We start from the raw sequence: 144,179 nt of genomic DNA, 5'->3' as shown, positions 1-144,179 counted from the left end.
TCTGACGTAAAACCATCTGGTCCCAGGCTTTTCTTTTTAGGGAGGTTTTGTATAGTTGATGCTATTTCTGAACTTGATATGGGTCTGTTCAACATTTCCACTTGATTCTGGCTAAGTCTTGGAAGGTGGCATGCTTCCAAGTATCCGTCAATTTCCTTCAGATTTTCATATTTCTGAGAATAAAGTTTCTTGTACTATTCATTAAGGATTTTTTGGATTTCTGACAAGTCTGTTGTTATTTCGTCTTTGTTGTTTCTGATTGGTGATATTAGAGATTTTACTCTTTTTTTTCTGATTAGGTTGGCCAGAGGTTTATCTATTTTATTGACCTTTTCAAAAAATCAGCTTTTTGATTTATTGATCTGTTGTATTATTCTTTTGTTTTCAATTTCATTTAATTCTGCTCTAATTTTGGTTATTTCTTTTCTTCTACTGGGTTTGGGGTTGGAATGTTCTTCGTTTTCCAGTTGCTTGAGATGTCCCATTCAGTTGTTAACTTCCTCTCTTTCCGTTCTCTTGAGGAAGGCTTGCAGTGCTTTAAATTTCCCTCTGAGAACTGCCTTTGCCGTGTCCCAGAGGTTCTGATAGTTTGTGTCTTCATTGTCATTTTGTTCCAAAAAATTGGCGATTTCTTTCTTAATCTCATCTCTGACCCAGCTATCATTCAGCATAAGGTTATTTAACTTCCATGTTTTTGTATGAGGATGCAGATTCCTGTTGTTACTCAATTCAAGTTTTATTCCATGATGGAGAAGATGCAAGGAATAATTTCTATTCCTTTAAATTTGACTTAGGTTAGACTTGTGACCTAAAATATGGTCAATTTTGGAGTAAGTTCCATGGGCTGATGAGAAGTATGTGTATTCAGTTTTTTTGGGATGAAATGTTTTGTAGATGTCTGCTAAATCTAAATATTGGATGGTTAGGTTTAAATCTAAGATTTCTTTGCCCAGCTTCTTGCTGGAGGATTGATCCAACACTGCCAAAGGAGTGTTGAAATCTCTGATGATTATGGAGCTGGAGGAAATCAAGTTACTCATGTCTGTTAGAGTTTCTCTTATAAATCGAGGTGCATTCTGGTTGGGTACATAGATATTAATGATTGAGATCTCATCATATTATTACCCTTAACAAATATGAAGTGACCATTCTTGTCCTTCCTTACTTTTGATGGTTTAAAGCCTATTGTATCTGCAAATAAAATTGCAACACCTGCTTTTTTCTGATTACCATTTGCCTGAAATATGGATGACCATCCTTTCACCCTGAATCTGTATTTGTCTTTTAAGTTAAGATGTGACTCTTGTATGCAACAAATATCTGGCTTGAGTTTTTGTATCCAGTCAGCTAACCTATGCCTCTTTAGAGGACAGTTTAAGCCATTCACATTAATGGAGAGTATTGATAAGTGTGGTAGAATTTTGGGTATCAAGTTTTTCAAAGGTCCAGTGGTCATTTTTAATCCTTTCGCCAGTGTGGAAGTTGGAGTTTGATCCGAAGTTTCTGAGGGAGTTTACTTTTGTGGTATAGGATTGGGTTGGTCATTGTGGAGGATAGGTCTAAGAATATCCTGAAGAGCTGGTTTACTTATGGCAAATTTTTTCAACATATGAATGTCATTGAAGTATTTAATTTCTCCATCATAAATGAAACTCAGTTTAGCTGGATACAAGATCCTGGGTTGAAAGTTTTTTTTGCTTTAGGAGATTAAAAGTTGATGACCAGCCTCTTCTTGCTTGAAAAGTTTCAGCAGAGAGATCTGCAGTTATTCTAATATTCTTTCCTTTGTACGTAATAGTTTTCTTTCGCCGGGCTGCTTTGAGAATCTTCTCTTTCATGTTAGCTTTAGTGAAGCTAATTATGATATGCCTGGGGGATGACTTATTGGGGTTGAATCGTGCTGGGGTTCTGAAGCTGTCTGCGATCTGAATTTAAGATTCTCTAGGCATGTCTGGAAAATTTTCTTTCATAATTTCATGCAGAAGGGCCTCTGTGCCCTTTGAGGCCACTTCATCATTCTCCAAAATACCAATTATTTGTATATTGCTTTTCTTTGAATTATCTGAGAGTTCTCTGAGTGAGTGATCCATTTTTGCTCTCCATTTCTCTTCCTGTTTGAGAGACTGGGAGCGTTGGAAGACTTTATCTTCAATGTCAGAAATCCTTTCTTCTGCTTGCTCCATTCTGTCGCTGAGGGATTCTACTGTATTTTTCATATCTTTGAGGGCTGTAAATTCTTGCTTCAGTGTGTCTAAGTCTTTGATGGTTTTGTCTTTAAATTCGTTAAATTCTTGAGACAACTTTTGAATTTCTCCTCAAATTCCTAATTCCATTTTATTAATCTTGTCTGCAATCCAAATTCTGAATTCGATTTCTGACATCTCAGCCAATTGTTTATGAATGGGATCTTCAATCACATCTGCTGTATCTTTTCTTGAGGGGGTTGATCTATTCTGGTTATTCATGTTACCAGAGTTTTTCCGTTGATTCCACCCCATGGTTATTTTACTCCCTTTCATTTTCCCCTGGGGCTATATCGAGGGCCCGTACAATGTTGTGGCCTGAGAAACTGGGGCCCTTTCTTGTGTGGTGGGGCTAAGTGTTTCTGTCTTGTTTTCAGCTGGCTTCTGTTCAATCTTATTGTAACGTTTACTCTGGCTTGAAGTCTCAGCTGTGTGGAAAAACCAGCAATTAATTCACCCTGCCTGCCCACCTCTGGCACCAGTTGGAAAAGGAAAATCAAACCTTCCTACAATCGCATACCCAGGGCACTGCCTGAAAAGTCCTCAGTATATTAGTTCAATTCAAAAGGTCCAAATCAATTGTCTCAATTGGCACCTATCTCGGGTGAGAGAGTTCAAGAGGTCTCTGGGAACTGGGTCACAGGGGTCTGGTGACTACTCTGATATGGCTTACTCCAGTGCTACGTGTAGTCAGGAGGAGCCACCTAGCAAATAGATCAGTCTGGGAAGGTTGATGTCTCCTTCCCCACTTTGCCCCTCCGTCGGACCCAGTCACTGGTATCTCTGCAGATGGCTAACCCAGTTGCCTGTAGTGAACAGATACTCCAGGGGTTTGCACCTGTATGAATTGCAAGGAAGTCTGCCAGGCCCCTGCAGTCTGCTGCTATCTAGCAGGAGGAGATGGGGCCTGACATCTTTGAGTGCTTGATGCAGGTGGTGGGAGAGAGGTGTTCACTCAGGCTTAGCCCCGTCCCTGATTGATGTTGCTAACAGAACAGAACAGAACAGACAACTTTGCGGGGTTCTGTCTCTGTTTCTGCTAAAATCGCCTACAGAAGATGGTCTGTTCTGAGTTCAAATGTCTTTGCTGCTGGAGGTTTGTGTCCGATTACCTCTCTGTGTCGGCCCTGCCCTGGAAGCTTCCCAGGTTTGTGAGCAGCATCAGGCAAATCCTTTGCTCACTGGTGGCCTCCTCTGGTTGCCCAGGGAGACAGGGGGTGTGGCTTCAGAATATCCAGAAGTGAGCCATTTTGCTTTTGTTTGCGTCCTTGTGATCACAGCTTGCCTCAGCCATGTTGATGTGCGTTCTTCAACCTTCTCTCTTGGTGCAGCTCAAATCCACCAGGATACTTACTAAATTCCTGTCCCTTAACTCTCCTTGTGGATGGGAGCCTCTGTTGCAAGCTGGCTTCAGTCCGCCATCTTGTCTCTCCCCTAGCTTTTCAGTTTAATTAAATCCCATTTGTTTATTATTGTTGTTGTTGCTATTGCCATGGCAGTCTTCCTCATAAAGTCTTTTCCCAGGCTGATATCTTCCAGTGTTTTTCCTATTCTTTCTTTGAGGATTTTTTATTGTGCCATGCCTTAAATTTAAGTTCCTTATCCATCTTGAATCAATTTTTGTGAGTGGAGGAAGGTGTGGGTCCAGTTTCAGTCTTTTACATGTGGATATCCAGTTCTCTCAGCACCATTTATTGAATAGGGAGTCTTTTCCCCAGTGAACGCTCTTGTTTGGTTTATCGAGGATTAGGTGGCTGTAAGTTGTTGGTTTCATTTCCTGGTTTTCTATTCAATTATAAATGTCTATGTCTCTGTTTTTGTGCCAATACCATGCTGTCTTGACCACTATGGCCTTGTAATACAGCCTGAAATCTGGTATGGTGATACCTCCAGCTTTGTTTTTATTACTAGGAACTTGCCTTAGCTATGCAGGGTTCTTTCCTGGTTCCATACAAAATGCAGAATCATTTTTTCCAAGACTTGAAAGTAGGATGTTGGTATTTTAATAGGGATGGCATTGAATCGGTAAATTGCTCTGGGAAATATAAACATTTTAACAATGCTGATTCTTCCCAGCCATGAGCATGGTATATTCTTCCATTTGTTAATGTCCTCTGCTATTTCCTTTCTTAGAGTTTCATAATTTTCTTTATAGAGGTCCTTCACCTCTTTTGTTAGGTATATTCCTAAGTTTTTCATTTTCTTTGGGGCTATGATGAGGGGAGTTGAGTCCTTAATTAGCCTCTCATCTTGGCTGTTGTTGGCATATGGAAAAGCAACTGACTTGTGGACATTGATTTTATATCCTGAGACATTACTGTATTTTTTGATGACTTTCACGAGTCTTGTGGTTGAGTCTTTAGGAGTCTCTAAGTTTAAGATCTTATTATCAGCAAAAAGGGAGAGTTTGACCTCCTCTGCTCCCACTTGAACATTTGTGGGACTGCAAACTAATACAACCTTTTTGGAAGAAAGTATGGAGAAACCTCAAAGAACTCAACCTAGACCTCCTGTTTGATCCTGCCATCCCATTACTGGGCATCTATCCAGAAAAAAAACCTTTTATTATAAAGACACTTGTACTAGGCTGTTTATGGCAGCCCAATTTATAATTGTCAAAATGAGGAAACAACCTAAATGTCCTTCAACCCAGAAATGGATTGGTAAGCTGTGGTATATGCATATCATAGAATATTATTCAGGAATAAAAAATGGATGGAGGTGGAACACATTATTCTTAGTGAAGCATCACAGGAATGGATAAGTATGAATCCTATGCATTCAATTTTGATATGAGGACAGTTAATGACAATTAATGTCACAGTGGGGCATGGGGGAAGGGGAGACCAGACAGAGAAGGAGGGAGTGGGTGATGGAAAGGAAAAGAAGAAAAAAAAAGACAAGAAAAGAAAATAGTGACTAATTCTCACATAAATTGGATTTAATTCTGACTAAAGTACATTACTTAAACATTAATTTTTAATTCAACTTGTTAATATGTTGTTTGGGATATTGCATCCTCATTTACAAATGAAATATGTTTGTAATTTCCCCTTTATAATAATATATTCTCTCCAATTTTAATATCAGTTGTACCCAGATCAAGTAGAATGATTTTGAAGTATTTCTTCTTTTTCTATTGTCTATAAGATTTGGCATGATCTGTTTTTTGAAATTAAATTTTACTTTTATTTATAAATATTAGTTGTCTATTTTTTGAGACTTAAAAAAATAAGAAGTTAACTGATGACTCTATACTGAATCTGAGTCAAAGCATTCTATAATAGACATACTCTCATTTAACAATATGAATGTTACTTTCTTTGCATTATTATTATTGCTTAATATTTTGATGCAGCAATTCTCTGATTTCTTTTCTGAAAGTATTTATGTTTGTTCATTCTTTATGAGGTTTTTGTTTCTAGTCCTTATCTTAAACATTGTTATTATTATTAAATTTTAAGCCTCTTTAATTTTGTGAAGGTAAAAAATGGAAACCTAATAAACACATATATATATATATATATAAATAAAAAAAAGAAAGAAAAAGATGGTGAGTTTGCATGAGTTAGAGAAAGGCTGCATTAAAAATTGTTATTTTTATCTTTTAAAAATACACCAAGGGTTTGAGACTCAGAAGTCCTGGCCACCCGTTCATATTCGATATTCTCTACTTGGATTTCGGGCAAGGATAACAACTCTTACATGTCCCTCAGAACAGTACCCGTCTGCTATTCCTGCAGTCCCCAATGCCTGGCTGTTGACCAGTCTAGTCTGTGGCCTGTTAGGAATATGGCCACATAGTAGGAGGTGGTAGGGGCAAGGAGACAAGCTTCATATATATTTACAGCTATTCCCCTTCACTTGCTCACCACCTGAGCTCTACCTCCTCTCAGATGAGGGATGGTAAATTCTCATAGCAGTGAAAACCCTCCTTTAAACTGCACAGGTGAGGGATATAGGCTCTGTGCTTCTTGTGAGAATCTAATGCCTGACGAGCTGAGGTGGTGATGCATTGGGGAGCAGCTTCAAATATAGATTATGAGCAGAGAGGTATGACTACACAGAAACAGTAATGAATCAATTGCTTACAGACTCATATCAAAACCATCTCCCCTTGCTTCCTGGTCCATGGAAAAAATTGTCTTCCATGAAACCAGTCCCTGGTACCACATCATTCTACTTTCAGAAGTTTCTGGTTTTATACAAGGTCCTGTTCTCCATATGTCAACCATCCAACTTATCCTAGCTTATTTAAGATGAAAAAAGGTGATTTCTATTTAAACAAGCAGATAGCTAAAACGACTTACATATATTCTTTCAGTGTGGGCATCTGTATTGCCTGACAGCATTTTCTTATTTTGTCTTTCAATTCTAGGACTGATAACTAAGGAATTTATTCCTGTTTTCATTCTACTTGGGTCCTCATTGCTGGAAATTCAGTAACACTGTGAAGTGTTCTTAACATCCAATTGGAACTTTGTTTTCTTATGTACTAGATAAGTAATTTCTTTCTAACTTTAGGTAGACATTATATTTCATTCCTTTTCCCATCTCCAACTTTCTCTATTTAAAGATATAGGGGGGAATCTGAGTTAAGAAACATTCTGTATATATTGTTTAAAATTGATATACTAGGAGAAGAATCACTAAAACTTTGTAAAATTCATTGGGTTTATCCCTAAGGATAACTCCTTATGATTTGCCTAATAATTAGAGACCAACAAATGATTATCAAGCAATATTGAAGGCTTGGTTCCACAGGTAAGCACATAGAAATGAAAGTCATGCTCTTGCTAGTGTTTATGTGTCTCAGGAAGTCTATGGGGTAGTCCCATCATAACTGAAATCATTGAACAATTTGATTGTGATCACAGCTTTTTCAAAAGTTTGCTAAGAATTAAAACTGACACAACTATTGGTAGATAAAAATGATGATTTGAGGTGACCTGGAGATAGATGTATTTTAAGGGTAAACAGACAAATTTTTATAATGTGGTTTGATTGGCTGCAAAAGATGAGGTGTCTTGTCCATACCCCACAGTGAAGTTAGAAATTATCACAAGTAGCTTACCCTCTGTTTATGCTGGAGCTGGAAAAAAATTTAAAAGCCATTTATTAAATGGAGCAAATAAAAACCAAAAGATGAATATCAAGTAGTAAGAAAACATTTCATGGTACAGAGATTATTCCTAATGAAATATGTAGCATCAGTGGCACCTGTAGCTCAGTAGGTAGGGTGTCGGCCACATATACCCAGGCTGGCAGGTTAGAACCTGGCCCAGGCCATCTAAACAGCAATGACAACTGCAACAAAAAAATAGCCAGGCTTTGTGGTGGACACCTATAATCCCAGCTTGCTTGAGGCGAGAGAATTGCTCAAGCCCATGAGTTTGAGGTTGCTGTGAGCTGTGATGCCACAGCACTCTACCAAGGGTAACATAGTGAGACTCTGTCTAAAAAATAAAAAAATAAAGAAATAAAAGAAATCTGTATAATCAGCACCATGGATCAACCCATTTAAAACTTGTCTGGACAATGAGGGATGAGCTAAGGAACACTATTTCTTTGGTAACAGGTTTCTGATGAGTAGAAGATACATGTGGTTCAGGCAAAAATGTCCTCTAATTCTTATGCTTAGAGAATGGGCTAACTTTAGGGAGTCTGATGATATGGCAACAGAGACGCCCGTTGAACTCTGTGAAGAGGGGAGACAATGCCAGAAATCACTTGGGAATTGTGGAGTTGTCCCATTCTCCTAAATAAGATTCTCTTTATCTACATATGAGCCAGTTGGACATAGGAGAGAATGAAGATGGTCATATGGTCATTTGTTTGTGTGTCAGGAAAGCATGTTGATTCAAAAAGAAAAATGAAAAATAAAAGGAAAAAATGAGAGAAAGAAAAGAAAGAAAAAGAGAGAGTGAGAGCGAGAAAAAATGACCAAGAAAAGCAATCAGATATTATTATCTTATCTTTTAGTGTCTCTATTGTTACCTTCAGAATTCTATATTGATTTTGATTTGATTTGTTCCTTCTCATTCAGGACTATGACTCTATATACACTAGCAGGCCTGGGGAACAATAGTATTTGAAAAATAGCCTGTGATTTTCCATAAAACTTGTGCTACTTCATTTAAATGAATAAGTAAATCAACGTATGTTAAATTTCCAAGGGAAAGACATTGCATTCATTCCATCATTCTTTAACATTGCTCAGATTTCCCACAGAAAAATAGAAGCTGTCATTATAGAAACCTTACATGTGACCTTGGATCTTATATTCCCAGAGTTAAATTCCATCCCTTCGCATCAGTATGGGAGCTGATAGCAGGCAACCATATCTTTGTCCCTTTGCTGCTGTGCAAATCACACTGCAGTTGACTTTTGTAGTCTTTTCCCAGCTGGTTGCTGTGTCAGTGAGGGTCGGGAGTGGGAGATTCACCATCTTTTCTCCCCTCATAACATCCAAGTGAGATATGACTGAAGGGCTAGGAAAAAAACATTCTTAGAACATCTGGCAATTGTGATTTAGTCCAAAGGTACAAGTGGACATCTTTGAAAGGAATTGTGAGCATATTTCTTTGAGTTGCTGAGGTATACCAGAGTTCTGATAAACACCTAGTTTTAAAGAGGTAAAAGCACCTTCAAAGTGTTGATTTTCTTGCTGAAATGTGGTTCCCAGTAATGGTCCTGAACATGTTGAGGAGGAGCTTTCTAGTTCCCTTTGCACACTAATTTCTTTGTCTGCTTCAGCTTGGCCTGGACAATTTCCCATAGTCTTCAAGGTGCCACCTCCAGAGCATAGAGCATCTGTTTCCTGTAGTGCTGTAGTCGTCAACCCCAGCCCATGGACTAGTGCCGATCTGGCCTGTTAGGAACTGGCCTTCACAGCAGGAGGTGAGTGGGTGCAAGCAAGCAAAACTTCATCTGTATGTACAGCCGCTCCCCATCGCTCACATCACTGCCTGAGCTCCACCTCTTGTCAGATCATCAGCGGCATTAGATTCTGAAGGAGCGTGAACCCTACTGTGAATCGTGCATATGAGAGATTTAGGCTGTACACTCCTAATGAGATTCCAATGCCTGATGATCTGAGGTGGAGATATAATGTGACTGAGTCATCCCAAAATCATCTCCTGCCCCTAGTCTGTGGAAAAATTGTCTTCCATGAAACTGATCCCTTGTGCCAAAAAGGTTGGGGACCACTGCTGAGCAAATGTCATTCAGTGAGGAGAGAATGCATTTGTTGACATTCCATGTAAGTTCTGTAAAGTGTCTTAGAAATTTCCAAGTTTAAAAATTCTCAGAAATGGTGAGGACCACGAAGTTAGATGGGTTGGTTCAAATCCCAGTTCTGTTGTTTTGCTGCCATGCCACCATTCATCTTTCTGTGCCTTGTCTATCAACAAAATGAACAACATATTAGTACCTTCCTGGTTACGTTGCAAGGCTTAATGGTGCATCCCTGCTGTGTCTGTGAACTCCTCTAGCTGTGGAAGACCAGGAATATGTGCTGAGTATCTAGGTTACTCCTAGGACAAAGCCAGGGAAACCCTTCTTAGACATTTCCCCAATGCTTCCTATAGCCAGTTCCACCCTCGCAAAAGCCAAATGGCACTGTTCATGGACATTAGCCATCTAAGTGAGCTAGAGCTCATGAGTAGGTAGTAAAGATTACACTGTTGTCATACTTGCCATCCTTGTCGATGGACAGGTTTTAGCAATTGCAGATTCCCAGATCCTTTTCTGACACATTCTTAAAATTTCATCCAGAGTGAAGAAGCAAAAAACAACAGATGTTGTGATTGCATATAATTCTTTTTGTTTCAAAGCATGGAATATTGATGTTCTAACTACAGCACATGCATCTATTTTTAGAAAATACAAAGGGGCCTATCTAAATATAGTCTACTAATTGCTTCTGGCCTTTTGGCTAAGCTCAAGTGTCTAAATAGAGTCTACCTGCACCAGGAAGCATGGATCCTTTTGAGCAAGTATTTGCAAAAATGTCCATCTATCATCTTTGCAACAATGACTGCTTAAACTTTAAACAACTTTTAAAAACTTGTTCGCTACTCTTTCTCTTCATCAACTTATTAACAAGCATATGTTAGCCTGTTAGCCTATGAATCTATCTTTTTTTTTTTCTTTGAACTGGAAGGGGGAAAGTTGTGTTATTTTAAATATGATTTATATCAAGGAATGTAAAACTATTTCTGCCACAAAAAAAATAGCACTTGCCAATTTTCTAGGTTCAGAAGGCCAACAAGTTTCTTTGCAAATGTTTATAACCCAATATAATCTGTAGCCATGGATCAGGTATGTTTTCTAGCTGGTAGATTCTAAAATCCAGAAATCCTGAAATAGCATTAGAAGTAAACTAGGAAATCATTTAATTCTATCCCCCATTTAATGATGAAATTTCAAACCTGATACTTTTTTTCTAGTTGACTGACTTACATGCTTTCTACTCTTTTTGAAAAATAAAGTCTTTTTTTTTTTTTTTTCAGGCTCCTTTAAATCATCTTCCCCTATTTACTAAAAGCAGAGATGGAGTCAAAGGTCACTGTTCTGGGCAAATGCCTGTGGATATCAGATTCCTAGGAAGACCAAGTTACAGCTTTGAGGGGGTCCAAATTCCTTGGGAGCGACTACATTCATGTCCAGTTTCTTTAGCCCCATGAGCTCAAACAAATTTTTTTCTTCTGAAGCATTTTTCTTTTGTTTGTAGTTATCTTTAGTAACTCTTGTTAGAGTAGGTCATTTTCCATACTTCCTTTTTGCTAGTTTTAAGTTTTTGAAATACATAAAAATGGTTTGAAATATATAATACTTCTCCTCCCACAGTCTTATGATTTGTAGTATTCTCTGTCACAGAGTTATTCTTTTTACAGTTTTTGGAAGTCCAATAGATCTCTTCAGAATTTAATGAATTGGGCAGAACACATCTTTCAAGGGCAAGTAATTGTTGCAACTATCACTTTTTCACAATGAAAGGTGTTTCCTTATTCAAATGGTGCTGGGCATCTGAGAAGTCACTGACTTTGCTTCTGCTAAAGCAAACTTTAAGCTAAAAGCCTTTCAGACATGACTTTGAAGCTGAGTTTCTCCATTCCCCCATGCTTGATTTTATAGAAATTATTTTTGCCCTTTGGCCAGTGATTTTTCAATCCGTGTGCCATGGCACACTGGGGTGCTGTGGGATGATCTTACTTGTGTTGTGAAAATGTTTTAAATGATTTAATAAAAAAATTAATTAAATTACTTTCAAAAGAAGTTCAAAGCACAGTAAATACATTCTTTTTTTTTATCAGCACAATTTAAGTGTGCTATGGAAATTTAACTAGAGGTTCAAATGTGCCATGAAATAAAAAAGGTTGAAAAACACTGCTTTGACTCTCAGTTTTGCCCTCTGTGAAATAGGGACCAGGATGCCTACCTAGTTCAGCGGTTGGTATGAAACTCCAGTGAAGCCAAAAAATAAAAAAAAAATAGAAAACTTTCAGCACAACATCCATCACATAGTAGGCATTTAGCAGTCTCAATGCCTTTGGGGTGGGTTCACTTTAGAAATCTTAAGAAATCTAAAAGTGAATTCTATGATGTTTGCCTTACTTGGACACAAAATGAAAAACAGAAAAGCCTCCTTCTCACCCTATGGGTGGGGTATTGGTCCTCTATATTCTAATTCTTTTTAATAAGTAAAGGGTGTCTTAAATGTGATGGGAAAGGGCAGTCCACATGGTGGAAAGTTATGTAACACAAGATATGCTTTATTACATGGCCTGTTTCTGTGCCACAGATGTGCACACAGATGTGGTCATCAGCAGAGATAACTAGTTTACAAGCCCTCCCTGGAAACTCCTCATAGTTCTTAGTAGAAAAGTGACTTTCAGCCAAGTCCTCACTGAGGCTCAGCCCACAATTAAAGCATTTCCAACTGTTCCACTCTGAAAAGAATCAGAAAAGAGAAATGACCAGCAGTACTTTTCCAGTCAAGGTGCATGACCAGGGGTCACCTAGGAGGCCAAAGTCTACCAAGACAAGTTTGTACTGTGACCTTTTCTTTCTATCTGGCTTTTCCTTTCTTCCTTCCTTCTTATTTCATTACTTTTTTTCTCTCTTCCTCTATATCTCTTTTTATTTCTCTTCTCTCCTTCTCCTCTGCCCCCAATAGAAAAAAAAAATCACTTTTTATCAAGAAGCACTGTGACATCCATTCCCACATTAATGTGGAGAGGGCATATTGATTCATTTTCTAGATTTTGTAACTCCTTTATTATCTTTATTGGTGATATGTGAGGGAGATGTTATGCTGACATCTAAGGCAGCAGTTTGGTGCAATAAATAGACTATGTTTAGTAGTTTGAAAGAAAACCTAGACTCAACCCTGCTGTCTCTTATTCTCAACAATATGGTTTTCCCAAGCAGAGTAATTCTGAGAATTAAGTGAAATAAACACATGAAAACAATGTGTCTCTGTGAAGCATATGGAACTAGGTCTTAAGTCCTATTCTCTAGAAAGGGACTCACGTGCATGTGATCTATTGGGGTATGGCTCTCAGGAGAAAGGGGAGGGAGGACATGGAGTGACAGAGGAGCTAAGCTAGGATGCTGTCTCTGTTGGGATCCGGTTTGAACCTAATCTCATGGAGACTAGAGTCTGAGTTGAGCCTAACCTTATGGAGCTGTCCCTACTTGATGCAGATGGCTGGCCTTTTGTATTCTCCATGTTGGTCAGTTCTTGGCAGTGGCTGCCCCTGGGGTCGGGGTTGGGAAGGTGACTGGAGATGTGACCGGCTATGCAAAAGGCTTCCATTTGTCAAAGAGAAATTCTCTGGAGAAGGAGCTCAGTTGTGAGCCATTAGCAGCCAATGCTTGCAGCATCTGGGTCACTTGTACCAGTCTGGTAAAGGGCATTGGCATGGCTACCAATAGCATCTGCTAAAGAGCTCGATAGATAGTAGCTAAAATTTGTGTAATTTTTGGCTACTATGGGTCTACCTCAAGTCCTTCTTGTGGAGGGTCATTATGCTCCCACTGCAGTAGCTTATGGCCTCCTCCACATTCGGGAAGGCAGATTAATTTTTCACGAAATGTTCTAAACTGTTTTCTACAGGTAGTCTCCTCCATTCGCCCAGACTGAATTCTTGATCAGTAACCTGCGCTGATTCACCAATGGGAATAAAAGCCATTCATTGCAACCTACTGAAAGTTTTCATAGCTAGAAAATGGATAGGAGGGGTATTTTAAGCACAAAATGACTTAAAGAGTTAAAGCAGGCTCAGTGCTTGTAGCTCAGTGGTTAGGGTGCTGGCCACATACACTGGGGCTGGCATTTCAAACCTGGCCTGGGCCTTCTAAACAACAATGACAACTACAATAAAAAAAATAGCTGAATGTTGTGGCAGGCACCTGTAGTCCCAGCTACACGGAGGCTGAGGCAAGAGAATCACTTAAGCCCAAGAATTGGAGGTTGCTGTGAGCTGTGACGTAACAGCACTCTACCAAGGGCAACATAGTGAGACTCTGTCTCAAAAAAAAAAAAAAGGTTAATACAATCCCATACAAGTCTGGGCTTTTGAAAATCCAAAATCATTCCGTACAAATAAAGATAGTATAAAATAAAAACACTAATGGAAACAGAAAAGGATGGTGATTATAGAACAACAATGAACTAGACTTGAATTTGTTTTGGTTTCTTTGAACATCTGGTCTGTACAGTATCTTATAATGAAAAAAGTTTTGGTTAAAATATCTTGGGGGGGGGACATGACTGACATTTTAAATCTTCCCACCTCAGTGACTGTGCATGGGCAGAGGGGTGTGGGGCTTTTATAGAAGACATTGCAAGGCTAGCTGTGTCAAAGTGAGGACAGGTAGGAGCAACCTGAATCCAGACTATACCCAGGACTGTTTCATCTGGCTCTGCTGAGGTTTTCAGATCTAGGAGTTAATTCTCCCCACTAGTTCCCTTCTCTTGATTGTTCTTCATAGCTTCTGTCTACATAATGTCATCTTTGCCAACATAAAATCACAACTTTCTTTAACTGGAAGCGTATTCAGATGCCAGTCTCTTCCATGCCCCAAAATGACAGGTCAATCTTTTTCTACCTTCTGATAGAATTATAAAATATTTACTTTCTTCTTGACAAAACAGGTGCCTATGAAATAGCTTTTCAATTTATCACTCTGCCCTTCAAATTCTATTAAATAAGGAAAATTCTATTAACATAAGGAAAATAATTCTATTACAAAAGGAAAATATCAGTTAACTCTCATGTGCAAAAGAAATTGTATCATGTAAACATAATTTATTTTTTATATTTTATAATCTATACACCTCTAAAGGAGATAGATATATTAATTAGCTTTTTAAGAAATAAAAATAATCCCATGGCTAATTAATGCCTAAAGCTACCAGCATAGGTGTGTTATCTCAATAATTTCAGATATTCCTTTCCCGTTTAGTAAAATAATCTATTTTCTTTTGTCTTCTGGAAGTCAGAATAATAGCTGGCTTTTGCAATTATTAAAATGCTATCGGGAACAATGGCCTGATTTTGCTTACTGCATAAAATAATTTAGAGAATAAATTAATTGCATTGTTCTGAGATTCAGAGTTCTCTCTTGTCAAAATGACTGACTTCTGGTCATCGGACAGTGCTATCCTGTTTTTGTTTGCTTATTCCAGCACAGCCACAGGCACTCCTTTACTCTCCCTGCCTGTGCTCCTTACATAAGTGAAATGAGTTAATGACAAAGTAATGTTCAAGAAATCAAAATGATGACAGAGCCAAGAGCATGAGATGACTAAGGCTTTGTTGCCTGTGGCTTGAGGGGGTGTGAGGCACCACCCTCTGAGGTGTCTGAGTGGGTCACTCAGTAGACTTGCCAAGGACTAGGCGGGAGGAAAAAAAATAAGTTGTACAACTCTCCACTTGGGATGAGGCTCAGAGTTACATAGTTTGTAGTGATAAAAATTTGGGTGGGAAAGGAAAGGAATGAAAGAAAAGAGATTGTTTTAATTGTGCTGACTCTTTAGCTTCCACTCTCAATCATACTTCTTTTGTTTACCAAGATCCAGGGGCCACTTTCTATCAGAGAGCTCTGGTGTATTAGATGCCTGCCCACCATGGGTAAACAGAAATGTTTAAATTTACCTACATTATTTACTCTGTGTGTTTTGCCAAATCATTGAGGGAAACTGTAAGTCAAGTCAGGTCAAAGCTAAATCTAGATTTCTTTTTTTTCCTTTGGCAATGATAAACTATGTGACACTAAAAATATACCCATCTGAAGGATGAGAATACTGACCGCTGTGTAATGAAGTTAAGCTACTATAGTCAGTGGATCAGAGCTTTGAGTCTGGACAATGCTAATTAGGAAACTGCATTCACATTGTTCTGATGTTATAATGGATTCTTAGCTTTCACCAGGCCTTCCATCTTGCTTCCTCCACTTCTTTCTTTATCCTACAGCCAACATGAGATCTATGGACACGGTGAATCTAGTCATTTTATCTCTCCTGCTTTATAACACTTGGATACTGTTACAGGTTGAGCAGTGTTGCCCAAAATTCATAAGTTGATGTCCTAATACCCAGTAACTCAGAATATGACTTTATTTGGAAATCAGATTGTTGCCAGTGCCATTAGTTAAGATGAGGTCATTAGAGTGGGCTCTAATCCAATATGGCTGGTGTCCGTATAAAAAGGGGAGATTTGGACACAGAGATGCATACAGGAAGAATGCCATGTGGATGTGAAGATGGCCATCTGCAAGCCAAGGAGGAAGGCCTAGAACAGGTCTTTCCTTGACAGCCCTTAGAAGGAGCCAACTCTTGTGGCACCCTTGTTTCAGACTTCTAGTCTCCAACAGAACTGTGAGACAGTTAATTTCTATTGTTCAACTATGTCTGTAATACTTTGTTATAGCAAACTAGCAAACTTACTCTCAGGATGGCATCCAACATCCTACATCTGGAAAGAAAGTAGTGGAACATCAAACCAAAAAGCAAATGTGACTAAAACCAAGCACAGTTAAACTTGTGGAACTGTGAATGGGCTTAGTCAAAATTCATTGAGTAATTGTCATAATCTTACGTGCCAGAAATCAAATCCACACAACTCATGAATCTTACCTGCCAGGAATTGCTGAGTATTTAGATGTGAACTGAATTTTGACACAGCACCCATTCTCATGGAGCTTTCACTGAGGCAGGCAACTAATGACACAAATGACTAATTATAATCAGAGTTAAAAATGACAGTGGAATGTCCTAAAGAATAGATACTGGAGGAGCCAACACTCTTCTTGGAGGAATCAGGAAAAGCAGGAAAGGCATCTTTGAAGCAGTCATGTTTAAGCTTACATCTGAAGGATGAGTTAGTTAATGGGAGGAGGCGCTGGAAGAACTGGCTTCAAAGACAAGGTGACAGAACATATAAGGATTCCAAAGCCAGAAGCATTATACCACTTTCCAAAACCACAAAGAGGACAATATAGGTAGAATAGCAAGGCAAGGTAGAAAGTAGTGCCACATGGGACGGAAGAAGCCAGTTCCTGAGGGCAGGGACATAATCAGTGTGGTATGGTTAAAAGGTCCATCTGACAGAAAGATGGAGAACAGATCTGAGGAAACTGCTCAGGAGGATGCTGTAAAAAGCAGTGGTGGACCAGGAAATGGACAGGAATGAATGAATTTAAGAAGTAGTCCATGGATGGGATCCAGGAGTTGAGATCTAGTAATTAAATGGATGTTTTGAAGGCAGGGGGTAGGGAGGCATGGGTCAAAGTTGACTGTTTGTTATCCAGCTTGGCCAACTTAGCAGAAGGTTGTATTATTCATTGAGATAGGAAATATTAGATGAGGCTATTTCTTGTTTCTTCTTGAGGGAAGGTGGGACCGAAGGTAACATTTAGTGTCTAATCATTTCATTTAAAGCAATTGTGAGATGTCTGATGTCACACAGACTGCTTATTGGTCAGGAGTTCTGAGCCACTAGAAATACAAATTTGTCATTGGGATATGATTAGCAACTAAAGTTATAGGATCAGATTAGATCGGATCAACTCAGGCAGGAAAAGAGGGTAGGATAAGAAAAGGAAGGGCCTTAGCACCCTGGAGGGGTTCTCATCTGCCAAGCTTGGCTAGAGAAGAGGAGCTGGAAAGAATGATAAAGAATGGCAGGAAGCTAAGGGAAGGGAGAGCTTCAAGGAGGAAGAAGTGGCTTGTAGCCTTTAAACTATTGAAGTCGCCTAACTGCTTTTTATTTAAATGTCAGATGAATATGAAGATACATACTATTAGCTTACATTGTTCATGTTGGTAAGGTAAAGTCCCATGTAGTTATGCCCTTCGCCCAGGAAGTGTGCCATATAATGTACCCATTGGGCAGGAACTTACCCTACTCCCCACTCAACTCTTGAATTTAATTGAGTTTTTCTCTTCGTGAGCCTATGATTTTTAATCTACTAGTTTCAAGTTAGTATTGAGTACGTAGATGTTTGTTTTTCAATTGTTGTGGTCTTTAGGAGAATGTTCTCCAAATCCTTTCAGATTGTTGCAAAAGAAGTAGTCCAGCTTCCAGAAAAAAGTGTCGTAGCCATGTTGGTGCACCGCAAGGGCACTTGCTGGGGCTTGAAGGGAGGAATGAATGGAAGGTGATGATGGTGGTGTCCCGCCCAGTTCCCTTTGGTAATCGCTTCTATGTTCCAAAGGCCATTTATTACAAACACCTGTAACTCTTTGCATGAGGATTATATTTATTTATTTATTTATTGGGGGTTGGAGTTGGGGAGCACCCTTAGCCTAAGTACAGAGCAAGCCAAAGTGACAGAGAGTTTATGTCCCCAGAAGCAGCACTGAGGCAATGACAGACAGGGACTTGATTGTTATCCCTTGGTTCTCAGCTGAAATAACAGGGAAGAGTGGTCCACACTGTCAGAGGAATAGACTGGTTGAGAATATGAACTTCACGAACTTTCTGCCTTTCCCTGGCACACTCCTCACCTCCCCTACCAGCACTTCTGGGAATTGCCTACCAAGCAAATTACTCATCCTTGAATCCTTACCTCAGAGGCTGCTTCTGGGGAAACAAAATCATATAGAAGGTGAAGAGATGGGGCAATAAATACAACTTTAGTGAGGACAGCTGAAGAGGGGTATTAGAAAAAGAAACAGGGTCAAGGTGGGAAAGAGTACTGGCCGTGGTGTTTGAATGGTGCTGGAAGGGATATGAGAGAGATAGGGGAAAGAGAAATCTTACAGGAATCTTTATGAACTAGTGCATTTTTTCCATGATACTATTGATTAAAATATAAAATGAGAAAAAACAAAAAGAAAGAAAAATATAGCAAGATTTTATTATAAATTATAGGAGGCCTCCTTCTAGGTGGGGTACAGGTGCAGAAGTTTCCTCTTCAAAGGAATAAAACAAGTTCTGATGTTCTTGAGCCTTTGTATGGTTAGGAATTCCCACCATCTCTAGAATCCATTTAATCACTCCATGACACATTTTTCCTTCCAGATATGAAAACTAAAGAGTTAGTTGTCAATTGAATACTCTAATATTATTTTCTCAGCAATTATTTTAAGGAATGCATTTGAATAAAATGCATTTTTGGCATGATTTTAAAAAATGGATGATGATTTATGCTTCTTCTGCAAGAACAAGATGGCTCTGGGCATGAGTCATGGCTGTATGCTGGGAAGATTCCGATGGGAACCTTGCTCTTGCTGGTTGATCCATACCTTACATGGGCTTGAGGCTGTGTGCAGATTTTATTAGCATGTGCATTTTGCTTATTAAAAGCTCAAGCTTCATCTTTTCCTTCCCAATCCAAGCCCTGTTTGTATTTCACACGCACCTGATTCAGAATCTGTATTTGGGACTCTGAGTGGCTTGGGAATAGTAATTTGGAAAATCTTTGATTGTCAGCTAAGTTGGGATGACGTATTCTCAGCTGCAGCTGGAAAACAGGCAATTTCTCTGCAGGGGAGCAGATTCAAGTGGTAGAAAAATTCTAATTCTTCCAACATTCCCATCACTATAGGGCAGGTTTGGTGCAAATCAAAATTGTTCATAGGCCAAGAAAGCTACAAGCCACAGCATGGATCTGTATTTTTCTCAATTGCAGAAAAAGCTGTTTTATATGCAGCCTTCAGATGTAATTTTGCTGGTGAAAAATCCCTGTCCCAGAGCAGATGTTCCTTGGAAATAACAATGAAGTCTTTAAGGGGCCAAGGTGAATGAACTACAAGACTGATTCGTGAAGTTTTCCAAGTGTAAACTATCTTTCTCGCTGTCCTTGGCAGTGATTCTCAAAATGTGTTCCACAGCGTCACTTCTTAAATTTGAATGTGCCTAAAAGTCACCTGGGGATGTTGGGGTGGGGCTTAAGATTCTGCACTTCTGACAATTTCCCAGGGAATGATGATGATGATTTATGTTGATCTCTGAATCCTTTTTTTTTTTGCAGTTTTTGGCTGGGGCCGGGTTCGAACCCACCACCCCTGGTATATGGGGCTGGTGCCCTACTCCTTGAGCCACAGGAGCTGCCCTGAAGCCTTTTTTGAGTAGCAGAGAATTATAGAAAGTTGGTCTTGCAAGATACTAAGACTAAGATTTTCTGGTCCAGTATGTTTAAGTGTGTGTGTGGGGAACATTTGAACTTTTATTTTCCTCTTTAAAACTCTGCAAATTAGCAAATTAAGGACTATCAAAAGTTTGCACAAAGTCTGATTCCGAATTGATGAACCTTAGAACCATATTTTAATACATAGTATCTCAAGAACCTGGGGATTTGATTTTTGTTAAAGGAAAGGATGATCTGATGTGTGATGTTCATTCTCGTATTTGTTCAGACATTCAAGCAGATTAAAAAAGGATTTTAGAAAATGTTTGACTCTTCTGTGAGGGACCCTTGAAACTCTTCTCAGCTGAGTGTTACTGGTTCTCCCAAACAGTGAGGCTCCAAGTCAGGCTCTCTATATCCCCAGTAGAATAGTACATTTTCTATGTAGAGCTTTGGTTTTTAGAGGTGATTGGCAGACTGTGTGCCCTACCATCAGCTGTAAAACTTGTTAGGAATTCAGCTGCCACTATACTCTTGTCAAGAGGCCAGCGGAGGAAAGTGTCAGACAGGAAGATAGACTAAGGGAATTTGAATCCCTCCAGCCATTCTAAATTGTTTGCAAACACCTGTGTGTCTATGTATCAATTCTCTAATAAGTTCCCATGAAGATTCCTGGCTTCCATCCAGAAATGATTATTCTTCAAGTCTTGGGTAAATCCTAAGAATCTTCATTTTAATAAGCATTTCCAGGGTTTTCTGATGCAGGTGTTCTGAGGACCACATTTTGGCATTAAGTTCTATGTCCTCAGAGTTAAACAACTAGCAACTGGGCTTCCTTATTTTGGCTTTCTGTACATGCACCTTCGTGAGTCATGTTTTAATGTTCTCCGCTAGGTTTTTATGGAGGATATATGTTAGTATGACTGAATGAAAAGATGTGTGATTCAGAATTGATGAACCTTAGAACCTTCACATTTTCTCTGAAACTATTATTGAAGACAATGTCACGATGTCAGACTTTCGAATATTTTTATAAAGGAATTCTGTTGGCAGAAAAATAAAGCTTGCTCCTGTGGTTTGGGGTATAGGACCACCAGAATACAACTTTCATTGGCATGCTATCCTGTAAAAGTAAATGCACAGTTTGTTCTTATTCATAAGACAACAACATGTAAGTTTATGTATATTCCACCCCAAATTGTTGAGTTGAACATCTGTGGCTTTGGGTGTATCAAATCACCATTCTCTGGAGGTATTTACTCCACAGCCTAAGAAATATAGGATTGTATTTTCATTAAAGTCTCAAAAATAAAATAAAAAAAGAATAAAATCCCTATGCAGTTTTTTCCCCAGAAATAAAAGCTTTCTCAAATTAATATTACATATTTAGCTAACTTAGAGTGAGAAATCTTTTCAAAACATCATTTTCTCTTTTGAACTTTCAACCTGCCTGATTGATAGGAAATTCAGGCAAAATTAAATACCTAATAATAGTAATTTTTATTAGTGTAGTTGTTACATATTTGCTGAAAAATTCCAACTCTTCTATACACATTTAATTTCAACTTCACAGGTTCATTCTCTTATTAAATATGTGATTTTCAAAAATCTTTAAGCTGATAGAGAATAAATTATTAATGATTTTTCTTATTGACAAATTCTCCCAACCATTGATAAATATCTTCTAACCCTTGTTTCTTGAATCAGAAATACCCTTCAGTATTATCGTGATTGATTCAGACTGTCCTTGAGGGTTCAGCCACCAACACTCCAAAGGGGTCTGTTTTCAGAGTGACTATAAGGCAAAGTGGTGAAGATCCAGAGGTCCAGAGGAAACAAAGATGATTCTGCTTGAGAGCGATCTTCCGAAGGCTTCTGGGTGGTTCTGCCCCTCTGTACAGATGCTCAGAATTCCTCTTCCTGTATGTAGTGTATGCTGTAGCGTTTTTGCACACCTTCTCTTATTCAGCCTTTCCATAGCACTGGAAGCATCCCTTTATCTTAAAGACTAAGGGTAATAGCCCAGAAAACATTAAATGACCTGCCTACGTCAACCAAGAAGAAACAGATGTGATGTTGGATCTTGGTCTTCAGATACCAAATCCGTAGTTGTTCCTCCCAGGCCCCAGCACCCAAGTTGTGCTCACTTGATGACATATAGTATTTCTCAGGAGTCTCCTTTGTTACAGCCTCTTGGCTCTCCATCTAATCAAATAAAAATAGTTGGCTGAATACTAGGTAAAAGGTGTGTAGAAGAATGCAAAGGAAAACATGTTTGTTTTAAGAAACCAACATGATAGAGTTTGACAAAATGCTGATTGAATACTTCTATTTGGTTACAAGATATTTGGGTTGGTCTTAAAATGAGATACAGGGATGACTTCAGTGCAGAGGAATTCCAATTCATTGGCTAAATAAAGCATCTTATTTTAATAGGAATGGTGTCCACATGAGAATTGCATACAGATAAGTTTTTCATCAGCAAACCACAATCTCCCCATGTCTTAGTGACATCCTGGATTGGGAATTAAATGACATCCACAGAGTATCATGGGAACCAGTTAATGCTGGAAAACAGAACTGAGCATAATAAGCAACAACAACAAATCATAAATTAATATGTTGTTTGTTCCACATTATATCAAACATCCACTCTGATGTTTAATCTCTTAATTGCCCCTTTCCTTAGATGAAGTAGATGCCCACGTGGTGTATTGACACTTTCAGATTGGAGCTATTTAAGTTAAACTAACAAACGCATCTCTCTCTCTCTCTCTTTCTCTCTCCTCCCCACTCCCCACGGTATGGCTGGGAGGAGGAAACTTTTATGCAAGTGTCAAAACCCCATGGCAGAATCATTGTGGGGCTATCCTAGGTGGGCTGTAATCTGCTGAAGACCAGGGACATACCTTACACAGTTCTTTGTCCTCTACTTGAAGATGCCCACTACAGGCTTCCTGACTGGTAGAGGGAGAGACCCAATGTCACCTTCTTTCATTGCCTGACTGCTTGTGAGCTGGGAAAGGGACAAACGTTGTCTGCTAGATATTTACAGAGTAAACAGAAGCCAGAAAAAAGAGAACGATATTTTCTTTTTTTTTGTAGAGACAGAGTTTCATTTTATTGCCCTCGGTAGAGTGCCGTGGCGTCACACAGCTCACAGCAACCTCCGACTCCAGGGCTTAGGCGATTCTCCTGCCTCAGCCTCCAGAGCAGCTGGGACTACAGGCGCCTGCCACAATGCCCCACCATTTTTTTGTTGCAGTTTGGCCGGGACCGGGTTTGAACCCGCCACCCTCGGTATATGGGGCCGGCGCCCTGCTCACTGAGCCACAGGCGCCGCCCGAGAACGATATTTTCATTCTCACCTCTCCCTTCAATGTTTTTTTCCTTATAAATATATTAATAATTATGATAATCAGTATTTGAATTGGGATATAGTTTATCATGTAATTTATACCACTATGTTTATTTACCACTATTTTTGTATTTCATTATGTGTACATATAACACATTGTAAATAATATGCAACATAACCATGATATTTACATGTGCAAATTATACAGAATAAATATTTAACTTAGAAAAACATCCTGTGATATGAGAAATTTTATTAAATGTAATGACCTAGTCCAGCCACAGTAAAACTTATAATATGGAGTTAACTCCTTTTGGACAGCAGCTTCCTCTCTCTTCCTAGCGGAAGTGAAAACTTTGACCTAATGAAGATGGTAAAACAAAGTCCCACTCATCTCCAGTTGCCAGCAAGAAGGCCCACAGCCTGAATGCAGGAACAGAGCAGAGGAAGTTCAATATTTGTTTTGCATTATAAGGCTATTGGAGCCATAAAGATTTTTTGGAAAATTTTGATTATTAGAGATTCAAGCAATGTTTACATACAAGATACCAGTCTGTATGACACTCCACTCTGGCAGAGTGCCAGGCTGTACACATACAGCTCTTATCGTGCACAACAGACAGTGGCTATTGGGCTTTGCCTTATTATAAATTGAATTAACAAACATCTAATGGGAACCAGCTTTAACGGATAGCTTGGCCAGATTGAGGAGGAAGTTTTTTGTTGTTGGGTTGTTTTGAATTCCTTCCCACTGATAGCTGTTGATAAAACCAGACAAATATTAACTCTTCATCTTGTCTACTGATTCATAGCAACACAAATACCTTGCATCTATTTAATTTTTATTTACTTATTTATTATTAAATCATAGCTGCGTACATTAATGCAATCATGGAGCACCATACACTGGTTTTATATACCATTTGACTTATTTTCATCACACTGGTTAACATAGCCTTCCTGGCATTTCCTTAGTTATTGTGGTAGGACATTTATATTATACATTTAGTAAGTTTCACATGTACCCTTGTAAGATGCACCATAGGTGTGGTCCCACCAATTACCATCCCTCTGCTCATCCTCCCACTGCCCCTCCCCTCCCTTTCCCCCTTCCCCATATTCTTAGGATATAGTTTTCATATGAAAGCTATAAATTAGTTTCATAGTAGGGCTGAGTACATTAGATACTTTTTCTTTCATTCTTGGGATACTTTACAAAGAAGAATATGTTCCAGCTCCATCCATGTAAACACGAAAGAGGTAAAGTCTCCATCTTTCTTTAAGGCTGCATAATAGTCCATAGTGTACATATACAACTACTTATTAATCCATTCATGGATGGATGGGCACCTGGACTTCTCCATGACTTAGCAATTATGAATTGGGCTGCAATAAGCATTCTGGTACAAATATCTTTGTTATAATGTGATTTTTGGTCTTCTGGGTATGACTAGGAGAGGAATTGTAGGATCGAATGGCAGGTCTAGTTTTAGAGAACACACTAAGTGTTCTCTAAGTGTTCTCCAAACATCTTTCCAAAAGGAACGGATTAGTTTGCATTCTCACCAGCAGTGTAGAAATGTTCCCCTTTCTCCACATTCACGCCAAGATCTATGGTCTTGGGATTTTGTGATATGGGCTAACTTACTGGAGTTAGATGATATCTCAGAGTAGTTTTGATTTGCATTTCTCTGATGATTAAGGATGATGAGCATTTTTTCACGTGTAGGCCGTACTCCTGTCTTCCTCAGAGAAGTTTCTCTTCAAGTCTCTTGCTCACCCTGAAATGGGATCACTTGTTCTTTTCTTGCTAATATGTTTCAGTTCTCTGTAGGTTCTGGTTATTAAACCTTTGTCAGAGACATAACCTGCAAATATCTTTTCCCATTCTGAGGGCTATCTGCTTGCTAGACTCAACTGTGTTCTTGGCTGTGCAGAAGCTTTTTAGTTTGATTAGGTCCCAGTAGTGTATTTTTGATGCTGCTTCAATTGCCTGTGGAGTCCTACACAAAAAATATTCACCCGGGCAGATTTCTTCAAGAGTTTTCCCTGCACTTTCTTCTATAGTTTTATAGTTTCATGTCTTAAGTTCAAATCTTAAATCTAATGAGAGTCTATCTTAGTTAATGGTGAAAGGTGTGGGTCCAGTTTCAGTCTTCTACAGGTCTCCAGCAGTTCACCCAGCACCATTTGTTAAATAGGGAATCTTTTCCCCACTAAATGTTTTTAATTGGCTTGCCAAAGATCAAATAACGGTAAGCAGCTAGGTTCATCTCTTGGTTCTCTATTCTGTTCAGTACAACTATCTGTCTGTTTTTGTGCAATACCATGCTGTTTTGATCACTATTGATTTGTAGAATAGTCTGAGGTCTGGTAGCGTTATTCCTCCTGCTTTGTTTTTATTTCTGAGCAATGTCTTGGCTATTCGAGGTTTTTTTCCTGATTCCATATAAAAAGAAGAATTATTTTTTTGAGATCTTTAAAGTATGGCAGTGGAGCTTTAATAGAAATTGTATTAAAATTGTATATTGCATTGGGTAGTATGGACATTTTAACAATGTTAATTCTTCTAAGCCCTGAACATGGTATGTTTTTCCATTTGTTAACATTTTCATCTATTTTTTTTCTTAGAGTTTCATAGTTCTCTTCATAGAGATCTTTCACATTCTTTATTAGATAAACTCCTAAATATTTCATCTTCTTTGGCACTATTCTGAATGGAATAGAGTCCCTGACTGTTTTTTCAGCTTGACTATTGTTGGTATATATAAAGGTTACCGTTTTATGATGTTGATTTTGTAACCTGAGATGCTGCTGTATTCCTTGATCATTTCTAAGAGTTTTGTAGTAGAATCGCTGGTGTTTTTCAGATATACAGTCATATCATCTGTGAAGCATGAAAGTTTGATCTCTTCTGACCCTATATGGATACCCTTGATCGCCTTTTCTTCTCTAATTGTGATGGTTAAAACTTTCTTTAGAATGTTAAAGAGCAGTGGAGACAATGGGCAACCTTGCCTGGTTCCTGATCAGAGTGGAAATGACTTCAATTTAGCTCCATTTAATATGATATTGTCTGTGGGTTTGCTGTAGATGGTCTCTACAAGTTTAAGAAATGTCCCTTCTATTCCAATTTTCTTAAGCATTTTAATCATGAAGCGATGGTGGATAGTATCAAAAGCTTTTTCTGCATCAAGAGAGAGAATCATATGGCCTTTGTTTTTTAATTTGTTTTTGTGCTGAATTATATTTATAGATTTAGGTATATTGAACCGGCCTTGAGACCCTGGGATAAAACCCACTTGGTCATGGTGAATCATTTGTTTGATGTGTTGCTGTATTCTGTTTATTAGGATCTTGTTGAAAATTTTTTGCATCTATATTCATTAGTGATATTGGTGTATAATTTTCTTTCCTTGTTGGTTTTTTTCCTGGTTTGGGGGTCAAGGTGATGTTTGCTTCATAGAACGTGTTGGGTAGTATTCCTTCTTTTTCTATATTTTGGAAAAGATTGAGTAATATGGGTACTAGTTCCTCTTTAAAGGTTTGGTAGAATTCTGACATGAAGCCATCTGGTCCCGGGCTTTTCTTTTTAGGGAGATTTTGTATAGTTGCTGCTATTTCAGAACTTGATATTGGTCTGTTCAACATTTCCACTTCATTCGGGCTAAGTCTTGGATGGATGTGCATCCAAGTATTGGTCAATTTCCTTCAGATTTTCATATTTCTGAGAATAAAGTGTCTTTTACTATTCATTAAGGATTTTTTTAATTTCTGAGGAGTCTATTGTTATTTCATCTTTGTGATTTATGATTGATGAAATTAGAGATTTTACTCTTTTTTTTTTTTCTGGTTAGGTTAGCCAAAGCTTTATCTATTCTATTGACCTTTTCAAAAAACCAACTTTTTGTTTATTGATCTGTTACATAATCCTTTTGTTTTCAATTTCATTTAATTCTGCTCTAATTTTGTTTATTTCCTTGCTTCTACTTGGTTTGGGGTTGGAATGTTCTTCCTTTTCCAGTTGCTTGAGATGTCCCATTAAGTTGTTAACTTCCTCTCTTTTGTTTTCTTGAGGAAGGCTTGCAGGGCTATAAATTTACCTCTTAGGACTGCCTTTGTGGTATCCCAGAGTTTCTGATAATTCATGTCTTTCTTGTTGTTTTGTTCCAAAAATTGGGTAATTTTCTTCTTAATCTCGTCTATGACCCAACTATCATTCAGCATAAGGTTATTTAGCTTCCATGTTTTTGTATAAGTATACAGATTCCTGTTGTTACTGAGTTCAACTTTATTCAATCATAGTCCAAGAAGATGCAAGGAATAATTTCTATTCCTTTAAATTTATTGAGGTTACACTTATGACCTAACATGTGACTGATTTTGGAGTATGTTTCGTGGGTTGATGAAAAGAATGTGTATTCAGTTTTGTTGCGATGAAATGTTCTGTAGATTTCTGTTAAATCCAAATGTTGGATGGTTAAGTTTAAATATAAAATTTCTTTGCTCAGCTTCTTATTGGAAGATCTATCCAACACTACCAAAGGAATGTTAAAATCTTCAACAATTATGAAGCTGGGAGGAAATCAAGTTGCTCATGTCTGTTAGAGTTTCTCTTATAAATTGAAGCGTATTCTGGTTGGGTGCATAAATATTAATAATTGAAATCTCATCATATTGAGTATTATCCTTGACAAACATGAAGTGACCCTTCTTATACTTCCTTACTTTTGTTGGTTTAAATCCTATTGTAACTGGAAATAGAATTGCAAGACCTGTTTTTTTTTTTTTTTTCTGATTTCCATTTGTCTGAAATATAAATGACCATCCCTTTACCCTGAGTCTATATTTATCTTTTAAGGTAAGATGAGATTCTTGTATGCAGCAGATATCTGTCCTGAGTTTTTGTATTCAGTCAGCCAACCTGTGCCTCTGTAGGGGACAATTTAAGCCATTCACATTAATGGAGAATATTGATATGCCTGGTAGAATTTTGGGTGTCAAGTTTTTCAAAATCCCAGTGGACATTTTTAATCCTGTTGCCACTGTGGAAGTTGGAGTTTGATCAAAAGTTTCTGAGCTAGTTTACTTTTGTGGTGGAGGATTGCGATGGTCGTTATGGAGGATAGGTGTGAGAATGTCCTGAAGAGCTGGTTTGGTTATGGCAAATTTCTTCAACATGTGAATGCCATTAAAGAATTTAATTTCTCCATCATAAATGAAACTCAATTTAGTTGGATACAGGATTCTGGGTTGAAAGTTATTTTGTTTTATGAGTTTAAGGGTGCTGAGCACCCTCTTCTGGCTTGAAAGGTTTCAGCAGAGAAATCTGTAGTCACTCTAATATTCTTCTTTTTGTAGGTTATGGTTTTCTTACGTCTGGCTGCTTTCATAATTTTCTCCTTCATATTAACTTTAGTGAAGTTAATTATGATGTGCCTAGGGTGTGTCTATTCCGGTTGAGTAGTGCTGGGGTTCTGAAACTGTCTGCTATCTGAATTTCAGAATCTCTTGGCATGTCTGGAAATTTTTCTTTCATAATTTCATGGAGAAAAGCCTCTAGGCCTTGCAAAGCCACTTCATCACTTCCAGGGATTCCTATGAGGTGAATATTAGTTTTCTTCGAATTATTCCAGAGCTCTCTGAGAGATTGATCCATTTTTGCTCTCCATTTCTCTTGCTGTTTGAGAGTTTCAAAGCATTCAAAAGCTTTGTCTTCAATGTCAGAAATCCTTTCTTCGGCTTGCTTCACTCTGTTACTGAGGGATTCTACTGTATTTTTCAGATCTTTGAGGGCTCCAAATTCTTGTCTCAATGCGTCAAAATCCTTGGTGATTTTGTCTTTAAATAGGTTGAATTCTTGAGACAACTTTTGAATTGCTCCTGGAATTTCTAATTCCAACTTTTCCTCCATTCTATTAATCTTGTTTGCAATCCAAATTCTGAATTTGATTTCTGACATCTTGGCCATCTGTTTATGAATGGGATCTTCAGTTGCATCTGCCATATCTTTCCTTGTGGAGGTTGATCTACTCTGGTTATTCATGTTACCAGAGTTTTTCCACTGATTCCACCCCATGATTATTTTACACCATTTGAGTAGTTGAGCAGATAAAGTGAAGTTGGGTTGGGGGCTCCAGGAGTAGTGATTAACCATCCCTTTGCCCAAAATCTGGGACTGGTTTCTGTACCTTTTCCCCTTGAGCTTTGCCAAGGACCTGTACAGTGCTACAGCCTGAGAAACTTGGGACCTGCTTGGTGTGGTGGGGCTAAGTGACTCTGTCTTGTTTTCAGGTGGTCTCTGTCTTACCCTAATGAATCAGTTACTGTGGATTGAAGTCTCAGCTGTGGAGAAATACCAGCAATTATGTCACCCTGTCCCCCATAGGCAACAATTGAAAAAGGAAAATCAAACCTTCCCACAACCACACACCCAGGGTACCACTTGGATAGTCCTCAGGTGATTGGCCCAGTTGAAGAGGTCCAAATCAATTGTCTCAGTCAGCACCTGTCTCAGGTGGGAGAGTTCAAAAGGTCTCTGGCAACTAGATCACAGGGGTCTGCTAACAACTCAAATATGACTCTCTCTGGTGCTCCGTGAGATCAGGAGGACCCACTCAGCAAATAGATTAGTCTGGGAAGGTTGATGCCTTCTTCCCCACCTTGCACCTCTGTCACACCCAGTCACTGATAACCCCGCAGAGCTGTGATCCAGTTCCCTCTAATGAGCAGATACTCTAGAGGTTTGCACCTGCCTGAATCACAGGGAGATCTATGTCTCCTCAGCCAGGCTGCTGCTCTCTGCCATCTTCTGGCAGGGGCAGGTGAGACCTGACAACCTTGGGTGCTTAATTGAGGCTGGGGTTGTTCACTCAGTTCTAGCCCTGCCTCTGATTGACGTTGCTGATAGAACAGAACAACTTTGCAGAATTTGGTTCTGTCCCAGGTATATTCCCCTACAGAAGAGACATTGTTTGAGTTCACGGAACCTGTGACTCAGGCCCTATCTGTGCCACTGCCCCATCTCGGCTGCAGTTTGTATTTGAGCTGCACTGTTATCTGTCAGTTCCAGCCTCTGCCTGCCCTCCTTTGTCTCAGCTAATGATCCCATGATGGTCGAGTGTGTCTTAGGCTCAATAAAGTAGTCCTCTGGGTCAGCCCGCTCTGGGAATCTGTCGGCTCTGCGCATGCATATTCTAGTCCCCGCGCTCCACCCAGGCTGGTTCTGCCTCAGGCAAACCCTTTACTCATGGGGCCTATGTTTCTGTCCCAGATCTGTTTTGCCAGTGCCTGCCACCAGAGAAGATGCCCAGCCTCCTCTGGTTGCCCAGAGAGACAGGGGGTATGACTCCAGAATATCCAGGGTGAGCCCTATTGTTGCTGCTAAGGCTGCTGCTCTGTGCCTTGGGGCACCACCACTCCTATATGGTTCCCTTTCAGCCAACCATCCTCTCCTTACTCCTGTGCTGCAGAATCAGCACTGACCAGCAGCAATTCATGCCCTGTCCACACCTCTCAAGAAAATACCCATGAATCTGGACTCCTGGGGGACAGGCCTCCAGACCTCAGAGTGAGAGTGGAGGGGAGTGCTGGGAGTTCAGAATTGGAGGTAGAGAATATATACAGTTTTATACAGTTTTATGCCTGGCAGGAGAGTGCTATGATACCCTAGTAGGGGAAGTAGGTCCAGTTTTTAGAGGGTCTCTCCCGTGGGATGGGAGGACTTTTGAGATCTACTCGTTTGTTTGTATGGAGTATTGCGAGCCGTTCTCATGGGAGAGGGGACTCCCATCCACTTGGAGATGGATTTTGTACCTTTTGTTTGTATCCTGGGGTCTCAACTCACCTCAGAAGGGTTGATGTGCATTCTTCAACCTTCTTTCTTGGCTTAGCTCAGAATTGTTTTTTTAACTTTAGATCCCCCCACCTATCCATTTGCTCCTTATCTTCAAACATCGAGTTCTGATGTGGGAGTCACATGCATTGTTGCCCAGAGGGAGGTTGTACTGAAGTGAATCCACTGGGTGTAGTTTCCTTGCCAGTACAGCACTCTGAAAGACTTGGAGAAGTTCTTGGGACCAGCCACCAAACCTACACCTTCTTACACATAACAGCCCCAGAACTTTAATGACCACATTGACATTTTGTAAGGCTCAATTCCTATTTACTCAAACCCTATCACAGAATTAATTACCATATATGCATGTGAAATATAAAATACCCTTATTTATATAATACTGTGAAAAAGTTTGTTTCTCAAGACGCTAGCTTATATGCAAAATACAACAATACTTTACATTATAAAAATTAGTGTCTTTATTCTGAGTATTAACTTTAACTATCTTTCCAACAAAAATTTTGGGAATAAATTACTATTATTATTTTATACACACACACACACATATGTATGTACACACACACACACTTGTTAATTATGGTTTATATAGATCTTAAATCTCTTAGTAGATTTAGAGTTATCAGATAAAATAGAGAAAATCTAGCTAAATTCAAATCTCAGATAAAGAAAGAATTTTTTTTTTTTGTATAAGCATATACCCTCAAATATGCAGGATATACTTATCCTGAAAAATGAGTCTTTGGGCATGAAATGAAAATTTAACTGGACATTTTTTATTCTAATTTGCTAAATTTGGCAACTCTGAGAAGATTCTAAGTGCCTCCAGACATCATCATTTATGCTTTTCTTTATACTTGACTGGCCCTCATCATTTCTAGCAGCAGAAAATCTTAACTTCTAAAACATCAGAGAGGGAATCAAGTTTTCACATTTGCTTCAAAGTTATTTAGTAGATACAGTATTCCTGGACACTATTTTAGAGTGTATTTGATAATATTTATATTACTAGAAGTTTTTGTCAGTTATTAATCTTCATTTTTACTTATCATATTAATATGGGGGTACAATTTTTAGGTTACAATGTTCTCACTTCCAGGGTACAGTTATTGATCTTTGGTCAAAAAGCACAGATGTTTAAAGAGCTGGGTACTACTTTCATCTCTGACGCAAACCTTCCCTGGGTCCCTATATCATCTGTGACTGGGAATAGGTCTCTTTGTGGTAGATGCAATCCATTAACATCCCCAATTCTTTTCCCCTCCCCATATCCACACCTTTGATTTAAAGTGGGTGGAGCCTCTTTCAGCTCACCTTTAATGGGACTGTGGCCACTTGACTACTTAGGCCAATGAGATGTCAGCAGATGGGGATTCTTGCAGAGGCTTGAAACAGAACTGCATGAACTTGTCTCTGCTTCCTGTGACCCAGTACACCTGCCTTCACTGCAAGAACATGCCAGGGCTGGCCTACGGAGGAAAGGAAAAGGGCTGTGAAGAAGAAAATTTAGCCTCTGTGCATTCCTGTCTCTCACCCAGGAGGGTTAATAAGCATATCGAAAGATTTTACTTTTCTAAAAGAATCATTGTTCATCTTTTGTGTGTAGATATCAGCACAGCTTCAAGAAAGTATATTTATGCATGCATGCATGCAGCAGTCCTGACACAAATCTGGTCTGGCCCTAGAATCCTGAATATACCAAAGACTGAAGGGTAAATTTCATTTTTCATACTGCATCATCCCTTTGAAGTCTAAAGAAAAGGCATAATATGGGATAAAAAGAAGATGACAATGATGAGCGCTTGCTGAAGCCTGGTTTGTCCATGACACAAGAGTTTTGTGGGCAAAGCCATGCGAGGGGGGTTAGTTGTTCAAGAACGCAGACATGGAGCTGGCCACAGGTGGTGTAAATGCTGCGTGGAACTTGCCTCACCCAGAAGCACATCCAGCTTTTTCTGACTGATTCCTTCTGTATGGCCACTGATGAACAGAGCAGGACAACGCCAGTGCTTTCTTGGTCGTCATGCATGGCAGACTATTGAATCATTGTCTCAGCTGCACACCTGATCACATGTACTTTTGTTCTGATGAAAAATTAAGGTATCTGATTTATTTCTATTGTTACATGGTTAATGAAAAAGTCAGTATCATCCATACCAGAGATAGCTGATGTGTCATAGCTCCATTTGTCAGTAGACTCATGAGTTTCTAAGTGCTATGAGAGACACAGAGATGGCAAGAGAAGAATTAAGGTTGTCTCAGGCCTAAGCTTTTATGATGTCTTCTCCTATACCAGTACGTAAACTAAAGCCTCACACAAGGTTCAGCCCAGGCTTACATAAAACATCTAAAGTACCATGGACCAAAATTCTCACCAGACTTAAACAAGAATTCAATAGTATATTCTGATAAGCCCATGCAAATAGTAATAATAATGATGATGATAATTTCACATTGCCAAGTAACCCTAGTGTAGACATCAACAGAGCTTGCAATAATGAAAGTAGATGAGAGTAGCAAGCATTTGCTTCAAAGTTGCTAATTTTGGAAAGAATTCCTAGATATAATAGATATGTAGGGGAAAAAAAATCATGTTGACAGCCCAACAATTCACTCACTTCCTAACACGACTAGTCATGTACTGTACTTTAGTGCAAACAATAAGGTTATTGTTTAGATGGGAAAACAAGCAATTTGTTGGAAGGCTAAAAGGTGAAAATGTTCTTATAACCTGATTTTGTTTTGGCAGGCTACGTGTCATTTTCTAGTCTTAAAAGATGTATTTCACAGACACGTCTTTAAAGATTTGACCTATTGTATAAGCAAGGTTTCCATCCAGTGTCCTCACTACTCTAGTGTGGGATTTCCTTTTTATTTTTGTTTCTATTTGTTGAGATCCAGTGGTCCAACATTCTCATTAAGGACAGCAGCATGCTGGATAACATTGTCTGCTCTGTTTCTCTCTAAGGTTTGGAGGTTTGTGGCAAGAAATCCTTCAAAGGTGACAATATGCCAGGGAGCAAGTATGACCAGGGCTGTGATAAGTAAAGCTATTGGTGAGTATCTGCAGTTTATGCTCTGATCTGAGAATGTTGCCCGAGCAACCTCATGGTTTGGGCTCTCTCCTTTCCTTCTTTTCCATCACTTTCTTTCTTTTTTGTTTTTTTTTTGTTTTTGGCTGAGGCTGGGTTTGAACCTGCCACCTCCAGCATATGGGGCTGATGCCCTACTCCTTTGAACCACAAGCACCACCCTTCCATCACTTTCTTTACAGATGGAGGTCCAGTGGGGGATGGAGTGGGGAGAAGACAAAGCACCTGATGTTTTGAGAAAAAGTGCCTGTACCCTGTCTCCTTCCACGCTTCTGAGTTCTACAGCGTCAGGGAGTTCTGTATAGTTAATGGCCTTTGGATATTTGTAAGCTGGGTTTAATACTTACTGATCTCCAAATAGATACCACTCATGTTTATAGTCTACTTTAACCTTTTTCTTTGCTTAATTAAAAGAAAGATGCTTGAATGTAGCCTGATGTTTTTCTGTAAGTTTATAAATCTGGGGACCCTTTTGCTTTGTCAGGGGAGACTTAGCTTTTAATTTAACAAGACACAATTTGTATTTTTCCCCTAAGCACAAAATGGTAGACACCTAAGTCTTCTAGGCTCCCCCCAAAAGAAATCTCAGGGTACAGACACATACACACACACTGTTAAAATGCTAATAACTCTTTCCAATCTGCTTCTCTCAGTTTTCATCTTTTTATCCTGGTGTAAAACAAAGAAATATCTAAGAAAGATTTTGTCAAGTTCTCAAGTAGAAGAGGCTGCATTTCTAGCCCCTTATATTCTGTCTGCAGAAACTCTTGTGGGCGCCGTGGTCAGACTAGATGCTTCTTCCTACATTTGTTTATAGGCTCCTCCCAAGTATTTGGATCTCTCTGGTTTCCATTTGAATGTCTGCGGCTGAAAGCAACCATGTGAGCAAAAATAGTCCAGGGGCAAAACAAACTCAGACAGGCTGTAGAGGGCAGGGAACTGCAGCCTGGAATATCTGCATTGTCATCAGTCAGTGCTAAAAGGAGGTCAGGGATGTTTCTGGATTTGGTGCATAAGGAGGATGTGGAATCTTGGAAAGTTTTTATTCTATTGATATCCATGTGATTTGGGGGGTTTTGCTAATAGTTCTCGCTACTAACTTTCAGTGCCAGAGTAAATAATAGTGGCAAGGAAAAAAGCTCTCTGGAGCTCATTTAAAGAAAACTGAAAGGAGATTTTTCCTGCCAACCTGGGCTTCATCTTTCAACCCACAATTGAGAGAGATGGAGACACAGACAGATATGCTGCAGTCTGGCGGACAGTTTGTAAAAGAGTCGCCGCCGTTTTCAATTTAGTTTTTATGTGTCCTGATGACTGTCAAACCACCTTGTGTTTACTGTGTGCTTCTCATGAATTGTATCATTTAGTTGCCTCCAACAATACTTATAAGTAAGTAATATCACTGACCTTAATTTACAGAGAGGGAAAGTGATGTACAGACAGTATGTGACTGGCCATTGATGTATAGGTACAAAATGGGAAAAAAGAAGACGGATCTGAACTCAGGAAGGCTGGATTCAAGCACCGTGCCCAGTAGTAACCTTGCATTTTTATTAATCAAACTTTAGTTTCTTCACATTCTTTCCTTTCCACCTTTTTCATACAGGCTACTGTTTGAAAATACCCTGAGAGTTGCAATCATTGTCAAGGCTATTCAGAGTCAATTCTGTGGGATATTAGAGGATTTCAATGATCTCTGCTAAAGTTATCACCAATTAACACAGAAAGTTGGGAACTGATTCTATACAAATTTGTAGAGCCACCTGTCTCTTTCCCTTTAATGCTCTTCTATTTATAAAAATTTCTGAAATTTCAAGACACACTCTGTTACCAGGAACTAAACAATCTTCTTTACTGCATTTTTTTGCATATAAAAACTGGGAACTTGTTTGAATTTAGAAATGCCTTGTAGGTTTGATCACAGGATAAAGGTGCTAGGTGTTGGGGGAGCAGGTGCAGCTCAGCATAGCAATGAGGACTACTGGCTATGACATTACTAACCCAGTCCAGATATTGGCCTGGACACTGGTTTCTGCCTTAGACAAGTTAAATGACCTTTACATGCCTAAGTTTCCTCATCTATGAAATGGAATAATAGCGCCTATCTATGGGGTTTTTACTAAGTTGATAATGGGTATTTTAAGCATTTCAAATCATCTCCTGTACCAGAAAGTGCTTAATAAATATTGGATTTTTATTCATTCTTAAAGGCATGACACTGAGGTGATACTAACATTACCAGGTCTTGATTGAAGTCACTTTTTTGAACAAAATATCTAGAGTTTTGTTAGTGTTATTAGATTTTCCAAGTTCCATGCATTTAACTTTATATATAGTTGGTATAATCTCTCTCCAATTTAGTGGGTTGGAAACAGTTGTCATTTTCAGTATCTGGACATAACACCTGTCACTGAAGCTTATAAGTCATGCCCCCACTTATGACTTTGAAATCACTTTCTTTCTATTCCTCATGTTGGAACTACTTGGCTCCCAACACAAGCAATTCTGCTCACTTCCCTACCTCTTGCCCCTACAAGGACCCACTTCCCAATCACAGCCTCCCTGGCAGCTGTCACATAGAAAACTCCTTCTGGAGTTTCTGCAGACAGCCCAATTCCAGCCTTAACCTGCTCTTGCCTGCTCACTTTTGTGGCCCTCTCATTTCTGAGTGAGTTTTTATTTTCCACCTGCAGTTGGAGACCCTGGGTCTTTGAATTCTCCTCCACTTTCAGAGTTTTTCCCTGTCTGGTCTGTGAATTTCAGATTTCCTTTGCTCTTCACTCAAAGCTTTGGGGTAGGAGGCACCTGTGGCTCAGTGGGTAGGGCACCGGCTTCATACATCGAGGGTGGTGGGTTCAAACTCGGCCCGAGACAAACTGCAACAAAATTAGCCGGGCATTGTGGTGGGCGCCTATAAGCCTGTAGTCTCAGCTCCTCAGGAGGCTGAGGCAAGAGAATTGCCTAAGCCCAGGAGTAGGAGGTTGCTGTGAGCTGTGATGCCACAGCACTCTACTGGGGGCAATAAAGTGAGACTCTGTCTCTTGGAAAAAAAAAAAAAAGCTTTGGGGCTGGGACGGTTCCAACTCTTTAAGATTTAGCTGTGTTCAGAGCTGTGGTCTCCAACCTTGCCCAGATCAGGATATGTAACATTTTCAATTAGACTAGTGCCTTTTATACTTCAGTCTACCAGAGACCTGACTAGAATGGGAGATTCTAGGTTTAGTAGGTCTGGGATGAGGCCTGAAATTCTGTATTTCTAAGAAACTCCCAAGTATTGCCAATGCTGCTCAGAGTAGTAAGGCTACAGATCTCAGAACTCTTCTCTCTGCCCCTTAGATACTCCTGCTTATTTATTGCTAATGGCCCCCATGGCTTATAGAAACAACCTAAATGTGTGCAGAGCATTCAAGGCACCTACTTCCTCCTTCACAAATCTCTACTACCCCTTGTCAGCCTTCAACACCCTCTGCATGCCTGTTCCTAGTTTGCACCTGTGATTAGCCCTTTTGTTCTTTTACATTCATAGATAGTAGGTGTTTGTTCAACCCTCTACACTCTAAAGAACTCAGAGTCCACTGCAGACCCAGCCTAAGCACTGAGCCTAACGCTGGAGTCACAGCCAGCACCCACTAAAAGTCTGTTCCCATGAATTGTTTTAGACCCTGAGTAACCAGGGTGTGGCTGTAGGGTTTGACTTAGTGATAGAGCCCAGACAAATGACTTTGATAGATGGTGTTGTTATAAACCACTTAAAAAAATGTTTTTTGGGGAGGTTAGTTGTAGATAAGAGAGCTATGCATAGTAGATTCAGAACTGAGCGAGATAGGAACTAAGCCTCAACATTGAGAGACATATATCACTAATGTCTGGGTATTTGTATTTGAGGGTTGATAAGACATTGTTGATTTTATCTTTATGGGTCTATATGATGTTTACGTAAGTTTTTGAATTCTTTTCTTTCTCTACTTTGATAAGTTCTTAGAATTCAGTGCACAATAATCCAACCGTAAGGGTGTGTAAGGATCTATTTTATCTCATTATAATCTAATTTAATTTCTTATTTAATTATTATGCTGATAAAAATTTAAAGTTACAATTTTGTTTGCATGTGAATGAAAGTGGCCTACTTTTACAAATGGGCTTAGTTATTATTATAATAATTATGAATCACTAAGTAATTGGTTCAGACTCATTCTCTACAGTGAGTTCATAATGCCATCAGCCAGTCTTTAGGAGATCAAGACTCAAACACGTGTTCCATTCCCAGCCTTCTTGGGATACATTCTCGGGACACTGGAAGTACACTGGAAGTCCTACAATTCAGGACTTGTATGGGGGCTGTTGTGAAGGAGTAGACACACAGTAGCTCTGAAGATTTTATTTTACTATCTGGTGCAGACATTAAATAGTGTATGATCTTAAACCAACTACTTTATCTTCCTGAACTTCAGTTTCTTCAATTACAATAGGATAGAGCCAGAGGAAATTCATTCCATTAGAAGTATGTGTGACAATCTACCACATGATAGGTTACGAGGTACATGTGTGAGTGTGTGTGTGTTTGTGTGCACCCGTGGTGTGTGTGGTGTAGCTTCTCTCTTCCAGGAATTTCTAAGATACATATATGTGTCCAGGTAGACAAGAGATAGGATGTAATTGGAACTTGAGAGCAAAGGATATAGGATTTTCCTAGATATAACAGCCCTGTGTTCATATTCTATTGAATTTCTGAAATCCTGTAAACTCAGAAGCATCTTTCCCATGTACTTGAATCCTCTGCCTAAGTATCATCGTGACTCTTCTCTCCATCTCTCCTTCCTCTTTTTTTCTGCCTTTTCTTGCTTATCCTTTAAGACTCACCTCAAGAGTTACTTCCCATGAGTAAGCCTATCTGGGGCAGGAGGTCTCGCTGAACATCCATGGCCCTTACCCAGGAATTTTATCTCAGCAGCCTATCATACTGTCTGTTTACTCACCTGCCATCCCACTAGGTATGAATTCCTCTGAACAGGTCACTTAAAAAAATAGGTACATAATAGGTACAATAGATAGGAATTAATTAGTTCATGAATTAACTAATGAGGGTTGATAATTAATTAGGTATTTATGTTTGACAATGCCAGTATTTTAAATCTCTCTCTCTCTCTCTCTCTCTTTTTTTTTTTTTTTGCAGCCAGGGCTGGGTTTAGAACCCACCACCTCCGGCACATGGGCTGGTGCCCTACCCCTTTGAGCCACAGGTGCCAACCCTTAAGTCTCTTTAACTCTTTATAGCTATTAGGTCATTGTTAATAGAGTTCAAATGATTCTTCTATAGTCATGTGGGCCAGCAATACTCTCCAGCAATACTCCCTTAGTGACACAAGGAACAATGTCACCTTTGTAACAAAAAGTCACAAAAGAGGAGTTTTGGTTTGACAATCCATTCTTGTTTCATCTGTTCAGCCTTCCTTCTTCCTCAAGCTGCCTCTGACTTTGGACCCAGAGATTAACTGAGTCTCTGCCTCTTACTTGACCCTTTTTATATTCTGCTTTGATTTTTTTTGTATGTAGGTGGGGAAGCTTTTCATGTGGGGAGGCCACTTTAATTTAGTCATAATCAAATAAGGCCACATTCAAGAAACATCAATTAGATATAGTTAGAAACGTACAATTGTTTTATAAAAGTTTATTATGTACTTAATAATTTCAAAAAAATGAAAACTCTTAATTTTAAAGTTAATTAGCCTTTCAATGACTCCATGTACCTTCTTTTTATTGGAATGCATTGTGCATTTGGTTGCAGTGTGGAGTCCCAATTTCAGTTGATCTTTTAGATGGGTATCATTCATTTGTGACCTTAAAGGTGTCTTAATTTGAGTTGGGTAGGAGAATGTAGATTCTCAGTAATAAGTGCAAGAAAGTATTTTTGAGGCATGTTGCTGAAGGCGTGGGTATTTTACTGCATTTTCCCACATTTCAATTAGAAATTTTCTAGCATCAAACATTAGAACTTTCCTAGCATCAAACATTCAATTAATTCCATTTGTCATTCTTTAGGTGCTGTGGGGATATCAACTTGGTGAGGCTGAAATGCTAATTTGTAGTGTGGTATCATGATTCTCTAAGTCAGTAAACCTGTCCTTGTATTCTCCAATTAAGAGGTCTGTAACAGCTATATAGTCTTCAAATGATTCACTTACATAGGTCATCCTGCTAATGCACAACCTTCGCTAACTGGGAAGAATGTATATCTGAAATTTCCTTTGGAAGAAGTGCTTAGATTTTTTTTTGCCACATACCAAATATATGTTCAGTTTTACCATGCAAATAAATATTCAAGTTGTTTTGATTTGACATGGCATCACACAGAAATGCTTCATTCCTACAGAAATCTTTCAATAATTCACACTGCTGATTCTGTTCTTCTTAAACTTTAACTATCTGTTCTCAAAGAGATGAAAGTTTGGCTAATACCTGTCACTGTGAATGCAAACACACATTAAAATGTTACAGCAATTATACACATAATACTTCCTGCTTCAACTTGAGCACATTATGACAATGCCACATAGCATTTGCAGGAGTATAATTAACAATACTTATAACTTGTTGCAAAGTGTCATTTGCATTTTGCACTTCTGGAAGCTTTAGAACAGAGATTGTGCTGATGCAAGATACAATAAAAAGAAATGAGAGCATCATCTGGGTCCGTTAACAATTTTATATTCTGCGCAATAAACCTTTCATGTTTTTCTGCCTATCATTTGTACATATACTCACAATATTTGCCAAATTCAGTCCAACTTCATGACATTTATCCTGAAATTTTTTTTTTTTTATTTTATTTATTTATTTTTTTTTGGCAAGGGCTCGGTTTGAACCCGCCACCTCTGGCATATGGGACCGGCACCCTACTCCTTGAGCCACAGGCGCCGCCCTATCCTGAAATTGTTAAAGATGTCTGTTCTCTGTGTTCCACTGCAAGGGTGTCCAAAGGGAATAACTCTTCATAACAATGAAAATCTTCTGTTTGACCCAAAGGAAGTATAAAATTTATGCTGAATTAGTAGTATCAGTTGTTTCATCCACAGCAGTTGAATAATATATATTTTCCTTTTGAAGTATTGAATGAAGTTGTTCTGTTAAGTTGAAGACTAATTCATGCTGCTGATCACTTATGGTTCTCCTTGAAAGAGGCAGTTGTTTGTACTTTGATACATGGTTGGGGTGTAAGTATACTAGGACTTTGACAATGCATTCTTTCACAATTTCTGCACTACTGAATGGCTTCCTTTCCCATTTTTCCCCCTAGTATACAAGCTACTTTATAAGCTGCTTCAGTGGCATTTCCAGGTCTTATTGCTGCTTGAAAGAATTGTCTTTGCTTTTCATCTTTTAATTTCTGCAATACAATCTTTCCTGTCTCTGCCTAGTGTTCATAATACCCCTGAGCATTGAATTTCTTTAATGTTGATATTGCAGTATCACAAAGCAAGCAAATAATTTTATCTTTAGCAGAAACAAGATAATATTGCAAGTCCCAATCCTTGTTAAATAGTCTGTTTTCTTCCTTCTGCATTCTCCTGGTCTTTTTTTTTTTTTTTTGACACAATGGGCTGTTAAGCAGACGGAATTAAAAAACACTGTCAAGCTGTGCAACTATTCAGAAATTCCACTTCAAACAAAAACACAGTGCACTGTCATCAAAAACTGATAACAGACTAGCATATTCCATCCCTATAAACTCTCACCAACCAGCCTTCTGTGCGAGGCACCAGTCAGATGGGGAAGTTAGAACTAAATCATGAGCATAGCAACCATGAATTCAGCCCTTATGGTTTACTAATGTCCTAAGTGTGCCAGTCAACTTGGGAGGATTATTTCATTGAAACCAATTTTATTCTTTGGTATTTTAAACATCTTCATTTAAAAAAATAAAATAAAAATATAAACAATGAACAAACATGTATTAATAAAAATAAAATCATTTGTTCTATAAAATTTGGATTCAGTCAAAAGGCTGCATTTGAAAACCTAGAAGGCCGCATGAGTACAAGTTTCCCACCCCTGGTATATGATCTTTACCAATGCTGCTGTGACCACTCTTCCCTCAAAAGGTTAGACTTTAATGGCTTTAAGAAATTTGCAACATTCATGAATAAGAAATTAATTGTTTATTGGGTGGTTATAGCCATTCAAGTGGGCAATAATACCAACTTGTGGTATGCAATCAATGAAGCTTTGGGAAAGAGTGGACACCCGGGTTTGGTCTAGTCAAGACAAATGATTGTCAATTACTGCTTTTTATTAAACATCTACATATGTGAAGGATTATGGAGAAGATGGTAAGAACCATGCCACAGAAGCATAATGCACCCTCCTTTTCCATCTGGGGCTACATCAGAATCACCTGTGGATTTTACAAGACTCAGCTGACCAGACCTTATCCTAGAGAATTTGACTTGGGAAGTCTGGGGAAGAGCCACGGCCTCATGGTGCTTAAAACTCTCTACAAATTGCACTGAAAAGAAGTCAGAGTTAGGAATCTCTGTAATGAACTGAAGACAATTAGGAGAGATTTGTCCCAAGTACTCTATGATTATTCCCTCAAAGGATATACAAATTTTATTGCTTTTGAAAAAGTGACCCCAAGGGCCTCCATTGTCTTAGTTTCTGAGAATTTTTAGTTTTAATCCTGTTCATGTGAGCTAAAGGGTTTTTTAGTGCACACAGAAACAATGCATTAATTAAAATCAACCATTAAGCTGGAGCAGAAACACCATCAGTATCCTGACTTGTTGATTGTCAATAGCTTGAAGTGGAGGGAATGGAGCCTGTTCACATCCTATATGTTGCACCAACAGGGGGTAAATGAGTTGAGTTGCTCTTTAAAAATTCTGTAACAGACAATTTAAATGTATTCATGGACTTTCTCAGAAGGTCTGGAAAACAAGGAGGCTGTATGGTCTAGAGAAAAAGGAATCAAGACCTTGGACCTCCTCCCAGGGCTGCTACTAACCACACATGTGACCTTGGGCCAATTATGTAACCTTCTGGGGTCAGTTTTCTTATCTGTAAAATGTGTAGACTGTGTTAATTATTCTCCAAGTCCACTCTCAATTTAAAAATTCTATAATTTAATATACTCCAAAGAATAGTTTTACAATTCTAAAATACTTAACAAGGTAATGTTCTCTCTGACAAACAAACTCTGATAGTATATTTTTCCGCTGAATTTCCTGAATCAAGATAATTTGTGTTGGTTGTGCAGTGCTTCTCGACGTAGACCAAAAGAGGTTTCCTGTTACTATTCATATTTGGTTTAACCACTCAGCATTTGAGTATCAACATTTATGGAAGAAATATAAATGTGAATGGCTCCAAATAATAGATCATTCAGTTCAGTTGAATAATCTTATTCTTTTAATTGTTTGTTTGAAAAATAACATGCAGAGAGCTGAAAAAAATTCATCTAGATAGTTTGATGATGTTTTTCCAAAGTGAACACATTTATATAATCAGCACCCACATCAATGAACAGGATGTTACAGGTGCCACATCCCTCCCAGTGACCCCGCTCCACATCCTTACGGGTAAATCTCTACTATCATGACTTGTAATATCACAAAATAGTTTTTGATCATTTTTATGTTTATTTTTGTCTTATTTTCTATCAATATTATGTTTTGAAATTATTTCATGTGAACATGTAGTAGTGATCATTCTTTCTTAGCTTTGTATAAATAATCCATTCATCAAACTTCAATGTTGATTCTCATTTGGGTAGTTTTTCCAGTTTGCAGCACTCATAAATAATGCTGCCATGAACACTTAAATGTCTTTTGATAACCTATATCTTCATTTCTCTTGGGTCTGTTCCTAAGAAAGGTATTGCTGAGTCATGAGGTATATAGCATCCTGCTCTTTGAGGGCTTCATAAATACTGACGCATTGCTCTGTGCTGGGGTTCCAGATAAACTGTAGCTCTCAAAGGGCCAAACCATTGCTTCTTTGGTTAGAAATGCTTAGTAGCCAGACATGCATATAGGAGCTGCAGGTAAACTTCATGCTTATGTCTATTAGGCTAATATTTAAATACATTTTTGTTCATTCAATGGCCACCACATGGTGGCAGGGGAGCAAGACCTGGATTGTACCTGTAGTAACCATGGGAGCTACAATGTCACAATGTATTTGAAGAAGAAAGCCCCTTTAAAAGAAAATTACCACCACCACCCCCCCAAAACAAAAAACAGGAGTGAAAGAAAAGCATCGTGTCTGCTAGTAGTCCCATTTTAAGTCATCTGGGGAGTATTAGGCATGACGGAACTATGCTTTGTTTTGCTTTGTTTTTAGTTTAACTGAGGGTGCAGACAGTGCACTCAGGACGTGGAACAAGGGCCTCCCACATATCACTCCTTTCAATCAATCCTGAGATGTGGTATATACAAAGTTTTATGGTTCTTTCCCCTGCCCCCCAAGCCTTCCTGAAGGATCCATTTTTAGTCCCCTCTTAAAATCACCTGCTCATTATTTCCACTACATATGGGTGGGGAAGTTGGGCCCAAAGGGCACTTCTCATGTTTCTGTGCTACTATTATTGGAGACTTGTTTCTGCCAGAGGTCACTTCCACCTTTTCCCTTCAGTGGATGCTATCTATTCAATTGGATTAGGCCACTTTAAGCAGTGGATTCTGCTTAGATTCCTAGTAGATCCTGAGAAAGTCTGCAGCTGAGTGGGTAGCTTCTAAAAGGGGAAAAATCTTTACTAGTCTTTTGCAGAGAGTCAGTTGAGGTCTGAGTAGCACTAAGTGAGGCTTGATGACTTTCCCTATGGGCTTAGGAAGGAGGCCCACTCCTGTCATACTTATGGGGTCCTGGGTCAGCTCCTCTGCAGGCAGAGCCAAGGACAGAGATTTGGATGCACAGGACTTATTGAGGTATGCTTTCCTAAGAAGGGGGGTACTTTCCTAAGAAGAGGGGTGGGTGAAGCAGGGTAAGGTATTAGAAGCTGCTAAACCTATTGTTTTGCCTGATTTCATGGCAGGAGGAAGAAACTCTGGTATGTGCATTGCATGATGTAGAGACGCTCGGGAGGCTAATGTTGTGTGCCCCTTTATGATTCATGTCCATTAGTAATCAGTCTCAGGGTGTCTGTGGGCAGAGCTCCAGCAATCTCTGAAGCAAGGGGGCTCCCAGTCATCCAAGGGTCTTTCTTTAGACAAAAGGGCAGCTGAGCACCTCTGGCAGCCAGTAGGAGCTGGGGAATGGACACGTGAGGCTGCAGTAAAGGGAATCCAGGTGGAGATGCTAACAGTGTCTGCTACAAACTGTGATTCCTAGAGATTTTACCATTAGGGGTTGAAAGTAGGGGAATCATTTATTTCTAAACTCTCAAGTTTTGGTTGGCCACCCTGAAAATAACTGAAGGCACTTTATAATGGCATCTTCTGCTTGCTAATAGGTATCTGATGAATTTTTATCAGACTTTCTCTGGGGAAGAAAAAAAAAAAACCTTCTCTTTCCTCCCCATTAACTTTGCAAACACTCCACGCTCTTTTCCTGATTCTTAACATCTCTCACTTCTCATATCCAGCTGAAAATCTACAACATCCCTCAGGATCTGACAAACATACTTCGTTTCCTCTCCAAAGTCCAGAGTATGTCTGTCATCATCCGCCAAATCTATCCCCTTCCTCTTTTACGGCAGTTAGCTCCTGACACCAACTAACATTCAATTACTTTTGTTTACTTTCAAGATATAGTGTCTTATCTTCATGAGCAGACTATACATTTGCCTTAGGTTGGGATCCTCCAGAAGCAGAACCTGAGATGAGGATTTGGTGTAAGGACGTGATTCTAGGAAACACTGATAGGAAAGTGTTCAAGTGAGACAGGCAAGGCTAGACAGGCAATTTAAGCTGCATTGCTGAGAAAGCAACCACTTTCAATGGCTGAAACATGATTCCACTGAGGACCTCTGGGAGAACGTGCAGTCAGTGTATAACTCAGTATTGTGCCACCTGAGAGGTAAGGAAATGGGGAGCTTATCTTCAAAGTCTTGTCCATCATTAGTGAGAGTCTCACCTGGGGCAGCTAATTCCCTGGCACTCCTAGCATGCACAGGCTAAGCTCCTCTTAGCAAAGAACACACTCAAACTAGGAGAGGTAGGTGCTTACAATAAGAAGTCTTCAGATGATATGGGAACCGTGAATATTGAGGAGATCTGAGTGGGCCATTGGCTCTGAGTTTCTGGAAGTGGAAGATCACATATGTATCTAAATCCTCCATTCCAGCTACCAGGGAACATCTTTATTTGTTACACTGACCTGTGAATTGCTTGTGACTAAGGAGTGGCATAAACAGGAATGTTAAATACATATTTATATTAATAGTCTCGTAAAATTTAAGAAGCTTAAGGCAGTAACTCAACAGATTAAAACTAACATTTTCCTGGGTTAAATGTCACCATACTTAGTGCTATACTAATGCATGAAAGTTGTTGCAGATATCAAATACTTCTAAGAAGTTTTGTTGATTTGAGGTTGTATACTCAAGCACACTGTATTCTATTAGAAATCTATGTAGTTTAGACTACCTGCCACAAGGCCAAATTCATAAATTCAACCTCTGATTGTTGCCACACACATTCCATTCTCATTCTCTTCTTTTTTTTTTTTTTAAATTAAATCATGTACATTAATGCATTTATGGAATACAATGTACTGATTTTATATACAATTGGAATGCTTACATCAAACTGTTTAACATAGCCTTCACTTCACTTAATTATTTGATGTGTTAAGACATTTAAGTTATACTGTACTCTTAATAGATTTGACATGTACCTTGCATTATGCACAATAGGTGAGGTCAATTGGTGGACCACTTCTTTTTCTATGACTCCTAATGGATTTTCCCATTCTTTTGCCAATGTTTCTCAAGTTCCTATAAGGCAGGTTGGTTCCAAGACAAGTGGTAATTTGGGGTTCCTCTGTATATCATTATCAAGTACACAGTGGGAAATCTCACTGTTCAAATTTAGCATGTTAACTTGCCTTTTTGAATGTTATATTTTCTATTCTTTCATGCAGTCAATGGATGTTTTTCAAGTGCACACTCTGTGGCAGGCACAGTTCTAGATGCTTGAAATACATTATTGAGCAATGATGTCTGCCCTCAGTGAGCTTAAATTGTAGGTAGGGGAGTAACGTCATTCAATAAGAAAAATAAATGAGTAATACGGTATGTTAGAAGATATTATGTTATGGAAAAAAATAGGGCAGGGCAGGGGATATGAAATATATGTGGACGAGTGAAAACTTTCTAGGAAACTTTGAGAAGGTAATATCTGAAGAAAGAAGTGAAGAAAGGGAAATCTGCTTATTTTTTAATTTTTTTTCTATTGGTTGGATGCTATGTTCTTTCCTTTTCTTTGCAATATCCCATACATTTTCTTTTCTAAGTCTCCTAGTTCCTGAAATTAATCATCAAACCTCCCTTGTCCTGAGTGCTCTAAACCCATTGTTAACCCATTTCCTTTCACATGTAATAATTCTGACTCTCATGACTTTCTTCTGGCTTCTTCTAACATAAATATCACTTCACAGAAGCCAAGCCAAGCCCCCCACACTCTACATTTCCCTGACTTCTAAAGTCAGTTTTATGATGATGTGTGACATGCTGTGAATGCTAACCTTGTCTGCTTTACTTTGCTGGGACCATCTCCTTTTAGGAGCAGAATTTCTCCTCATTCTTTTTCTATTCCCTTCTACCTTCCCCTCCCCACAAAAAAGATAAACACAGTAGCAAAAACATAGTCTATTCAATCCATGTGCATTGTCTAGCTTCTTCCATGTGCTTTAATGCACATTGGACCAAATGACCGAGTGTTACTTATGACTTCTTTCTAGTCTAAATTACTTTTCCTCCAAGGGACATTTCTAAACTATGATCACAGTTTGTTCTATGCTTGTTCACTCTCTCTCTCTCTCTCTTTCTCTCTTTTGGTAGTCTCTGATGAATTTAAGCAGTGAAAAGATTGCACTTCTCTAGAAGATCCCAAAATGGAATGCCGTTCCCTAGTAATGCTCTCTCTGCCTATGAGGAGATCTGCACACACTGAGTTTCTTCTTATGGTATCTTTGGGATCTCTGCCTAGTGTATTGCTTTATGCAATCTTGTATTTATCCCATCTGGTCATCAAGAGATAATTGGACATTTTTAGCTAATACAGACTTCATTATTAAAGAACGCTAAAATGAAAATATTTCTGTCAGTTCATATCAAAAGTTCTTTACTTATAAAGACAGTAGTGTAAGGCCACTTTTGCCTCCTACTTCCAGTCATATTTAGGATCAAGAAAAAGCCTGCAATTCATTGAAACCTTATTTTTATGACTTAAGTTAAATATAATTTATTTCTTTTAAGACTCTGAAGAAATTTGTGTTATAGATATTTTTGTAAAAAAATGCATATAAATTAGATTTGGACAAATCAAATCATATCTAAAATGTATAAGAATGGCTCCATGTACAGGATTTTTATCCTGTCTATAAATAGTTCTTTGAAAAATTAATCTTCAACTTCTATATAGTGGAGTATTTTGAAATGTTTTCTTGTTTAATTTGATTTCAGTTCAGGTAGATTGGAACATCCAAGGAAGTGAGATCACCAATAAACAATATTCCATTTTTGGCATACTTATAAACAACATATTTAATTTACACAATGAATTAATCAAAATGTATAATGCTGAAATATTTTTTTATGTGTTCTTTACCCTTTATTTGTCCTGTGGATTGGTGGGTTTCTGAACCTACCACTGTGGAGGGACAGGAAGTGGAGTTTGGCCACAGAGGTGACCCAAACCACATGAAGCAGATACATTAATCTCAACACTTCCAATTACACACATTCACCTGGCAGGGAACTTACTCTAAGTTTGAATTCTGTGAAATATTGAATATGCCAAATTAATTTATTACGACTAATTCTCCCTGTGGGATTTCCCTTGCAATTGCAAGGATTAACAAAGAAACAATAAAGCTTTTTTTTGTTGTTATTTGGCCTTGAAAACAGAAAACACTGGGAGATTTTTTTTTTCTTTTCTTTTTTAGAGAAGAACTCAATGATATATTTCATAAATTATTTTCCTGTTACCCACCCAACCCTGAAACAATAAAATCTAGGAAAACAAGTAAACACTAAACCCTGTTTTAAATTATTCAATGTTGACATTTTTTTTGTTACCTCAAAATTGGTGATCTATATATTTTTTTCTTGGTTCTGGAAACTTGAGATCATCAAGTGGCTTATTAATTGACCCTGTAGCATCTCAACCTACTTTATCTGTTAAGGGATGTGTGCTAAAGAAGAAATTGGGCCAAGTGTTAAGATTGATTTGCTTAATTTAAACCAGAGAACCTTCTAGAATTTTGACTATGGAATTGATCCCTATCTGAGCCTTCAAGGCTTACAATGCTAGCATTACAGGAACTTCATATCCTTTGCCTATGTTGAAGAAAGCTTGAGCCAGAACACCAAGAACAGTAAAATTCTAAGCACGATGATTATTATTCCATCAGGAGCATCTTGAGATATATGGCGGCCTGCACTCTCTGTTTCCTGGGCATTTCTATTTCAGTAGACAGAACTCAAGAAATTAATTGATATGCTAGGGTTTTTCTGTGTTTCTGTCATTGGGGAACTAGCCATAAAAATAGAATATTCTTAAATTCCCTTGGGGCTTGTCATTCTTCATCTATGAAATGGAAAAAATACAATTTGATCTTATCCCCAAAGCAAAGATTAAACAAAATAAAAACTAAAAGGCTATTGTACAAAAAGTCTCTTTCAGTGTAGTGTCTTTATTAGCAGACCTATGTCAAGAGTAAAGAAAATCATCATGATGCTGAGAAATCCAGAGTCCTCATTTCAAATCCCAGATCCATTGCATCTCTTATTATTATTATCTGGGCAAATCCCTTCTTATCTCAGAGCCCCTCCCCTGGACTGTGTGATGAAGAAACTAGATCCTCCTTTTATCTCACAGTTGTAAGAATCAGGTCAAAAAACCAAATAAGGCATTCTGTGAAAGACAATGTGCCCAATTACTTAAACTACTGTTGTTGTTGTTATCATTATTATAACTGTGGAGAAGTAAAATAGTGAAAGTGCTCTGGGCTTGAAAGATTAGAAGACACATAGCCTCCTTTTGAGAAATACATGGAAACGAGAGTATTCAGTTGAAAAGTGGTGACACATGCATAAAAATACCTCTCTACATGTTGCATTTCTTTTAAAATTTTCATTTCTTCATCATTTGTAAAATCTCCTTTGAGTGTTTTTTGCTTTTGAAACAAATGAATAAAAAATTAATTTGTGCTTCATAAATGGTTTTATTCTGTTGTTTTGATCAATATTTTACCTACATATCTTTAACCCACAAGCATTCTACTTATATATAAAACATGTGGCTTAATGACATACTTCATGGACTAGATAAGATAAAAAAGAAAAATGACAAACAATATCAAGTATTGTTGAAGATGTTGAATCACCAAAATTCTTACATGCTGTTGGTGGAATGTAAATTGATACAAATACTTGGGGAATTAGGTAATGATTGCTATAGGTGACTATATGACTTCCATAAGAACAAGTAATTTTACTACTTGGATTAAATATCCCTCCAGAAATTCATATCTTATATATGTACATCCTATAAGAATGTTCATAGCAGCTTTATTTACAATAGCCAAAAACGTGACTGTTCTGACAGCCTTCAGTAGTTTAATGAATAAGCAAATTGTGGTATATTTACACAATGACAAACTATGTTATCAATGACGCTGAAGGAACTACAAGTATATACAACAATATCAGTGAATTTCACAAATATTATCTTTCTTGAGCAGAAGTGACCAATTGCAAGAAAGTTGAGCATGTGATTCCATTTGCATAAAGTTCAAAAGGGCAAAACTTTCAAGGTTTTGGCAACACTCTCTGTCTTGATTTGAGTATTGGTTACTTATAGTTGTGAGCTCAAGGTGAGAGAGTTCTCCAAACTGTACATATATGGTTTAACATACATGGTTTTTCCTGGACACCTGGTCTCAATAGTCTTAAGAATGACTATGACTACTTAACTAGTTTGGCAAAACATTTTGAACTTAAGAAAACTTATTTCCTTTGTGTAAAGAATTAGACTGGAGTTCAGTGACTTATTGCCAAAAGGACTATTCTATATTCTTTGTGTATTTGTCTTTCAGGAAAAAATGGAGTTAGCAGCCCCTAGAAACCAATACAAAAATGGTGAGTGATTAGTTCAACCAACCTGTACAAGTAGAGACACATATGACCTTAGTTAGTTCGTATACCTGATATCACTCAGTTACCTGACTCAAGAGCAGCTCTCAGGCAGTGCAAGGGTTCTCATGTTCCTTGTGCCAAGAGGCCAGGATGGACAATATTTCTCTGGTACTTGTGTGGGGACAAGAAGTTGAGGTGGCCTAGCTTCTGGGCCAAGTCCTCCATGAACTTTCATGATAAAAATCCTTGAAACAGGTCCTAATTACTCTGAAATGGACTCTGCCACCTTCAGATGAAAATGGCCAGAAGCATCATGGTGCCTCATGGTTCTAGCAACCTCAACCTGGACATTGCTTGCCTCTATGCAGTTAATACCTGCACTTCCAAGCTCAGTGACAGGGTCCACTGGCAACATGTCTTATGAAGCTCTTTGTACAAAAAGCTCTTAAGTTACTTGGTTGCCCTGCATCCTGTTTCTGCCATTCAGAAGCTTGAATGGTCTGCTAAGTTGAACTTTGTGTGGAAAAAAAAAATGAAAAGAAAAAAGAAAACATGGGAAGACAATTTGTTCTCACAAATAATTTTACAAGGAGCTATTTTTATCCAAAGATATGAGAATCACCCTGATATGTGTACATTTCACTGGCTTGTAGCTTAAGTCAGATTATCACTTTAAAAGTAAATAACTAAAAAAGTTAAGAGTTATTTGAATGTGTAGAACCCATCCTGGCCAACACCAGCATTTTATATAGAAATTAACAGTGAGAACTATGTTGTTCTTTTACTGCCTCCATCATATGAACTCTCAAATAGTATTGGTCCTTCTTGTTTTACCTTCCTATGCCTCTTTTCCTTCCCTTGCTTCCCTCTGTATTTTCCCATCACTCTCCACCTCTCTAGTCAAAGGGACAGAGAAAGAATATAACTTCAACATGCAAGGTATACATATAGTTTTCTTCTATCATGTCTTTTAATCAGTATCTTTCTCAACTCCTTCTATTCTCATTTAGCTTGTCATCTCATTCTTTCACATTGGACATTTTAAATGTGGTTTTATCATTAAGACATGAAGTTCTCAATAGCCAGTGGCAATTTTGAGGATTTCATGGCTGCTATTTTTGGCTTTTTAGTCTCAAAAATGAAACAAAACAGAAAGTACCCAAATCAGCAAAATAAGTCCATGTTGCAAAATTATACCCATATTCAAATTACAATATTGGTAGTTGGATTCTTTTCATCTTGGAAAGGTTTCTTTTTGACAATAGTTTTCAATGACAGCAAAGAGTCTCTTATGTGTAACTGAGATCACAACATAGAAAAAAACTCTGAGAACTTGACACCCAGTTTAGAATATCTTTTGATATTAATTGTTCCAGTGCCAAGGTAGTAGCTTTAAGCTAAGTTACTTTAGAAAGTGTTCCCAGGAATGAATGTAGCCAGGAAACCTTTTTGCAATTTGGAAATACTGCTGGAGGGCAAAAAGTAGAAACAAGAATAAATTAAATTTAAAGACACAATTAAACAATCATACCTTGTATATGTGTCTGTGTGTGTCAAACTTAAATAGAGCTTGCTCACATCCACAGAGCACACCAGAGGAAGTCTGAATTTCAGAACTGACCAGAGGCAGAATGAAATCTAAATCTGGCATGCTATTTCCTACCATATATCCACCTGATGAGTTTGCAAATCTCCAGTGGAAACAAAAATTCATCTATGATCCCATTCATGTAGCTTTAGGGTATGGTGTCCAGAAGCACTGTAATTGTTTGACCTCTATGAACAAGGAGGTGGTTTTAGTTCTTTCCAAAGCCATAGTTTGTGCAGCTGTGGATACTCCTTTAACATTTTCAGAGAATTTACTGAATATATTTAAAATAATGCTTATTTTATCTTATTCACTTGGTTAACAAAATTTGGCTGTTCCTAAAGTGCCATTTGAAGTCACATGAGATTTTTCCTGATGGGCTAAAAAACTGGCATCCCTTTGAAGTGATGCTTTTTACATCTTTAATCATCACTTACTTTGGGAGGCCCAAATGACACTTTTTAATTAATATTTTTCCCTTTTTCTTTCTGTTTAACATGAGAAATCCATAACTTCTTTTTTTTTTCAAGAGAATTAAATCGTTTATTGATTACACATGATAATGGTAGATACACAAGCTTCATTCTCATCTGTAATTTTATCTGGTACCATTATTCAATTTAGATATATTGCATAGGATATGCCAACAATCACCTTTATAACCAATAATTCCATGATTTTCCTTGGATGACCCCTTTAAATGGTGAGCTTCAGGTCACAACAGTAACCCTCAGTTCAACTATACCAAGGTTTCTGAAGACAATGGCTTCTTCACCCAAGCAGGTTGTAAATGAATTTCAAATAGAACCTGGCATCACCCTGAAGGAATTCTAGGTTCACACTTTTGGAAAGTTTACCAAAATGGCTTCAGAGTAGACTAACTTTACACAGCACATTTAAAAAAAAAAAAAGACACATTTATTCAGCGTCATGATCAGACTATTACATTTAGCAATCAACAGCATGGGTGCAAAAAAAAAAAAAATCTACATTAAAACCCTTTGTTGGAATGCTTTCCACTTTCCACAGAACAGAAACTAAAATAACCTGTTATACAATTAGTCACAAATACAGTCCTCGAGTTTTTTGCCCATACACATGAGTATTGTCTAAAACATGTCTTCTTTGTAGCAGCTAGGCCCCGCCACCACTGTGCTTGGCTGAGTTCACAAATCTGTTGTAACCTGTAGCTTCCCTGTCACTTCTCTGGCTCTCCTCTCCTGCTAAGCTTTGTTTCTGGGGAATAATTAAAACCTTCTGCCACTGCCATAGCTACTGCTGCTACTGGAACCACCATAGCCACCTTGGTTTCGTGGTTTGGCAAAGTATTGGCCGCCACCACCATAAGGGCCAGAGCGTCTGCCTCCAAAATTTCCTCCCTTCATAGGTCCAAAATTTGATGACTGATTGTTGTAATTGCCAAAATCATTGTAACTTCCACCACCTCCAAAATTGCTTCCATCATTACCAAATCCATTGTAGCCATCCCCACTGCCACCATATCCACCACCACCACGGCTGCCACCAAAGCCACCACGACCACTGAAGTTTCCTCCACGGCCAAAGTTGTCATTTCCACCAAAACCACCTCCACGACCCCCACCAAAGTTTCCAGAACCACTTCCACCTCTTTGGCTGGACGAAGCACTAGCCATCTCTTGCTTTGACAGGGCTTTCCTTACTTCACAGCTGTGGCCATTCACAGTATGGTATTTCTGAATGACAATCTTATCCACAGAATCATGGTCATCAAACGTAACAAAAGCAAAGCCCCTCTTCTTGCCACTGCCTTGGTCAGTCATGATTTCAATCACTTCAATTTTCCCATACTGTTCAAAATAGTCTCTTAAGTGATGTTCTTCAGTATCTTCTTTAATGCCACCCAAAAAGATCTTTTTCACAGTTAAGTGGGCACCAGGTCTTTGAGAATCCTCTCTGGAAACAGCTCTCTTTGGTTCCACGACTCTTCCATCCACTTTGTGTGGCCTTGCATTCACTGCTGCATCCACCTCCTCCACGGTGGCGTATGTGACAAACCCAAAGCCCCTGGAGCGCTTGGTGTTTGGATCTCTCATTACCACGCAGTCTGTGAGCGTTCCCCATTGCTCAAAATGGCTCCTCAGACTCTCATCAGTCGTTTCAAAGCTCAACCCTCCAATGAAGAGCTTCCGCAGCTGTTCGGGCTCTTGAGGAGACTCTGACTTAGACATGACGGCAGTGGGAAGAGAGACTTTTACGATGCTTCCTCGGCAGCGTCCACTCGTAATTTCTTAAATACATTTTTTTCTGAACTGAACAGCTCTTTAGTAAGAGGCATGTCAAACCATCTACATGTAGAAAATAAATGTCTAAACCTGGGTGAATAGCATTTTGCCATGTGCTATTTAGTTTTAGAATTTCTGCTCACTTTAAACTATTTTTGGTAACACTCAGCTACTTTAGGTTGCATCATGAAAGCTACACTTAGATGGTGGCAAAAACCTACAGTTGAGATGGAACCCACAACCAAGAAGTACTTCCAGAATTTCTAGTAAGGGCATTTTCTGCTTTGGGAGTTAAAGAAAACTTTATATTTTACCACTTACAGAAGGACTTTCAAGTTTAAATCCAAGGGAATTGGTACCAGAAATCTGCTTTATCACTGTGATAATTTTATGTTTCTTCAGGGTTGGTAATCAGAGCAACTAGCCAGTTCTCTCTTAATCTGGCTTGGTTTTCTCACAGAAGAGGTATTTCAAATACAATAAATGGCCTTTGGCTAGCAAGTCCATTCTTTACACTAAGCACAGCAGCTGCTTCAAAGTCAATTTTTCCTAATCCCTCTAGCTGATGTTTTCAGCACTCCCCCCACATCCTTGGTCTTTTCCATTTCAGTACACATTTGCCCGAATCCCATCCACAGGAGTTTGCCTTAGGACTTACTTGCTCTGGCCTTTGAAGCCTGGTTGCAAGAGGCAGGCTGGAAGTACCAGGAAATTCTTGGAGCAACCTTCAAACAGTCACCAATGGAGTTGGGGTATAAATACTCCAGCTCCCTCTCCTCTCAGTGAAGCAACCCCCAAAGGATGTTTTCTACAACATCTCATAGACCTCCCCAGTAGGGTTGAGCCTCAGTTGTCCACAATGATAACTTGCTTGACAAAGTCCCCCCCCCCCACCCAATTGATTCTCTTCCCTTGTTAGTCTCACTGCCCTCTCCTTCACCAGCATTTTCCTAAATCATCTCCCAAACAATTTCCTCTTGAATCTTTGCCTTGCTCTGGATCTACATGTGGGGAAATTCTGGAGAATTTATAATAGAAACACCTTTAACTTGACCATTCCCCCTAAAAAGAACTAAATAAGCCACCTCCTATATCCATTTTTTCAGGGTCTAAGTCTCCATTTTGAAGCATATTTTTTAGTTTTTGTTTATTTGTTTGTAGCATATATTACCTTGGGAAATCTGTCATGGTAAATGTAGAATTACACTCAGTTCACTACAATCAGACTTAATGAACATTTGCTTAGGACTGAAGTTCTTGTCAAGATCCAGCTGAGACCTGGATCCTACAATCTTGAAAATCTATGCAGCCCCGTTGCTCTGGTACATGCTGTTAAATCTTGAAATTAATATGTTTCAGAGACAATTTCGGACATTCAGTTTTTTCAGGTAATTGACCTTAATAGAATAAAAAATAACATTCATCTTTCATCTTCTTTTCTTTTCCTCTAAGCAATTTAAGGACCAGGTTAATGTAGGTGACCAAGACCCAAGGCAATGCTCACTTATATCAAAATAAAAATAAAATTATGAAGCTTTCTTAAAATATTTTTTTTCTGAATTTTATCTTGAGTTAACAAAATCAGAACTTTTGGAATTGAGAATGTTTCAATTTACAATTCCTCCAAAATGATTTTTACACACATTCAGTTACCTAGGCTTGGTGGTTGATAGTTTTTTTTTTTCCACTTTTCCTTTTCTCTAATCTCACAGTTAAATTGACTCAGATTGTCCCATTCTTTTGACAATCTAAAGGAAACATATTTGCATGTACACCCTGTAGAACAGTATTTACTTAAGCCTAGGCTTAACAAAAAATAATAAGCTTAATAAGATGCTTGAATTCCTATAATAAAAATGAAACAATAAACGCATAGAAAAATGAGGAAGAAATTACGCCCATTAAATGCATCTAGCCCGATGAGTGATAGGATGGCTGCCTATTCAAGTTGGAAATTTTACACATGATCGAAGCTTTATTTAGTCTAATGGAATGTGCTTCCTGAATTTGGCTTCTCGCTAAGCCAGAGCACAATAGCAGGCATTATGTGATTGGACTGAGCTCATTCCTATCTCCAAGTTCCTGTGATTCAGCCTTGACTGCATGGTTGGCTCAGGTAGCTCTTCACCTACAGTTCCTCTCTGGTTTAGAGATTCCTTCAGAATGTTGCAGAAACAGACTTGACGGTCTCTATATATCATGGGTTTCCTCTTTAACGTCTCTTTCAAAACTTCTGAAATCATTCAGAAGATTTAGTCTCATTTTACAGTTTAGGAAACACAAGCTTAGTGGTTTGTGGAGATAAAAGTCACAGAAAATGTCACTAGTAGCCATAATCAATGAGCTCCTCTCACATAGGTGAATAAATGCCATGCTTATGGCACCAGCAAAGCAGAGATGACCCCAAAATGTTTTTTTCAGAAGAATATTGAGAAGAATAATATTCACAGTTTCTAAGATTATTGACCATATCATCTTTAGAGGTTTCAGCACACTTACATCTCCATATATTTATTTGTCTTTCCTTGACAAACATTCAGAGAGGTAGAAATGCATACAAATCTAATTGTAACTTGTAGCTTCTGAATAGGCTTAATCCAAATCTTTCCTGCCCTCATTCATTACTTAGTCACTAAGCGTAAACCCATAAGTGATAGTACCAGGAAGGCATTATCAAGACACTCATATATTCTGGAGATAATTTGGTTATGCCCACCAGTCTGCCTGGGGTCTCCCATGCAATCATTCGAGTTGGTACTCAAGTCTAAAATTGTTCTGAACATCTGAATTGAGCACTTAGGGAACATTGATATCAGAAGAAATATCCTTGATATCAAAACAGTATATTTGTTCTTAAAGGCAGCAAGTTTCTAATGTAGATATAAAAGTTACTATTGCCCAGAGGTGTTGCAAAGTGGCCCACTTACCACAGCTTTCCAGGGAAGTAATAAACCTCCCTGCCTTTGTAAGATTTCTGAACATTCTGGATAATTCTTGCCTTTCTAACCCTTCTTCATATAGGAACTGTGTCTCTGATTTGGTCACTGTACAGTAAGCATAATTTAGCCCCTTCCCATGTATGAAAGAGAATCCTATGTTTCTCTCAAGTCATCTTACTTTGAAGTTCGGTATGAGCTCATTCTGGGCCCCTGTCCTGACTATGAATTCTGGGAAGTGTGCAGTTATCAGATAGTGATCTAGAATTCATACTGACCTACAAAAGACATTGTTTATAATAATGTAAAGCATATTTCAAGTTTCCCCTCTCAGAGTCTGGAGTGAAGGCAGAGCATCATTAAGCTATACCCCCCGACAGAAATATTAGATGCTCGTTCTGGATCTTTAACAATATAATCTCAAAGACTCTAGTCTTGCAGAGAGCATTTCTAAGACTGTTGGCATTGTGGTGTTTACTTGCATAATCCAAAAGGACTTACATCTACTTCCCATCTGCAGTCCTTGACATTTTCTATGCTGTTGTCTCATTGCTTGTATTGAGAGTGGGGGAAGTCAGACATCTCCCCTCTCTAGTATTAAAGTATAATCATGTGGATCTTGGTCCACTTCTGTTTTGACACAGAAGTCATGCTGTCTTAGTTTGGTATAATTCTTTCAGTGTAACCACTGACATTTAACTCATGTTTCCATATTTTATAATCCCCAGTTCTCTTTGAAAATGCAGGTTAGCTTCTTTGCACTGGTTCTCAACCTTCCTAATGCCACAACCCTTTAATACAGTTCCTCATGTTGTGGTGACCGCCCAACCATAAAATTATTTTAGTTGCTACTTCACATGCACAAATATGCACACGCATACATACATGTGCACACATGCACACATGTTCATATACACATACATACATGTGCACACACGCACACGTGCATACACATATAAGTACGTGTATACACATACCCACATGTGTGCATACACATAAGTACATGTGCACACACACAAATACATGTATACACATACCCACATGTGCACACACACAAATACATGTATACACATACCCACATGTGCACACACACATAAATACATGTGCACAAGCACACATACATACGATCAATAATGTAGTGGCTCCTGATGCTTCTGTTTACACACTGTGATAGTTTATGATCCACTGAATAAAGTAAGTCACATGACCAGGTTCAAAATCAGTGGGGCAGGAAAGGACTACATATTTCTCCCATGGAAAGATGCTGAAGTCATAGCAATAGGATGATATATTAATATATTATTATAGGCAAAGGGTCTGTAAATTATTGCAAATTGTAAGAATCTAATAGATTATTTTTCTTAAATGCCATTATTTTTTTCTCAATATAGAAAAATAAAGAAGATGATAGAGCTCCATTATTGATAAACCAGTTTCACTAGACTTGGGGTATATATGTGTAAGTAGGAATGCAAGATTCTGAGTGAGGTTGGGTATGAATGCAGTCACGCATGAGTATAATGAATTATGATAGGTAGGTAAGCATATATAGCATAATAGAAAGGAAAAATATAAAATGCCAGTAATGAAAAATGCAATTAAAGTTTCAATTTCAAAAAAGACAATAGATATTAGACAGTATAATTAAAACACGTACTGTTATATAAACAATATATATCATATATATCTTATCAATATATATATCAAAATATATATATATACATAAACAATATATATATCAATTAGCAATGTCTATGTAAACAATTCTAACTCAGGCATTTAAAATAATAAGATTTTTTATATTCCTGAGTGTATATAGGAAGATTGTGTGGTTTCTATTCTTTTTGTTGTATTGATGCATACATTTGCAGTCAGGTTTCACCACTTGGAATGCAGCTGAGTGTAGGCTGATCTAGAAAGACTACAGCTGAGATAACCAGGCTCTCATCCACATCTCTCATTTGCCCATAAAATAGCATAAGCTTGTTGAAATAGCAGTGACAAGGTTCCCAGAAATAGAGCAGGAGTCACATAATCTCTTGAGATCTAGCTTTGGACCTGGTGCAATGCCACTTACACTGTATTTAGTGGTCATAGCCCAAATTCACAAGGTGAGCCCAAATTCAAGGGATAGGGAAATGGACTATACTGTTTGAAGGAAGGAGCCAAGACATCATATTACAATTGGAAATCATTTATAATTGTTTAATAGTTTTATTTTAAAACAGTTTTACATTTAGGGAAAAATTGTGAAGATAGTGCAGAGAGTCCCATACACCTTTGACCTAGCTTTTCCTATTATTAACACCTTACATTTGTCACAACTAAATAACAAACATAAATATTTTATCATTAACTAAAATCGTTATTTTAGTCAGGTTTTCTTAGTTTTTACCTCATGTTCTTTTTCTTCCAGGATCTTGTCTTGAATACTCTATTACATCTAGTCATGTCTTGTTCGGCTTCTCTTGGCTGTGAAAGTTTCTCAACCTTTTCCTACTTTTGATGACCTTGCCAGTTATAAAGAATAATGCTAGGATATTTTCTGAAATGCTCTTAAATTAAGATTTGTCTGATGTTTTTGCCCTCATGATTAGATTGGGGTTACAAGTTCTTGGGAAGAGAAGGTAAAGAGCCATTCTCATTACATTGTATCAAGGGTACACGACATGATACTGCTATTGATATGGGCCTTGATCACCTGTTGGTTGGGTTTCGGCACTCAGAGATAACTCTTTTACATACCATAATCTCCAAATGGAAGAAACCTTGTACAATCCACAATTAAGGAGAGAGAAATTATGTTTCACCTCTTTGAAAATAGAGTAGCTAAGTAGATTATTCGTGATTCATTTGCTTGGGATAATTGTCTGTTCTGCTCTATTTATTTGTTCATTTGATCATTTATATTATTATAGATCTGTATGTATTGGTTTTATACTTTGGGTTGTAATTTAATACTAGTAATACTATTTTATTGCTCATGGCATTCCAACTTTGGCCATCGGGAGCTCTTCCAGTTTGCCCGTGTGTTTCTTTGACATACTTTCTTCCTTGTGGGGGGGGGGGCATTTGTTTTATGTTTATTTTTTAGTATTGTCTTAATTTTGGGCACTATAGGTGCTCCAGAATCATCTTTTATTTCTCTACTTCTAGAATCAGACAATTCTTGAAGGAGTACTTGTTCCTTTTATTAGAGTATAGTTTTTTTTTTTATTGTTGGGGAATCATTGAGGGTACAATAAGCCAGGTTACACTGATTGCAATTGTTACGTAAAGTCCCTCTTGAAATCATGTCTTGCCCCCATAAAGTGTGACACACACCAAGGCCCCAACCCCCTCCCTCCGTCCCTCTTTCTGCTTCCCTCCCATAACCTTAATTGTCATTAATTGTCCTCATATCAAAATTGAGTACATAGGATTCATGCTTCTCCATTCTTGTGATGCTTAACTAAGAATAATGTCTTCCACTTCCATCCAGGTTAATACAAAGGATGTAAAGTCTCCATTTTTTTAATGGCTGAATAGTATTCCATGGTATACATATACCACAGCTTGTTAATCCATTCCTGGGTTGGTGGGCATTTAGGCTGTTTCCACATTTTGGCGATTTAAATTGAACTGCAATAAACAGTCTAGTACAAGTGTCCTTATGATAAAAGGATTTTTTTCCTTCTGGGTAGATGCCCAGTAATGGGATTGCAGGATCAAATGGGAGGTCTAGCTTGAGTGCTTTGAGGTTTCTCCATACTTCCTTCCAGAAAGGTTGTACTAGTTTGCAGTCCCACCAGCAGTGTAAAAGTGTTCCCTTCTCTCCACATCCACGCCAGCATCTGCAGTTTTACAAAACAACATCTGGGTGCTAGCGTGGCTGCTGCTGGTCCCTTTCAGCTGACAGTAAGCAAATATATGTGCATATATTACCTCATACATATCCTCATATTTATAAATATTTTTACATGCAACATTCTGAGCCCATACTTAGCCAAGTGTGAGTTCATACTTGTCTCCCACTCTAGTCTGATACCATATGGATCATTTGGACTTCCACTCTTTGCTTATTTGCAAGCACATACACCAGCAGTAAGAACCCTGGCTCCTACCATCTGCTACCCATTTACTTGTTTCTTCAATTCCAGTACACATGTATATTGGTTTCAGAATTGTTAACTTGTATCCTGTGGGAAATAGATTTATCAAGCAGAATATAAAACTATGTACAGTTTCTTTCGCCTTTTGGTGTTATTTCCAAACTTAGGGTCAGCCCCCTTTTCCTCATCCCCGCCAGTAAGGTTGTTTCCATACCTGTACACCTGCTCAAACTTCTTCCCACTCAGACACCTGGCAACCACTGATCTGTTTCCCGTCTCTATAGTTTTGTCATTGCCACATTGTCATATTAATGGAATCATAAATTTATAGCCCATATAGACTGATTTATTTCACTTAGCAATATGCTTTTAAAACTTCATTCATAATTTTACATGAATTTATAACTTACTTTTTTTATCCTTGAATACGAAGGATGTAACATAGTTTGTTTATCCTATTAAAGTATATCTTAGTTGCTTTCTCATTTGGGTGGTTATGAATATAGCTATTATAACAATTCACATATATGTTGTTATGTGGACGTGAATTTTCAAATCAATTTGATATATATTTAGGAGCAAAATTGCATGTAAGAAACTCTCAAACTGTGTACTGAAGTGGTTATACTAGTTTAAGTAATGACTGAAAAGTTTAGTTGCTCTACAACCTCACCAGCAATTGAGATGGTTAGTTTTCTGGATTTTATCCATTCATGTTAGTATATAGTGGTATCTCACTATTATTTTCATTTTTATTTCTCCAGTACTCATTTTTAGGAATATAATCTACTAACATTCTACATATAAATCTCAATAAAAATATTTTTAATGAATTCATAATTTCAATGGATGATCTTTATATAAGACAGTTTTTCAGTGTGTATGTACAAAATGGAGTGGTTGACTAATTGAATTTTGAAGACATCTAAATCCAGAGCAATCATATTTATGTTGTTTATTTTTATATCCACAATGCCTGATGCATACTTAATGCTCAATAAATTTCTTTATATGAATGAATAGACAAGCTTAAATTCATCTCTTATCTCAGAGATAAGACCTTTTAGGTGATAAGCAGCTTTTTTACAAGAATCTTTTTCTGGATTCTCCATTAGCCTTATCTATTTCTTGTTCTCTTATGGAGACTAGCAGGAACGCTCCCCTCCCCCTTCCTTAGCTCTAGCTCTATGATAGTTTGGAAAAATATTGTTTTATTTTTTTACTTTTGTTATCATTATTATGCTTTTTTGAGACAGAGTCTCACTCTGTTGCCCTGGGTAGAGTGCTGTAGAATCACAGCTCATAGCAACATCAAACTACTCTTGGGCTTGAGCAATCCTCTTACCTCAGCCTCTTGAATATCTGGGACTGTAAGTGCTCACCACAACACTTGGCTAATTTTTCTATTTTTTAGTAGAGATGGGGTCTTGCTCTTGCTCAGGCTGGTCTCAAAATCCTAAGCTCAAGCTGTCCATCCACCTTGGCCTCCCAGAATGCTAGGACTACAGGCATAAGCCATTGTGCCTGGCCAAAAGTATCTAAAAAATTAAAATCAACCTAGACCTCCCATTTCATCCTGTAATCCCTTTACTGGGCATCTATCCAGAAGTAAAAAAAAAATCTTTTATTATAAAGACACTTGTAATAGACTGTTTATCACAGCTTGATTTACAATTGCTAAAATGTGGAAACAGCCTAAATGCCCCTCAACCCAGGAATGGATTGGCATATATGTATACCATGGAATACTATTCAGCCATTAAAAAAATGGAGATTTTGCAGCATTTCTGTTAACCTGGATGGAGATGAAGGTTATTATTCTTAGTGAAGCATGACAGAAATGGAGAAGCATGAATCCTATGTATTCAACTTTGATATGAGGACAATTAATGACAATGACAATGAGGGGGTGGGGGGAAGGGAAGAGCAGACAGAGAGAGAAGGAGGAGGGGCTGAGGAAAAGGAAAAGAAAAAAAAGAAAAGAAAATAGTGACTAATTCTCACATAAATTGGATTTAAGTTTTACCAAAGTACATTATTTGAAAAATAATTTTTAATACAACTTGTTAATATGTTGTTTAGGATATTGCATCCTCATTTATAAGTGAACTATGTTTATAATAATATATTTTCTTTTTTTTTTGCAGAGACAGACTCTCACTCTGTTGCCCTCAGTAGAGTGCCGTGGCATCTCAGTTCACAGCAAACTCCAACCCCAGGGCTTAGGCGATTCTCTTGCCTCAGCCTCCCAAGTAGCTGGGACTACCGCCACCTGCCACAATGCCCGACTAATTTTTTGTTGCCGTTTGGCTGGGGCTGGGTTTGAACCCACCACCCCAGGTGTATGGGGCTGGGGCCCTACCCACTGAGCCACAGGTGCCATCCTATTTTCTCCAATTTTAATATAAGGTATAGCCAGATGAAGTAGAATGATTTTGAAGTATTTCTTCTTTTTCTATTGTCTGTAAGATTTGGCATGATCTGTTTTTTGAAATTATCTTCTATTTTTATTTATAAATATTGGTTGTCTATTTTTTGAGACTTTGGGAAAAAAAAGTTAACTGATGACTCAATACTGAACCTCAGAGTCAAAGCATTCTATGATAGACAACTTTTATCTGACAATGTGAATGTTACTTTTTTTGCATTATTATTATTATTGTTGTTGTTGCTCAATATTTCGTTGCAGCAATCGTCTGATTTCTTTTCCGAATGTATTTGTTTTCCTTCATTCTTTACAAAGATTTTGTTTCTAGTCCTTATCTTAAACATTGTTACTGTTATTAAATTTTAAGTCTTTTGTATTTTGTGAAGGCAAAAAGTGGAAACCAAATAAATACATGTATAAGTACAGAGAAAATTAAAAAAAAATCAAAATATTAATTACCATCCCATGAGCTCTGATGGCATAGAAATTCTTGGGAATATTAATTACCATCCCATGACATATGATGGCATAGAAATTCTTGGGAATATTTCTCTGGTTTTTGAGGGTTTTTCCCTTTGTATTCTTGCTCCCCCTTTTCTCAGCTCTTCATGGTAATGTTTGAAACAATGGAAAAGTACAAAAAAGGTTTAACTACTCCCTAGCTCCTTTTAGCATTCTTTAATTGGTATAATAGCAATAACTTACATTAATGTAAAAGCTTATTTCTGGAAGTCTTCATGAGAAATTGGCAACTCAGAGGAAAGGGAACTTTATGATTGGGGCCAAGGAAGAATGGGATTTTTAATTTTCACGTATAAGCTCTGGTATCTTTTAAATTCTTTTCTGTATGCACTTCATTACTTGACATTGCAAAGTAGATTTCTTTGAAGACAACTATTCCACATGTATTTTCACGCCTCTATATTTGTTCTAGCCTGAAAAGACATACTTTTGTGTAAAGTTCATTTTACCATTTCCTGTTATTACAGTTTGTATCCACATGCACAACTGACTTGAATGCTTTTATGGAAGTGAATCATTATTTTGCCCAGTAAACTACCATGAAACTTTATTAAGACAACAGTTATTCATCAATCAGCTATTTCAATAATTGCACGTTTTCAGCTAAGGGTTTGAACCAGCATAGCCTAACTGAACCTCATTGTCTACACAAGGAGTGCACTTGCTGAACAACAATAACATCAATAGAAACAATGGTAGATTAAGATTGACTCCCTGGGAGAAAAACTGTTTTGATTAATTCTTCTCCATGAAAAAATCTGTTGTTTTCTATAATGGTGTTGTTTAGGTTGTGGAAACTGAAATGTCCTGTCAAGCTGCTTAACTAGTCTTGGTGAAGAATTCAGGCACCTTTCTTGTTTTCCCCTTACTAGCTCAGGGTCAAAGGCTAAGACTTCATTCCCTGAATCTTTTTAGTTATTTTATTTAAAATGAGAATAAGGATGTCAGCTTCATTTCTTTCTTTTATTCCTGTCCCAATTTTAAGATTTAATTAACAAATAAAAATTGTGTATGCTTATGGCATACAAGGCAATGTTCAGATAGATGTATATATTATGAAATAATTAAAGAAAAATAATGAACATATCCATTTCTTCTCATGCTTATCAGATTTTTCATAGTAAGAACATTTTAGATCTACTCAGTTATCAATTTTTAGGTAAATGACATACTATTATTAACTGTAGTCACTATGCTAGCCAATAGGGACCTAGAATTCATTCATCCTGTCTAACTGAAACTTTGTACCTTTTTACCTGTAAAAAAGTCCGACGCAAATATTGACCCACAAAACAGGTTGTCCTTGTAGAACTGAAACATGTTATCTAATTTTTATGATGCCAAAATAAGTAATATGAGGAAGAAATGGAATTTTTCCATGGTTTGCTGATGATTTAAGTGCATGAAAAGATCTATTTAATGGGCAGCACCTGTGGCTCAAAGGAGTAGGGCACCGGCTCCATGTGCTGGAGGTGGTGGGGTCAAACCCAGCCCTGGTCCAAAACTGCAAAAAAAAAAAAAAAAAAAAAAAAAGATCTATTTAATCTGATGCCTATTAGTATAGACAACTCTGGGTAGCCTAAATTTAATAAACTATAGGCAAATATTTAATCTATATATTGTGGTTTGACCAAAGGAGACCAAAAATGCCTTAGCCTAGGGTTCAGTGGAATCCTGCTGCCCTCTGTCCTCAGAGCTGGCTGCTGTCTAAGGAGAATGATGATCAGTATTTCCCAGACCCGTAAGTCTGACACTAAATCCTTCTATTGGAGTAGCCCTATTAAAATCATATCAGTCATTGGAAACTGTATTCCCAGACTGTGCTATTGCTACTTAAAAAATAAGCATTTTCCATTATGCTAAACATCTCAACTCAACCCATTAATTCCACAAAACAATGTTTTGTTTTTAAACATTGTTTTATTTCAGGTTGAGGAATCAGTTTAATTGCATGCCTCTAGAGGACATTATTATTTGTTTACTTTTTAATTAGAGAAAAAAAGGAACTAGGTTATTGTGGTCTATTGTTTTATTATACACAATTGTTCAGCCCCCTCTTGTAAGAGAATTATAATCCTCTGCTTGTTGCCATGTGAATTTCAGTAACTTCCCTCAGAAGAATGACTTCCTTATCTCAAGGGCATCACTATGCCACGTGACTTGCTTTCACCAATAAAGTGTGAGCAAAGTAATACACACTATTTCTAAAGTTTTAAGAGTTACCCATGAAACCAGGTGGGGTGGCTCACGCCTATAATCCCAGGACTCTGTGAGGCTGAGATGGGAGGATCAGCTGAGCACAGGAATTTGAAACCAGCCTGAGCAAAAGCATGAGACCCCATCTCTACTAAAAATAGTAAAACTAGCTTGGCCTGGGAGCAGACACCTGTAGTCCCAGCTACTTAGGAGGCTGAGGTAAGAGGATTGCTTGAGCCCAAGAATTTGAGGTTGTTTTGAGGATATGATTGTATGGCACTCTACCCAGGGCAACAGAATGAGACTTTGCTTCAAAAAAAAAAAAAAAGAAAAGAAAAAGAGAGTCATGTATGATTTATTCATCTCCATTTTTCTTTTGCTATGAGAAATATATATTTTAAAGAAGGGCTGCTTCTTCATCTTGAATTCTGGGATGAAAAATATACAAGTTCTGACAATTAATTTATGAACTCATCCTAGAAAACTCATCTTAGGAACTCATCCTACATACCTCATTGCTGAATATCACAACAGTCATTTTCCAAGTATTCCCCTCAGGAAGCTATGTACTGACATCAGCACTTAGTCTACCCTTCAAAACAATTTTGGAACTCTTTCTGGAATGACCATCAGAGCTGTACTTGTACAGCACACAACAATAATAATGAACGCCACTCAGTAAGACATTGCCACACTTCAAGACAAGCACAGGTGTGAGATGCTGATACACCAAGGTTATGAAACTTTACTGAATTGTTATACAGGGCTGCTGACCAAAGTGCATTGTGCCAAGTTCACAGACTTAATTGTCCAACCTTGTATGATGGCAATTCTGATGACCATTCCAGAAAAAGAGTTCCTAAATTGCTTTGAAGGGTAGACTAGGTGCTGGCATCAGTGCATAGCTTCCCAAGGGGAGTACTTAAAAGGTGATTTTAGTGATATTCAGCAACAAGGTGTGTAACACTCTTCCTAAAATAAGTTCATGAACTTAATTGTTAGATCTTGTATACCCAGCAGAGTTGTAGTCAATATGCAGCTGCCAAAGCCCAAATATTACATATAAAGCAAAGAAGAAAAATCTTATAAACTTCTGTAGCTGTAAGTTTCTGGTTTCAGAAGCGGCTACTGCAGCATAATGTAGTAAATAACGGTTTATCTATTTAACAAGGATTCTGAACATGGAAAATAAATCTTTTTAGAAACTTATGATAGTTAAAAATATCCTTCCTTCCCTCCTCCTTTTCTCCCTTCCTCCCTCCTTTCTTTCTTTTCTTATTTTCTTCTTTTTCTTTCTTTTCCTTTCTCTCTTTCTTCAAGCATAATTTTTTTCCTGCCATGTGAAACTTATTGCTTTAAAAAATAACATGGATGGAGCTGGAACATATCCTGCTTAGTAAAGTATCTCAAGAATGGAAGAAAAAATATCCAATGTACTCAGTACTATTATGAAACCAATTTACAATCACTCACACTTTCATATGAAGAATAGATCACAACTATGGCCCATGAAGGGGGGAGGTCAGATTGAGGGAGGGTGAATGGTGGGATCATACCTATGGTACATAATGCAAGGGTACATGTCAGATCTATTAGTATAGAGTATAAATGTCTTAACACAGTAATTAGGTAAATGAAATGAGGTATATATTAACCAGTGTGATGTAAGCGTTCCTAATTCTATATGAAATTAGCACATTGTACCCATAAATGCATTAATTATACATGATCTATGTGTTTATGATTTAATAAAAAAAGAAAAAAGAAAAAAAGAAATTTTAAGACATAAATGAAAGAAATAAAAATGTCTTCACTAAAAAAAAAAAAACCAAAATAATATTGATAATACATAAAGTAATACTTTGTTTTGGTGTATCTAGTTTTGTTTTATACTCTACAGGGTCCTTACAAATATATTCCAAGTATTCAAAATAGCCTAATTAAATTAATTAATTAAATTATTCTGAGATTCTATTTTATAGAGAAGGAAATTGCTACTCAGAGGTGACATTATGTAAACAAGAAAGACACAGTCAGGATTTCAAACTATGCTAATGTCCCCAACCACCCACATTTAAAAATCATCTTTATTGTTTAATCATCCTTCAAATTAAATGATATTTTTAGAAATTCAGAAAGAATAGAACAGAGAGAGGTGTGACTCAACAAGAAGACATAGTTACTCACCCCACACTCCCAGAGAGCCCCATCTGAAGAGTAAATTGGTCTTTAATAACTCTTCTCAATACCAGCATCCTGATGGTATATTACCTTCTCTCTGTTTTTCTTAGACATTGAGGCATTGCCACATTCCAATGTAATCATTCAGATTCAAAGGACCCTATTTAGAAAACTGTAGACAAAAATTTTTGCCAAATGGGGTTTTCTTTTATTAGCATTTGTATTTCTGTTACTTCTAACAACAAACGTGGCTTTTTTTAAAAAGTTGAAGAATGCAAAATAGCTGTAAAAATAAAATGGGAAATGTGCCACAATTGATACATTTGTCTGAGTAATTTACAGTTCAGTTGAAATTTTGCATGGATCAAAAAAATGATGCCACCCAGTTGGTTTAAATTTTTATCCTGGTGGATTCTTGGTAGGCCATTTACTAGGTAGCTACTCCATGCTAGACTGGTCCTGTGGATACAGTGAATCCAGCAGACAGGTATCCAATTTCAACATCATTTACATTCTGTATGGAAGACAGAAAACGAACCAGTTTTCAAAAAGGGACAATCAAAATTGCTCAATATTTGGATACAACTTAGAAAGGGAATTATCTGGGTGAAGAGGATCGTGATGCCTACTTTGGATACAGTTTTTGGTGGGGGAAGTTAACAATCGGGTTGAATCTTAAAGGATGAGAATGAGCCAAGCACACAAGGATCTGAAGAAAGACCATGCCGTCAAAGAATAGAGTGAGGAAAAGGCGCCAAGCCAGAAAAGGGTGATTTCCATGGCAGGAACAGAAGGGAGCACCTGTTGTGTGGAAGGTGTTCACAGTTCCACGGAACAATGGTGGAAGTGGTGTGAGATGGTGAGGAGATGGACGTGAAAGTGGAGCATATCTCAGGTAGAACTTGGTAGAACTTATCTAGGGTTATTTTTGTTTTGTGAGGGGTGGGAGGGAGGCCATCAGAGTGATTACATAACTAATGCTTTAGCAAGTTCACTTTAGAAGCTACCTGGCAAAACACTCTGAGAGAGGTTATGTGTGCAAACTTCCATTTGACCTACTCACGTTATCCATGCTGATCATGCAGTTTCTGTACCTCAGAAACAATGATGATAACTCATTTTGCCAACACCTACCTAAGAGAAAAGGCAGAAAAGGCAAAGCTTTCAGTTGAAAACTTATAGGAATTCGAGTCCATAGATAAGGATGGACAGAATTAAACAGATTTTTGAGGTATGTGTAGAGAGTAGAATCCATGGAATTCAGCAATAGACTTGGAGTGCAAGAAAAAAGCACACAAAGATGGCTAGCCATCTTCTAACTATAATAACTGTGGGAAAAGGTGAAAAGTATTTTTCTCAGACAGGAAGTACCTCGGGAAAAAACTAAGAGAAGAGAATCAGATGTTGGGCACTGGAGTTTTTAGGTGTAGTGTTTTTCATTTTTTTTTTTTTTTTTTTTATCTCACAGCACACTTCAACCTATTGTTAAACTTTCATGGTGCACTTAAATTATGCTGATCAAAAAAAAAAAGAGTAAAAAAAAGAAAGAATATACTTACTGTGCTTTGAACTTCTTTTGAAAATAATTTAATTAGTGATCTTTAAAATTTTTCCTGGCACACCCAAGATCCTCTTATCATACACCAGTATGCTGTAGCACACCAGCTGAAAATTACTGTTTTACAAGGACAAATAAGTAGGGGCATCAGTAATCAATTCTGAGGTCCCAATGGTAGGTGGGGGCTTGTGATACAGATCTGAGAAGCTGAGCATTTAGATCAAGCGTTAGCCAACTATGGCGTGTAGCCCAAATCCATTCACTGTCCGTTCTTGTACAGCCTAGAAAGCTCTGACTGCTTTCTGCATTTTTTTTTTTTTTTTTGAGACAGAGCTTCAAGCTGTCACCCTGGGTAGAGTGCTGTGGCATCAAAGCTCACAGCAACCTCCAACTCCTGGGCTCAAGCGAGTCTCCTGCCTCGGCCTCCCAAGTAGCTGTAACTACAGGTGCCTGCCACAATGCCTGGTTATTTTTTGGTTGCAGTGGTCATTGTTGTTTGGCAGGCCCAGGCTGGATTAGAACCCGCCACCTCAGGTGTATGTGGCTGGTGCCTTAGCTGCTTGAACCACAGGCACTGAACCTCTGACTGCTTTTTTATGTTTAGATGATGGGGGGAAAATCAAAATAAAAAGAAAATTAAGGACACATAATAATTATATGAAACTCAAATTTTAGTATCCGTAAATGAAGCTTTTTGGAACACAGCCATGCTCACTTGTTTATATATTATCTGTGGCTACTTTTCATGCTACAAAGGCAGAGTTGAGTAACTGTGACAGAAAACGTATGGCCTGCAAAGCCACAAGTATTTACTATATGGCTATTTATAGACAAAGTTTTGCCTGCCACTAATTTAGATGATATTAAATTTATGGGATCAGATTGTACAACTCCTAGAAAGTTTTGCTTTGCCTTTGCCTCCAGCTACCCAGATGTCCAGAAGGAATGTGGGAATCTGCAGAGAGGGCCATCCATTCACTTGCCTGCTGTGAGACTCACTTGTGGACTCCTTAAGGAAGGAGCAACATCAGAAGAGGATGATAAATTAGAGAAGCCAGACAGGGTTCCCGCATTGTGAGCACCAAATTAACTGTACAGTGAACAGATCTGCAAAGTTAAAAAAAAATAAATAAAAGCAACATGGGAAAAGGGCCTTCTGTTTATTTTTTTCCCCTTATTAATTTACCACAACCACCGTCAAGTGTCCCAGTGTCTGTCTGGGAAGAGCAGCTGGCAGGGGCAGTGATCAAAAAGCAGCCTGAAAACCCCAAGAAATTATGGAGCCCTCATAAAAGAATCAAAGGACAATGTTTTTCAAACCACTCGAAAAACTGAAGCATCCATTCTGGTCATGGCGTTGTGTTTTTCATGATGTGTTAACAATTGGGATGAAGGATATCAGCAGCTGTGGATGGGGATGGGGAGGGGAGTGGAAAGTTTTCAGGGAAATTCTAGGCTCTTAAATGACAAGACTCACAGGATCTCTTTGGGAAGCCTGTGCTTGGTATGAAAATAGTCCTTGTGGTGTATCTTAACTGAGAGCCAAACAAGAAAATTTTTTAGCGGAACTTCAAACAAACGTATGTTTGCAGTACAGTATAAAACATATGGCATATTAACTACATTTACACTTCTACTTTACCTGAGCTACACAAACAGTATTGATAATGTTGTTTCCTCTCCTCTCCTCACCTTCCTCTCTAGACATGGTCTCCCTCCATCACCCAGGCTGCTCTACAATGGCACAATTATAGTTCACTGCAGTCTTGAACTCCTGGACTAAAGCCACCCTCCTGCCTCAGCTTCCCAAGTAGCTGGACCTACAGGTACCTGCCACCACACCCAGTTAATTTTACTTTATTTTGCTAGAGACAGGGTCTGGTTATGCTGCTCAGGCTGGTTTTCAACTCCTGGCCTCAGCAATTCTCCTCCCTCAGCCTCCCACAGTGCTGGGATTACAGGCATGGACCACCAAGCACAGCCTTATCATGTAGTTTCTATATGTTTCAGAAGCAATGATAATAATTACTTTTAGGGAGGTTTAGTTAATAAAAGAGAAAAAGGTGGTGACAGTTATATGCTTCGGGACTGGAATTTGAGAGTGAATGGTAGAGTGGTAGGAAACCACTAAATCAAAAAGAGAAATGTTGACTGCATTTTCTCCACCAGACACTTGAGGTATTTGAGGTGGTGTTTTATTAGTGCTTCGAAATATTGACCATGACGCAGGAAGGCTAGAAGATGCCGCATCCATTCATACTTTATTCTAGGATTCTTACCGCTTCCATTTGTGGTCAACCAACCTTATTTGACCAGTCATGCATGCTTACAACAACTTGTCAGCTTTTTCATTTCCTGGCCACTTAAATTAAGTGTATCCATTTATTTATTTATCCTCAATACTGCCAAAAACTACAGTGAGGAAAAACATTATGCAAGCCATTATATGTTGAACTATTATTACAAAAAACTTGGCATTGATATATAAATAGTTCCAGGTGTAGAACTAAATGCATATATTAATATTTCCAAAATCTCCCTTCCAAAACATTTTGTCATTAAATAGGCTTGTAAAATTATTTTATCATGACATGTATTGGAATGTAATACAATCTGTTTATTTGTATTTGTACATGTCACACACACACTATTCATCAGGCATTATTTTGTAAATTTCTTAAGGCTATGGCTATTCAACACATGTTGGAAGAAAGAAATATAGACATATCCATACATATGTGGCAGCTTTGACCTTACCAATTTGATCTTCTATTCATCATTACCATGTATTATTCTATTTTGAGGTCTCCAGTGTTATTATTAGAACACCTTGCATATACTAAGCACCCAATAAATAAATGGTGGCTGAATGCAGAATCAAATCAATACTGACACTTTTTTTTTCAATCCCTAAGGACATGGTACAGATTTTAATAAGTACCAGGTTATTTCAGCTAAAAATAATAGCACTTATAGTTTACTAAGTGCTTTAATATTCAGTTTTTGATTAATCCTTGCTAGGTTCCCAGAAACTAAGTATTCATATCCACATTTTAAGGTGAGAAAATTAAGCTCAGAGAAGTTAAAAGACTTTCTTGTGGTCATCAACAAACAAGTCATGGGGATGGGAATCAAACCAAATCTTGATCTCTTCACACCATGTACTTTCTGTGAAGTGCTGATGAGCCAAAGTCCAACTCTCATTTTTAAGCAGCCCTACCCTCAGGCCAACAATGGGTAATTTGCATTGTCCCCAAATAGAGTCATCCAGCCATTTTAGATCAGCGTTTATGGGATCAACACCTATGAAACCACCTCCTTTCTACAAACTTAAGGGTTGAAGCCTTGTGAAAATTCACTGAGAGATTTTTTTACCTCTTGATTTTTGGTGGATTGCTTTTGTTTAAAACGTTTGACTATATCTTGCTTGATATTAAGTTTCCATGTCAATCCGTGAAGATCTAAACTGAAAGCCCTAAGTGTGCAAAAATACGTATAATTGATATTCCCAAAGGTACAGTGAGCAATATCCCCTCTGGAGGGAAAGTGAAGTTTGGGGGGCTTCAGACAGAGGCCCAGCTATGGAGCTATCACTTTATTTTGACCCAAGCCCAAGTCACCTAGCCTGTGGCTGTCTCTGTTTCTTTATCCTAGACTAGGGGCACATTGCTGACTTTTCCTCTGAGTGACTTTGAGGATCTTTGAGGATGGGTATAAGCACAATTTAAACTGGAGCACTTTACAATTGACAGGCAGCATTATTCATTCAAACATAAAAATAGGTCATTAAGCATCATCAAAGAGTAAGTGGACGTGCAGAAGTCACCTCTGCTCCACCATCGTTGGGGAAAGAGGCTCTTTGTCCCTTTAAGAGCTCTCAGACACGTCTCCAATCACACCCTAAAAGCCTTCCTAGCTGTGTGGCTTAGGTGCTTCTGGTAGTCGTGTTCTGATCTTCCTGGCAGATGTCATAATTTACTGTCACCCCCATGCAGGAATGCAGGGCGAGGGGCCCCCATGCCGGCTCTGTGATCCATTGCCTGACAAGTCCCCCGTGTCAACCTCAGGCAGGCCCAGCCGAGGTGGAACACCATTTACCTGATAGTGCCTGTGATAAAATGGGCAATTAGACTCACTCAGAAAATCCTGGCTGGAAACTGGTGAGCATTTACAAAACATTACAGCCAAGTCAGACTTCCTAAAAGTTGGTGGAGAAAAATGAGTCCTTCAAGATCAACCTTGTTCTCTAAGGATGTCAGGAGCCACGGGACTCTACAGCTCTATCTGTTTTTGTGCCTTTCTTGCCTTCTATTTCTCCCCGACAGGCTAATATATTCTCACTGGACATGGGAGGGAAGGGGAGAGATTTGAGAGTTCAGGTCTCAAGTTTTTGATCTCAGAGCTGTGTTGTTAGCTGTGCTTCTTTGTGCTAGAATTTAACTTGGCACCTTAGCCTACATTTTGTCTCTTACTGGATTTTCTTGAGTTGGGTGCCAGCTCCTGGTGTGATTTGTTTGACACGAATTCTACAGCCCCTCTTCATTTCCTCCTAACTGCATAGCTTCAGTTTGCCAGTGATTAATGAGTCTGGAAGGTGAGTGGCAGTTATCTTAAGGGCTCTCCAAAGTTTGTTTCGAGAGACTAGCCAAAATCTCCTGCTGCATTCACTGCAGCTCGATTTCCTGTTGATAACAGCCCATGGAAAATCACTGCCCACCCCCCAAGCTGCCAAGAGCAAAGCCCTGTTTATCAGCCAGCAGCGTGCATGTGCTCTCTGTCGCCCTGTGTGGTTCCATTTCCCTTCAGGCTGATAAACACTGTCGCTGTGAGGAGTAGGAAGTACATTGTGAGGCCAGTCCACACCGGGCCTTGTATGGCTGTGGAGGACTTCTGAAACTGAAAAGTCAGGACTGCTCTGGAGAATGTGCTTACAGACAGTGGAACAGGAAAATGGCTCCCTCCCCAAGGCTAGTTCCTCCTCCTCTGTTGGGTGGAAAAGTTGGAAGGAAGGGACAGGGTGTTCTCTGTGTGATTGGAAATCCCCTGTAGAGTCATGCAAGATGAGCAAGCCTTTGGTTTTTCTTTTTTTTATTATTTATTTTTTATTTTTTTATTGTTAAATAATAGCTCTGTACATTTGTGCAATCAAGGGGTACAATGTGCTGGTTTCATATACAATCTGAAATATTCTCATGAAACTATTCAATGTAGCCTTCATGGCATTTTCTTAGTTGTATGTAGACATTTGTATTCTGCCTTTAGTAAGTTTCACCTGTACCCATTCTATGATGCACCCTAGGTGTGGCCCCACCCATTACCCTCCCTCAACCCTAACCTCCCCCCTCTCTTCCCCTTCTTTGGCCCTTTCCTCATAGTCTTGTGCTATAGTTGGGTTATAGTCTTCATGTGAAAGCTATAATTTAGCTTCATAGTAGGGCTGAGTACATTGGACACTTTTTCTTCCATTCTTGAGATACTTTGCTAGGACGAATATGTTCCAGCTCCATCCGTGTAAACATGAAAGAGGTAAAGTCTCCATCTTTCTTTAAGGCTCCATAGTATTCCATGGTATAAATGTACCACATTTTGCTAGTCCATTCGTGGGTTGATGGGCACTTGGGCTTCTTCAATGACTTAGCAATTATGAATTGGGCTGCAATAAACATTCTGGTATAGATGTCTTTGTTATATTGTGATTTTTGGTCTTATGGGTATATACCTAGTAAAGGAATTATAGAATCGAATGTCAGGTCTATTTTTAGATCTCTAAGTATTCTCCAAACATCCTTCCAAAAGGAACGTATTAGTGTGCATTCCCACCAGCAGTATAGAAGTGTGCCCTTTTCTCTGCATTTAGGCCAACATCTCTGGTTTTGGGATTTTGTTACCTGGCCTACTCTTACTGGGGTTAGGTGATATTTCAAACTAGTTTTGATTTGCATTTCTCTGATGATTAAAAATGATGAGCTTTTTTTCATGTGTCTATAGAGCATGCATCTGTCTTCTTTAGAGAAGTTTCTCTTCAAGTCCTTTGCCCACCCGGAGATGGGATCACTTGTTCTTTTCTTGGTAATATGTTTGAGTTCTCTGTGGATTCTGGTTATTAAACCTTTGTCGGAGGTATAACGTGCGAATACTTTCTCCCATTCTGAGGGCTGTCTGCTTGCTTTACTTACTATATTCTTGGCTATGCAGAAGCTTTTTAGTTTGATCAGGTCCCAGTAATGTATTTTTGATACTGCTTCAATTGCCTGGGGAGTCCTCCTCATAAAATATTCACCCAGGCCGATTCCTTCAAGAGTTTTCCCTGTACTTTCGTCAAGTATTTTTATAGTTTCATGTCTTAAGTTTAAATCTTTTATCCAGTGAGAGTCTATCTTAGTTAATGGTGAAAGGCATAGGTCCAGTTTCAGTCTTTTACAGATTGCCAGACAGTTCACCCAGCATCATTTGTTAAATAGGGAATCTTTTCCCCACTGAATGTTTTTAATTGGCTTGTCAAAGATCAAATAAGGGCAAATAGCTGGATTCATCTCTTGGTTCTCTATTCTGTTCCAGACATTTACTTCTCTGTTTTTGTGCCAGTACCATGCTGTTTTGATCACTATCGATTTATAGTACAGTCTCAGGTCTGGTGGCATGATTCCTCCTGATTTGTTTTTATTTCTCAGTAATGTTTTGGCTATTCAAGGTTTTTTCTGATTTGATATAAAATGAAGTATTATTTTTTTCAAGATCTTTAAAATATGACAATGGACCTTTGATAGGAATTGTATTAAAATTATATATTGCTTTGGGTAGTATAGACATTTTAACGATGTTGATTCTTCCCAGCCATGAGCATGGTATGTTTCTCCATTTGTTAACATCTTCAGCTGTTGCTTTTCTTAAAGTTTCATAGTTCTCTTATAGAGATCTTTCACGTCCTTTGTTAGATAAACTCCCAAATATTTCATCTTCTTTGGCACTACTGTGAAAGGAATAGAGTCCTTGACTATTTTCTCGGCTTGGCTATTGTTGGTATATATAAAGGCTACAGATTTGTGGGTGTTGATTTTGTAGCCTGAGACATTGCTGTATTCCTTGATCACTTCTAAAAGTTTTGTAGTAGAACCCCTAGTGTTTTCCAGATATACAATCATGTCATCTGCGAAGAGTGAAAGTTTGATCTCTTCTGACCCTACGTGGATACCCTTGATCGCCTTTTCTTCCCTAATTGCAATGGCTAAAACTTCCATTACAATGTTAAAGAGCAATGGAGACAATGGGCAACCTTGCCTGGTTCCAGATCTAAGTGGAAATGATTTCAATTTAACTCCATTCAATACAATATTGGCTGTGGGTTTGCTGTACATGGCCTCTATTTGTTTAAGAAATGGCCCTTCTATGCCAATTTTCTTAAGTGTTCTGATCATGAAGGGATGCTGGATATTATCAAAAGCTTTTTCTGCATCAATGGAGAAAATCATATGGTCTTTATTTTTTAGTTTGTTTGTGTGCTGAATTACATTTATAGATTTATGTGTATTGAACCAGCCATGAGAGCCTGGGATAAATCCCACTTGGTCATGGTGTACAATTTTTTTGATGTGTTGTTGGATTCTGTTTGTTAGGCTCTTATTGAGTATTTTTGCATCAATATTCATTAGTGATATTGGTCTATAATTTTCTTTTCTTGTTGGGTCTTTCCCTGGTTTAGGGATCAAGGTGATTTTTGCTTCTTAGAATTTGTTGGGTTGTATTCCTTCTTTTTCTATATTTTGGAAGAGGTTTAGTAATATAGGTACTAGTTCTTCTTTAAATGTTTGGTATAATTCTGACGTAAAGCCATCTGGTCCTGGGCTTTTCTTTTTACGGAGATTTTGTATAGTTGATGATATTTCAGAACTTGATGTAGGCCTGTTCAACATTTCCACTTCGTTCTGGCTAAGTCTTGGTAGGTGGCATACTTCCAAGTATTGGTTGATTTCTTTCAGATTTTCATATTTCTGAGAGTAAAATTTCTTATAATATTCGTTAAGGATTTTTTGAATTTCTGAGAGGTCTGTTGTTATTTCATCATTACCATTTCTGATTGATGAAATTAGAGATTTTACTCTTTTTTTCCTGGTTAGGTTAGACAAAGGTTTATCTATTTTATTGATCTTTTCAAAAAAAACCAACTTTTGGATTTATTGATCTGTTGTATAATTCTTTTGTTTGCAGGTTATGTCTCCGACAAAGGTTTAATAACCAGAATCCACAGAGAACTCAAACACATTAGCAAGAAAAGAACAAGGGATCCCATCGCAGGCTGGGCAAGGGACTTGAAGAGAAACTTCTCTGAAGAAGACAGGCGCACGGCCTTCAGACATATGAAAAAATGCTTATCATCTTTAATCATCAGAGAAATGCAAATCAAAACTACTTCGAGATATCATCTAACTCCAGTGAGACTAGCCTATATCACAAAATCCCAAGACCAGAGATGCTGGCGTGGATGTGGAGAAAAGGGAACACTTTTGCACTGCTGGTGGGAATGCAAATTAATACATTCCTTTTGGAAAGAGATATGGAGAACACTTAGAGATCTAAAAATAGGTCTGCCATTCAATCCTGTAATCCCCCTACTGGGCATATACTCAGAAGACCAAAAATCACACCATAACAAAGATATTTGTATCAGAATATTTATTGCAGCCCTATTCATAATTGCTAAGTCATGGAAAAAGCCCAAGTGCCCATCGATCCACGAATGGATCAATAAATTGTGGTATATGTACACCATGGAATACTATGCAGCCTTAAAGAAAGATGGAGACTTTACCTCTTTCATGTTTACATGGATGGAGCTGGAACATATTCTTCTTAGTAAAGTGTCTCAAGAATGGAAGAAAAAGTACCCAATGTACTCACCCTTACTATGAAACTAATGTAGGACCTTCACATGAAAGCTATAACCCAGTTACAACCTAAGAATAGGGAGAAAGGGAAAGGGAGGGGAGGGAGGGGGGAGGTAGGTGGAGGGAGGGGGATTAATGGGATTACACCTGCGGTGCATCTTACAAGGGTATATGTGAATCCTAGTAAATGTGGAATGTAAAGGTCTTAGCAAAATAACTAAGAAAATGCTACAAAAGCTATGTTAACTAATGTGATGAAAATGTGTCAAACAATCTATGAACCAAGTGTATGGTGCCCCATGATCATACTAATGTACACAGCTATGGTTTAATAAAAATAAAAAAAAACAATTTCATTTAATTCTGCTCTGATTTTGGTTATTTCTTTTCTTCTGCTGGGTTTGGAGGTTGGAATGTTCTTCCTTCCCCAGTTGCTTGAGATATCCCATTAAGTTATTAACTTCCTCTTTTTCCGTTTTCTTGAGGAAGGCTTGCAGTGCTATAAATTTCCCTCTTAGGACTGCCTTTGCAGTATCCCAGAGGTTCTGATAATTCGTGTCTTCATTGTTGTTTTATTCTAAAAATTTGGTGATTTCCTTCTTAATCTCATCTATAACCCATCTATCCTTCAGCATAAGTTATTTAGATTCCTTGTTCTTGTATGGGTATGCAGATTCCTGTTGTTATTGAGTTCAACTTTTATTCCATGATGGTCTGAGAAGATGCAAGGAAAAATTTCTATTTTTTAAATTTGCTGAGGTTAGATTTGTGGCCTAGGATGTGATCGATTTTGGAGTATGTTTCATGGGCTTTTGAGAAGAATGTGTACTCAGTTTTGTTGGGATGAAATGTTCTATAGATGTCTGTTAAGTCCAGATGTTGAATGGTTAAGTTTAAATCTAAGATTTCTTTGCTTAGCTTCTTTTTGGAGGATCTATCCAGCACTGCTAAAGGGGTGTTAAAATCTCCAACTACTATGCAACTGGAGGAAATGAAGTTGCTCATGTCTGTTAGAGTTTCTCTTATAAATTGAGGTGTGTTTTGGTTGGGTGCATAAATGTTAATAATTGAAATCTCATCATATTGAGTATTACCTTTAACAAATATGAAGTGTCCATCCTTATCCTTCCTTACTTTGGTTGGTTTAAAGCCTATTGCATCTGCAAATAGGATTGCAACGCTTTTTCTGCTTTCCATTTGCCTGGAGTATAAGTGACCATCCCTTCACCTTGAGTCTATATTTGTCTTTTAATGTAAGATGCAATTCTTCTATGCAGCAGATATCTGGCTTGAGTTTTTGTATACAGTCAGCAACCTGTGCCTCTTTAGATGACAATTTAAACCATTCACATTAATTGAGAATATTAATAAGCCTTTTGAGAGTCTGTTGGACATTTTTAATGCTTTTGTGACTGTGGATGTTGGAATTTGATCAAAATTTTCTGGGTGGGTTTACCTTTGTGGTGGAGGATTATGCTGTTCTTTAGAACAGAGAAGAGACTCTGTGCCTTGTGAAGCCACTTCATCGCTTTCGGGGATCCCTATAAGACAAATATTGGTTTTCCTCAAATTATCCCAGAGGTCTCTGAGAGAGTGATCTGTTTTTGCCCTCCATCTCTCTTACTCTCTGAGAGTTTGGGAGCGTTCAAAAGCTTTGTCTTCAATGTCAGAAATCTTTTTTTCTGCTTGCTCCATTCTGTTACTGAGGGATTCTACTGTGTTTCTCAGATCTTTGAGGGCTGCAACTTCTTGTCTCAACGTGTCAAAATCTTTGGTCATTTGGTCTTTGAATTTGTTGAATTCTTGAGACATCTTTCGGGTTACTGCTTGGAGTTCTAATTCGGTCTTATTTGCTATCCAGATTCTGAATTTGATTTCTGACATCTCAGCTATTTGTTTGTGCATGGTATCTTGTGCTGTGTCTGCCCCATTGTTCCTTGGTGGAGTTGATCTACTCTGATTATTTATATTGCCAGTGTTTTTCCTTTGATTTCATCTAATAATTGCTTTTCACCATTGCTTCTGGCTGTCCTTAGAGTTGGGGTGGTGTTTCTCCGATATTAGACCCTGGGGGGGGTGTGTCACTCTTTATTTGCTGGATCTTTGTAGGGAGTGACCCTGTGTAGCTCTTCTGGGGTGCCCCAGCCAGGGAGTTCTGTTTGTGAGAGCAGCTGCAGAGTGTGACACACCCAGATCTAGCAATAGGGCAAGGGGTAGTGCACACAGTTCTGGGAGTGCCTGGCACCCAGTGACTTTGGCACAGAGGGCCCAAGGCTCTAGCAGTCTCTGGCCAGGAGAAGGGCTCCGAGCAAAAGCAGGGAGGGCTCTGGAGGGCAGGCAGCTACCAGAGTCCCTTGTCCGATGAGCAGGCCAGTGCAGAGGCAGGAAGGGTACAGGAGGGAGGATGCAGGTTTGCGCAGCTCCCAGAGTTCCTGGTCAAGGCGTGGGGAGTCCCCGCACATGGGGTAGCAGGTCCCTGCACAGCTCTTACCAGGGTCCGGGCAGGCGCAGCTCTTCCAGAGGTGAGGAGGGTGCCGATCACGGGTTGTGGCACAGCTCTTCCGGAGGTATGGGAGGGTGCCAATCACGGGTCGCGCGGCTGCTCTTCCAGAGTTCCGGGAGGGTCCCGGCGAGGCTCTCACCGGGTTCCGGGAGGGTGCTGATCACGGGTCTTGGTGCAGCTCTTCCAGAGCTTGTTTTTCTTTTTGATATTTTATTTTGCACCAAGAATAATAAGCATGCAAGGAGGAGACAAGCCCAAAGGAGGTTTTGTTTTTTTTTTCTTCCTTTTAAAATAATGATCAACTCTATACCAAGCTGAGGGCTACTAAAGGATACCAGTGGCTGGAGGGTGGCTGGGTTTGGGCTGGAGGGACATCGAGGGCCACAGCATGTGTGCCTTGCTGTCAGATACTTCAGTAGGGGAATGATTGGGGTTTGTTCCCAAGAGCTGAGATGACATCTGGGAGCTAGACTAGTAGAGTTCTAATGTATTTAATGAATAAATAGGCTTATTTTCTTTGTTGTTTGATGAACAGTAAAATAGAAAGGCAAATAAATGCTTTAAGACCCAGCACAGCTCCAGAGATTGAGGCAGGGCGCTGATGGAGTGCTTTCACTCACGTGCACATTCATCTCTCATCCCACCCTGGGGAGACTGCCAAATAGACCCAATATACATTTTCCTTATCATCTCATTTAACTGGGCTTGGAGCCCACCTCACTTGATGTCTTTTGAGAGTACATTCAAGACAATGTTGCAGTGACATACATGTACACATATACATATTTTTTTAATGAAGTAAAGATAGTTGAATATACACATGTAGAGATAGCATTTCCTGAAGACCCAGGTGCCTTGGGAGAGTATTTCCCTATTCAGAAAGGGCACTGGAGAAGCTCAGAGGCTCTCCTGCTCTGTGCCACAGAATCTATGGTGATGATCCCAACCCTTTGCCCTTCCTCTGTCCATGCTATTAAAGCCCCACTGTAACAAAGATTTTTGCCTGCCCTCATGCCTTACCTGCCCAATAGTGAAACTTATTCTGAGCCAGCTCTGTCTAAACCTTGAGATGCCTTACATGTTTCCTCTTGCCCACTCAGTTGCATGTTGCCATCATCACAGCATGACCTGAGTAGCCTTGTGGAGGATGAGATAAAGGGCAGAGCCCTGAGATAAAGAGCAGAGCCATGAATTGTTTTAGCCAAAACCATCCTAACTCAGCCAACAGCTTACTGATCCCCAGAAATGTGAATAGGCCAAGCTCACACCAGGCTAAAGCACCAACTCATAAACACATGAGGTCAATGAATATTGTTTGGAGCCAGACTTGGGTGTGGTTTGTTACGTGGCATTATTGCAACAATAAATAACAGATCACTATTGCCGCTGCTTGCTGTTCTGTCTCCAGGTCTTAGTTCGGTCACACTTTTGGTAAGTGAGCCAGGTCGACACCTTATACCTTCCATTATTCTGCAAGCCCCTCCTTTTGCTTAACCTTCATTTTCTCTTCTTTTCCCCACACCTGCCACTTCTCATCAGATCTCATTTAGTTTCTCTGCATTACTCTGAAATCAACACAAGACAGCCCCAACAGCAGAAAGGAAAATTTCTTAGTTCTTCTCAAGCATCTTCTCCATCTGAGGTTCTTCCATCACTTGAGAAAAAAATGCAAAAACAAACAAACAAAAAAATCCAAATCTGTGATGCATCAGGCGGTACCTAGTTCTTTGTGGAAAAATTAGGCAGTGTAAGCCAAATATTGAGAGTTGAAGGGAAGAGTTATCTGTTGGGGACAGGCACTGCTATTCCATAAAGGGTACCAGATAAGGCCTCTCTGAGAAGGAGGCATTTGAGTCAATTCTGGATGAGTTCTTCTTTTCTAGACCATATTGGAGTTGGATGGGAGACACACAAGCACTACTCCCTGGGTCACTCTCCCAGTTACCCAGTTCAAGGTCTGATACGAAGATTTATGAAGAATCACCATCACTCACTCACTAAAGTGCTATCTCTCCATAGTCATTGTTGGACGAGATAGCATTCAGAGTTTGCAAGCCTTAGCATTCAGAGTTTGCAATCCTTAGCATTCAGAGTTTGCAAGCTTTACCCTTCTGGTATCAGACCTTTGACCAGCACATGCTGAGCCTGGAATCTAGAGAGCTAGATTCTGACATCCATGCTGCCATAAGAAAACCAAGTGACTTTGGATAAATAGTGACTACAAGGAATTACAAGGAATTAATGATTCTGCTTTCATTCTACTGCTTAAGAGGTCTGGTACTCATGAACTGTTGATTGCTCACCAATTTTTCATTGTTTCTTTTTTTGATTATTTTGAAAATAGCTCTAAACTGTTGCTTTAACCCCTTTGATGTTTTAGTAAACCGTAGTGGTTAAAAATGGGAGTTCTAGAGCTGAACATTCCAAGACCAAGTGTAGGCTCTATCCCTTCCTACGTTTGTTCTGGGTTTTTTTGTCTCCACATTCCTTAATTTTCTCTTTTATAAAACAAAAATGAAACCAACTTACACTTTACAGAATTGTTATGAGGATTGTATAAGACAATGCAGGTAAAGAATATAGACGATCAATGTCAATTATTTACAATAAATATTTTCCATTTGAATAAAATGCAGCCATTTCTGAAGATTTAATAACAAACAAGCAAAGTGGATGGAGGCTTAGAAATATGCATGAAGCTATTTCTTATTTACAAAATAGTTAAGGAGGAAGCTGTATACACAAAAAAAAATTTAAATGAGACAAATATACAAAACGAAATAGGTAATAAGTAAAACCAAAAAGAAATATTGATTAAATAGAGAAGTAATAGGTGGACCTTATTCCTAGAATGTATAAAAAGGAAACACACGGGAGGAGAGAGCAAGGTGGCAGCCGAGTAACAGCCTCCTTGCATCTGGGCACAGTGAGTCTGGGGAGCTAGGACTCCAGGCATCTCTGGCTGGTAGGATCTGCCTATCATCATCCCTGTAAGGATACAGGGAGTCAGAAAGAGACTTTTGGACCCCAAGAGGAGGACTAAAACAGTGGAAAAACGGCAAGTGGTCGCATGTGTTTAATTGATCTAAACCCACCCACAACTGCATGAGAAGTTAAAGAGCAAGAGGAAGTGAAAGGAAAATTAGGGCAAGGAAACAGATAAAAGAAATCACTCATGAGGAAGAATCAGCAGAAAACTCCAGGCAACATGAAGAACCAGTCCAGAACAACCTGCCAAGGGACCAGGAGGTAGCTACTGAAGAGGATTCCACCTATAAAGAAATGTTAGGAATGACAGAAAGGGAATTTAGAATACACATGATGAAAACGATGAAAGAAATGATGGAAACAATGAAGGAAACTGCTAATAAAGTGGAAAATAACCAAAAGGAAATCCAAAGACAGAATCAAATAAGAGAGGAACGATATGAAGAATATAAAAAGGATATAGCAGACCTGAAGGAACTGAAACAGTCAATCAGGGAACTTAAAGATGCAATGGAAAGTATCAGCAACAGGTTAGACCATGCAGAAGAAAGAATTTCAGAGGTAGAAGACAAAGTTCTTGAGATAACTCAGATAGTAAAAGAGGCAGAAAAGAAGAGAGAGAAAGCAGAATGTTCACTGTCAGAATTATGGGACTTTGTGAAGTGTTCCAACATACGAGTTATAGGAATCTCAGAAGGGGAAGAAGAATGCCCCAGAGGAATGGAAGCCATACTAGAGAATATTATAAAAGAAAATTTCCCAAATATCACCAAAGATTCTGACACACTGCTTTCAGAGGGATATCGGACCCCAGGTCGCCTCAACTCTAACTGAGCTTCTCCAAGACACATTGTGATGAACCTGTCCAAAGACAAGACAAAAGAAAAAATTCTGCAAGCTGCCAGGAGTAAGCGCCAGTTGACCTACAGGGGCAAATCCATCAGAGTGACCACAGACTTCTCTAATGAAACTTTCCAAGCAAGAAGACAATGGTCATCTACCTTTAATCTACTTAAACAACAATTTCCAGCCCAGAATTTTGTACCTTGCTAAGCTAAGCTTAAAAATTGATGGAGAAATCAAATCATTTACGGATATACAAACATTGAGGAAATTCACCACAGGAAGACCAGCTCTACAGGAAATACTTCAACCTGTTCTGCACACTGACCACCACAATGGATCAGCAGCAAAGTAAGAACTCAGAAATTAAAGGACAGAATGTAACCTCCACACTGATGCAAAAGATAAAACTAAGCAATGGACTCTCACAAAATAAGACAAATAGTATACTACCACACTTATCAATTATCTCAATAAATGTTAATGGCTTGAATTCCCCACTGAAGAGACATAGATTGGCTGACTGGATTAAAAAACACAAGCCATCCATTTGCTGTCTGCAAGAAACACACCTGGCTTCAAAAGACAAATTAAAGCTCCGAGTCAAGGGTTGGAAGACAATTTTTCAGGAAAATGGAATTCAGAAGAAAAGAGGAGTTGCAATCTTATTTTCAGATACATGTGGATTTAAAGCAACTAAAGTCAAAAAAGACAAAGATGGTCACTTTATATTGGTCAAGGGAAAAATACAACAAGAAGACATTTCAATTCTAAATATTTATGCACCCAATTTAAATGCTCCCAGATTCTTGAAACAGACCTTATTCTGAGCAATATGATGTCTGATAATACCATAATAACAGGGACTTTAACACTCCTGTTACAGAGCTGGACAGAACCTCTAAACAGAAATTAAACAAAGATATAAGAGATTTAAATGAGACCCTAGAACAACTGTGCTTGATAGACGCATATAAAACACTCCATCTCAAAGATAAAGAATATATATTCTTCTCATCACCCCATGGAACATTCCCCCAAATTGATCATATCCTGGACACAAAACAAATATCAACAGAATCAAAAGAATTGAAATTTTACCTTGTATCTTCTCGGACCATAAGGCACTAAAGGTGGAACTCAACTCTCATAAAAACGCTCCACCCCACACAAAGGCATGGAAATTAAACAATCTTCTGTTGAATAACAGATGGGTGAAGGAAGAAATAAAACAGGAAATCATTAACTTCCTTGAGCATAACAACAATGAAGACACAAGCTACCTAAACCTGTGGGATACTGCAAAAGCAGTTTTGAGAGTAAAATTCATCGCTTTAGATGCCTACATTTGAAAAACAGAAAGAGAACACATCAACAATCTCACAAGCCATCTTATGGAATTGGAAAAAGAAGAACAATCTAAGCCTAAACTCAGTAGAAGAAAAGAAATCTCCAAAATCAAATCAGAGATCAATGAAATTGAAAACAAAAGAATCATTCAGAAAATTTATGAAACAAGGAGTTGGTTTTTTGAAAAAATTAATAAAATAGATAAACCATTGGCCAGACTAACAAGGAATAGAAAAGTAAAATCTCTAGTAACCTCAATCAGAAATGATAAAGGGGGAAATAACAAATGATCCCACAGAGATACAAGAGATCATCTGAATACTACCAGAAACTCTATGCCCAGAAATTTGACAATGTGAAGGAAATGGATCAATATTTGGAATCACACCCTCTCCCTAGACTTAGCCAGGAAGAAATAGAGCTCCTGAACAGACCAATTTCAAGCAGTGAGATCAAAGAAACAATAAAAAATCTTCCAACCAAAAAATGCCCTGGTCCAGATGGCTTCACTCCAGAATTCTATCAAACCTTCAAGGAAGAGCTTACCTGTACTGCAGAAATTATTCCAAAAAATTGAGGAAGAAGGAATCTTCCCCAACACATTCTATGAAGCAAACATCACCCTGATACCAAAACCAGGAAAAGACCCAACCAAGAAGGAGAATTTCATACCAATCTCACTCATGAATATAGATGCAAAAATTCTCAACAAAATCCTAGCCAATAGATTACAGTTTATCATCAAAAAAGTCATTCATCATGATCAAGTAGGCTTCATCCCAGAGATGCAAGGCTGGTTTAACATACGCAAGTCCATAAATGTTATTCACCATATTAATAGAGGCAAAAACAAAGAGCATAGGATCCTCTCAATAGATGCAGAAAAAGCATTTGATAAAATCCCCCATCCTTTTCTAATTAGAACACTGAAGAGTATAGGCATAGGTGGCACATTTCTAAAACTGATTGAAGCTATCTATGACAAACCCACAGCCAATATTTTACTGAATGGAATAAAACTGAAAGCTTTTCCTCTTAGAACTGGAAACAGACAAGGTTGTCCTCTGTAACCTTTACTATTCAACATAGTGCTAGAAGTTCTAGGCAATACAATTAGGCAAGACAAAGAAATAAAGGGAATCCAAATGGGAGCAGAGGAGGTCAAACTCTCCCTCTTTGCTGACAACATGTTCTTATACTTAGAGAATCCCAAAGACTCAACCACAAGACTCCTGGAAGTCATAAAAAAATACAGTAATGTTTCAGGATATAAAATCAATGTCCACAAGTCAGTAGCCTTTGTATACGCCAATAACAGTCAAGATGAGAAGCTAATTAAGGACACAACTCCCTTCACCATAGTTTCAAAGAAAATGAAATACCTAGGAATATACCTAACGAAGGAGGTGAAGGACCTCTATAAAGAAAACTATGAAATCCTCAGAAAGGAAATAGCAGAGGATATAAACAAATGGAAGAACATACCATGCTCATGGATGGGAAGAATCAACATTGTTAAAATGTCTATACTTCCCAAAGCAATCTACCTATTCAATGCTATTCCTATCAAAATACCAACATCGTACTTTCAAGATTTGGAGAAAATGATTCTGCGTTTTGTATGGAACTGGAAAAAACCCGTATAGCTAAGGCAGTTCTTAGTAATAAAAATAAAGCTGGGGGCATCAGCATACCAGATTTTAGTCTATACTACAAAGCCATAGTGGTCAAGACAGCATGGTACTGGCACAAAAACAGAGACATAGACACTTGGAATCGAATTGAAAACCAAGAAATGAAACTAACTTCTTACAACCACCTAATCTTCGATAAACCAAAGAAGAACATTCCTTGGGGGAAAGACTCCCTATTCAATAAATGGTGTTGTGAGAACTGGATGTCTACATGTAAAAGACTGAAACTGGACACACACCTTTCCCCACTCACAAAAATTGATTCAAGATGGATAAAGGACTTAAATTTAAGGCATGAAACAATAAAAATCCTCAAAGAAAGCATAGGAAAAACACTGGAAGATAGTGGCCTGGGGAAAGACTTCACGAAGAAGACTGCGATGGCAATTGCAACAACAACAAAAATAAACAAATGGGACTTCATTAAACTGAAAAGCTTCTGTACAGATAAGGAGACAATAACCAAAGCAAAGAGACAATCTACACAACGGGCAAGGATATTTGCGTATTTTCAATCAGACAAAAGCTTGATAACTAGAATCTATAGAGAACTCAAATTAATCCACATGAAAAAAGCCAACAATCCCATATATCAATGGGCAAGAGACATTAATAGAACCTTCTCTAAAGATGACAGACGAATGGCTAACAAACACATGAAAAAATGTTCATCATCTGTATATATTAGAGAAATGCAAATCAAAAGAACCCTGAGATATCATCTAACCCAGTGAGAATGGCCCACATCACAAAATCTCAAAACTGCAGATGCTGGTGTGGATGCCGAGAGAAGGGAACACTTTTACACTGCTGGTGGGACTGCAAACTAGTACAACCTTTCTGGAAGGAAGTATGGAGAAACCTCAAAGCACTCAAGCTAGACCTCCCATTTGATCCTGCAATGCCATTACTGGGCATCTACCCAGAAGGAAAAAAATCCTTTTATCATAAGGACACTTGTACTAGACTGTTTATTGCAGCTCAATTTACAATCGCCAAAATATGGAAATAGCCTAAATGCCTACCAACCCAGGAATGGATTAACAAGCTGTGGTATATGTATACCATGTAATACTATTCAGCTATTAAAAAAAATGGAGACTTTACATCCTTCGTAATAACCTGGATGGAAGTGGAAGACATTATTCTTAGTAAAGCATCACAGGAGTGGAGAAGCATGAATCCTATGTACTCAATTTTGATATGAGGACAATTAATGACAATTAAGGTTATGAGGGGGGGAAGCAGAAAGAGGGACGGGGGAGGGGTGTGGGGCCTTGGTGTGTGTCACACTTTATGCGGGCAAGACATGATTGCAAGAGGGACTTTACCTAACAATTACAATCAGTGTAACCTGGCTTATTGTACCCTCAATGAATCCCCAACAATAAAAAAAAAAAAATTAAAAAAAAAGGAAACACAATTTATTTAAAATAAATTTTAAGGTAGGAAAAGGAAACCCCACATTCGTTGATTTAGGCAGCACTGCAGATGTCATTTTGGTTTATTATCAGAATATTTCATTAATAATTTCTCTGAGAGCTTATCAGGTAATAAGTGATTTTTTTCATATAGCTCTTCATTCACTCATGAAGCAATCTATTCCCTTCTGAACAGCTGTAAAAGAAAGAAGGACAAAAAACTAACTCAAGAAATCTTTATGGCAAAAAGGACAAAGAAATAATGCTGTTAATTTATAAAGAGCTTAATTGGAACACTTCCATTTCTACCAGCATGTTACATTATTCATTCAGTATTTCTGCTAAAGACAATAAAAAATCATAGGTAAAATATTTTTTTAAAAATTTTATGAAGTGTTGAAGAACTGATAAGTTAGAAAATTTTCATGTTAGAATTATAAGGAAATATAAAATCCAGGAGTTAGGCAGAACATCAGGTTGATTTTACCTGGAAGATAATTGCGAAAACTGACAAATGTGAAATTTGGTGTTGAGAATTTTAGCCTTGCAGAAAATAAGAGGAAAGAATTCAAACCCAGGGCCTTCTTAGGCTGAGGAATCATCATCCTCAGTTAGGCATCCAAGTATTGCCCAATGAGAAAAAGGTGAAGAAAAGGTAAGAAGGCCCTGGAATGGATTTGCCAACAAATTTGCAATTCCTGGGTGCCCCCTTACAAAATAGAACAAACACACACGCACCACCACCACCACCACATGGCTAAGGTAATTAAAGTAGTATCGACTTTGGTAGCAACAATAAGCAGATAGAAGAGGTTATATAAATCTTGACTGGAGATAAATGTCATTATCATAGTCCTCAAAATACCTCTGTAAAAATAATTTTCAAATAAAATGAGAAATGCAAAGTCAAAGATTTCCAAGCATTCAAGAAAGCAAAGAACTATGAGCAAGAACAAGCAGAAAATTAAAAATAAAAAGGGAGAGAGAGAGAAGAGTAAGCAAATGCCCAAATGTCAAATTCTGGAATAATTATACACAGCCTGTAAAACAATTTGCTTTCTAGATATAAATAAATGAAAGCACATTTTTTAAATATCTGCAGAGAATTCAGTAAGTTTAATAAATTATCTAATATATTTTGAAAAGCAACATATTTAGACATAGAAATATAATAAATATAATAAATAATTAAAAGTTTCAAGTATGGGTTTAAATGCATATTAGACAACAATCTAAGAAAGAATTGGAATTAGAATAAGCCTTGGAAAAAATTAGCCAGGATGTATTATAAACAGTAAAATGATATGATGCAATAAGAAAATATATTCTTCAGCTACAAGGTGATCTGTAAACAGGATGTATTATAGCACAGAAAGATATGTATAATAGATGGAACCAGAAGAGCTTTCCAGGGGTAAAAAGGATAGATCAAAAATATCTAGTTGTACTTCTAATTGGAGTTTTTAAAGGAGATAGTGAGTTATAATAGAGATAATATTTGAATACATAATAACTAGGAATTTTCTAGAGTGGGTGAAAGACAAAATCTAAAGATTCAAAAATACTAATGCATCTCTAGCAGGGTAAATAAAAAGGTATTTACACCTAATCATGGCATCATGAAATTGCAGAACTCAAATTAAGAAGAGAAATCCCAAAAACAAAGAAAAGAAAAAAAGATTATCATTAAAGAAAAGATTGGCAGCTAATGTTACAATAGCACTGAAAACCAGTAGCAAAGGAATCATGTCTTCAGTATGCTAATGAAGGTAACTGTCACCCTGAAAATATACAGCCAATGAAAAAAACCTTTTATATGAAGAATAAATTAAAGATTATTTTCAGATAAAACAGAAGTTTGCCACTAGCAAACCTGCACTAAAGGAAGTATAATGAATGTTCTTGAGGCAGAAGCAAGTTGAACCCAGAGAAAAGTTCCAAAATCAACAAGGGAATGAAAAACAATTACTGTAGAGAATATGTGGGTAAATCTAACAAGATATGCAAGATAACAAAAGTTAGTCATGATAATAAAGTATTGAGCATAAATACAGAACAAAATTATGTACAATAAAAAAGAACTAAGACATTTTAAGGATTTTGTATTTTCTAAGGGGTAATTGATGTACTGATGTTATACTTCAATGAGTACTAATATTTTAATTACTAAGGTTTAGTTTCCAAATTAGAATAAAGAAAACATAGAATGAAAAATAATGAAACTGAAAGATTGCAAGAAGAAAAGGAAGTGAAGCAGAACAGGTAGAAAAAAAAGAAAATAAGATATTATATTTTAAACACAAATATTAGTCATTATTTAAATGCAACTAGATAGAACAGTTAAAAGTAAAGAATATTATCTTGGATTAAGGAAAATTCCAGTGACATCTAGTACATTGCATAATTCCTGGGGGGTGGCCTTCATATCCTAGCTCATGAGGCTGGTGTCCCATAAAGTTATGCAGTGCACATTCTATGTTTCCCTGGACCCAAATATGGAAAAGAAAAAAGCAAAAGGTTGGAAAACATATACTGTTGACCCTTGAACAATTCAGGTCGGTTTATTCATGGATTTTTTTTTGTCAACCAAATGCAACATTGGCTGGATATGAAATCTGCACATATGGAGGGCTGACTTTTACTACAGACAGGTTCTTAGGAACCAAGTGGGACTTGAGTATGCTCAGATTAGAATGTAGGGCATCTTGGGACCAATCCCCACCATATGCTGGGGAAGATTGTATATTATTTGAGTGCTAAATAAAGGAAAGTTAATGTAGGTATAGTAATGCATGTATTCAACACCATAGATTTAAGGTGAGAAACATAATCAGAGAATCACTTTATAATGACAATAATTTCAACTCAGGGGGTGATGTAATGATTTTAAATATCCATGCTCCTAATAATACAGATTCAAAATGTACAAATCAGAAATTGAGAGAATTGCAAGAATAGATAGACAAGAGACAAGAAAATAAAAGAAGATATATGGAAAACTATACTTGATAGGAGACTTTAACACACCTCTCTCAGTAATTAAAGGAATAAGCAACCCCCAAACAATCAGGATTTTAGTATATCTCACTCAGTAATTAATAGAACTACAGGGGAAAACATCAATAAAGAAAAGAAGAGAGATTGAAAATTTATGAGCTAGGCACTCAATATAGGGAGTTCCTAAACTTCCATAAAGTAGAATAAAGTAATACAAAAATAAGAACAGAAGAGATAGCAACAGTAAATAAAAAGGTATTTAGTTCCTTAAAAAGATAAAATTTTTTAAAACAACTCACAAATTAATTTTTTTAAAGAGAGAAAGCATAAAAAAGTAGGAATGATAAGGAAGCCATCACATGTAGAATATAAGCATTGTTAGGAAGATATTATGAACCTTCAAGTAATTAAATGAAAATTTTAGATAAAATTTGAACAATCTTATAAAAATATAATTTGCAAATGCAAATAAAATCTCTCAAGAAGAAATAGAAAATCAGACTCGTAACTTTTATACACTCTTGACAAAAACCTGGAGTGGCTTAAGTTTTAAAAGCAATTGTGAAAGGTTTTAAAAATGTTCATACACGTTTGCCCAGTAGTCTCAATTCTTGGAAATTTTTCTAAAGAATTATGTCTACATACAAACATCAACAGCAACAACCTTGTAGCAATCTGTTTCACAGAGTTATATTTACAGAAACAAAAAGTGGACCTGATCCAAAGTGAAACTATTGCTGAACATCTAAAAAGATGGAGTCAAGTGGGCCTAAAACAATTATTTTTTATCCAATCTTCTCATTGGGAAAATGGTAAATCTTTTTTGCTTCATTTTGCATTATACATTGTGAAAGTCCAGCAACAGAGGCATCAGTTTAACAAATCACGGTAACAAAGTATGAAATACAATGAGATATTCGTGTAAATGTATTTTTGTATTTTGGGGAGCCTTACTCATATGCATAAGTTCTCTTGATTCTATGAGTTGGAAACACAGAACCAATAGGAAAAAAGCACAAGATCAAGAGAAGTTGGCAAAGGCATGAGATCTCAATAAATCAAGGAAAGATTCCAGGAAAAAACTTAGCTTTAGAGGGAAGCAGGTTAGTAACGAAAAAAGTGAGGGTAACAAAACAGTGAAAATTATCCATTGTAAAGCTTAAGACAGAGTTTCATATTTAAGCAGGCAGAGTTATTGCTCCGTGGGGACATATGAGCAGGGGTCCTTCTGTAATCAATGCAATTCGCTTCCAATTTCCATTGGATTTGGTGCTAGTACTGCTTGTACGTGTGTACCTTGTTCATGAGTTCTATAGTGACCATTTTCAAAAAACCACAGTGTTTTTGAAGTTGTAATGCATTTGATAATCAACAAACACTATGTAGCATTCTTTTTCATGATTACTAAATTGATGGACTGTCTTTTTTTTTTTTTTTTTTTAAGACTGAGTCTCATTCTGTCTCCCTAGGTAGAGTACTGTGGCGTCATAGCTCATAGCAACCTCAAACTCCTGGACTCAAGAAATCCTCTTGCCTCAACTTCCCAAGTTAACTGTGACTAGAGTCACTCACCACCATGCCAGCTAGTTTTCCTACTTTTAGTACAGATGGGGTCTCTTGTTCAGGCTGGTCTCAAACTGAGCACAGGCAATCCACCTGCCTAGGCCTCCCAGAGTGTGATGGTCTGTCTTAAATTTATGTCTTTGTGAGGAAACATTGTGTCTCCAGGGCTCCCCAGATCAGGTCAGGAGCTGGGTCTGTGGGTGAGACCTGGCATTAGAGTTAGGTATGAAGACTTAAGGTCATTGGAAGGAAGAGGAAACCAAAACTGAAATTAGAGATCATAACACAGTTGAGAGATTGTAAAATAACTGCTTCTAGTTTTCAAAAGCTTGTGCTTAATTAGGAGAGACAGGCTGAGAACAGCAGTGAACCCTGAGAGTGCTGTCCAGCAAATACAGAGGTTGGTTTATTGAGACCACTTTCCAACTGCTTACGCCCTCTGTGCTCAGCACAGTTGACGCATCTGACTTCACACAGGTATCTTTCAAAGTCTGCAGGTTGGAAGGTGAAAGTCATGGAGTTTCATTGCCAAGTTCTGTGCTACATGCTATAATGTGCTCTTAAGAATTTAGAGGACAGAGATTGAAAAGGATTAATGAGTTAGGTTGGGGCTTAAAGCATTTTAATAGGCAAAAAGAGGATTTTTCAAGCGCTACTACACATGGACTCTGAGAGTGGCAAGGGCGAGGTGCGGTTCTGGCATAGTGCTTCATCTGGAGTGTTTCCTGATTCAGCCCCGGAAGTCCTTCTTTGGTTAAACCAGGGTTAATTTGCCAAGGCAAAAATCTGCTTGCAAATGATTGAAACGTGACAATGTATTTCTCTCGACTTTGCACTCCTGACACAGAATTGGACCCTAAGCCTATTGAGGGACCTTTGATTGAGAATTTTCAATCAAAGCCACAGCCTCATGCCAATGCATCTTAACTGCAGAGGCCTTTTCCACATCTTGCAAGTCTCATGCCAGAAAAGAACTCCCACTGGCTTGCTGAGCCGTCTGTACTGGCACCAGCAGGCCTCTGTCGGCACATCGCCGAATGAGCACAAAAGACTGTGCCCAGCTCCCTGTGTCTGGCAGATTGGGGAGCGGGCTCTGCTGCTCTCCCCTGGGGGAGGAGAAAGAATCCCACACACTGCGTATAATTTCCAGGCATGTTGAGTAATGGGGTAAAATTAAATTGGACTCTCTTTCTGTCTTAAATCTAATTAATCTTCCTCTACAACGCATTCACTCTACTAGAATACGGCACTGAAATTCCAGCGCTTTAGTTTGCACTTTCCAGCAGCTTTCTATAAGCAGTGGTAACCTGATCTACTCGTTCGTGAAATCCTAATATGGAATAATTTAGAAAAGTGAAAAGATTGGTTCTCAACAAATGAATAACAAGACATAGACTTAGGAATTTTAGATCTCAACAGCAGAAAAGCAGTGCCCCAGAGATAGAATTATTATCATTATCATTTTATTATTATTATTGTTTAGTTTGTTCCAATGAGTCTAAAAAAAAATCATTCATCATGTGAGTGGTTGGTGGAATTAAATTCTCAGTGAGTGTGCTCTTTAGCAATGATCTCTGGAAACAGCACTGCTGAAACTAGTCAATAACTGTTAGGTATTGATTTAATTCTGAATTTGTTCTGGCTTCTGGTTTTCGCATATTTAGGTGTCACACCTTCTGTCCTGCTAGGAAGACCAAAGTTTACTTCAAAATCAAAATTACCCACATCCTGATTCCAGTGTACATGACAGCATTAGGATAGAAGTGCTCAGAATTGAGTTAGTTGAGTAAGAGTAAATTTTGAAACTTCTTTAAAATTTAATTACTAAGAGAATCACTTCCTCCCCCTTACGAGAGGAAATCCCAGACATAACTTTTCTTATATTTACTTGTTTTGTCCACACTGAGACCACAAAAGGAGATAATACATGCTGGCTACAGTTGTGCTAAGAACGAAAATTTGCCAACTAACCCAGTGTGTTGGAACATTTAGGTATGTGCCACAAATATTTATGCATATGAGTTGTTTGTATGTGCCTTTACATAGATTTGCTTTATAATGATGGCTTATGAGGTGAGATTCCTACATATTATAAAACTATGAATCTTTGATTTATCATCAAGTCTAGTTCTGTGCCATTGATGAGGGAGGATTGACTAGAAATATTGGTCCCTTTTAGCTTTAAAATGCATAACTTTATAATTTGTACATATTTAATCCAATCAGTTCATGTGGATGCTTTTCTTTTTCTTCCTGAAGGACATGTATGTAAGAGTGTAAGGATGGGCTGCTGAAAGATTTTGTAGATAAATGATTGCAGCAAGATCACTATTGATATGTGGTATTTAGTTGTGTTTTGAAAGGACAGGAAGTTGCTTTATTGCCTATTTCCTTATAACATTTATTTCATTGCATTGATAGTTAAATCTCCATGAATAGATTGGATGAGAGAAAGGAGGAATGAGTGAATAAAAAATGTGTTCATATCAAACAACATGTATAAAATCTGAAACAGAAATCAATTAGATCAGAAACATTTTAGGCTCTGCAGTTCACACAGTCTCTATGGCAACTTCTCAACTCTGCCATTTTTAGAGTGAAAACAACTATAGATGAAATATAAACAAATGAATATGGCTGTGTTGCAATAAAACTCTATTTACAAAAATAATCTGTGGGCTGAATTTATCCCTTGAGCTATTTTTTTGTTGTTGTTGTTGTTAAAGGCTGATTTAAAGTATTGAGGGCAGCCCTTTATTTGCAAAATAAATGATTCCTTTATACGTATTTTAATAATTTTCAAGACTACTCTGAGGATCAGCTCAGAGGAAACACAAGTCACCTAAACTGTTCTACTGGTAAATCATCATAGACACCGTATGAGACCAACCAGGCTTTTTCACTTTCTCTTTCCCTAGTCTGTAAGTTCTTTTTGGCCTTGTATTTTAGTGCTGTTCCCATTTCCAGGCTAATGTGAGAAAATAGAGTAGACAGTATAAGGGGACATTGAAGGTACTACAAGCAGCCCAAATATTCTGTGTGTTAGTCACTTAAGATATCCAGTGCAGTGAATGCAGCATTCATTAATGCCCAGAGTCAGCCTGGGCAAGGTCCAGACAGTCCGCTGGCAGCAAGAAAGTTAAAGCCAAGGAAGGCCTGTGTCAATTGTCGTCTGTAGCCGTGAGCCTGAGAAATAGTAGCTATGAATCAGCCTGTCTGAGGTTCTGCTGTCTTTATTTGAAACAGTGAGGAAGATAATATTTTAAAAAGCTTTTGGGAATAAAATGAGTCTCAACCACCAGAGAGAAGAATCACAGTCTGTAGCTACCTTGCCTGGAGGCTTAATGATGATTCATTGCAAAATTAGACCAATTAAGCACACTTCCCCCCCATACTGCAGTCTTGAGTTAGTTAAATAAGATCTTTGGTTCCCTTTGACTCATGGAATCCTAAAATAAATGGGATCTCAGAGAATTTTCTGGTTGCTGGGCTGAGGAATGTTATATGTGTAAGGCATCTCACTGGCAATCTGGTCAATCCATTTATTTACAGATGAGGAAACTGAGCCTTGGTGAAGTATGTGAGCATCCAGTGATTCATAATTAGTGGAAAGGGTAGAAGAAACTGGAGCAGGCATCTTGATTCTGCATTGATAGACTGATTGATTCATTCATTAAGACAATTATTATTCATTCAACCAATGGAGTTTGCATTGTTTCCCAAAGTAATTTTATCACAGAACCTTTTTGATTCTTCACAGGGATCAGAGAAGACCAGAGTTCCCCAGAACCTATGTCAGAGACTCTGTGATTATTACCCCACACATTCAAGCTCTTTCAACTCCACCCACACCTGGACTTTATAGGTGCTGAAAATGCAACCCAAAGAGTCTTGGTTGAAGGCTCCTAAGCTTGTTGCTTATTAGAATTAACTAGATATCTTTTATGTGGGGAGAAAGGAACACTTTTACACTGCTGGTGGGACTGCAAACTAGTACAACCTTTCTGGAAGGAAGTATGGAGAAACCTCAAAGCACTCAAGCTAGACCTCCCATTTGATCTGCAATCCCACTACTGGGCATCTATCCAGAAGGAAAAAAATCCTTTTATCATAAGGACACTTGTACTAGACTGTTTATTGCAGCTCAATTTATAATTGCCAAAATGTGGAAACTGCCTAAATGCCCACCAACCCAGGAATGGATTAACAAACTGTGGTGTATGTACACCATGAAATACTATTCAGCCATTTAAAAAGGTGGAGACTTTACATCCTTTGTATTAACCTGGATGGAAGTGGAACACATTATTCTTAGTAAAGCATCACAAGAATGGAGAAGCATGAATTCTATGTACTCGATTTTGATATGAGAACAATTAATGACCTAGTTAGTACATGGTGGGGCGTGGGGAAGGGAAGAGCAGAGAGAGGAAAGGAAGGAGGGGGGTGGGGTTCTTGGTGTCTGACACGCCTTTTGGGGGCAAGGAACAATTATAAGAGAGACTTTACCTAACAAATGCAATCAGTGTAATCTGGTTTCTTGTACTCTCTATGAATCCCTAACAATAAAAGGAATTAAAAAATAAATTCTAAAGTCCAGGCCACACCCAGACCAATAACTCACTATCTCCAGGGTTAGAGCATATGCTCTTTTACATAATATTTTTTGAAGTGTCTTGGGTGATTTCAACATGCAACAAATTTTGGAGTTACTGGGTCAGGTGTTCATTACTTCCACTATATCTTATGTAGGAAGATTGATCATCCATTGTGGGGAAAGATGATTTAGGGTCATCAGAAAAATGGAATAACCTTTTTTAAAAGAAGGTCCTGCCTCATACATACGTACACGAATACACACACATACACCCGCAGAGTAGTTCTGAAGAACAAATACACAAATGAATAAAGGTGGAAGGGCTCTGGGAAACGAAAGGAGTTACATGTTGCTATTTTATGTTAAGACATATTCAAACTTGAATTAGCTGTGAATGGTGTTTCATCTATTCAGAAGAATTATTCAGAAATGAAAGAATCCGTAAATTTTCCAAAGCACTTATGTTTCAAAAGTAGGTCTAAAATTAATGCTTTCTCCTGAGATTTCTGATAGTGAAGCTTCTCTGACAGTATTTCAATGGAAATCCACTGCAGGTCCTGACTCAGCAACCCCCACCCCCGCACCCCGTCCTTCAGACAGCTTCCGTGTACAGGCACATGCTGTTTTGTTGGTAGCAGGAGTTTAGATTCATTCATTTTTTATACAAAGCAATTTATTTGTGCTTGGTTGAAAACTGAGAACCAAAACAATATTCAGAAGAAATTATATGTATCCTAGATTTAAAATTCAAAATTATACTTTAGATGCATCTAATCAATGGACATGCAGGACGTGACATAACTGAGCTGCCTCCTTTTACTTGATGTTTTCACCTAAAAAGCTTGTCGCCAATATATTCCACTCAAACCCAGCATATAGTTTTTTTCTCAACTTTTTATTTATTTATTTTTTAAACCCAATCCTCCCCTACCAACTGCAGTTGGGCAGAAGACAGCTTTGGAAAATAAGCATAAGTGGAGGATTATAAGATACTTTTATATGTTTTAATTAGAATGAAATTCCAGATGCATTTTCGAGATTGTTGTTTCTGGATTGCAGTTGCCATGTGACACTGAGTTTGCGCCTTTTTGCAGGCCAAGGTGAGCTCTCTAGTCCCTGCTCAGCTCCTCGTAGCTTCCAGCATTTACTCCCATACTTTCCCCCTCATCGTCTTTTACTTGAGGTTCATCTTGTTTCCCTTTCACATGATCTACCCTTCCAAAAGGAAGCAAGACCCCTAGCCCCAGAATCATTGATCTAAAACCAAGTAATTGTCTCAACACAGTCAAATACATTCTTGTTCCCAGTGACTCAAAGCTCCAGTTAACATTGTGTTTAATGGGGTTGTGTTTAATTGGGGTGATTTTAAGAAATGATGGGAGGAGCCTATAGCACAGTGGCTGTGGCACCAGTCACATATACCAAGGCTGGCAGGTTCAAACCCATCCTGGGCCAGCTAAACAACAATGACAACTGCAACAACAACAACAACAAAAAACAAAATAGCAGGGTGTTGTGGTAAGTGCCTATAGTCCCAGCTACTTGGGAGACTGAGGCAAGAGAATCACTTAAGCTCAAGAGTCTGAGGTTGCTATGAGCTGTGACACCACAGCACTCTACCAAGGGTGGCACAGTGAGACTCTGTCCCCCCACAAAAGGAGAGATGATGGGAGGAACCAAGTGACTCCCCACTCCCAGCTTCCCATCAGTACATTCTCTCCTATAGTAGAAGTTTGAAATTAAAGGCAAACTAAAATCATCTTTTGACTTCTTATTCATATACTCATCTTTACAAATCTTGCATTCTTTAAGAAATGGCTCTGTGAGACTTTGGAAAGAAAATCGAAGACATACTTACTCTGGAAACAAAAGAACTGGCATCTGCGTGAGAAGAACTAGTGCCTTTGTTGGAGGGAATCTCAAAATGTCACAGACTCCTTCCATTGTTCCAGTGATAAACTTATCAAAATAAACAGATTGTGATGCTCTGCGGAGGGGGTAGAAATAGCACTTGGAAATCCTGGGAAAGGGCCCGTGGTAAGGAGCCCTCTAGAGGAGAATCATTCAACTTAGGAGAAGATCGGAGAGGAGGGAAAACAGGCTGCCTGTCAGGAGGAAGGAAATATCTGGCAGCCTCTCCACCCCAACCCAGCAAGCCCCAGCCTCCGCATTTCTGAGACTTTAGCCAGCGTTACATTCATCAAACTTCCACACTAACCAAAGCACAGGTCTTGTTGATCTTCAGTTGTTCCATGTGGGCAGCCTGTGTCCAAGGGGTATTTTCAGCCCCTGTTCAATAAATATTGCTCTTAGAAGCCACATGTTCTAAGCCACTTTGCCTAAATTAAAAACTAACAGCCCTAATGCATTTCAGTGGGTGAGAATGGCAGGAACAGGAGTTATGGAGATGCTCTATGTTGAGAAAACAGACAGAAACAAAAGAATTCTAGGGAGGTATTTCTGCCAAAGCAGTGGAGCATCATGTTCTGTTTCTTTTGATAGGTCTATCACTAGTACCATAGAAACAGTCTTTATTATTTTGAGCTTTTTCATTTCATATAGGCGCTAGCTCTATTGATCTTTTGGTTTTCAGAGCAAACATTACTTGTCTTTTCCTTCCTCAATCTCACCAATGGAAACAGAGAGATTAAATACCAGGTGAAAAGAAGGTGAAGATCAACTCCTGAGACTTATTTTTACTCAACAGATGAACAGTTCAAATGCCTGGGCTCTCTAAATTTAAGGACAAGCACTTTACTTATTTACAAAATAATGCCCAGGTTTTTAATACAGCTGTTTGCTTGAAAGTATTCTGAGCCATTTTCTTGTAAAAAGCAACCAAGTTCATGAGGACATGGACTATCTCTTTGTAGCATTATCACTAGAGGATTGCCTAAAAATTCTGATTCATTGCTCTCTGTAAGGGTGGTGACACTTGCTTTCTGCTGTTTCTGTGTCTATGTGATTGAGTATGGGTTTGTATGTGTGTGCATGTGTGTTTTCCTTGCTTATTCATGTGGGAGTTTTATTTCCTTTTATCCTCTAGGGTAGAAACATCTGTTCCTAGAGATTCCATGGAGAGACATCCATACCAGGGTCAACAAAACAGTGATGGGTGACCTCACTTCTTATTGCAGAAGATGCATTCTGTGCTATATTTTCTCAGACTTTTGGATCATAGAACCAAGGTTTGCTTTTTACTTATTGATTTTTCCTGTCCAGGCAGGGTAGGGATTCTCCGATTGCATGCATCTTAATAACTGAAGTCCATATCGGCCTCCCTGACTCACACTCAGATTTATTTCCTACTTATAACTTCTCTCCACCTACTGTCTCCTTCTTTCTCTTTTCTGTTTCAAGGAAACCTATTAAAGCTCTTATAAAATGTTATAGCACCTTAGAACTGACCTTACTGGGAACTTTGTCTAGCTCTTTTGTGTGGCCCTTACTTTTCAGGAGGATAACCCAAACAACTTCTCTGAACTTTTGAAAGAGATACCAAAACCACTGGTGAGTTTTTAAGGACAGGAAAGGTTTAACCTATATATTATCATTATCTGCTTTCATCCCAGATTCCCATGCTTATGTGGTTGGCAGTGTGTGTCCTCACATAGCATAGAAAGCAGTTATTAGAAACAATTTTGGCTTCTTACTGGGGTCTCTGGATTCAGGTGATATAAATATGTTCATGCATTTATGCAATAATTAATGAATGGATGAGGTCTTGAATGTCAGGCACAGCATACTAGGAGTGGTTCTGCCTACAGATTAGCATGAAGCCCTCAGCCTAGTAGTCTGAGAAACAATTTCAGTATTTCTGGAATCAGGAGAACTGAGTTCCCAAGACTCAGAACTCATTCCCAAGTTCTGCCATTTAATTAATACAGAACCTTATGCAACAGACTTAAGTTCTATAGATCCCAGTTTTCTCAGTGAGAAAGTAAGAGAGAATAATGCCTGTCACACAGGCACAGAGTGAAATCGATATGGCATTGCTATATGCAGAAAGCCTGGAATGAAGGAGGGGCTCAACAGAAATTAGTTTGCTTTCTCCTTTTTATTTCGTGATTGATAGTAGCCTCTGCCGTATCCCTCAACCTGACCTTATTTTGGTCAGTAACAGTCACATGGAGAGATTCAAGTCTCCTGGAAACAGTACTGTTGGCCTTCATCTTCCCAACAGAGATTTCACTGCCTTAAAAGGAGCTGTGCTCCTCATGAAAAGGAGAAAGATGCTGCCTCAGACCTGGGCGAGTTTACTGCCTGCTGCTCCCTGTAATTTAAAGGGTTAATTTGCTTTCATGTTCCTCCCACCGAGAACCACTGTTATTATGGGATGCAGGTTCCCACAAAAATAAAGAGAGATGCTTTTTTTTTTTTTTTTCATAGCATAAACCAGCAAGATCATAGTTAATTTCCATTAGAGCCAAGAGAGAAAAACCCTGGGCAAGTCTTTGAAAATTCACTTGGGACACTTCATGTCCCAGAGACGGTGCTTCAAAGACAGGAATCCCATACCTTGAATCCACTTTCCCATGAAAGGCTGCAGAAGTTACTGCAGGGGAAACAAAAAGCAATTCACCTTTTTGTGGTGAAAAAAGGTGGGAGGGCTGCAAAAAACCAGCCCTCCCCCTTTGCTGTTACCACCTCCCCCAATCTGGTACCTGAACAATTTTAGCCCTGAGAGGGCTAAAATTAGTGGATTAGTATAGTGGATTCTTTAACTCTTTGCTACTCAAAGTGTGTTCCCAGCTTGGACCTCATCTGGAAGCTGGATAGAAACCCACAATCTCAACTGCCACCAGACCTACTAAATTAGAGTCCACATTTTCACAAGATCCCCAGACAGTCACATACATCTGGAAATTAGGAAACAGTCCTTTAACTGGTATCTAAGTGGAAGGACCATATAAATTCCATTTTCTAATCTTGGAAAATTCTGATCAAGGCCCCATTTATGGTGGGGCTTTGATTTTTATTTTCCACTTCTACAAGATATCTGACACAAAGGAACACTACAACACCAAACCCTCCAGTTGCAAAATTTCGTCTCGGAGAGATTTGGAAGTGTGTGTTGTTTATCACAGGTCTTGCGTTATATTAGGCTGGCTGGAAACCTGCGTATACATGCAGTTGCATTTACGGCTTTATAATGTCAGTGTCTCCTGGGGATTATATCATTCTTACCTGTGACTAAGACAGGCTAGCTTTGAAAACCAAACCTTACTTTTGTTTTCTCATAACAGCAGTTTTATTTAGCCCTCGGGTAAAATAGACACTATTTGGCTGACCAAAACCACATCAAGAAAATTAAAGAGTGAAAAAAAAAAATCCACACAAAATATAAGCACAGCCAAAAGTCAGGCACACCTCGTGAGATGTCAAGGTTTGCTTTTAGGTATTTTTTTTTTTTTTAAGAAAAAAAAAACTAATTTAACCGAGGCAACAATATGGATTAATAGAATATTTGTGTGTATGCGCAAAATATGCAGTTAACATCTAATTATATGACAAAGTATAATTACATCATGAAGTCATGCATTTCTGACTCATTTTGTAAACACCTTTTATTAGCAAATAGCTGTTGAGCATCAGCATATGCAAATTCTGACAGAAGACCTCTTGAGGAATGTGAAGTCACAAGCTCCCTGTAAGGAGAGGGCACACAATTACCCATCACCCCGCAGAGCGCAGAGCGAGCTGTATGAGTTGTACAGGAAGAAGGGAAGAGGGGTCCGGAGCAGGAGGGTTGAATTCTGCTCTATGTCACCGGGAAAGCCTGGTCTCTGAATGTGTCACTGAGAAGAGTTATTAACCAGAGATTCAGCCTGGAGTCTCTGCTGCGCTAATCTTCCTGAGCCCACGCGTGACACACTCCACATGTCTCCAGTCACCTAGGGAAGAGTGAGGCCGTCGTTGGATGGGGGAAAAAACCTTTCTACTCATGCACTTATGGGAAACAGTAGAAATAAGTTAGGGGACGTGTCCTGCACCCCCTGACAGGCAGTCCCTTCACACTAGGGCATAGGTGGCCTGGTATGCTTTGAAGGCCTCCCAGGGTGGAGGGTCTTGACATGTCTCTCAGTGGACACTGATTTTTATCACCAATCCGTAACAAACTATTTTGCCAAAAGGAGGGTGACAGGGTGGGGAAAAGGGTGGGCAGCTGATAGCTGTCTACAATTAGAAAGGGCTTAGAAAAACGCATAGCAGCAGGCTTCAGGGACCTGGTGTGACTGCCAGCGGGGGCTTCAGGACTTTCACACATGCACAGAAGGGCACCAAAGTCCCACCCTGTGCCGCTGAGTTTCTAGATACTGCAGAGGACTTGAACAGACACGGAACAAACTCAGCGATCCCTATCCGTGCATACGTGTGTGAACAGTTGTAGAAACTCCTGCAATGGTAGACTTTAGATCTGTGCATTTTATTTTAGGGAGAATATCCCTCAATAAAAATAAGTAAGTCACTCAAATGACTCAGCTTGGCAGGAGTGACTCAGGAAGGAACAGGCATTGTAAGAAACACGATAGATAAGTCTGTCGTTCATAGTGGGTGGCGGAGGGAAGGTTGGTGACGATAGGCTCATGATTATAGTTACCATTCTCCCTTTAAAACCAAAAAGCAAGGAAGTAGTTATTTTAAAGTCAGAAGAAGACTTACCTGGACAGGGAAGGGAGGAAGAATGCTCCGGGGAGCAGCCAGGCGGCTGGCCCTGTTTTGCTTCGTGACCTGGGAGGGAGGTTATGGGGCATATTTGCTTTGTGGTAATTCACTGAGCTGCATATCATTACTTTCTGTATGTGTGTTCCATGTTACAATAAATGTTTTTCAAACTTCTGTACCATAAAATAAACTGTAAAAAAACACGTATAAAAATACACGCTTACAAATTAACTTAAGGCTTATACATCACAAGCTTTCCTAGATCCTGTCTTGAGCATAATGAGAGAATTTAAAAAAGAGATGAACTTAATCTTCCCCCCACCAGCAGCTCCCACCTTGCTGATGGTCTCCAAGAGGGCGGAAAGAACTTAATTAAAAGAGTCTGCATCTGGGGCTCTCTGATCACACTGGTTTTTATCTCATTGCTTGGAAATAGGAGCCAATAAGTATTCTCTCATTTGGTCTTAGTCAAGCCCAGCATTTCTCAGACCCTCCGACTTGCTGTGCCCCCTACTGAGACCTGGAAAGCACACTTCCTCACCTTTCAGGACCTGAGGGAAATCGCCTTCTCTCAGTGCTAAAATCTAAAACTGCCACCACCCCTCTTGCTATCCCCTAACCCTCTTCTCTGTTTTAATTTTCCTCTGTCATACTTATCAATTATACTTAGCTTTTCTTCTCTTCTTCTCTCTTTCTCTTTCATATCACAGCAGAGATTTCTGTCACTTTTGTTCACTGCCCCTACAAGGTGTCTGGCTCATAGTAGGTGTTCAGGAAGCATTTCCTGGATTAACCAAAGAGCTAAACAGGGAGAGAGGTTGGAGTAGACAGTGGCATTATAAGGTCAGTCTTTGACGTATTAATAATTAACTCATTAAGATGGCCTTGCGGCTGATGAATCTATTTTATCTTATTATATTTTACCATCATATTATTTTACTGTTTATTTTGTCACTGCTGTGGGTAGAATACATTTTGCACGTTATGGGTTGTGGAGCTCAAACTGGGATCTTTGTTTGTACCGTGCATTTAATCAGAACTCATGTTCCAAATTCCAAACACCACCATGTGAAACCAGCCCTTGCAACATGACATCTTTATGGGCTAGAACCATGCCTCTTGTGTCCCCCAGGTCCATCTGTGTAGTCCATAGGCACTCCCCAGACTTTTATTGCTGACAATTATTACACCAGTTAAAGGACCTACTTTCTAACTGATATCCTGCTGTTGTTATGAAGGGAATTGATTCTAATTGCCAGTTTCCTGCATTTTTCTTTAATGTTTAGCCTTTGCACACACAGACAAAAAAAGTCACGATGAAAATTCCACACGTTACTAGGATTACTTCACAAACAGAACATTCTTGACATTGGAATTCCCCCCAGACTCTGAGCTTACCCATACAGAAAACTGGAATTCATTTTTAAATGGGAGGAAAACAGGGCAAAATGTTATCTTTGAGCTATGCCATTTGGCTTCTAGCAGACACTCGAAATGGACACACATCAGATGTCAAGCAGGCTGATAATGGACAGGAAGCATTGCTGGGGACGGATACTGGGAGCCCAGCCTTCACTGGCAGAAAACCCTGGATGAAACACAATTGCTCTAACCTCAAGTCACCCTGGGCGTGGGCATCCCCGGGCCTGCAGGTGAGGATACTGGATCCCAGTGCTGGAGAAGCTGAGACATCCCACAGATAGCCAGACTGAAGTCTGGCCAACAGACAGGGCTGAGTTTATTTATCCATTGTCGGGAGATGAGCAAGGCAGAAAAATAGGCCTCAGTTCCAAGTCTTCCCTGGCTCCATTATCAGGAAAACAGGACAATATATACAGAAATAAAATACAGAAACTTCCTCTTCACCATCATTCTGAATCTGACCTGGCACAGATCTACGCTGACATCAGCTCACAGCCAGTTCAATATGTAATTTATCTTCATAGAAATGTGACCCTTGGCTGCCAGGAGACTAAAACGTAAAGCCAACAACAGGGGCAAATAAAGATAAAGAATCCGTGCGGGACAAATGCTGCATTTCCTACACACAGCTCCGTGACTCCTCTGTCCCCAGAATGAATAGAAAACAAATGGGCTCCATGAGCCAATGGGGAACCTCTGGTGTGTTATCTGCACACACTCTGGGTGATAAAGCAGATAATGTTTTGCCTGGATCGGGACAAGATGACTAACTCACACTGCTGTGAATAAATGACTGCAAGCAGGCAGGGCTTCTCTGAAACCGTTCTGTTTAACTCCCAGCTTTGTGTGCTGAGATGTTGTATTTTCATATTCAGGCAGCCTTAGCTTGAGGGTTCAGAAAATGATCATGTGCACACATGTGTGTGGGTGTGTGTGTGTGTCTGAGTGATTTACAATATTTCAAGTGTCAGACTTATTGTTTTGCCTAGCTATTCTTTTTGAACACAAGTTCGATTTTTAATTAAATCAGGCATGTTTTGAACTCAAAAAGTCTGTATGTTTTTCCTTTGACTACCTTTAGGTTATGGTTTAATAACTTTGGTCTTAGTTTGTATGAGTGCATGTTTTGGCTTTTCTTATTAATTTCTTGCATTTATACAGCTGTTTTCAAAGAGGCTGTGAAATACTTTAAAAATTTCTTCCCAAGGGGAAGAAACTTAGTATAAGCAATATTAAAAAAAGAAGGAGGGGGAAAAATAAAGACAAACATTTTTCTATGGAATTCTGTCAGTGTATCTCAGATAGACCAGGAAATCAGCTAAGCTAAGCAAACATAGACATTTTATGGGGCAAGAACAAAGTAACAGCCTTCTTAGTTTAATAAATCACTGTCATAATTGTCCCAAAGTGAGTTGATTTGAGAAGTAGACTTAGGGGAAATCCTTTTTCCCAGAATATTCACCTTATCCAGTTTTCCCTAATAGCTGAAATTCCACTGTTTGAGAAAGCTGCACAAATATCTCTGGAAAAGAAGGAGCCACTGATAAATTTACACGTCAGGGTGAGGTGTTTAATCAAATTTGATAACTAACCAAGATGTGTTTTTCTTGTGAAGCCCCTGATTCTGAGAAAGAAAGGGTGTCAAGATAGGGGTGAGGAGGCCTGACAGAGAAGGTAAGAAGGTGTTGAAGACAAAAATCAACATCCTCCTAACATGTCAGAGGAGGTGGTGTGTGTTTTGGCACTTGGCAGCTCTTGGGTCTCTGCAACCTGAGATTCTCAAAGTAGAGACTGAGCACGTAAGAATCATGCATGGGTGTGGCAGCCTGTTCCAATTTCCTGAGCTTCTCCTTCACCCGTGAATTTCTGGAGTCCACTTCTGTTGTTAGAAAGATGTTCCTGGCTTGGTGCCTGTAGCTCACTGGTTAGGGGACTGGACGCATACACCAAAGGTGGTGGGTTCAAACCCAGCCCAGGCCTGCTAAACAACAATGATAACAACAACCAAAAATAGCCAGATGTTGTGGTGGGTACCTGTAGACCCAGCTACTTGGGAGGCTGAGGCAAGAAAATGGCTTATGTCCAAGAGTTTGAGGTTGCTGTGAGCTGTGATGCCATAGCACTCTACAGAGGCAACGTAGTGAAACTCTGTCTCAAAAAAAGAAAAGAAAAGAAAGGAAGGAAGGAAGGAAGAAAGAACCTCATGTATTCTTTCTATGCAGATGAGCAAGGAGGAGGCAGAAGAAAGTCTGATAAACACTTGCAAGAGTTAAAATAATATGAGCCCAGGGGAACTTTGCTCCCTGGGGGCTGACAAAGTGTTCCCTAGCTTGGCATCTGTCATTTTTAGAGGTGACCCCTGCCTCTTCCATGGGCAACTTCTCTCTCTCTCCCCAGCCCACTGGTCCCTTTCTCCTGACATTCACATTCTACCACATGGTCAAAGAGCTTCTCTCAGAGCAGGGCAACACTGTGGCGCTGTGGTGGAGACATCAGATTATGAAGGTTCAGGAGTTATGAGCTTGGAGTAGGTGGCTTGGCCTCCTGAGTCTCTACAGATCCATCTGTAAGGGGAGATACCCACATAGCATAAAATTTCAGCCAATCACATGTTGCCCTCACAATTTTACTGAAGTCTGTGAGCCACACTTACATGAACTCACTTGCATATTTTTAACTTCCTTCCTTTTACTTAATTTAACTCTGCAATAAAAAGCAAGCTCATCCACCTCTGCTTTTTCCTTCAAAGCACTTACCACTGTTTTCAATTATGCTTAATCGTGTGCCTAGCACATTGGACATGATCAACAAATATATGTCAAATTGTGCTTGTTTGGTGTTGCCAAAGAATAATTTTCAAAAATGTAAAACATGACTCATCTACAAATATAGAAAGAACACATGCCAAGATCTTTTCAAGTCTATTATGAGAGGACGACTACCAAGAAAAAGTAGTTCAGGGAGAAATGGAAAGTCAGAAGTTCTATGGGTACCTGATAAAAAGTGTTGGACTAAGATGTCTACATTAGTTGCAAAACTGGTTAATGGTCTATAGGATACCAAATGATCAGCTTAGGGGTTATCTTTTCTCCTGGGCAGGGGCAGGATTTTGCATCTTTCGTAGATGAAAATAAACAATGTCTATCTCTGCCATAGATGGTGAGTCTAATAAAAACAAGGGTCATGTCTTTTAACATTTGAATTAATTAATTTTACAAAAAAAGTTATGTCATTCATAAATGGAGAACCAGTATCACCTTCTATCAACAGAAGTTAACCCTCTGTGGTTATTACAATAGAATAGATCAACAGAAAGATTCAGGCAAAGGATAAAGGTCTCTTTAATGTGGGTAAAAAATACAGTTTACCAGGCACAGATTTGTACCAGAGGAGATACAGAAAGTCTCCCTTGAGGTAGCTCACACCTTCCTGGTCTTTGATAGCCACAGAGTATCTTACTTCTAAAGATCCCACCTAGTCAGGATGAGGATCCTGTTACATTCTTCAGGATCAGTGTTTGCCATAAAAGCTTTTTATTCTCTTCTGTCTCTAGCCACCTGTTCTGTGGGTCTGCAGTCCCCACCCCCTGGGCTGCAGACTGTTGCTGGTCTATTAAGAACCAGGCGGACAGCATCGCTGCTTGTGCTCCACCTCCTGTCCCATCCTCATGTCGCTGTCTCCCACCCTCATCACCACATACATACCCTTGTCTGTTGAAAAAATTTCTTCTGTAAAAACAGTCCCTGGTGCCAAAAAGGTTCTGGTGTTGGCCTATTGGGAACCAGGCCACAGAGCAGGAGTGAGTAGTAGGCGAGCAAACTTCATCTGTAACTGCTCCCCGTCCATTGCTCTCATCACTGCCTGTGCTCCATCTCCTGTCCCAACACTCCCCTCCTCCCATGTGTGCGTGCGCGCGCGCACACACACACCATCTGTGCAAAAAATGTCTTCTATGAAATGGTTCCTGGTACCAAAAAGGTTGGGGACTGTTGATATTGGCCCCATTACCAGTCTGCCCACCTAGCAGGCCTATGTTGCTGAAAATATTTGCTTTCTGGGACACTGGCTGAAGATTTTATTTCCACAGGGCCCAGGTTTTAGGCCTTTCTTGAGGTCTATTCTGACAGTGAGCATAAAACCATTACAGTGAATACTGCTGTGGGCCCAAGGCTCTCAATCTGGAGCCTCTTCTCTCTTTAGTGTTACAGAGGTGCTAGAGACTTCCCAGCACCACACTGGGACTTTCCCCAAGACATTAGCAGGATGATTGATCCATAATGAAAAGTAAATAACATTCTCACTAAGTAACTGTAATTTTTTTTTCTTTTCCTTTTTTTTCCCATGGTGTCATAGTTAAGAGCAACCTCAAGTGATCCTCTTGCCACAGCTTCCAGAGTAGCTGGGACTATAGGCATCTGCCACAATTCCCAGATGATTTTTCTGCTTTTAGTAAAGACAGCATCTCATTCTTGCTCAGTCTGGTCTCAAGCTCCTGAGCTCAAGCAATCCTTGTGCCTCAGCTCCCCAGAGTGCTAAGATTACAGGTGGGAGCCACCATGCAGGGTCAGGAACTTTAATTTTTTTAGATACCACATCTGTTTCACACATTGGGAAGCTAGAGATGATGGCTAGCACCCTCTCAGGGTCTAACATGCTTGTTTTTCTTACTGTAAGGATAGCATTCTAGAGAGGAAAGAGATTTTGGCAAGCTTCTAACCCAAGATTTTAGATAAAGGCTCATATATGTGACACAGGGAGGGTGATTAGAAATCCTGCTTCCTAATTATTGTCCAATGCTCTCTAACTATGGCTTCTCTTAGAAGACTTTGGGAGACCTTTGCTTCCTTTCTACTGAAATTTGTTCTGGATCAATAGATCTAATTAGAGTGAGACTGATAAGACTAACTGGTTTCTGAGCATGCTAGGAGGAATCCCAGGATGGAGCATGGGGAGAACCTTCTTAAGAGGAATAAGGCCTCTGATGCGGGAAATGCTGGGATTTAGTTTCTCACTTCTATCCCTTCTTACCTGCACAATCTTGGGTAAATTATTTAACTCCTTTGGACTTTAGTTTCCTCATCTGTAAAATGGGGTTACTATTCAAGCCTCCCTCATTGAATTATTGTGCAGATTGCAAGAGTAAAGGAAAAACACTCAGCAGAGGGCCCAGTTCACCGTTCGAACATGTAACTGAGCTGCTGCTGATATTGGCATGCCCGGCTCTCAGATGGTCCCATTTCTCCTTTTGTTCTCTCTTTACAGCTATTCCTGTTGCTCTTAGAAAATATCATTTTTATACAAGACACAAGATCATATTCTTTTTAACACATTGGCAAAGGAGCCTGGAAAAGAAAAAAAAAACAAACAAACAAAAAAAAAAAAAACCTCCTCTCTTTTTAAAGAACAAAATCCAATGGATTGTGGTTTTTAAGGAGACAAGATAAATATTTTAGCCACAATCCCTAACTGGCACTTTTTTTGTAGAGGACAAAGTGATGGCAACGGGGCAAGAACTTGTGAATGTGGGGAGACTGCATGAAGGTGGGGTAAGATAATGACACAAAGATAAAGAAAGAAAAAGAGATTTTAACTAAATCCAGAAATGAAGGGAATTTGAAAGGTGTCCTTGAATAGAAAAAAATAAAGTTTGGGGATTCTTCATACATGAACTTCAGACACCTTTAGGAGGAAACACCAAGATTCTCTCTTCAAGAAAACATTCTGAGTGGTCCCAATCCAGAAGGTAGCATTTCAATATTTGGATGTTCATGATGAGATTGTCTGGCTTTTACTTGGTGGTTTTAGGCAGTGAATTCGCACAGATCTGATGTTAACAAAATGGCATTCTCCACTTCAGAAATGTCTTTCAGGAAACACTTATGGTACACATATAATTGCTATGTGCTAGCCCTGTGGTAGGAACTTCCCATAAGGAGTTTATAGTCGAACAAGTAAAACACAGAGCAAACGAATAAGTAATGAGAATGTAAGACACTGATAGAGGTGAACATAGGGGGCTACGGTCCGTCTGTCACCAGACCACGGTCTTAGGCAAAGGGAAGGGAATTCCGACACTCTGGATGCTGGTCAAAGCCATTTAATTCAGTCCTGGGAGTATCATTTAAGGAGGGGACCCAGAGAAAGATAAGATGGTTGGTTGCTGTAAGGGGAAGTATCACTGCTCATACTTAGCCATGAAAAAGATGAGGAAGGCCTATCTCTGATATCATCAGAAAGGCAAATATGGCGAGTATCAGGGAGAATTCCATGGGGCAGTACATGATTTCATATAAGTACTTTTCTCAACTCCTCCAAATTCAAATTATACTCCCCTTGTTATTATCCCTCATAGCATTGCCTTTCCCTTCACAGGACAATCATGGTTTTCAATCATATCTCTGCCACTTCTTGAAAGTTCAATAAAGGTATGGAACACTTTTAAAAAATTTTTTTTATTAAGTCTTTTGTATATAGATCATAAGTACATTTATGCCATTTTCAATGTGTTGATTATTTGTACAAATTGGATGCTTACATCATACTAATCAACATAGTTTTAACCTCATTTACCCAATAATAGCATTAGGAAACACTTATTTTTTTTTTTGTCTGGAATGATGAGAACCAGTTAAAAGTACTTGCATAGTTGTTCCAATGAGTTAAAACATGTAAGCTGCTGTTCTTTGGTCCTAATCTTTCCTACAAAGTGGAGATAAAAATGCCTACCTTTAGAGTTTTGTTTTTTAAAATTAAGTGTGTATATATTCTTATTATCCAACATCTGTATGTATAAAGAAGTATTATAAATGTTTATGTATGTGACATCTGGATGTCAATGCGGTACATTAAAAAACACAACATGATGTGAAAGTTATCGATTTATGATTAGCACGATTCCTCTACCAACCACAGACATCAATATTGGGGATCTTACTTGTGTTAGAAAACTATGGGCACTGGGAAGTAGAGATGGGAACTTTAGTTCAAACACTCAAGGTTCTGTAAATCCACTTGTGATTCCATGCCAAAAAAAAAATAGTACCAGATGCTCATATTAATTTACTTACTCCACCCTGTGCTGGGCATGGGGGATGCTAAGGTAGATTCTGCTTAGAATCTGTTCTCACAAAGCACAGATTTAAATGTACATGATGAACATAGACAAATGGCAACCAGATGAGAGCAAGAAGAAAGCAATGGAGTTAGCCCAGGGCACTTGAATCTATCTAAGGACACCAAGGCCAGTGTCACTAAGAAATGATACTGGAATACAAATTAATAGATCACGGACATACCAGGAAATAGGGCTAGAATTCATAATACAAACATACATGTGTATGAGCACACAATTTCTACAGTAGTGATTCCTCCATGCTAGTTTGAGACAGCCATTGCCTCATACCTCCTCCCAGAACCCTGTCATCCCACCCACCCCAATCTTTCCTAGGGAGCCACACTCCCTGTAATCAGCAAATAAGGAGATAATTCTCAGGTCTGCAAGGGTTCTTCAGGGGCTTGGTTGTGTTCTAAGACTAATAATTTGCTAGAGAATTATCACTCAGATATTCTATTAAATACTTTGACAATTGCCTCTCCCAGGAGGACCATATGTGAGTGAGAACTGGGAAGGGGAAGGGAAAGCTTGAGGAAGAAAGGAATGACATGAAGTTAAACCAGGTAGTTTAAGAGGGCAAAGCAAAAACAGGTAGGAGTGCCTAGACACGGCAGATGACAAGGGGCAAAATATTATGTAAAAGGGGCTCCTGCAATGGGCTACGAGCAATGAAATCTACCACTTCCTAGCTTTGTAACCAAGGGTGAGTCACTTGATTACATTAAACCTCAACTTCCTTATCTCTATAATGTGGATAATGGTAGTAACCCCACCTCATTGCGTAGTTGTGAATATTGTTATGATCTATGAAAGGTGGTAAGGACAAAATCTAGCACAAAAGAAGCAATAGATGTGGTCGTTATTGAAAAGATCTATTCTGAATGCTTTGCATGCACCATTTCATTCAACCCCCAGCACCCCATGCATCACTGAAAAAGTGGCAACATAGCTAACGAGGAGAGAGCCTACTATCAGGGTACACAGTTGTCTGACTCTGAGTCTATGTTGATGTTATTAGTTCCTCTATCACTCCAAGAATCATGAGTTGATAGCTGGGCTGACACAGCTTTGCTGCTATGGCAACACAGGCCTTTGTGATGTCCTCGCCTGATAATTTCATAGGCAATGTTGTACTCAATTATGGTTACATGACCCAGAAACCCAACAAGAGCACTCTCAGCAATGGAGAAGCACTAATGCCAGCAAGACATGAGCACAGCACAGGAGACGTGCATCAAAGCAGAACAAAAAGAAGAATTTTCCTTTAAAAAAAGGAGCTATGAAAATAGAGCAGTATGCCAGGAAGGCTATGTTAACCATTGTGATGAAAATGTGTCAAATGGTCTATGAAGCAAGTGTATGATGCCCCATGATCATATCAAGGTATACAGTTATGATTTAATAAAAAAATAAATAAATAAAAAAGAATATTTGCATATACAAATAAAAAAAAAAGAAAATAGAGCAGTAGCCATAAAGGCTGTTTCGAAGCCATGTTTTCGGTAGTACTGAGTTTGCTTCCATCAATAAAAAGATGTTTATAGGTAAATTTCAAAGTGAAAGGAAGTTGCACTGGTGGGTAAAGAGGAGGGAATCCTGTCCCAGGCCTGATTAGCTGGCACAGGAAGACTTCCTAGAAAATGAAGGAGAGAGAAAAGAGGGGTCTGCGTTTTCCAAGTATCTTCTCTTCTGCTTTTAAAGTTCACTGCCTTAGCCAGCCATCCTCCATAACGTCTTAAATGAGATTCATCAGGCCTCAGCTCTGGGAAGAAGTTCTTTGAAACTCAGTGATTAATTGATTTGATGTCCCAGATTGCTATCTGTCTGAGCCAATTTGATTAAATATAGATAGAGACTTTGCTGTTACATTACATCTGGACAACACAGTGTGCTCAGAAAATGATGGCAACATCCAAAGAGAAGGTGCCTTCCAGGTGCAACTGCATTTGAAGATGGCTGAGTCCAAGACTTCCATCTTTCTTGAGATCAGATTAATTAAATACACAATCACATGTCTTAAGAGTAGCTTCTTTACTCCTGGGAGACAGATTTCATCTAATTGTCAAGAAAGCTCACTTTGGCAATGTTCCCTATTTATTTATTTATTTATTTTTTAAATCCTTCTCCACATTACTTACTGGTCAGGATTAATGACCTACCTATTTTTATATAGGATGAAGGGGGTTCTTGACCCACAGTCAATGATAGGAGGAGGCTAAACACACTGGTGCACGATGCAAGGACAGGCTTTGAACCCCAGGTGTAGCCCTCATGTAAGTGGAGGTCTTCATTCAAGTACTGATTTCACCTTTCAGGGATCTTATTATCACTTATAGTCTTCCCTCTCCCTTCACCCTGCCCTGGAAATCTAGAACATTTATATTTCCCTTGGATTCTGAGCTCTCTACGTGGGGCAGCAAGCCTTCCCTCAAATAATCCCCATCATCCTTACCATCCCAGCACACACCCAGATATCACCACCACGGTGTCCCCCCCAAAACCTCCCATTCAGCAACTGCTTGGGAAGGATTTGGGTGACTTATTCTATGAAGAGCACCCACAGCTCAGTCCGGCAGAGTTATGCATTTTATAAGAAACAATACTCCAAAGTATGTGACCTTTAAGACATTTAGAAGAGACTGTGATGGAAACAGAAGGGGTTTTGCATGTGGAAATTGTTGAGTGGTAAGAACTGATCAGAAAGCAAATTTAAAGTGAGTATCTATTGTGTTGGATCAAAGAGAAGGCATCACATTTCAGTTAGTGGGTGGGGGATTGAAGTCAACAAACTCAGGAGAAAAGGTGCCAGTCAGGCTTTGTGGAGAGAGAGAGTACACACACAGTGAAAGGACAGGGGCACAGAACTGAGGGCTACTTTGCATTAGTTTGGCCTCAGTTGTACATGGGGCCAAGAACAACTATGAATCTGAGCAAAGAGAGTGGAGTGCCCAAGTCAAGAGTGAGCTAGATGCACTTTCCCTGATGACAATGGCCCGAGAATGCAGAAACCACCTGCAAAGGAAGGAAGCGGCAATCAGACCTGCCGCTGCCAGCCAGAGGTGGGCTGGGGCCTCCCAACCCAACAGCTCTCTACAAAGGGTTCTTTTTATTGGTTACTTCCTTTCTGCTGCCTGATGCATCTCATGTCCCTCATCTAGCTGAGTGGTCTGATGACATGAAATGGCCTCTCATAGCCATTTGAAACTCTGCACGTTCAGTGGTAGCTTCTAATTGATCAGTTATCTGTGAACCTTCATGGTTTGCCACTAAGCAGCCTGTATGGCCATCAGAGTGACTTAATTTATTTGGGCCTCATTTCATTTATATGTCAAATAAATGAAAATCTTAAGTCCCCCTAATCCCTGCTGACTAAATGGCCCCTGCTTGGCCCATGGAATCCCAGAAATACCTTAAAGTTGAGTTCCTGGCCATGAGACGGGGGGTCAGACATACCTCTTCATGCCCCCTTTCTTTCTTAGAGATATTCTTTATAACTCATTAACAGGCCTAATGCTATTCAAGGCAAAGCTTAAACCACACCTGCAGGTCCTCAGTTTAATAGATCACTTGGGTCTCTACATAAGTCTCGTGGCTTGTCTATAATTAACAGACTTTCTTATCTTAAAACACTCCAAGCCTTGAGACAAAGCTTTATTTCCTCAACCAATTACAAAGCAAAGAATCTTTAAACCCAACTGGAACTGTAATTCCCCACTGAGAGATGTCTCACCTTTTGGAGACAAACCAATGCTCACCTCTCATTTATGGATTTAAAACTTTGTGTGTAATTCCTGTCTCACTGGCATGTATGAAAGCAAACTGTAGCCCAACTAAGGTGAGACCATTTGCTCAAGGCTTCCTGGGCTTGGCTCTGGGCCATAGTCACTCATACTTGCCTCAGAATAAGCCTCTTTAAATGTTTTACAGAATTTGGGTTCTTTTCTGTTCACATAAAGATGAGGATAGACAAATATAATGCTGGAATTTCAGGATTCCTTTAATATGAAACACATGTCAGGTTTCACAAACAGATTCTGCTGTTTTGGAAGAAAAACACCTGAAAAATATTTAAAAGGCAAAGATCTAGAGCCACCATGATAAACCTTGCAGTGGTCCAAGTCACTCTGCTACTTTGAATGAAACTGTCCTTGGCCATGATGACTTCTGGTCCATGGGAGATCTCTTTCCTGTAACAATCAGGCTGAACCCATGTGCCTGGGTGTGTCTGCAATGACAGCATCTGAGGAGACCCTGTGGCGATGAGGCCCAGCCACTAACACCAGCCACAAAAGAAAGAAGCCAAGGCCAATTCGATTTTTTAAGTTTTCAAGGGAAGGAAGAGGTTTCAGTTTGCACTAACCAACAATACTAGTATCAGTAACCTTTTTGTATTATGCTTATAGTATGCCAGTGATATGTTAAGTACCAGACCTAAACTCTCAGATTAAATTCCCAGAAGACACTAGGGAAAATTGGAACTTCCAATCAATCTAAGAGTTGTCACTATGTGGGAAAATAATGAAAAGGATTCTAGTAAATTCCATTTTATTTTTTTCTGATCTTTTAAGTGCCTTGACATGGGAAGTATTTGCAGAGAAAGCCATTTCAGAAATCAATAACACACTACATTTAGTAGTGCTTTTAGCCTTAACAAAGCCTCATCTTTCTTTTTTTTTTTTTTTTTATTGTTGGGGATTCATTGAGGGTACAATAAGCCAGTTACACTGATTGCAATTGTTAGGTAAAGTCCCTCTTGCAATCATGTCTTGCCCCCATAAAGTGTGACACACACTAAGGCCCCACCATCCTCCATCCATCCCTCTTTCTGCTTCCCCCCCCCATAACCTTAATTGTCATTAATTGTCCTCATATCAAGATTGAGTACATAGGATTCATGCTTCTCCATTTTTGTGATGCTTTACTAAGAATAATGTCTTTCACTTCCATCCAGGTTAATATGAAGGATGTAAAGTCTCCATTTCTTTTAATGGCTGAATAGTATTCCATGGTATACATATACCACAGCTTGTTAATCCATTCCTGGGTTGGTGGGCATTTAGGCTGTTTCCACATTTTGGCAATGGTAAATTGAGCTGCAATAAACAGTCTAGTACAAGTGTCCTTATGATAAAAGGATTTTTTTCCTTCTGGGTAGATGCCCAGTAATGGGATTGCAGGATCGAATGGGAGGTCTAGGTTGAGTGCTTTGAGGTTTCTCCATACTTCCTTCCAGAAAGGTTGTACTAGTTTGCAGTCCCACCAGCAGTGTAAAAGTGTTCCCTTCTCTCCACATCCACGCCAGCATCTGCAGTTTTGAGATTTTGTGATGTGGGCCATTCTCACTGGGGTTAGATGATATCTCAGGGTTGTTTTGATTTGCATTTCTCTAATATATACAGATGATGAACATTTTTTCATGCGTTTGTTAGCCATTCGTCTGTCGTCTTTAGAGAAAGTTCTATTCATGTCTCTTGCCCATTGATATAAGGGATTGTTGGCTTTTTTTCATGTGGATTAATTTGAGTTCTCTATAGATCCTGGTTATTAAGCTTTTGTCTGATTGAAAATATGCAAATATCCTTTCCCATTGTGTAGGTTGTCTCTTTGCTTTGGTTATTGTGTCCTTAGCTGTACAGAAGCTTTTCAGTTTAATGAAGTCCCATTTGTTTATTTTTGTTGTTGTTGCAATTGCCATGGCAGTCTTCTTCATGAAGTCTTCCCCCAGGCCAATATCTTCCAGTGTTTTGCCTATGCTTTCTTTGAGGATTTTTATTGTTTCATGCCTTAAATTTAAGTCCTTTATCCATCTTGAATCAATTTTTGTGAGTGGGGAAAGGTGTGGGTCCAGTTTCAGTCTTTTAGATGTAGACATCCAGTTCTCCCAACACCATTTATTGAATAGGGAGTCTTTCCCCCAAGGTAAGTTCTTGTTTGGTTTATCAAAGATTAGGTGGTTGTAAGATGTTAGTTTCATTTCTTGGTGTTCAATTCGATTCCAAGTGTCTATGTCTCTGTTTTTGTGCCAGTACCATGCTGTCTTGGTATAGTCTTGACCACTATGGCTTTGTAGTACAGACTAAAATCTGGTATGCTGATGCCCCCAGGTTTATTTTTGTTACTAAGAACTGCCTTACCTATACGGGGTTTTTTCCGGTTCCATACAAAACGCAGAATCATTTTTTCCAAATCTTGAAAGTACGATGTAGGTACTTTGATAGGAATGGCATTGAATAGGTAGATTGCTTTGGGAAGTATAGACATTTTAAAAGTGTTGATTCTTCCCATCCATGAGCATGGTATGTTCTTCTATTTGTTAATATCCTCTGCTATTTCCTTTCTGCAGAGTTCATAGTTTTCTTTATAGAGGTCCTTCACCTCCTTCGTTAGGTATATTCCTAGGTATTTCATTTTCTTTGAAACTATGGTGAAGGGAGTTGTGTCCTTAATTAGCTTCTCATCTTGACTGTTATTGGTGTATACAAAGGCTACTGACTTGTGGAGATTGATTTTATATCCTGAAACATTACTGTATTTTTTGATGACTTCTAGGAGTCTTGTGGTTGAGTCTTTGGGGTTCTCTAAGTACAAGAACATGTTGTCAGCAAAGAGGGAGAGTTTGACCTCCTCTGCTCGCATTTGGATTCCCTTTATTTCCTTGTCTTGCCTAATTGTATTGGCTAGAACTTCCAGCACTATGTTGAATAGTAAAGGTGACAGAGGACAACCTTGTCTGGTTCCAGTTCTAAGAGGAAAAGCTTTCAGTTTTACTCCATTCAGTAAAATATTGGCTGTGGGTTTGTCATAGATAGCTTCAGTCAGTTTTAGAAATGTGCCACCTATGCCTATACTCTTCAGTGTTCTAATTAGAAAAGGATGCTGGATTTTATCAAATGCTTTTTCTGCATCTATTGAGAGGATCATGTGATCTTTATTTTTGCCTCTGTTAATATGGTGGATAACATTTATGGACTTGCGTATGTTAAACCAGCCTTGCATCCCTGGGATGAAGCCTACTTGATCATGATGAATGACTGTTTTGATGACAAGCTGTAATCTATTGGCTAGGATTTTGTTGAGAATTTTTCCATCTATATTCATGAGTGAGATTGGTCTGAAATTCTCCTTTTTGTTTGGGTCTTTTCCTGGTTTTGGTATCAGGGTGATGTTTCCTTCATAGAATGTGTTGGGGAAGATTCCTTCTTCCTCAGTTTTTTGGAATAATTTCTGCAGTACAGGAATAAGCTCTTCCTTGAAGGTTTGATAGAATTCTGGAGTGAAGCCATCTGGACCAGGGCATTTTTTAGTTGGAAGCTTTTTTATTGTTTCTTTGATCTCAGTGCTTGAAATTGGTCTGTTCAGGAGGTCTATTTCTTCCTGGCTGAGTCTAGGGAGAGGGTGTGATTCCAAATATTGATCCATTTCCTTCACATTGTCAAATTTCTGGGCATAGAGTTTCTGGTAGTATTCAGAGATGATCTCTTGTATCTCTGTGGGATCAGTTGTTATTTCCCCTTTATCGTTTCTGATTGAGGTTATTAAAGATTTTACTTTTCTATTTCTAGTTAGTCTGGCCAATGGTTTATCTATTTTATTTATTTTTTCAAAAAACCAACTCCTTGTTTCATAAATTTTCTGAATGATTCTTTTGTTTTCAATTTCATCGATCTCTGATTTGATTTTGGAGATTTCTTTTCTTCTACTGAGTTTAGGCTTAGATTGTTCTTCTTTTTCCAATTCCATAAGATCTCTTGTGAGATTGTTGATGTGCTCTCTTTCTGTTTTTCGAATGTAGGCATCTAAAGCAATGAATTTTCCTCTCAAAACTGCTTTTGCAGTATCCCACAGGTTTTGATAGCTTGTGTCTTCATTGTTGTTATGCTCAAGGAAGTTAATGATTTCCTGTTTTATTTCTTCCTTCACCCATCTGTTATTCAACAGAAGATTGTTTAATTTCCATGCCTTTGGGTGGGGTTGAGCATTTTTGTTAGAGTTGAGTTCCACCTTTAGTGCCTTATGGTCTGAGAAGATACAAGGTAAAATTTCAATTCTTTTGCTTCTGTTGATATTTGTTTTGTGTCCCAGGATATGATCAATTTTGGAGAATGTTCCATGGGGTGATGAGAAGAATGTATATTCTTTATCTTTGGGGTGGAGTGTTCTATATGCGTCTATCAAGCATAGTTGTTCTAGGGTCTCATTTAAATCTCTTATATCTTTGTTTAATTTCTGTTTAGAGGATCTGTCCAGCTCTGTAAGAGGTGTGTTAAAGTCCCCTGTTATGATGGTATTATCAGATATCATATTGCTCAGACTGAGTAAGGTCTGCTTCAAGAATCTGGGAGCATTTAAATTGGGTGCATAAATATTTAGAATTGAAATGTCTTCTTGTTGTAGTTTTCCCTTGACCAATATAAAGTGACCATCTTTGTCTTTTTTGACTTTAGTTGCTTTAAATCCACATGTATCTGAAAATAAGATTGCAACTCCTCTTTTCTTCTGAATTCCATTTGCCTGAAAAATTGTCTTCCAACCCTTGACTCGGAGCTTTAATTTGTCTTTTGAAGCCAGGTGTGTTTCTTGCAGACAGCAAATGGATGGCTTGTGTTTTTTAATCCAGTCAGCCAATCTATGTCTCTTCAGTGGGGAATTCAAGCCATTAACATTTATTGAGATAATTGATAAGTGTGGTAGTATTCTATTCGTCTTATTTGGTGAGAGTCCATTGCTTAGTTTTATCTTTTGCATCAGTGTGGAGGTTAGGTTCTGTCCTTTGATTTCTGAGTTCTTACTTTGCTGCTGATCCATTGTGGTGGTCAGTGTGCAGAACTGGTTGAAGTATTTCCTGTAGAGCTGGTCTTGTTGTGGCGAATTTCCTCAGTGTTTGTATATCCGTAAATGATTTGATTTCTGCGTCAATTTTGAAGCTTAGCTTAGCAGGGTACAGAATTCTGGGCTGGAAATTGTTCTGTTTAAGTAGATTAAAGGTAGATGACCATTGTCTTCTTGCATGGAAAGTTTCATTAGAGAAGTCTGTGGTCACTCTGATGGATTTGCCCCTGTAGGTCAACTGGCGCTTACTCCTGGCAGCTTGCAGAATCTTTTCTTTTGTCTTGACTTTGGACAGTTTCATCACAATGTGTCTTGCAGAAGCTTGGTTAGAGTTGAGGCGACCTGGGGTCTGATATCCCTCTGAAAGCAGTGTATCAGAATCTTTGGTGATATTTGGGAAATTTTGTTTTATAATATTCTCTAGTATGGCTTCCATTCCTCTGGGGCATTCTTCTTCCCGTTCTGGAATTCCTATTACTCGTATGTTGGAACACTTCATAAAGTCCCATAATTCTGACAGTGAATGTTCTGCTTTCTCTCTCTTCTTTTCTGCCTCTTTTACTATCTGAGTTATCTCAAGAACTTTGTCTTCTACCTCTGAAATTCTTTCTTCTGCATGGTCTAACCTGTTGCTGATACTTTCCATTGCATCTTTAAATTCCCTAATTGACTGTTTCAGTTCCTTCAGGTCTGCTATATCCTTTTTATATTCTTCATATCGTTCATCTCTTATTTGATTCTGTTTTTGGATTTCCTTTTGGTTATTTTCCACTTTATTAGCAATTTCCTTCATTGTTTCCATCATTTCTTTCATTGTTTTCAACATGTGTAGTCTAAATTCCCTTTCTGTCATTCCTAACATTTCTATACTGGCGGAATCATCTGCAGTAGCTACCTCATGGTCCCTTGGCGGGGTTGTTCTAGACTGGTTCTTCGTGTTGCCTGGAGTTTTCTGCTGATTCTTCCTCATGAGTGATTTCTTTTATCTGTTTCCTTGCCCTAATTTTCCTTTCACTTCCTCTTGCTCTTTAAGTTCTTGTGCCTGTGGACTAAGGGTTACAGGACCAGAAGGGTGAGAAGGTTGAAGAGCAAAAAAAGGGGATGAAAGAAAGGAGGACCGAGTGATAAGAAAAAAAGAAAGATAGAGAAAGGAGAGGGGGTGGGTATAAGGAATATTGACAAAAAGAAGAGAGGCACAGAAAGAGGGAGACAGGGCAATATAGGTGTACAGTAGGGTACTTTGACACAACCTTAAAAAACCCCACCTTCTGGGGGTGCCCAGTTGCGTGGTTCCCTTGAGGTCAGCAGCTCTTTGCTAACCTGATCAGACACAGTACCCCACCTCCACCAAGTAGAGAGGAAAGACAAAAATGCTATAAATCAAACCAAAACAAGCAAACAGAAAACTTTACGGGGATAAAATTGGGTGAAAAACCAAATGATAGCGGTAGAAACACTAGCAAAAATGAAGTTGAAGTTATTAAAAAAGGCAGCAATGGGAAATTATGATTAAACTAGGAAAATTGAGAAAGAAAAAGGGATCTGTGTGGAAAAGATTGAAATTAAAAAAAACAAAAGAACATCAGCAACGTCAAAATAAACAAACAAAAAAAACAACCAAACAAAAACAAAGAAAAAAAAGAAAAAATACACAACCAAAAACAAAGCAGTTTGTATGTTATTGAATATTGTCTGGGCAACACGTGGTCTTCTGGGGTATGAGATGTTAGTCACAGTTCTGATACGACTGGAGGCTGCTGATTTCTCAAACCCCAGCAGGTAGACACCCTAAATCTCTCTTCAGCCTACTTAAAAGGCACTTTGAACTTGTAAACTTGCTGAGCAGAAGCTTTCCCAGCTTTCTCGCTGGAATCACTGCTGAAGTGGCTATCTGCTTACCCAGTGTGCCAAAACCGGTCTCACTCTGCCCCTGAGGGTTAGGGCTGCAAGGCGGCTCAGACCCCACCCTTAGGCTACTTGGTTGCTGGGTTACCAGCTCCCACCCATTTCTAGCTCTGCGACCCTGAGGGCGGAGCTTGCCGGGGCAGATCACTGACAATGGATCCGTGTGACCCACCGCCAAACACTATTAGCTCCGTCTGGCTCAGCGGCTCAGACTGAGGCCCTAGACAATGGCCAAAGTTCTCCGCACTCCCGCTCAGGCCTTCCCCAAGGCAGTTCAACTCAGTGCCAAGTCCAAGGACATCAAACCAGTTCATAGGTAAGGCCTTTCTGGTTTGCAGTCTCGCTGCTACTGAACTCACAGTTGTGGGCGGGTTTAGACGGATTGAACACACGCAATCACTTGCCGGTTTTCCACTGTTTTAGTCCTCCTCTTGGGGTCCAGAAGTCTCTCGCTGACTTCCTGTATCCTCATAGGAGTGATGATAGGCAGTTCCCACCAGCCAGAGATGCCTGGAGTCCTATCTCCCCAGACTACGGTGCCCAGATGCAAGGAAGCTGTTACTGGGCTGCCATCTTGCTCCACCTCCCTCAAAGCCTCATCTTTCAAAGGAGTCCCTTTGGAGAGAGAAACTGAGGCCAGAAAGGGCCTAGTAAAGTGACCTATTCAACTGCAAAGAAAATGATATCAGAGAAAAATAAAGACTCATATTTTCTGACTCTAGGCCAAGCATTTTCATAAAGAGACTTTTTCACTCCTATATTTCAATCTCTGTCTTTTTGTTTCTGCTCATATTTCTCTCTCTTTCTCTTTCTTTCTCTCTCTGCATTTCCAAATCCATTGGTCTTAGCATCTGTATAACTCAAAATTCCCACAGGAGTTCAAGCAAGGAGTATTTGAAGAAACATCCTAGAAAGGAATCAGCTGGACAATTCTTTCCTGTAGATTCTTCTCCTAATGTGTCCAAGCAGCTCCCAGCTACCTCTCCATCTTACTGTTGCTATCTCCACTCAAACCACTGTTCTCCTTTGCTCCATTTCTGTCCCTGCTACTTGCAAGACTACTATAACACTTCTTGTTTAAAATCTTCATGGGTTTCTGTTACCTGGGGGCTTACTCCATAGGCCTTTAGCATGCATAAAGGCCATCGGGGTTCATAGGCAAGAGGAATTTCTGCTTCCATTTCCCTATATGCCCAGCTGTCTTTATAGATACTATAACAGATGTTATTGTCATAAATAATCTGAGGAAGAGTACACATTTTAGAGAAGTCAGTACCATGTCCCTATTAGGAACATAGGCTTTGGAATATAATAACCTGGGTAGACTTCCAGCTCTGCTGCCCCTAGCATGGAGGATGCATGATCCAAGATGGCCTCATTCACACATCTGGTCATCAGCCAGGGGCTGACTCTTAGCTGGTCCACCTTGGACCTCTGCCATGTGGCTTCCCATTTCCAACAGGGTAACTTGGGCTCATTCATATGGTGGTGCTATCATTATCAAGAGGGAAAGCCCCAAAGCACAGTTCTCTGCTTGCCTCACTTTTACTAATGTCCCGTGGACCAAAGAAAGCCACATGGCTAAGCCAAGATTTAAGGGACAGTGAAATAGAGTAATTCTACCTCTTACTCTCTTCCCTAAATGGTCAGGGAGTAACCTTATGCAATCTATCACACATTCTAAGTTATAGTCTTCTTACATGAATAATGGAGATGTTAATGCTCATTCCTGAATCATAAATTTGCAGTGATAATTAAACAACCTGACAAACATTAAGCGCCCAGTGTAGTGATGAGACCTAGAATGTTTTGGTTGATATTATTTACTGTTTAAGTACAAATGTGAATCTCTTGGCAGTTAAACATTCATTCTTTAGTCTCTTGGGAAATCTAAATTGTCATTGCATTCTCGCTATATTCAGGTAGCCTCTCCTTTTATTTTACCAGGTTTATTGTAGAATATTGATGTGGTGTGTCTAAGGAACTTATTTGATTTCAAGTGGGGCCAGCTGTAGACAACCTGAGTAGGCATCCTTCACTCATGCATACATTACAATGGACCACAGTAGGTTAGGAAGCTATCCTTGGATTGTGACGATAAAAAGTATTTCAGAATGTCCTTTGAATTTATTGGTTTCATTATAGACCCACATTTTCATGTAAGCTTCTTTAATTGGAGTTGTGAGAGTTTGTTTCTGTCTGTGTTCTAAATGATATAGAAAATGTCAACCAGTTTGTTTTATGATAGAATATAATAATAACTGCAGTTATTCCCCTCTCTGTATTGGACTTTTCAATGTACTTTTTCAGCTCATCTCATCAAGAGAGGCACAGTCTCTTTCCCTACTCCCTAAATCTTGGCTGGTCTTGTGACTTGCTTTGGCCAATTAGGATCCAATGGAAGCAATGTTAGGTGAGTTCTAAGTCTAGATATCCAGGAGCCTTGCACACCATTGCTCTTGGAATCATGCAATTTCCAAATGAACAAACCTGATTTTGTTTGCTGGAGGATAAGAAGTCATGTGGAAGAGAAGCAAATCCTACAAGCCAACAGTCAGCCAGCCCCTGGCAAATGGTCTGCCAGTTAGGAGGGATGTGAATAAGGCCCTTTGAACCAGCAGCTCAACATAGGAGTGAGCACAGCCCAGATCAGGCTGGCCTACTGAGACTAGAGGAATTGCTCAGTCGACTACGTTTTGGGATGGTTTTATGCAGCAAAATCAACATTGGACTGATGGATGCAACCCTCAGAATGCTCTTTGGCTGGCTTTTATACTAATCTGATACCACATGAGATCCAGATGACCCAATAATCTTAGTTGGTGTACAGATGTGCCTTGGCAGGTGGAGAATTAAAGTCTTTGCAGGGAATTCTGCTATCTTTTTTTGTCACAAGTGTGGTAGAGGGAGTTTCTATCCATTGTCCTTTTTGCCCAAGTGTAATACACCCAGGCACTCACCACACAGAGTGAGTATTGGACTTCATGTGAAAATTTACCCTGAGATGTTTCTCTATGACAAATGTAACTCAAAACAAATTGTATAATTTTCAATCAGAACAACCAAGGCTTTTACCCATATTATTAGTTGTATAACCTTGAGAAAATTATTTCATCTCTTTGAGGCTCATTTTATTTTTTCCAAAAGCAAAATGAGAAAAATAATATCTGCTTTACGAGATTAACCTAACTTGGATTTACCATGCTAAAAGACAATGTGTATATGGTAGTTTAAAGTTGGTATCAATTTTTTTGATCCTCTTCCCATTGACAGGTGTAGTCTATGTCCTGTCTCCCTGAATCTGGGCAGACTCTAAGACTGCATTCACCAAGAGAATGGGATGGAAGTAATGCTATGCCAGTTCTCAGGCCCACTTCCCTGTATCTTGGAACTCTCTTTCAGAGTCCTGAGCTAAGAGGTAAGGAATTCAACCGTCCTGCTAGGAAGAATTCCTTGACAGGTCCAGAGACTACACAGACAGGGGAAGGGTCTCTGCTCAGATCAGTATTTAAGACATCCCCACAGATGAGCCAGGCATGTGAGTGAGGCCATCCTGAACCTTCCAAGCCAGTCCAAATGCCTACTCAATACCAAGAGTGACCCAGGTGACATTACATAGAACAGAAAACTCAGCCGGGGAAACCTTGCTTGAATTCCTGACTCTGGAGTCATCAGACACAATAAGGTGGTTATTGTTTTCAACTGCTTGGCTTTGGTGTAGTTTGTATCTCAGCCATAGATAAGAACAATTTGGTATATGGCAGGCCCTAAGGTCACAGGGTGACAGAGACTGAGAGGTTTCCCGGTAGAGAACTGTCAGGCTTCAGACCTGGCAACTCCCAGATTAAAGAGAACATGCTAGTTTCCCTTGATCCACACTAGAGATTTCACTGTTGTTTTGTACTAAAGCAAAATTGAATATGAGATTTCATATCTTCACAGAAGGTTATACATATTTCTTGATGGAAACACTACATAATACTATGTTTTATAGAAAGCAATCTATTGAAAATAAGTTCTAGGCAGTTTTTTTAATCTATGATGCAACTTTTTCATTAATAAAACTTTTCTTTAAAAACCTCATACATAGGTGAAAAAACAGTAATGCAAATTTCAATGGCATTTTAAACTTAAGATCAACAAAGCATTTTGCTGAGCATTTGAAATAACTTTAATTAACAGAGCAATTGATAGCTATCTCCCATATCTTGTTAAAATTAGTATCTTTTCAATTATTATTGTAGAAAGACTTTTCCAATGTATATAATTACTGCCTTCTTATTTTCCCAAATATAAATTGTAAACCTACTTGTATTGTGAAATGGTTTCAGGGTGTCTAACCTGGGACCTCCAGGTGGCATGCTGATTTTATGAGGACTTTTTTCACTTATCTGTGGTATCAGTTATCATGAAAAGCATGCAAGGACCTTTTTCGTTGTTGTTCATCAGCTTTGTTAGTGTTTGTGTATTTGCTGTACTTGGTCCCAGACAGCCAGATGGCAGGAGGACAAGAGGCTCAAGGAGAAACACATCCTCTAAGTAGAATTATTAGGCAAAAGTAAACCATGCTGGGCAAAAGCTTTGACTACTCTGGCTCTTAGTATCAAATTTCTTCCCAGATAATTTGTAGCAATATAGATCATCACTAGCCATCTTTTATGAGTTGCATTCCTGTGGCTCAGTGGGTAGGGAGCTGGCCCCATATACCGAGGGTGGCAGGTTCAAGCCCCGCCCCGGCCAAACTGCAACAACAAATAGCCCGGCATTGTGGTGGGCTCCTGTAGTCCCACCTACTGGGGAGGCTGAGGCAAGAGAATCTCCTAAGCCCAGGAGTTGGAAGTTGCTGTGAGTAGTGTGACACCATGTCACACGATAAAGTGAGACACTGTCTCTACAAAAAAAAAAAAAAAAAAAGAATGGTCATTCTTCACATTTTTGTTGATTAGGGCAAAAAACAGGGCTTTGCTCTTTTTATTTACAGGTACTGTGTAAAACTAGGAAAGAATTTAATTCATTTCTGCATTTATTAGAGATAAATGTCTTTTGCGTTTTGAGTATCTTAATTAAATTCATGTTTATTTACACGCTATTTACTCTGAATTTTTTTCCCCAAGTGGCTTCCATCATCCCCAATAGTTGAATTTATTTATATTTTTAAAATCTGACTGCTTATTATTTTGGGCAATTGGAGAATTTAGCCGAGTAGTGCTCTGGTGTGCCTTTGTAAAATGTTAAGAGAATCTGCAGTCTAGGCCCCAGCTCAGAGGGACTAGGGATATTCTCTGGGTTCAAAAACCATCCAACCAAACAACAACAAAAAACCCACATTGAAAACGCTCTTGGAATTTCTATTCTTCCTCTCAGTCCTATTATTTCAAGTTGCGTGTTTTCACCCATGCAATTATAAGGACACTAACTTTGGTCTTGCTACTTTTGTCTCGGCCAACCCTACCCCTGGTCGGGCAGAGCCCACCATGCACGGCTGCAGGGTGGCCCGGACCTGGAGTGCTGGATCCCGGCCTGTGCTCGGGGTGACCACAGCTGCTCTTTCTGGACGCCTATTGTAAATGCCACCGAGGAAGGTTCTGGCCTTGGGACGGAGGGGCCCCTCCTGCGCGCATTGGGCGTCAGGGGAGGGCTTTATCTCCTCTGGAGGCCACGGCTGCACTTAAATGCCACCCTGTGTTCCCAAGAAACAGTCGCCCGCCCCGACCCTAGGGGAGTCTGGAGAAACTGAACCTGCCAGTGGCTGCTACAGAATTGTCCTCTTTCCCACCTGAACTCCCCACCCTCCGCTGGTCTGGTTTTAGGATGGGTGTGCATTTCAGCTTGTCAAAAAGAGATCAGTTCCTGTGCTGAAAGGTAAGCCTGGGGCAGTGTTGGACAGAGCCGGGGACACCGGGAGGGACAATCGCCGCCTAAGTGGTTCTCACGCTGGGCCCGGCGCTGGGTGCCAGCTCACACATTAACTCCTTTGACGCACTTTCGACGGTTTATTCCTGGTTCTCAAGGGAGGGCTTTGTCGATTGTTCCCCGGCTGCTATTTTGACAGTCGATAGCCCCTGGATGCCAGCTTAGGCTGTTTAATAAGAAAGGCCATCGTGAAATTTTAAACGCAACAACTGAGGGGCGTGGTACGGGGTGGTAGGGGGTGGTACGGGTGGCTCCAGCTCTGTTCGCTTCCTTTCTTCTTCTCTCCTGAATGGTAATGTGTTTTTATCAGGGCACTTCTTTCCTTGTTCTCCCAGGCTTTGGGGAAGGGGGGATCGTGCCTTAGTCTAGGCAGGGGAGCCTCAGGGGAGACAGACGCGGGATGCTGAGCCAGAGTTGAAGCAGGTACGTTTATGGCGTGGAGATTCCAGACGGTTGTCTGTGTTTAGAGTTTCCCCTCCATCGGTTTCCAATGGGCAGTAAGAACACACTGGACAAAGAACCGGCATCAAGGATGTGGCTCCTGGAAGGAATTTATGAACAAAATCTCTCTTCTGTGGGCACCTCAGTATGATGCACACGTTGCACCTACACGGCATCTGTAAACAGTTGTAAAAGGAAGGGACAGAAATAGAAATGGCTTTCGTCTCTAAATCCCCTGGGTAGGGCTAACAGAAGCAGCACACTCCTGTAGGTCAGAGGCTCTTTTTAAGAGCAAATCTTAAACTAGCGACCTAGACACTGCCATGCTCAGTTCTAGACTGCTCATGCTACAAATGTCAGTCCACGCAATAATTTTAACCTACTGAGTCAAACAGTACATTTGAGTGGCCACAGTAAGCCACTCAAGCACTTATGAGTTAAGTACTTATGGGAACAAGTAAGCATCATTTTGTATTTTGCCAGCAGAAACAGTTTGAAGGAAATAATTGATGCTTGTCCCTCCTTTCACTCTTTAGTCCAGATTAAAATGAAAATATGGAACGTTTTTACTCATTTTTTTAAGTTTTACTGTTTCAAAATAAAAAATGGTAGTTTCTTTTTCCCTCAGCAAAAAAAACTTCTTAAAGGCTATCTAACCTCATTCTGTAGAAGTATTACTTTAGAAAGTTAATCCAAGTTAATGCAGGTATTTATGGCTATCCCAGCAGGCTTATCCTAATGTACGATTTCAATTAATAAGAATAGTACATTATGCAAAATTAGTAAAATATTAGCCCAGGGATCCCAATATGTTAATGTGTTTCTGAGAAACATTAAAAAACAAACAAACAAACAAACAAACAAAAAAACCAGAAAAGTGGAGGTGAGAGTGAGAGGCTGTCCTACACCTTGAACTTCACCTTGGAAGTGAGAACAATGAAAGCTAAATTTTTTTCCAGGTATTAACTTGAAATTATAAAAAAAAAAAAGTGGAGGTGACTCATTCCAGAGTTTAAAACATTCCTCTTAATTAGTCATAATTACCCTGACCACTCCCTCATTTGGGAGAGGAAAGAGAATAAAAATGCACAAATGGGAGATTAAGTTGTAGTCATCCGATATTAAAGGGGAAGAACATTTTTAAAATGCATTTGCTGATCACTGCCACTTGCTTTGCAGAACCTAATACATCCCTCCCTGATAACATCAAAGGAATTAAGGCCCTCTTTTTGTAGCAAATGCTTTTCACAGTTCAATAACCATTCCTGTTGCTGCTATAATATTTCACTCACATTTCCCCATGCTCAGGGTAGGCCTCAGAATCAGAACTGTTTCATTGCCATTGCAAGCACCTTCCTGTTTCCTTGCTACAATGTACCACCTTTCTCCAAATATTTGCAAGCCATCTTCTTATATTCCTCAGGAAAGGAGAAGAATCATTTCTCTGCTTTGGAGTCTAGTTTCTGAGACACGTAGAGTAAAAATGGCCTGCCCTGGAGTTATCACCCATTTTCCTCTGTCTCTCTAAAGAGCCAAACCAAGGGGCAGTGTGAGTAGCTTGACACGTGAACCAGAAGCAAACATCCAAAGACAGGAATCGAAAGCCCCAATGTGACTGCAATAGAAACCATTGTTCAAAGCACTTCCTGGGAATTATTTAGGGATTATGGTGTCAAAATTGCTTAATCTGTAGAAAATACCCCCAGCCTTCAATTCACATCAGCAAATATGTATTAAGGACTTATTTTGTGCCCAGGACTGAGTTAAGCACTTATGGGAACAAAGTGCTTTGCTGTATAAGCAAAAATTGCAAGAGGATTCTACTGAGGAAAGTAAAAAGTCGCGTGTGTTTCTGTGTATACGTTACTCTCTTCCTAAGTCATCAATATCGAAAGCAGGTCTCTCAGCTCCTCCTTAGATGCCCCTAGTCAAAACCAAACAAAAGTTTTACCAGGGATTAAATGTTTTAATTTTTAGTTTCAGGACAGATGCCCTAAGAAGGAGGAATCATTAAAAATCAACATCTGTCAGAAGGAGCAAAAACAACAGGACTCAGGACTTAAAAAAGAATCTCAGATCCTTAAAAGGACTGTTATGAAACCCTAAGGGGAGAAAAAAAGAAGAATGAGAAAGTAAATGAAATGGGATGTATTTTGTACAATTTATTTTAGCAACACTGGAGGGAGGGGGAACCAATGGATACTCTTAAGTCTCTCAGTTTTAGGAATCTTACACCCTGTTGTGTTTTACTTATTTATTCTACAAATTCAAACAACCCCCATCTAATTTTTTCATTAAATCACCTAGGTAGCTCTCAGGTTTCTAGACCCATTCCCATCCCCACTTTTAAGGAAAGATTCAGCCCTGCTTGTTGTTTTAAAAGGTTTCTAATCACAGGAGAACCACATTCGACTTTGCTCATTTCCTGTGCCAATTAACAGACAGGAATGGCTGTCTCCCCACTGTTACCACAAGGAATTCCAGGGACTGACCCTTTCAAATTTGACTCCCAGTCCCTGGGAAAGTGGCATCAGTTTTGGAAAGAGGCAGGAAGTTGAAAATCCTGAGGAGTTACAGCCCGAGAGGCTGAGAACCAGGAGGGCAGGACAGCTCGTAGGCAGAGAGGGTGGAAGCCCCAGGAGTGAAGGAAGCTTATTTTCATTTCTAAATTTTATTCTGTAATGAAAGTCTGGGTCCTGGGAATAAAACAACAGCAAAAATACTTGTTTTATTGGGCACTCAAGGAGATTCCTGGGCCTAGTAAGAGCACTATATAAATCTTCCAAAAGGCCCAAGTTTCCTGATCCACAGAATTTGGATGCAGGAGAAGAAAGTTCCCAAGGTTGGCCCGGCAGGGCCAGAGCAGAGATAAAATAAGAGGTGTGTGATTCTCCCTGAGGCCTGGGTCCCCTCCTTACAGCTGTTCAGACCTCCTCAGAAGCCATGGGGGAGCTTGAAGAAAGTGAGAAAAGGTGTCTAAAAAGAGAAGGATGATTCTGATTGATAAATTGGAATAGCTGAAACCAGGTCAGAAAGAGCTATTATCTCAGTCCTGCCTTTCTGACTAAATCTTTGCAGGCCCTCATCCTGCAGGAAGCCCCCTCACTACTCCAGCATGTCCATCTGTCTTTTGAGATGGTGATCCTGTGTGATGAATGACAACACAACCACCCTTTATGATTTTCCCAGAGTCTGTGAGTGACCTAGGAAGTTCTCCTAATTTGGGCCAGCCTTGGATGTAGGCAGTGGAGCTCACAAGGTGATTAAGTTAGGTCAGCGGCAGTCAGGTTGGCTAGATGCTGGCTGGTCCCTGGTAGCCTGGTAGAGAATCACTCAGCTCTGTACCATGAGGCTTCTCGTCTTTTGGCAGGCTGGCACAGGCTTGTTGTCACAGTGGTGGTACAGTTCTAAGAAAGAGCAGAAGAGACCACAACCTCTTGAATCCAGGTTCAGAAAGGGCACAGCATCAGTTCCCTACAGCAGTCTGCTTTTTTTTTTTTTTTTCATTTTGAGACAGAGTCTCACTCCATTGCCTTGGGTTGAGTGCAGTTGCTACATAGATCACAGCAACCTCAAGTTCTTAGGCTCAAGCAATCCTCCTGCCTCAGCCTCCCAAGTAGCTGGGGCTACAGGTGCCCACCACCACACCTGGCTAGTTTTTCTATTTTTTGTAGAGACAGGGTCTCACTCTTGGTCAGGCTAGTCTCAAACTCTTGAGCTCAGGTGATCCACCCACTTTGGCCTCCCAAAGCACTAGAAGTGGGGAACCACCACACCAGCCCTTCAGCAATCTGTTTGTTAAAATGAATCACAGAGCCCCAGAGGCAGCTGGTGTCAAAACAGACTCTGCCACTTGATGGGAGCAGTAGTGGAGTAACATCGTGAATGGTGCAGATGCAGGCAGGTTCACAAAATTGGGGACATTTTTGCAAACATTTATTACATGAAACTTCTACAAATTCGTGGAGGTCAGAAATCCTCATCGCCTTGACCCTGGTTCCCCTAGCATCTCTCTAGTTAATGATCATTAACAAGAGTACTGAATTTCCACGCAGTCACAAAGACATGGAGGGCAAGAGCTGTCTTTATTCACCACCTATAGGGTTTAACGTCATACTAATAATTTTTTTTGGTGATTTTTGTCTGATTATTTGCATAGAAATGAAACAGTGACACCCACAAATCTGGGACATTTTGTTTCCAGATTTATTTTTTAATTTTATTTCAGATTACTATGAGGGTACAAATGAATAGGTTACATTGTTTGCATCTCTAAGGCAAAGTTCAAGTTGTAGTTGAGCCCTTCATCCAGAGGGTGTTATATACCCTTACTATTAATTGAGAGCTCACCATTCCCCCTTTTTCCTCCCCTTTCCTCTTTCTGCCCTTCCCCCAACTTGAATATACTTGTGTTTTTCTCTCATGTGGGTATGTATTTGTTTTTCGATTGGTTTCATAATAGTATTGAATGTACATTGGATACTTGCTTCTCCATTCTTGTGATATTTTACTAAGAAGAATGTGCTTCAACTCCAACCAGGTTAATAGAAAAGATATAAAATCTCTATCTTTTTATGGCTGAATAGTATTCCATGGTCTACATATATCACATTTTAGCATTTTCTTCATTTTACTTACCACTACCTGGTACTCAGACTCTAGGAAAGTTCTGCCTGGGTTCTTGTGCTTCAGAAACTATGAAGAAACTTTGGTATAAAACTCAGCAACACATTTCTTTAGTATACTTCTCTTCAAAACAGTCTCAATCCCTATGTCCTAACCTGTTGAGCTGTTGAAATTCATTCGCAGCTGTTTTGGGGGGTTCTGGCACCTTCTGGGAGAATTCAAATATCTATAGAAAGGCTATGAAAGGTCCTTGGGCTCACTTTTATCACAACTCAAGTCCATGTGGTCCCTCTGAGTTGAGAAGAGCTCAGCTGCTGAGCCAGATATGGGAAGTAGATACCTTAGCAGCATCCTTCCCCCCAAAGCACCGACAGCTCTGCCTCTCAGAAGTTTTCATCCTCTCCAGGGCACTGCCAGGAAGCACAGTGTTAGTACCTCACAGCTGCCTTCCTCCCATGCATCTGTTCAGAGACAAGCAGTCAAGTCCCGCTCAGCTAGCAACTACCAAAGGGAAAGCCACAGGTGGTAGTAATATGGACAGGCTCATAACAAGACATTTGAAATATGCCCCAGAGCCATTAAATGAAGTAGTATACTTCCAAATTTGGATACTAAAATGTATTTCCAAACCCAGCTCTTTGTCCAACTTCAAGTACAAGCCAGCTGTTCCCCAGCCTTAGGAAACAAACACAGGCATAACTAATTAAAGGAAAATGTGTCCAGGCTGTATTAGAGGGGAATGGTGTTTTGATGAATAAATGGTTGGACTCCATAGTAAAATTTTTCTTCCCTTCTATGTACCCTCACCATGTACCACCAATTTCAAGCCAAGTGGAATTTCCGTAGCCACTCAAGAAGTTATAAAGTGTGGTTCTAACTCAGTTGTCTAGGAGTAATAAGTCAGATCCGGCTGGGGACAGATGCTGCCAGGAGAGCTCAGACACAATGGGACCATGACTTTTATGTCGCCAGAAACACGTCCCTTGAGGGTCTCCCATGTGCCATGAACTAACTCTTGCGTGCACACTGGTGAACACAATACATCCAACTGTTGCCCTTAAGAGCTTACAGTCTAGGGAGGATATAGGTGGTTGAACCCTTTGCCTGAAACTTTCTTTTGCCAAAATAGCTTGAAAATTCATTACCCAGAATAGACACGTCTGGCCTTGCTCTTCTTAGACTCTCACATGTTGGGAAAGTCTCATCTGCTCTCTTCTCTGGGATACTTTGTCTCCACTTCTAAGACACACAAATTTTTATATTTTCTCCTACTACTGACTAGTTGCTTTTCTGTCACCGTCCGATCAAATTTCTAGAATGTAATGGTGAAGAAATGGCAGCCTTAGCCTCACTTTTAATTCAAGGTGTCAGACTGCAGAGATCACTGGTGGTATCCACCATGATGATGTCACTCCCTCTGGTGTTTTCCACATTTAGGGACAAGGAATTGATGAGATTAAGATAATGAATCAAAGGAGGAAATATAAGAATTAATGCCTATAGAAGCCAACCAGAAAATGAAATGCTGTAATATGAGCTGGTGAAATTTACCAGGAAAAGTGGGGATGAGGGAATGAGCTGACATAAGGGAGTCAGCTTTTAAGTTTCAGCCAAAGGTTGCCTCGAGGCATTGTGCTCCTATTACTGCCAGAGCTTCCGCATTTTTCAGGGGCATGCAAAAATCCAGATTGGATGTAAACTTTCTCAAATTTTTAATCTCAATGTGTAATTAATATTTCCCCCCTTTTAAGATAGTGTATGGGGCACCCAAATTATGTCATTGGATGGAATATGGCTTTTGAGAAAACAGATGGATTTCTAGAACAGAGGACTTACTATAGCACTGAGATAACATTTGCATCTTCTCTTGCTATGGGGATACAAGCTAGTTGTGTGAAATGTGAATCAGAAGGTCCCTTCTCCAAATTTTAAAATCCAGAAAAGACCCCTCTTACTCTACTAGTCCACATAAACCAGTGCAGGAAGAGGCAAAGTATCACCGAGGCATGAGTGTCAACATGGCAAAAATCTTCCCTGTGCTCCTGTTATAGTTTTCATCGAGGCCTTTGGATTTGATGAGATCAAGCATGTACCTTCCTGTACCTGGATGAACTACCTGTGTACTTTGGGTTGAGACACCTCCATGAGCTCTGTATTCATTGGAAATCTCTTATATGTTTTCTTTCATAAATGTTGTCATATTGATTCAACTGCTTTTGACAAAAATGATGCTTTCAATATATAAAAGGAAAGACTTAAAGTACTTTTCCCTAAATCGTTCAACATGTACTTGAGTCATCACAATTAATTTGATAGTTGAAATGAGCATGGATTGAATAACATTTCCTTTCATAGATAAATGGATCTGCAAAAAAGGAGAAATTTGTCAACTTTGGTTATTATTTGGAAAATAATAGCTCTGGGCATTGGACCAGCTTCCTATCTGTATAACTCACTGACATTTAAAATTTTTGTATCATTTACTTTATCCACTCACTGGACTGTCTTCCATATAAATTCCAGTTATTTATTTTTCTTTTTGATTAACTGAGATATCATTGAAAGCAAGTTAACCAACCAAGGAGAGATACTTGTCTCTAGGTACCTTCAAAGTTTTAACGTTACTTTAAGAGAAATAGACTATGTGAAAAGAAAGTCAAGTGTATTATCCCCTTCACTTTATTTCCCATTAATATAATATTTTATGAGTCAATATTGCATTCTAATACACTGCAGGGAGATAGTAGTAGGAAGAAGAGAATCAGAGGTAGTTGGAGTTGGGCAAATCTTCAAATGCTGGCTTGTGGCCATCATCTGTCAAAAGATACTGACTTTGGTTTCAATATTTAATTATTACAGAACTAAAGTATATATTCTTTCTTTAAATGGCTCTGTCTAAGCTCGTATGAGAAAAAAAAGGGAATGGAAAATATAGGGAGATAATTACTAATTTATCTATTCATTCCAGTTTGCATTCCAATATTCCAGAAAAATAGCTTTTGTTATTGTGGCCAAAGGCAATTTCACTACATCCCAAGACTGTTTCCTACTCATCATCTTTCTTCCATTTTCAGCAACGTTTGCCACTGGCACCTGTCTTTCTTTCTGGGCACGTTATTGGCCTACAGCTTTCATAACTCGTTCTCATTTTCCTCCTACCTCCATGTCAATCTTTCTCGGTGTTCAATCTTCAAACTAGAAGATGCCTGAAACTTCAACTACTAAAGCCAAGATAATAAAATAATGAAGTGTTGATCAGAAGGCACAGGAACTGAAAAGGGATGTTGGCCAGTTCTTTTCATCCTCTACTTTATTTGGAACAAATCCTATATCTGCCTGATGGGGTAAAGCATATTCTCTATAAAAGTTTTTATTCCCAGAACAGTCATGGTGACTCATACCTATAATCCTACCACTCTGGGAGGCTGAGGCAGATGGATTGCTTGAGCTCAGGAGTTCAAGATCAGCCTGAGCGAGAGCAAGACCCCAACTCTACTAAAAATAGAAAAATTAGCTGAGTATTGTGGCAGGTGCTACTCAAGAAGATGAGGCAGGAGGATCCTTTGAGCACAGGAGTCTGAGGTTGCTGTGAGCTAGGCTGATGGCATGGAATTTTTGCCTGGTTGCAACAGAGTCACATTCTGTCTCAAAAAAAATTATTTTTTTCTATTCCCCTGATAGCAATCATTGTAGATTCAAAGCAGAAAACATACAGGTTGGTGATATGGCTGGAAAGAGGAAGGAAACTGAATTTTATAAAGAAAATTAGTCCCTGTGTCTAAACACTGGAGGACAAAAAGTATTTAACAAAGGGAATTGTGGAAAGCAGTTTCTACAAAATATTTGTAACCAAAGTATAAACTTTCTATAAACACATATACATCTGGCCTCCAGGATCTGGGTTTCCAAATAATCTCTTTGCTGTTTCTATAAAACCACCCCAGAATCTTTAAATTGTTTGTATCCAGATGAGGTCTCCCAGTGTAGTTTTCATATTTAGACGTGATGCAAGTCTCTGGTCAATGAAATGTACCTATTTTTGTTTCAAAATATAACATCATCACACTGGATTGTCAGGTTTTAGATAAACGACAGCTCTGGTAGTCTTATTCAAAACAAATTAAAAGTAGCCCTGTGTATTAAACAGGGACAGGTAAGGACACTGATGACTTTTATAAATGTAGAAATATAGGGAAGCCTTGTGCTGGGGCTAAACTCAGAATGTATTCTTTCTCTACTGTAAGACAATACATCTTGAAAGCCTTTCACAGAAGTCCTGTAGGCTCCTCCAAGGTCTAGCAATGGTCCCCTCACTTAGCAGTGCAGTCCCCTCATTCCAAGGAAATAAGGAGTGGCTGAAATACATATTCCACTGAATAGTTAAAACCATGCATCCTTTAAGATGATAAACTCATAGCTGGCAGCCCTGATTTTTTGAAGATAATTTTTATTTAACTTATTCAATATTTCTAAAGCATTTATTTTAGTTGTCAATGTTCAAAAATTAAAATATTTTGCATAAAGTTCCAGATCCTCAGCCTATGTTAAAAAATTGTGCTGTTGACAAGAATTGTCTAGGCCTGTGTGGTCCATTTTACTAAGGCATGTGCCCCCAGGGTGCCACGGTCCTCACCCACCATTTCCTTCCTTGATTTCTTTGTGCTACCAAAATCTATCACTGAAGATATGGACATACTTATGAATTTTTTTCCTTGAATGATAAATAAACAGCTCAAAAATTTGAGATGTAGGGAGTGTATTAGAGAATTCTTAGTAGGCTTAATGGCAATTTCAGGGTCTTTTCAGCCACTGCTGAAGCTCTTCATTGCCCCATAGCTACATCACATCTTTGTATCATCACGTCTTTGTACTTTATATTCCTGGAACGGGGCTCCAAACATGAGGGTTTCATTTTTTCTACACATTGCTGAGTTTAGAAAAAAAAGACAAGCAAAAGTCTCCAGGACAATAACCACTTTCGTAAGTGAAAATCAGGGGCTTTTTCACTGGCACAGAGCATTCTTCTTTCAGTGAGTGTTTTTTTTTTTTTTTTGTAGAGACAGAGTCTCACTGTACCACCCTTGGTAGAGTGCCGTGGCGTCACAAGGCTCACAGCAACCTCTAACTCTTGGGCTTACGCGATTCTCTTGCCTCAGCCTCCCAAGTAGCTGGGACTACAGGCGCCCGCCACAACGCCCGGCTATTTTTTTTTGCAGTTTGGCCGGGGCCGGGTTTGAACCCACCACCCTCGGGATATGGGGCCGGCGCCCTACTCACTGAGCCACAGGTGCCGCCCTCAGTGAGTGTTTTGAAAAATCTCTTTTCTTTACCTACAACCAAGATTGTAGGCACAAGACAGTACAGAATGACATACATCTCAGGCTTGACTCTTAAAGCTTTATCTAGCAGGAGTGAGTGGCACAATTGTTAATTGTTCTTTAATTTTGTCATTTTGGACTAACTTCCCCCATTCTTTGATAGATTATACAGATTTATTGTGTATATGTCACACGAAAAAGATACTCACAAGGCATTTAGATTCCTCTTTGGAATTAAGTAAAAGAAGCATTTGGTTATGAAAATGTGGTAGCTGAGACTAAAGTCATGGACATACATTCTTTTCTAGTTGCAGCCAAAATCAAGTTTTGGGATTTCTGATGAGCTTTGTTGGGTGGTGGTTGTCATTAGAGAAAAACGGATCTTTCTGGTGCATGCTTAGAAAACCAGACATTATCACCACTTGATTATTTATTTGCTAGTACAGCTTGTTTCATTTACTGAAGGAAAGACAAAGGTGAAATTGGATCCGTGCAATGCATGGCCCATGGCTTCATGTGTTTGTGGACAATAAACAGCCCTGGGTCTTCAGTGTTGATTCCTAGGGTAAAACTTGGCATCATTTTGATTTGATCATCTCTTTGAATGAGCCAACAACAGTATAGAGTCTGTAGCTTTAAATAAGAAAACACCTTCAAGGATGAGTGGAGCCAAGATTCCCTCTGGAAGCAGCAGGGGCGGGGGCAGGAAGGAGAGGCTTTTGTTCAGTCACGGAAAATGGACGTGTGTCTCATGGTGGCTGCAGTTTAAGTAAACATAAACTCTGAACCAGAGATCATACCCATCATTTCCTCAGTGCTAGCAGTACCAAACCAAAATATAGTTTTATTTGGCTAACCCCAAAGTAGGATGTGGGTGCCAGCCTTGGAAACCACATGATCAGATTTCCAGCAGACACCATTTGGGCTATGCTTTTGTCTTAAAGCAGGAAAAGTCATAAAGACGTTACCCCTCCTTGTACCCTCATTGTGTTTAGCAAACAGATGCAACCATAACAACAGTTAACTTCAGAGAGAGGTCGAGAGGGTCCTTTTCCCTTTAAGCTTAGAATCTGTGATCTCTGTGTATTATAACTCTACTAAGAAAAGGGGCATTTTTAAAGAAGTCGAAGAGACAATATGGGAACTGAGGGCCTAGGCTGGGTGGGGAGTGGGGGAAGAATTCTCCCATTTTCCTATGAGTTGTAGAATCAGTTGTTCTAGAATCAATGTCTAGAAGCATCCCTTGGACTTTCTCAAAAATTCACTTCTTTTTTTTTTTTCAAACAGTAATTCAGCTTTGAACACCATGGTAAGATGTGGTTGCCACATGTCATGAGTTTGTGTGTGCTTCTTCAAGGCCCCGGGATCATCCCAACCACCTGGGTTCTGTAAGCGTCAAGTCTGGGTTTGCTGCTTCAGAGATTTCCACGGTGGGAAGTTTTATTTATTTATTTGCCATGGAGTTGTTGTTTTTTCCCTCCTTTCTGGAGCCAGGGAGGGGTAGACAGATGATAGAGTTGGGTGCCCTGAGTTAATGACTAGCCCTATATTTTCAAGCTCGTTTACTTTTGTCCTCACCCGATGCCTCCATGCTGCCAGTGAGTGTGAATTCATGTTACTGAGGCCACTCAGTTCCTTAAGGACACGCTGCTCACTTGGCTGGAAATGCTTTGACAGAAGGCAGCGCAGCCGGTCACATTTGAACACTGTGTTTAGTGGATTTGAGGGCTGAGGGGGAGTGGCGTATTCAGAGGATAGAGGGAACCAAGCACTCATTTCTTAGGCGCTGTTATGGGGTGGCCTGAATCCCAGCAGAGTCCATCGACAGGCTCTGGTGCTAAAGGCACAGCTCGCTGTCCCTTTTTCTGCCACTCCCTGTAAAATCTGTGCATGACCCACAGCACCCTTCCCGACAA

General features: G+C 39.1%; 1 protein-coding gene across 1 annotated transcript; it reads right to left on the bottom strand.

Annotated features, from left to right (window-relative positions):
* Window positions 1–53,537: 53,537 nt before the first annotated feature.
* On the bottom strand, window positions 53,538–55,273 carry LOC128573682 (heterogeneous nuclear ribonucleoprotein A1-like). Its single transcript, XM_053574041.1, has one exon. It carries the CDS (start codon window positions 55,223–55,225, stop codon window positions 54,263–54,265), a length of 963 nt encoding a protein of 320 aa, XP_053430016.1. The 5' UTR covers window positions 55,226–55,273; the 3' UTR covers window positions 53,538–54,262.
* Between the last annotated feature and the right edge of the window lie 88,906 nt (window positions 55,274–144,179).

This window comes from Nycticebus coucang, chromosome 21 (assembly GCF_027406575.1).
Source record: "Nycticebus coucang isolate mNycCou1 chromosome 21, mNycCou1.pri, whole genome shotgun sequence".
Taxonomy (NCBI): Eukaryota; Metazoa; Chordata; class Mammalia; order Primates; family Lorisidae; genus Nycticebus; species Nycticebus coucang.
The sequence above is the reverse complement of the archived record's forward strand: the minus strand, read 5'-3'. Positions and strand labels throughout refer to the sequence as shown.

Excerpts from the sequence above, each read along its gene's own strand:
- LOC128573682 (XM_053574041.1), bottom strand. The coding sequence starts at position 55,225 with ATGTCTAAGTCAGAGTCTCCTCAAGAGCCCGAACAGCTGCGGAAGCTC.